Genomic DNA, 121,896 nt, shown 5'->3' on the forward strand with positions numbered 1-121,896 from the left:
CTTTTGCTTGGGTTGCTAGGTAACGGCGCAGTACCTCCTGATATGTGACGTTACATTCCAGAGGGTTTTGAAACGGCTCATTTTCTGGAGACTAAAAAAAGCGTTAATTTATTAATCTGACAGGGGAAAAACAATTTAACTTATAAGACTGAAAAAGATTTCCCCTGGCAGATTATTTAACTTATAACTAATATTTTTTCATCAATATTAAGGAATTATTTACTTAGAAAAAGCTCTTATATCTTGCTGAAAGTAAATTTAGTCTTATTTTAAGTGCACTAAGAAATTTGCACTAGAAACTACTAGACCAACAATACTTGGTAAGATTTTGTCTTTTGCAGTGAAGCTGCAGGTTTAACTTAGTAATTATTAGCAGAATAATTAACTTGAGATTCCATGTTGTTCGATGTTTTTGTGTTTTTGCAATGTTCTGCTCTCTAGCAGAAAATCCTGCAGGAAAATGTCTGACCTTCATTCATGGCCTGAAGCTCGCAGGTAGACCCCTGCGGTTGTGCAACAAGGTGAAGATGGGAAGAACTTCTGACTGGCTCAAAAACAAAATAAAATGGGTTTTATTTCAGGTGGGATGCAGTTGTACGCCGCTAAACATACCGTTCATGTTTCAAAGCTTTATTTAAATGTGACAAAAGTGTACCAAAGTGTATTCCTTTTAGGTGGAAGGACTTAATACATCTGTTTCTGAAATTTGTAACTCTAAAAGCAATAAAGGAAGAACACGAGGACGTTGACATCAACACCGCAGTGACGAAGAAAGCAAACTTCCTCTTTCACCAGGACAAAAAAAAACAAACCGTGTTAATCTGTTGTAATTCTGAGCGTCACGATAATCTTACAAGTAGAGTATCTCCTTTCACAGTCGTCATCCGGTTCTCACATCCCCCTCATCATAAAACGTATGTGTGTCATCACCACAGATGAGTTATTTCTACCGTCTTGGATCGAGCAGGAAGAAGTTTGAGGTGAAGCATCAGAGAAATAGAAAGAGTGTAAAAGGAAAGCCCCTTTGTGTACAGTATCAACCCACATGCTGTGTAAAAATGAAATATTGCAGAGCTCCAAGTTTGCTTAGGGTAAACCTCTGATGATTTTAACACTCATCTGGAGAGCGTTGCATCTCCTTGTTTACAGTACCATCAAATGATAAGTCCCTTCCTCCTAAGAACAGGGATTGTTGCCGTTCTGGGCTCGAGAACACAATACAATCCCTATTTTCCAGATTAGTTCTTGGAAAATAAAAAGTGAGTTAACATCCTTTCTCTTGTCACACAAACACTTCCAGCTTCCAGAGTTTCTGCTCCGCTCCAACGTCTGGGCTCCTGAACATCGACGCTCGGCAGAATCGGAGCTGTGGCTCTTCAATCTGCAAAGATTGGACGTCCAGAACCGACACTTCCTTTATTCGCTCACAGGAAGACGTTAAAGCGTCTCAGTCAAAATATGGAAGTCTGTACGTATGAAATGTACAAACTTATAGTTGTTGGATAAAACAGGTGATGATTTGGGGAAATAAGTCAAATGAAAACGTTTATTTCCGTTTGTGAGATGTGACCTGGCATTTGTTTAAAGATAAAACCGCCATGACACTTCCTGCTATTGTATTTCAGGATTTCTCCGTCCTTGTTTGCACGCACACACTGTTGCTTTATGTAACACACACTTGATGCGTGAAAAAAAATGAAAGCCTGCTTTAGCAATTACGCTGTGGTCTGCAGTGCCTTGCAGCAACATTCATGCTCCTTAAATGCTCCACAATTAATCACATTACAACAGAAAAATTCAACTGATTTTTAAAATAATTTCATGTTACATAAAAAGTCAATGTTGTGCGTCAATGAAGTAAGTTTCTTGTATTATTTCTCATCTAAAAACTGATATTTTTGCCTATTCCTCATAAAATACATCAACAAATATCACTAAAGATTAATTTTAATGTTTTGCTAGAAATTCTCTATTAGATTCAGATCTGGACTTTGACTGGGCCATTTCGACACATGAATTTGCTTCACTCATTGTATCTCTAGTTGTATGTAAATTGGAAGGTGAATAGCAGGACAGTACTTATAAAAAGTACTACGCCCACTGGCAGGTTATGTTACTTAAAACAGGAAAAATGTCTTGCTGTAAGTGAAAAAAATAAAAAAATAATTAAAAAAAAACAATATTCAAGAATTATTGACTTAAACAGGCTCCTATACGTTGCAGAAAAGCTACTTTTGAGTTAGCTTTGTCTTATTTTAAGTGTATTACAGATATTTATACTAGAAACTAGACAAAGATATTCGGTAAGACTTTGTGTTTTAGCAGTGTAATAACACAATGCACTTTCACCACTGCAAAAACACAAAATCTTACCAAGTATTTGTTTAAATTTGAGTGCAAATATGTTGAAATACATTTGAACTGCAGCAAAGCTAACTTACTAGTAACTTTTCAGCAAAATGTAGGAGCTTATTTTAAGCCAATTATACCTTCATATTGATTAAAAAGTTCTGGTTCCACTGGCAGATTGTTTCACTTATAACAAAACATTTTCTCATGTTGTAAGTAAATAATCTGGCAGTGAAACCATTACTTTTTAATCACTATTAATGTAATATTTACTGAAAACAAGCTTCATCTTGCTGAAAAGTTATTTATAAGTAAATTGGTAAGTGTACTAAGATATTTGCCCTGGAAGCTAGACCTAAAGTACTTGGTAAGATTTAGTTTCTGTAGTGTAATCTTCTTTAAACTTGATTTAAGATGCTTTTCTGTGGTTTGAGTTAGTGACAAACCAAACATAAGACTCAATTAATATTTGGAAAAACACATTTTATCATCATTATGGGAACTGACTGGCTGTAGTAACTATATTAGAGTTACTTCCCTCATTCAGAGTGAATGCCTGCTGTTACTGACCTTTCAGTCATTTATGTCTGTCTTTGTGTGGGTGGAAGCAATAAAACATTAACAGGTGGTTCCTTATCTGCCTTTTTGTTCTCAAACACCATAAAACCATCATGGAAACGAGGAACCGGCTCAACGGCTGAATATTCGATCATCCTGAACCATCTGGACGAGTCAAAGAATCAATTTGTTCCATGTTTTGATGCTCTGCTGTGATGAAACTCCTCACCGGTTTCTAATACGTGTGAAACTTCAGGCTAATGATCCATGTGAAGATCTGCTTCGAGAGGCGCTGGCTTCATGCAGCTGCTGTTTCCTGTGCTGGCTGTGACGCTGAATGGTCATGACTGTTTGATACTTTAGACGCACGAAGACGTAGAGTTTCACACTTGTCATCCATTTGAGCAGGAAATAAGATTATGGAGAAAAATATCAGTTTGTGAGCAAAGATGGAGGCTTTGGAAATCACCAATGACGCAGTCACTGAACCTTAATTATAACCTGTTTTCCCATTTGTCATCATCTTATTTCTTTAAACCTTCTCCTTCACATTAACACACTTCTACCTCTGTGCTTTATTCCTGTGGCAATATACAGTATATATATTTTTACCCTTTGGAAAATGAATAATTTGTGAAGAAAACACTGCAAAAACAAAGAATGTATTGTATTTTTTTGTCTAGTTTTTAGTGAAAATATCTTGTAAGACAAAACTAACTTACAAGTATCTGTACAGAAAGATATAAGAGCTTGTATTGAATTAATACTTCCTTAATAATGATGGAAAATTATTAGCTCCACTTTTTGATTATTTCACTTATAACATGGGAAAATATCTTGTTATAAGTGAAATAATCAAAAAGTGTAATTAGGACTTTTTACTCAATATTAAGGAATTATTGACTTAAAAGAAACTTTTATTTCTTGCTAAAAACCAGCTTAATTCTAAGCTAGTTTGGTGTTATTTCAGCTGTACTAAGATATTTGCAATAGAAACTATTAAAAAATAATCTGTAAGATTTTGGGTTTTCTTATTCATTACTGACTGAAGATCCATAGATGCTTGTTTTGCTTTGTTCTTTAACATTGCAGAAAGCAGCTGAAATCTACTGTTTTCAAGCAACAAATTACATTATTGGAAACTTTTAACTTCCAATAAAATTTTCAGAATTTTTTCTGAGTTGCTGAAATTGGACTTTTATGTCTAGATTTTTATTTTTAGAGATTAGACACAATAACTTGGTAATATTTTATGTTTTTGCAGCATATCCAGTGACTATAATGGATTGTAAATTATGTGGTGCTAATTACTATAAAGTTGTGTATTATCAACATACGTGTTTATCGAGCAATCCAAAATCTGTAGAGGATTCATGTAGAGTTAATGTGGCCTAAGAAAGAAGCCTTGAGGAACCACACATTATATTCACCAAATAACAGAAAGTACGACTGCAGCTTAATTTATTACATTTAAATTAAATATTTTAAAGATTAACAAACATGGTCCTGAAGAGTTTCATAGGTTAGGCCTCTGCTAAGTCTAAATATTTCTCCAGCTGATTAAACTCAATTCTAAACTCAGTTCGATTTATTTTGCCACCGGTTCAGAGCTAATTCAGAATTTGCAGCAGGTCGTTGATGCGAGTGCGGTCTTAGTTAAATAATCTTTTTGTCCAAAGTAAAATAAGAAAAAAATATTTTGTGCAGAAGTACAAAAGTGAGAATTATAATGATTCCTGTGGTGTGCAAACAGTGAATCATCCTGATTCAGTCAGAGTGCAGATAAACTTCACATCTGAGGAGGGGGGGTTAGTAAAAACTTAAATTAAAAAAACAAAACACAAACGCAGCTCATAAAGTCACATTTCAGCCTCTTACATTACTTTGTCAATCATCTGTGTATTTTCTGAGCAGCGCTATGAAACAAGAGTGGTAAAAAAAGATGGGAACCTTGAAAAATTGCATCTGTTATCAGGAAATTAAACCCCACTGAGAAACAGAAACCAGCAAATTTGTTCAACCTAGAGCATATGTGTCAAACTCAAGCCCCGGGGGCCAAATCTGGCCCGCTGTAGCTTTTTATGTGGCCCTCTAGACTCTAAATTACATCAATAAGCCTCCAGTTTTTCACAATTTCACAAAATTCACATAAAATCATCAAATCTCCTTATTTTATTTTGATTTTAACTGCAAAATTTTCTCAAAATTGGTCAAAAACATTGGGTTTAAGTGACTGTTGCCTCAGCCTGACTTGATGTCCAGCTCTAGATCAATACAGCGATTAATAAAAAAGTCACATTTAGCATCATGCATTAATGCAAATATTGCAAAAAAAATCCTTACAAATATTTTTAAATCACACCACAAAATCTGTAATTTTGAAAGCAAAAAATACAAAACAATCACAAAATCCTGGTAGTGATGATTTAATTTTAAGAAACACTTACTGAATGCTGAAATGAACAGCTATTTATTTAACAGTTTAATGGGTTTTATCAACACATTATTTTGTTTTTTATTGTTTTACACTTGTGCATATGTATTAATTAGTTTTATTTTGTAACCACGTTGCTGTGTAATGCAGACTTCTGCCCAGCTCCGTCTTGAAAATGAGATCTAGATCTCAACGGGGTTTACCTGGTTAAATAAAGGAAATAAATAAATAAATAAAAATTCTGTCACATTTGGCCCTATAGGGGCCCTATAGGGGCCAAATGTGTCCTATAGGGACCCTATTTGGCCCCTATAGGGCCAAATATAGGGCCAAATAGGGTCAAATAGGGCCCTATAGGGCCAAACAGGGTCAGATTTTTGATTTGACCCAAAATGAGAATGAGTTTTAAATCCCTGGCTTTGAGTTTGAGACAATAATGGGTCATTATGGGTCAGACAGAGTAAAAAAAACTAAAGTATAAAAAGGAAAAGTGAAGCCTGGATACTGACATAAATGCACATAAATGCAACATTTTTGAGATTGAAACAGAAGCAATTTTGTGACACAATGAACATTTGGGCTCGATTATCCAAGTTGTGCTCGGTCCATCGCAGCTCTGACTGGTGTTATTATGATCTGTTATGTCTCCAAATAAACGGTGCGACTGTGTCTCATATTCAGCTGATTTCTGGTCAGCCTGTGAGTTTTCATCTTCAACATGACTGAGAATTGTGCTTTAATTGTTTCTCTGACATGTAATGATCGATTTTATTAATATTTTGGATCAATCCGCCCACGTCTAGTACTGATCTTCCTTCTGTCCAGGACTTTTACAGGCCACAAGTCAGGAAAAATCTCTGCAGACTCCACACATCCTGGATCCTTTCTTTCTAAACATTTTTCTTCAGGCAGGAGCTGCAGAGAGCCATGTGCAATATATATATATATATTTAAATAATAAAAAATTAAAAAATCATCCGCCACTAAGGCAGTTTCTACCCCCAGGCTGAACACTTAACAACCAGAGCACACAGAAACTCTGCTGGGAAACAATAACATGCACATAACCTGTTAACTTTGGAAAACACAACATTTTACAAAGTATTTTTGGTCAAGTTTCTGAAGTAAATATCTTACTACACTTGAAATGAGACAAAACTAACTTACAAGTGACTTTTCAGGAAGATACAGGAGCTTGTTGTAAGCCAATAATTTCTTAAAATGGATCTAATTCAGATTATTTAATTTATAACAAGACATTTTTTCCACATTATAAGTGAAATGATCTGCAAGTGGATCTACTTTTACATCAATATTAAGGAATTACTGACTTAAGACATCTTGCTGAAAAGTTAATTGTGTTATTTAAAGTGGTGCAAAAATATTTGCAGAGAAATTTGACAAACACACCTTGCAAAATTTCGCGTTTTCCCAGTGTAGACGGACAGACAGAAAAAACAGATACCAAAGTCAAAACCCTTCAGATTTTAATATTGCCTTCACTCTTGAACAAAAATATTTTTGCAGATTTCTTCTCATGCAGAGAAGGAAGCTGAGGTTGGACCCGTTTTTAGTCATTTGTAATAATGTTTGGACGCATCGCATTAACAAATCAATAACTTAAGATAATTATAGCAGAGATATTAACTTAAGTCAGATTCCACCTTCAGAAATGATTCATGCTTAATTCAAGAACGCTTCAGATATTTTTCGCCAGTAAAATCAGACAGATCACCTAACAGTCCTCTCTTTTGCAAATGAGTTCATGTTAAAACTCAGTTAATCTGCTTCATCAGGACCGTGTGGGTGTGTGTGTTGTTTGATCAGATTTCACTGACAGCTGCATGAGCAAACAACTGCCCAACTGCCATCAGACTTACATTTCACACGTTGCTTTACATTTACCAGCAGAACAAATGTCAGTGTGCAGGGCTTGTTCTCTTCAAAACTACAGACTAAGCAGCAAAAAAAAATTATTTCAGAAGGTAAAAAAGGAAGGTAACTTTATTATACTGTCATTAACATGACACAACACCTGCTGTGAACATGAAGAAGTCTTCATGAATGTTTATGACTGTTGTCATGAAATGTGATTTGGTAAATAATGACACTTTTAATTAAAATTTGCAATATAAGTTGCATCAAAAGTGCAATAAATGTGCCAACTTATGGTAAATAATTAAATTTTTATGCAAAGATCCATTAAAACCTACATTAAAAGTCAATTAAAAGAGTCAACTTAGCATTAAAAGTGTCATTATTTACAAAATGACACTTCATGACAAGAGTCATAACCATTCATGAAGACTCCTTCATGTTTGTGTTATATCATGTTTATGACATAATGTCAATCTTATGCACACTCCTTCAAGTAAATGTTACCAAAAACAATAAATAAATACCTGGGAGTGTTTCTGCACAGAAAAACATGTGTGTATTTAGAAATCAGCTGGGAAAATTGATGTTTTACATAATACGATGTTCCTATTAGATTGAATATCCTTATTTAAATAGGTTCTGTATTAACATGACCTGAAAGGTCGCTCAGTGATGAAGAAGCCATCATTCGGAAAAGTAACAAACAAAAGCTGATTAAAGTTTGCTGATGGAGATAAATGTCATATGATGCGACAAAACTAAAACTCTTTGGCCATGATGATCATCACTACATTTAGTTTCTAGTGCAAATGTCTTAGTAAACCTGAAATAAAACAAAACTACATTATATGAAACTTTTCAGCAAGAAATATGAGCTTATTTTAAGTCAAGAATTCCTTAATAAAGATTTTTTAAAGTGCTAGTTCTCGTCGCATATTATTTGAATTATTATATGGAAAAATGTCTTTCTATACATGAAATAATCTGCCTGTATAAATCAGAAACATGAAGAAACAGATAAAACTGTGACTGGAATAGAAGCATGGAGGTAGTAGCGGCTGAAAGCTGAGCTTAAATGCTGACAATTTATTGCTGGAGGAACAGGTGAGTCCAATTAATCAAATGTGAAACAACTGAAGGGAATTAATAAATGAAAGGCTGTGGGGTCAAATTAACAAACTATGTAAACACTACGGGGAATATAAGAACATAGAAAATACTAACAATCGACCTACATTAAAAAAACAAAGTGAAAACAAAACTCACTCTCCATGAAATCAATACTGGAAGATTTTCAACTTCATCTCCAAACTACAAAAATGGTGGAAATCTGGACAAAAATTGACCAACAGTCCAAAAAGTAAATAAAGTACAGTGAGTAAAGTATTTTATTTAAAATTGAAAATAAAAATCGAACCTGATTTTGCAGTGGATTAAGCAGACTAAACATTTCTTCAACTCTGCTGAATAGTTTTACAGATTTCTGTCCAGATTGGAGGTCAAATATTCAGTCAAGATGAATGTCCATCTTCAAGGACATTTTAATCAAAAAAAAATCATTAAATACTGATGGGCTGAATGCATATACTTGAACCTGGATGCTTGATTTAGAGGAAATAAAAAAAAGTCACATTTGTGCACTTTATTTATTCAATTATATAATAATATTTGTTTGGAGCAGAAAAAATAGCATTCAGAAAGAGTCTAAACTTAGCATGAACTTCAGAGCCATCGTGAACACAACTGTGTGAGAATCTATACGGCTGTCTTTTTTTAAGACTCGTCATCCGTTGGATTGTTTTATCTTTATGGTGGATTTCCTGCACATTTCTCAACCACATCCTGGGTCTTGACAGCCCACACAAACTCTTATCCATGTGTGATACACAGCAGCGCCTCACTACACCCACCCATGCTTTGCGGCAGCGCAGCTTTACACTTTTTTTTTTTTTGTGACATTTTGTGCCCATTTTTTTTTGCTTGACAACATCATATGTAGCGTTGACTGGATGTCTGTTCTTTGCACGCAAGCAGCTGGCTGTGTATGTCTTGAACCGAGCATCATACTGCTTTCTTATTTCAAAGCTGCAGGAACGAACTAAATCATGCATTGATCCAGAGACGCAGTCGCGGTGTGTGACGCAGAAACTGCATGAAGAAAGACCGTTACACCACAAAGGCTCAGTTCTGCCTAATAGGCGGACTTACTTCCACTTTTTAGAGCTTGGTTCTCATCGCTGGTAACCAGTAAGAGGACCGGGTCAGTATACATGTCTCGTTTTCTAACGGGACTGCAAAACCACAAAATCTTACCAAGTATTTTTGGTCTAGTTTCTAGATCAAATCTCTTAGTATACTTGAAATAAGACAAAACTAACTTACAAATAATGTTTCGGCAAGAAATAGGAGTTTGTTTTAACCTCCTGAGACCCGGGCTTTTGTTTGATGTGCATTTTTTATGTCTCCTTACCATTTGGGATTAGTATGACCTAATTTTAGTTGAAATTAAATTTTAGCTTTCTATGTGCTCTTGAACTATGTCAAAACCAATGCCCTCATATGAGGACAATGGGTCTGTTTTTGCATATACATTTCTCCTTGTCATTTGGGATCATAAGGACCCAATTGGCCTAAAAATGAAATTTCAGCTTTCTACAATAAGTGGTTTTCTCAAAACCCAATGTCCTCAGACGAGGACATTGGGTCTATCTGTGTGACGATAAGACCATTCAATCAATGTTATTATTTACATCTGTGTTTACAAAAATGTAATGTCCTCATATGAGGATGCAGGGTCTCAGGAGGTTAAGTCAATTCCATAAATTGAAAAAATATGTATAAGTGAAATAAACAATTGTTGAACAAGATGTTTATTCCATAAATTAAAATGTCTTGTTCCACTGGCACTTTTTCATCAGTATTATTAAATTATTGATTTAAAACAGGCTACTATATCTTGCTAAAAAGTTACAAGCTGGTTTTGCCTTATTTCATGAATCCAAAAATACTTTTGTGTTTTTGTAGCACAAAGCTTTGGATGTTTTCTTTAATCATTAAAATCCAGTGGATAGACGGTTTGCAGATTAGTTGAGTTTCTGGGAGCAAAGTTTCACGAGGAAAAAAGTTTACACAATCTTGTTCCTGATCTGTTTCTGTTGATCATCAGCCTACTCATTGAGGAACAAAAATGTCTAAAATTAGTGTGAGGTTGCATGCGAGCAGACACACCACAACACTAAGGAAGTTGCAGATGCATGGGTTTATCAGCAAAGTCAAGCAATCATCAGTTGGAGGAGGCTTCTTCTCTGATAATCTCAAGCCTTGGGCTGTGTTCACACAGCAGGCAAGTAATACCCAAAACAACTTGTTTTACCCATATGTGATCTATATCTGGATTGTTTCACCGAAGCCTAAAAGGCGCCAATAACAATCGTTTCACCTCTAAAAAAAAATTAGATTTGAGCCTCTTCCATATTGACGCCCTCCTAAATAAAACTTTTGGCAAAAAAAAATTGTCTCAGGCCATTATTCATTATTTTAGGAAGGTGACAAATGTGGTACTAATTCAAGTGTGTATCTGATTGTTTTCTGCAGTGTAAACAGTCTAAACAACTTTTTGGCAACATATGAGCTTGTTTTAAGTCAATAATTTCTTAATATTGATGAAAAAGCACCAGTACAGTCGGCAGTATATTTAACTTAGATTAAGGCATTTTATTTTCCTCATGTTATAAGGGAAATAATCTACCAGACGAACTTGTATTTTTCATCAAGATTAAGAAATTATTAACTTAAAACAAGCTCATATTTCTTGTTGAAAAGTTACCTATGAATTAGTTTTGTCTTATTTCAATACTAAGATATTTAATTAGACCAAAAATATTTGGTTTAGTTGTTTTTGCTGTGTTGATGTGAGACATGCGTCATAATTCTGAATCAGGCTGAAAATTATAATTATGAAAAAAATGAAAGAAATCGGTGTGAAGCGCATACCATAATAATCCCACCACTTCTGGCTCAGATATCCAGACATGAACATGCTAACATGCTAACAGACTTCGTCATGAATTTGCAGTCAACGCTACAAAAAGCTTTCACTATTAATTGTACTCTTTTTTTTTAATCCGCTTCCTTTGATTTTGTGACGATACTATCGTCTCCCATTGCTAGATAAACTTCGAAATCATCCATAAACGTCCATCCGTTATTACTTCCGTAAACAGTGCGCTGCTGTGTGACGTCAACGTTCTTCTTCTGCGCATGCGGATTGTAACCGCTAGAAGTCTCATTGCGGTCGGCCGGTTTATTTACTAGTATTAACGACCACACAGAAATAAAAATCGATTTGTTTCTGATATTATGTAATATATTGATTATGTACATGATATATAAGTTATATTATGTAATAATATATAAAATATTTTTTGACTTTAGTTTTTTCCCCGCCTTAATGTGACTGCACTCAGTTTTAGATTAACATGATGCGTTCACTTTCATCCGGAAATATTATGACGACATGTTTCAGGTTTGACTCTCAGCGGCTAGCCCGTACAGATTAGACCCCGAAGGTTGCAAACATAAAGCTGTGAAAGTGACTGGAAGAGAAATCTGATTTTACAGCTAAAGCTGGAATTTCCTAACCAGGGACAATCTGACTGTATCTTGCATAACCTGATGCGAATAACTGGAAAGATAAAGATCTCTGTGTTTTCACTTTGGTTTATGCCCATAAGTGTAAAGATTTGCCAGATATCAACATTCAATTGATAAAATTTAAACGAGACAACTGCATTAAGCAACATCAACCAGAAAATGGCTGACATATTATGAGGTTTTTATTTTTAGGAAGGCACAAATCAACTGGTAAACAGCTGGTCAACCTATTTAAGGTTTGTTAAAAACCCCAACAAACAGTGTGCTTTGAAAATCAGATTAGCATTTTGTAATTTTATTTAATCAGATTTAAAGCTACTACAGTAACGCTCAGAATTATTCATACCCCTATCAAATAGTTAATGTACATTTTCAACCAAGAAGTTTTTTTCTGACAAGAGACAAAAATTTCTTAAAAATTACCAAAATAACATGAACTAAATGTACATTTTTGTAAGAGACTGCACCTTGAAACATTTTTATTCTTGCATAAAAAATATTTTTGGCATTACAGCAACCTAACTCTAATTGTTGACCAATGATTTTGATATTTCCACCGGCATTTCTGGTGCAACCTCTGAGTTTGGAAGATCTGCTTTCCATTTCTCTAATCTTTAGCTTCCTATCAGATCGGTTGGAAGTATGGCTGGGCAATTCCTGAATGTTTATGCTGCTTCCTGTCAGAGGTGGCATGTTGATAAAATTGAAAGATTACTTCACACCTAACACTGCCAGGTTTCTGACTCATTTCAAGCTGAAGTGTACATCTGTAAACATTTCTTTCCTTGTTTATCATCAATTTTTGCGACTATGATTTGAAACATTCTAATTGAGTTTATAAAAAGCAGTTTGTATTGTTTTAGTCCTTTAAAACAAGCTTCTACATCATGATTAAAGTTACTTGTAAGTTAGTTTTGTCTTTTTTTCCAAGTGTACTAAGATATTTGCACAAAAAAACTAGACCAAAAATACTTAAGATTTTGTGTTTTTGCAGTATGGAGATTGTTGTTCATGAGGAGTGTGAGATGTCTTGTTAAAGGAGAGTTTTTCCTCTCTGCTGTCGCTATGTGCATGATTACAATGAGGGATTGCTGTAAAGTCAACAGCCAGGACAAGTGAGCGCTACAATGTGCTACTTTGCCTTTTTTTGCAAAAAACAAACAAAAACATCAACAACCAGAGTCTGCTTTGTGGAAATAAGAATATTTTGGAGTAACCATCTCGTTGCTGAAGATAACTTTCCAAAGCAGTATCTGCAGGTTTTGTTTCAAAATTTGCACAGACAAAATAAAATGGAGGCTATAGGAACTCTGGTCATTTATGTACACAGACTGCGTACCAGAAAGTACACTAACACAGAGGAGTCAACCAAATCCTGCAAAGAATCACAAAAACACTGAAAAACTCACTTCAGTGTCATCTGAGTTGTTTTAGAAAGTTGGTGTTTGCCGCAGTAACCACACACCCTGCTGATCTCCTGCTGGGCAAACAGCTTAACATCAGCTGCTTGTTGGGCCTTTTAACACATTGCTTTAGTTTTATGATCATCTCTGCTAATCATCCCCTCATTATGGACTCAGCATATTCATTCTAAACTAATGTTTCAGGCACCGGCACGCATGCATAAACACTTCTTCATATCAGTGACCAACTCCTCGCCTCTTCTTCACAAGTCTACACTCCAGAAACACAAAGTATTACTCAGTGTTTTTAGTCTAGTTTCTAGTGCAAATGTCTTAGAAGATTTGAAACAAGACAAACCTAACTTACAAGTAGCTTTTCAGCAAGATATAGGAGCTTGTTCTATTAATACTTATTAATTAAAAAGTATTCGTTCCACTGGTATATTTTTTCCACTTATGACAAAACATTTTTCCCACAATAATCTGCAAGTGGAACTAGTAGATTTTTTAAATCAATATTAAGGAATCATTGACTTAAAACTCATATCTTGCCAAAAAGTTTCTTTTTCTTATTTCAAATTCACTAAAATATTTGCTCTAAAAACTAGACACAAATACTTGGTAAGATTTTGTATTTTTGCAGCACACTTCAAAACTAAAACAAACACACATGGATCTCTGACCAGCTATGAACAAGATATATAAATAAAACTCAGCACATTCCCAGCTGAAACAGAAAGTCTTACCAAGTATTTTTGGTCTAGCAACCAGTGCAAGTATTTTAGTACACTTGAAAGAACACAAAACTACAAATAACTCTTCAGAAAGATATAGGAGCTTGTTTTAAGTCAATAATTCATTAATATTTGTGAAAAAACTACTAGTTCAACAGGCCGATTATTTCACTTAGAACAAGATATTTTTCCTACACTACAAGTCAAATGATCTGCCACTGGAAATAATACTTTTATCAAATGTTTTGTCTTATTCCAAGTGTACTAAGGTACTTGTTCTAGACCAAAAATACTTAGTAAGAATTTACATTTTTGCAGTGCAGCACACGGCTGCATACCATCGCTCACCATCATCGTCATCCGCTGATGCATCTGTGAATGAGCAGCCGAGGACAAAGGGGATCAGGGCCGCGAAGCCAACGCAGAGAGTGACCAGCATGACCTCACAGGTCAGCTGGGAGTCAGGGAGTGAAAAGACTCCCTGCAACCCCCAACCCAGCAAACACGCATGCATGCCCGCAACCACAGGGCCAGCAAGCTCCTGGACAACTGAGTCCGCCGTGGGAATACGGCAGAGAGGAAGAAGAGGAATCGGCATTTGCCCCACAGGAGCTGAAAGAAAGTGGCTGTGTTGGGAATTTTGGGTCATGCTTTTCTCCGCACATTCCTCGCTGGTTTCCCCAACAATAAACCGTGTCAGAGGCGATACAACAGCCTGCATTCTGGATACCTTACACCATTAAATGCCTTAAAGCTTCACGGCCACACATTGGCCTCCAAATGTACGAGGGGACGGCCTTCTGAAGTGGTGGAAAAGTTGTGAAGGCTTGCTATATTTAAGAATCACATGGAAGAGGATGCACATTCAGCTGGAGGTCATTCGGCTGCTGCAAGCATGAGACGCTTCTTACAAAATAAAGAGCATGTAATCTGGAAATGCCACATTTTATTTTTAGGAACCAAAACAGGCTTTGAGTCATTATAAATCGCTGCACAATTTAAAGTTGTCAAAGGTTTGTCAACACTGCAAAAGCACAACAACTTACCAAGTATTTTTGGTTTAATTTCTAGTGTAAATATTTTAGACAAAATTAACTTACAAGAACCTGTCAGGAATAAATAGGGGCTTGTTTTATGTCAGTAATTCCTTAATATTGGTGGAAAAATTACTATTTTCACTGAGATTATTTCACTTATAACATGGGGAAAATGTCTTGCTATTAGTGGAATAATCTGCCAGTGGAACTAGTACTTTTTCCATCAATACTAAGAAATTATTTAAGCTTTTCAAGAAGATTTAGAGGCTTGTTTTAAGTAAATAATTCATTAATATTGATTTTTTTCTTCCACTAGAATTTTATTTCACTTATGACAGTTTTTTCTATGTTACAAATTCAAATTCAAAAACACTTTATTAATCCCAACTTGAAATTAAATAAAAATGACAAGTGAAATAATCTGCTAGTACATTTTAAAATAAATATTATAGAATTACTCACTTAAAAGAACCTCCTGTTTCCTTTTGAAAAGTTACTTGTAAGTTAGATTCGTCTTATTTTAAGTGCACTAAGATATTTGCACTAGACAGTAGGCCGAATATACTTGCTAAGATTTTGTGGTTTTGAAGTGAAAATAAAAAAAAATGTCCATGCAGTAAAAAAAAATGAAACATCCTTCATTCTGCATGACAAAACCATGTAAAAATAAATAAATAACTTAGAAGTCGAGACAGACCGAAGCAAAAGTTATGTACACCTGTGAAATAAAAGTCCACTGGACTTCCCAGCAACGCAGCCACTTAGCTTTGGCTTCACTCTTTGGAGGCTGTTTGCTGTTTTCTTTGGCACTTCAGTATGAAAGTCATTGTTGTTTTTAGTCTTTATTTCTGTCCGTTGCTCACAGTTTGCTCTCTTCTTCCTCCAGCGGCCGATTCAAACCTGGGATGAACTTGAGGAGACGCCTGCGGAAGCTCTTCTGTTTGGGTTTTCTCTGCAGTGAGCCGAATCCTCCCTGTTTCTCCGCCGAGCCCACGGACGACGGGGATGACGAAGATCCCCTCAAGTAGCTGCGCGTGCTGGCGCTGCGGGTCAGGTGGGTCTTGGTCACGGTGAGGAGTTCGCTGGTCGGTCGGACGCGCTGCTGCCTCTGGGAAGGCGGCTGCTCGTTGATTTTGTCGGCGCTGTTCGAGTCCACGTAGCCGTCCGAGTGGTACAGGCAGGTCTGGTAGAGCGGGTCGTCCTCGGTGGCCGTGCTGAGGAGGCTGGCGCTGCTGCTGGTGCTGCCGGTGGAGCGGAGGGCTCTCTGGGCCGCGGGGCTGGGCGCGCCAAGGCTGCCGTAGATTCCTGCAGACTCCAGGGACTCGTACAGAGAAGCGTCGCTCATTACGATACCTGCAGGAGACGAGAGCAACGTCAGCACAGCAGGCAACAACATCTGGATTTAAATATAGCATATAAAAGGAATTTATTGACAAAAAGGTTAAATTACGCAAATCGCTGACTTATTTTACTGCTGACGGAAACAGACATAAAAGTCAGCTCGGAAAATCCAGTTAACATTTCCAGTTTTATTGGAAATTAAAAGCTTATGCAATTTGTTGCCTGAAAACAGTGAATCTAGCAACTTTCCTCAATGCCAAAGAATGAACAAACAAAGCAAAAAAAAAAAACAATATCTTAAAGTAATTTTGGTCTAGTTTCTAGAGAAATATCATAGTACACTTGAAATAAGACAAAACTAACTTAAAAGTAACTTTCTAGCAAGAAATAGGTACTTGATTTAAATGATTTAAAATAATTTCTTAATATTGATGAAAATGAACAGTATAAACAAGACTTTTTCCCATGTTATAAGGGAAACAATTTATAATATTGATCTAAAAAAAAATTACCATTTCCACCAGCAGATTAGAACAATACATTTTTCCATGATATAAGTGAAATAATCTGCCTGTGGAACAAGTACTTTTTCTAAATATTAGTGAGTTATTGACTTTAAACAAGCTCCTATCTCTTTGCTGAAAAGTTACTTGAAAGTTAGTTTTGTTTTATTTCAAGTGTGCTGAGATACGTGTAGCAGAAACTGGACCAAAAAACGCTTTTTTGTTTTGTCTAATTGTGAGTTTTTGCAGTGTTTCAGATCTAAATATAAACATTTATTCATCTGTTTATGAGAAAAATGTGTGGCATCAGTAAAGCCAGTGAATTGTAATGATTACTTACCATGGACAAGCCTCTGCTCCTGCACCATCAACGAACGATATTCATCCCACTTCTCATGAAGCGTTTGCTGCAGAGAAAAGCGAAAGATTTGTTACTTTACAAACAAAGCAAGTAGCTTCTTCACACATTTAAAAAATAAAATATCAGCACCAAATAGGTTGATGTTTAAATTGCTGGCTTGGCATCTATAATAGCGGCTGTATTGCATTGGATTAGAGCAGAACAGCTGCTGTAATCTTTAGGGAAAGCTTGTTCACTTGAGCCACTTCACAAGCTGCTTGAGTTGAGTCTGCAGCAATCCCTGCGTCTGCTGCTCAGACCGCTTCGTGCAACAGGCCGACCTGCTGTGGAGACAGGTGTGGAGCGAGGGGGAAGGCGTCCCAATGTGTAGCATTTAACATAACCTAAATGTGTGTGTGTGGGGGTGAAAGGCTACTGGACACATAATCGGCCTGACTCACAAACAAAACGCTTAAGGGAAACTACTCACCTTTAAATACTGCAGCCGGGCCTCGAGCTCAGCTTTTCGGATTGAGTCACTGTAAACCGTCTCCAGCCTTAAAGTGAAATACCAAAAGACCACAGTGTTATTAAGCTCAACAGGAAGCACTTATAAAACCTACAAGGGCAGAAAAAAAGTTATTAAAGAAACTCTATGAGAGGCTTTATTCACAAGTCTACAACAGTACTGGTGTTTACAAGCAGCATGGAAGGATAAACATGAACCATTTCCACTTTGACGGTACAAACGCTCTTTAATCAAGAGCAGTGGAACAAAGTAAAAAACCCTTTTACACACTAACACTTTAAATAAGTGAAGCTGAGGGTGTAAGTTGATGACGTCCGACTATAAAACCCTTAAAGCTCACAGCCTGTCCGCACTAATTGTCCCTTCGACTTTAACAAGCCTCAACGAGGGGTTAAGAGCAGAGCGCGGTTCAAATTAAACACCCAAAAAACAAGAAAGAGAGCAACATCTAAGGGACTCAACACACAACAGGAGAAACTATTCGAACAAGCTAGGAAATTTCATCAGAAAATGCTGAGTCATTGGTTGCTACGGTGATTTTTGTCCCTTCTGAAAAAAAAACCCCCAACAGAAATTCAATCTCAAACAAACAGGTGCTGTGCGAAAACGATACATTGTATCAAAATGTTGTTTAACAGTGAGTGGCAGAAGCCTCTGGTGGCCCCATGTGTGAGTTTTTATAAGTCTACAGTGTTTTATGGAAGCGATACGACGAGTTAAAGAGACCCTTAAAAAGAGGTTTGAGAAAAAAATTCATTTGAAATATAATGGAAGTGAATGGGAGTTTTGGTGTGTCAAATCTACACGTTGGGTGGATTTGACAGAAAACCCCATGTCCTACAACATTAGGAGACCCACTGGGTGAAAGTAGACAAAAATGCCTACGTTTTGATGTGTTACGAATTGCGTAAGAGATAAAAACTAAACCCATCACAGCATTTTCAATAGACAGTTTTTCAGATCAAAGCCTAGAGTGCTTGACATCATCACTCTCTTAGAAAGACAACCAAACAAAACATTTTATGAAACTTAAACTCCTATTATGTACAAAACAAACAGTATAAAAACAAAATTTTGATACCAAAGCTCAACTTTTCATGAGAAGTTTAAACTTTGAACCGTTTTTCTACTGTAAAATATGACTGGGGTCAGGAGCTCCAAACGGCTGAATTTTGACCCTAATTTGGCTCAAATTCCCATCATGTTTAGCATTTTTCTGCGACTTTCGTAATGAGTGTTCGGTAGATCGTAACCAAAAGTCACGACAGGTTTTTAAATACTGTGGGTGGGGAATCAAGCTTATAAAAGTGATGGAAACAGAAGGATAATATCTAAAACTGTTGCCACTTTTAAAAAACTGGTACAAAAGTGCTGCATTGGCATTTTTAATCATTTGGTATAAGAGAAATAAATATGAATATCCCACTTTGAAAAACCTCTTTTGCATCAGAAATTTTCTGTGTGAACAAAATACTTGAACTTAACTTGAACTGTATTTTAATTTGATGAGTTACACTTTAAATAAAACCTGTCACAGTTTTGAGAAACATCCATCATGTCAGATTCAACGCCACTAAACTTTGTAAGTCAGATTTTTGTTTTCATAAATCTGGTTTAATTTACTTGGAGCTAAAAAAAAAAAACTGAGGGGAACAAAAACAGAAATTTCATGTCAGTTAGAGAAGATGAATGAAAACATTCATGTTTTACTTTTGTGAGCAGTAGGAAATGAAACTTCAGGACCAGAAAACGTCAACTATTTGTGTTTTTTTTTTCCCCCTCTCCGCTGACTCAGCTCTTAGCTCTTCTGGCAAAGAACCTCATCGGGCTGAACTGCAGAAACTGCACGCTTCGTTTGGTGACGTAACTGAGGAGCAGCTCAGCGGGTTTCCAGCATTGACACAGCTGAGAACATCCTGAGGACATGGAGGACGGATATCAGATAACAGTCGTCTGTCCTCATGTAACTCGGTATGAAACTCAGAACCGTCTGCACAGGAAGTTACAGAAGATACTCGTCCAATCATCGCCAGCAGGAGTTTAGTACACAATATTCTCAACTTCTGTTTGAATTTCTCCACTGGTCTGATGGTATACAGCTAAAAATTTGCTTTACAAACTTTAACTTAAAAGTTTAAACGGTGGTTTAAGCTTCAAAGCAGCCTTTAACCATTCACCTGAGTGTAGGGCTGAAACGATTCATCAGATTGATCGTGGTTAATCGATTATAGAAGTAACTGTCAACTAATAATGTAATCAATTAACTGCTAACTGGAAAATGCAGACTCACAAAAGACCATTTGATGAAAGTTTAAGCTGAGGTTTAAAGTTTAAAAACAGTCTTAAACTGTTCACCTGAGTGTAGGGCTGAAACGATTTATCAGATTAATCGTGATTAATTAATTATTGGAATAATTGTCAATTAATTTTTGTAATTAACTGGAAAATACAGACTCAAAAAACAACATTTTCAGATTAGAAACCAGACAAAACCTGTACAAAAAATATATACATTTTGCATTCAAGATAATAATAATAAAAAAACTTCTCTATAAATATGTGTTCCAGCCAGAACTCCTCAAGTGGCTTCACTTGGTTCAAATTGTTTAAAAAATATCTCCTATTAAGCATATTTTGCTGTGCAATTATTAAAAAAATAGTCAGCAGATCAGCCATGCACTGCATCGGTGTTAAGTCGAGGAGAAATGGCTGAACTTCGTTTTTCTTTTTACAAATGGTCAAGCGTACACTAAATTAATGCTGTTATTGCATTTTAAACAATAGAATATTTGTGTTCCTCTTTAAAAATGGCTTATTTGTTTAATTGCATCTGCTCATGTATTTCTAGTAATTTATATTACAGAATGAGTAATTTTTTTATTCGATTAATCGCTAGAACAATCGATTTGTGAAAATAATCTTTAGCTGCAGCCGTACCTCAGTGTGTTGCCGCATGACCTGATGAGCTGAACAATGTCCTTGTGCAGAAATCCCTCCACGGCGGTCTCGTTCACACTTGCAATGGTGTCCCCTGCACACACACACACACACACAACATATTAGGGCTGAAACGATTCCTCGAATGATTCGAGTATCTTGATTATTAAAATTCCTCGAGGAAAATGTATCTGCCTCGAAGCTTCGTTAAATTATGTTTTATTATGTAGCGCTGCGTTCCGGCCGGATCGTTATTTGTGGTGGGCAGCGCTCTTACTTCCGCCTGTGAGTTGTTGCGAAGTGCTGGCAGCATGGCGTTGAGTTGTGCGCCGTTTTATCAGGGATTGTTGAACTTTGCGGTGCGATTGTTGGACTATGACAGCTTTTGTGGCACCGTCACGGTTTTGGAGCAAACGGTAGGAATATGTGAGAGAAAGAGAAAGATCCGATTCCTCGGATAATCGTAAAAATATTCTATAGAGTACTCGATTACTAAAATATTCTTTAACAGCCCTACAACATATGTGTCAGCCATGAGGTCACAATGCTCCCAGTCAATATGGATTTAATTTCTTGAAGATGCAGCCAACCAAGGGAGGAAACCTCTGCACATGTGAAGCGCACATGTGCAGCCGTGGCGTTTCAGATTGTGACTGCACTCCAAGTCTCCTTATATCGGAAAGAACCCAAATATTTCATGTGTGTGGTGTTAAGCAGCTGAAGCTGTTTCATCTTCTTTGTGAGTGGCATGGAGTAATTAGATGTGGTTTGGACTCGACGGGCTTTGTGTTCAGGCAGGACAGCCTGCGAGAAGTGAAAGAAGTGGAACTGACACATCCAGTTTGGATTTAGAAGAGATAAACACCTTCTCTCTTTCCTCGCTGACCGGCGGAGACGTAGCGCTCGGCGAGTCGTGACTGAGCCGTGACGACTTTCAAAAGCAGAGACGATTTACTGAAGCTCTCTGGTGTCAGCTCACATTTATTTATTTCCTGTTCTTCCCTGAACCTCTTCTGCTTCAAACTCAACTATCACTCTGGTTTTTTACTCACTGCTTCAGTCTGTTTTGGGGGAATCTATGTGACAAACCAAAAGAAAGTAGTCCATAACTGCTAAGTTGAAGAAAAATAACACTTTTTTTCCCTTTCTTTTTTCTGAAAAGTGTGGCATGCATTTGTCTTCAGCCTCCCCCGAGTCGATACTTTGTAGAACATTTAATGGCAGGAGGTCCTTGAGTGTTATTATCTTATTATCTATAATCTTTTGTACATTTACAAACTGAATACTTTTGCTGAATGATGAATTGTTTCAGAAGTTATTGCGATAAACGATAATATTGTTTTGACACCATTTTTAAGTAACATATTGGTAAAAATGCCACTTTTTTAAGTTCTAAAGAAGCCTATTTGAAACTTTAAAACAATATTTGCCTGGCGTTATAAAAGCTGTGCCATGCTGCCTCAGTCATACAGTTACCTAAAAGAAGAAGCAATAAATAGTTTTTTTAATCATATTTTTTGCTATCCTAATAGCACCATAAAATATTCTGATAAAATTAAAAGTCCACATCGCTCACCTCTACTCAAAACTAAAAGCATCTCAACTCTATAAGACTTGAACATTTCTGTTAAGAAGTGTTTTCGCTCGATACATTTTTGCAAAGATGACTGGGCAGAAATCTCACTCTATAGATTTAAGAAGTAGAACCGTCATGATAAGACATTTTGCTGGACGATAAATCATCCCAGATGAACAATAATATTGTTGTTTTGAAACCATTTTCAAGTAATATAATGGTAATGGTATAAAAATGCAAGTTCACCCTCTCAAAGATGAATAAACGTTCATTTCTAGCAAATATTTAACTCTGGAACTGGAAGACATTTCAAATGTCCAGGATAAATAAACAAAGCAACCAAAAGAACAAATAAAATGGATTATGAAGTGTCTGTAAAAACCAAATGCACGTGAATGAAGCCTTTAGTTTCGGTAGAAAGAGAAAAACAAACATGCAAATAGAAATTATTGGGCTCGCTTTAATTGAGATTAAATTACACACAGGTGGAATTTATTTAACTTCTGGCAGCAATTTGAGGCTCCTTTGAGTTTTTTTGCGAAAAGGTTTAAGGGGTGGTAACACATTTAAAGGCCCTGCATGCGTCCGCTGAAATAGTTGTTTGTTAGCAGGAAAAATGTCAAATTAAGCAGCCACATTTTGACTTCCCATAACAACCAAGCAGCAGGTTGGTTTGTGCTGATGTAATGTGTACAATGTCAGCTGATAGAAACACAAAGGAAACTCTTGTCATGCTCTCTTCCCTTTTGTTTATTTCAAGCATTTTCTCAGGTTATTTCAGGTCTCATCCAAAAAAAGTAAACCATGGAGATAAAATCAGAAATAATAATAATAAAAAGGTTCACTCACCAACTTTAAGTCCTGCTAGGTGGGCCGGGCTGCCGTCGTGCACCCTGCACACGAACGTGCACATCTCCACTGAGTTTTGTTCTTGGTGGTGAAGGCCGTAAGTCTGGGAAAGAGACAGCAGAGAACATGAAGATGAAACAAGTCTTCCTCTTCTTAGATGGCTTTCAAAACAGACGTATGTCTGATGTTCTGAAATATTGTGGTAACAGTGCAACATCAGAGACAGAAACCCACTGAACCGCATGCAGAGGAAGTCATGACGGACAATAGCGGAAAGACCGTTTTATCACAGAGGACGCACAAGTGTGACGCACGCAAGCAAATAAGAGCCACTTCCTCTCGCCTCCCAAAACAAACCGCAAGAAGAACTTAACGAACGTCCAAAATGTATCTTTGTCCTTTTCACTAACCCTGAAAATAAGGATGCAATCATTTTGTTAATTTGTTTGCCTTCAAATATGAAACGACTATTTTTTCCACAACTGATTTAGTCCCATAGAATAGAAAAAACAACCAGAGAAAATACAATTCAACCATATAGAAAAAAAGATAAAATTACGTCTGTGCATCAACTACAGGGATGAATGGACTCAACATGGCTTGAATGTAAGAGTAATATTTAATAATGCATTTGAAAAAGGGCTGCAACTAACAATTATTTTTGTAATTGGTTATTTTGACAAATAAAATTCAAAAAGTTGTGCAATATCAAAAGTACATTTAAAGATGCAAATCTTAATGGAAAAAAAAATTTAACTTGTGAAGTCAATTGTTGTTTATAAGAATCATTCAAGTTGTTGGCTGAAATAAAAACATTTCAAATGCATTTTTTAAAACCCTAAATTAAAATAATTATGCCCATAATGGCTATAAATAAACATTTCAGCAGCCTTTCTGTAAAGGCTTTCTGTAGTTCCACAGTTTGGCTTAACATGCCAACATGTTTCCTCATTTTCGCTGTTTTAATTTATCTAAACTATTTGCGTACTTCCATGCCAGAGTTAACGTTTATATTTTGTCGTCCTGGAAACTCTGACTTGTTACTTCCACATGCATTTCAATGAACTAACTTGTTTCGGTGACCATAGTGCCTCTGCACAAAGGTCAGAGAGGACAAAAATACACTTCCCCATACCAGACACCTTTTAGACAGTTAACGTGCTGCTGCTAAAGAAGCCATTATCAGTTAAAAAAGGACAATAAAACTAGACAAACGTTGAAAATGTTTGTATCTGCCTTGCACAGGTCCTGCTCCAGTTAAAGCATGCATCCATGAGGTTGCATGAGAGTGCCAGTGGAAATTTGAAATTATTCTGATCTGGCCTGCATTTACAGCTACTGGCTTCCTTCTCAGCAACCAGCAGGGTAAACATGTTGGCATGCAAATATCACCGAAAGGCAAATTTCACATTTGCATGCTGCATTCCCAGCTCAGTGTCCACAGTACCGACTCGGAGGGAGGAAAAGCACCAGGAAACGTGAGACTCCACATTCATGGCGGTCTCTGCTGGCCATCAAACTGCTCCTCATGGCCTCACTTCCTTCTGGCCGCAGCCGGGCAGGAAGGGCGGGAACGCCTAACGAAAGCGTAAATAGAACACCGTGTCTTTTCCTAGAAGAAGCCCTTCACTCCCCAAGACTTTATGCGAGCAGCAGCACATTATAATATCCATGTTGTGCTCACACTTTTTGATCATTTCTGTAAACTATTCAAAGAATGAGTATGAAAAACAGAGTGAGGCGTGGTGCTGCAGGGGGACTGGAGATTTGTGAGTAAAGTTCCTGCTGGCATGGTGGGAGAGAGTAGAGCAGGTTTTACATCGACAGCGTGTGAGTAAACCTAAGCGCTTAAAATAAAGATGCTGCAGGGGACAAAAAGGCTTCAGTCATGGGATGAACATGAACAAGTTATTCGACTGATGCATGACCTTTTTACTCCCGCAGGCGCAAAGAAACAACTCAATTTAGAGACGCAGGAAATCATTAGGAATCCACTTTTCTCAGATACCTGATATCTGAGGTTCAGTATCAGTCGATACCGGTCCGATACAGAACAAATTTATATAATAACTCTGCATCAGTATAGCACACTTTAATGCATCGATAGCTTCAAAACCAGTAAAATATGTAAAAACAACACAATTTGTTCTGTCAGTGCAATTATGAGAAGAACAGCCAATGTAATACAATAGGTTGACTAACGTGGTCAAATGTGAAAATAAACTACAACAAACCTTCTTTCAATGGTTCAGAAAGTGCAATTAGGAAATATAAATATAACGTAAAAGAAATAATAAAGCATGACGTCACTCAGAGCAAAAAGCAGAGAATTAGACCGGATAGATCTGCGCTTATGGATCTGGAACAAGGATTTTTTTCCAATAGTGAGACGGATACAGATATTAATATCGATTCGGTGAATCTGTAGAAATTATTTGATTGTTTCTGACACTTTAAATCATGAGAATCAAACGGCATTTTCCCAAACCAAGAAACCTTCATTAATCATGTGATTTACCTGAATCTCAAAACCAAAGGCCTCCTCTTCATTTTTCTCCAAGTCCACCACTTTCCTAAAGAGAGAGAAAGAAAGACAGACAGAAAGAAAGGAAAAAAAAAGATTTAAAACCAGGACAGTCAAAATTATTTATCTATTCATAAACCAAAAGAAAGTCAGTTATTATTTGCAAGCTGTTCTGATATAGCAACCTTTATTGACTGAAGGAAGGCACCTCTATCATAAACCAACAAAGCAGCAGACAGATGTAAAATGTAAAACTCTGACACCCATAAATAAGAACCAATACAATCTTCTGCATTCAGAAATCACTTAATCAGTAGATAGTCCGTCTATGAGTTATTTGACCTTGATGTTAATTAATGCTACCAACAACCAGTTGAGTAACTTATGTAGCAGAAGTTTAACTGCTTAAAATAGAAAACAAAAGCGTGAAGTGAAAACTGGATTAAATAAGGTCACGTAACCAGTTTCAGATATTTAAAACAAAGAACTGATCAATAATTATTGACTGATACAAAACACTTATATCATGATATGTTTTTCACAAAAATAATTAGTCTTCTCATTTTTATTTACATAATGCCTTATTTTCTGTTGGTGAATCACAAAAAGTACCAAAATAATGCAGTGATGTTTGTCGTTGCAATGGGACAAATGGTGGAAAAGTTCAAGAGTCTTTCAGGCCATGTGGATTTATTAGTACAGTGTCTGAAAAGCATGAGAGGACATGTTGCTGCTGCACAGGACGTCGTCTGTGTCCGGCTGCATGTGGACGTCACAGAGACACAGGACAATGAAATGCCACCAGCAGCAGACATAAAAATTCATGAAGATGCTTTACAGATCTCACGAAAACCTAAATCTACAAAAGCTCTCTGTTTGGACTCTGCGATGACGCAGTCATGGCGTCAGAGTGAGAGGAGAAGAAGAAAGCTGTGACTGATGTTGACGAAGGAACCGAGGAGATTGTACCTTTGTGGTTCTGGGGGCAGCGTTAGGGGTTTCCACTTCTGCGAGCCTCCACCCTGTGAGGAGAAAACGAAAGCGAGAGATGAAACATCTCAGACACCTGCGTGAGGTTACTGCCAGATTACTCACAAGGGATTCCCCCCCCCCACAGTGTCCAACATGTGAAGGATGTATTGTACACATCACTGCTTCAACCGGTCTGTCAGGTCTATCAATAGCAAGCGCGTGGCAAGTTGTGTGTTTGTGTCTTTAAACCACTGATCCACTATGCTTGAAAACAATAAGACTGAAACTAGACATGCATGTCTGGGATGCTTTTTGTTTACTTTCAACTGGAAATTGAAGTTGAACTATCAGGTGTGAAACTATCAGGTTTCACACCTGAAAGTTCAGGAGACTCAGTTTGATTATGGACCAAAACTGCGCAAAATTAGACCTAAAGCTAAGTTTAGCCTGAATTTCACAGTAGGTCAGCTGCCCCCGAAGCACACAAACTGTTGATTTATTTATTTTTTCATTATTTAGAGCCATTCACACAAACTCCAGGCTGTAAACAGAAACACACAAGGCACTGTGGTAAACACTGGGCTACAATAAGCGCATTGAGAGATAAACCAAAGTCAGCAGCAGGTCAGGCTCCAGTTCTATCTGACTGTGTAAAAACGACATGCAAGCATCCAGATACTTTGGCTGAAAATCACCTAAATCATTTTCAAATGTTGCTCCCATGAAAGCCTGCTTTGTGCCAGAGGCTCTCTGCCCAGTAAAATGTTGCTTTCTTTATGTCCCAGAATTGTCCAGCACTTGTCTCAATGAGTGCATTTATTCCCAAGTACCCACACGGAGCAGCCGGGGGCGGACCTGACAAGGTCTCCGTCCCTGAGCGCGCACAATGCAGTGTTGTTGGCCCCACTGCAGGCTGCGGGTGGGTGGGGTTCCTAATAACTGCGCCTCACTGTACGACACGTTGTGGAGACAGGATTCTCTAGAGGTGTTTTCGGGAGACTTGATTTATTTTGATTATGGACCAAAACTGCAACATTTGTTACATTTTCGATTTCACGCTGCATTGTGACCAAAGATCCAAGCCAAATGAAAAAACTGTTCCCCTCCACGCCTGTGGTGGCGCTGCACCAAGAACTACTGAAGGAAACGACACAAAAACCTCCAAAACATCAGCTACAAGCAACTGATGTTTTCCAACAGAACAAAACTCTTCAGTGTAAATGATGTAAATAAGTGATAACTATCAGTTTAATTTATGAAGTTTGAGTTGGAATAAATGAGTGTAACTATTAATATCACATCTCTTGTTTGTGGAAAAACACTTTAGTCTTTCCTGGTTTATAATGACCACTTTGTTCTAGATATCCACCTAGAATATCTTTAGTATGTACTGAACTTTAGTATTTACTGAACTAAAGTATTAAACAGTGCTGAAGCATCAATCGTACTTTCACAGAAAACGAGCTGCCACAGGAGCAGCCATGATCTGGAGGTGGAGACAATGAGTGCAACTTCTATCTTTCCAAAATGTAAACAAAAATTAAATTTTAGCACTTCAATTTGCCTTGTTGCTGAAAATGTGTTGTAACCTTAAGCGGTTGTAGAATTTGTCTTTTGTTTGGGTAAAAGTCCACGAGCCATTTCTCTCGCTAGCGCTAGACTAGCACGCCTGTTTTGGTTGTATTTACCCACAAAGCCCTGCACCATAGTCCGCTTCATGATTTTGGAGCTTTCTTTGGTCCGATTGGCGTTCACATGTGTGTTCATACCACGCCAGAGTTCACGTCAACCCAGCCGAGACCCAGATTATTAGGCTGACAAGAGTTAAATTTTTTGCGCAATCACGCTTCCCCAAGCGAATCAGACTTTCTAGGCAAACAAACTATAGAGATTGATTAAAGCAGGAAGTGAACTGTAGCACAAGGCATTCTGGGTAAATACAACCAAAACAAATGCAAGAGGCTAACGCTAGCAGGAGAAATGGGTCATGCTCTTTTACTAATGTCAAAAGAGAAACTTCTAACATTTGACATTACTCCATTTTTGTTTAGATTCTTTGAAGGAGGAAGTTGCAAATTTCTTCTTCTGAAGTTTTCATGTCGTTTCCTTGAAGGTGCAGCGCCCCCGCAGGTGGGGAGGGAACAGGTTTTTCAATTAGTTTGGATTGTTTAACACAGTGAAAATGTAACAAATGTTGCAATTTTGGTTCCCGATCAAACCGAGTCTACTGGACTGTTGGTTGTGAAAACACCCGAAATGTCTGTCTTTAGCCCAAAGTTAATGTTGAACAACTGGAGAAAACCCAGAGCAGAAAAATGCTGAGTGACCAGAATTAGACAGAAAACTGATCTCATTCTTGGACAGAGTAGAAGAAGAAATGTCAGTCACTTGAAAATCAATGACTTAATCTTCAAGTAGAGGCAAAATGAGGAGATCAGGCTGTTTTCTGGGAGCTCAGCAGTTCTTTTAAAACCACAACAAGTACAAAAATCATCTAAAGATTAGATCTGAAAGAGATTTTAGATTTCTCATATTTTATGCTTATGACTGTGATCTACTCCAAGATCTAGATCAAGTACAAGAAACTGTCCTACATCAGACCCTGAACCACAGCAGACAGGGCAGCTCACTTTGATGCATCATGGGTAAAAACCTGTCCTAAATATCTGATCGTTTATTGTAAATTACACTGTGGCTGAAAAACATTGCTTTCCTGAGTAAAATATATTGTTATTGATTGGCTTTCCGTTAGAGCTGTATAATTTGTGTAATGCTGAAATTACAAAGCATTGCTTGGATACAATATTTTGGTATTTGAATACATTTCAGTGCAGTGTATTAAAACATTGTGTTTAAATTACATATTTACCCAGCTGAATGTTTATCGTCAACAATAATTAGATGTTTTCTTGTTACCGTAAAGACCTGGTCAGCAAAATAAGGGCAAACTACTTAAAATTATTAGCAAATGCCATTAAGATGTGGATTAATGTTAATTTATAAAATGGAGCAACAAACAATTTGTTGTAAAGTCAATTAATTTCTTTATGGTATGTGGATGATATTAGTTTCTGGTTTCTATTTCATCCCAGCTTACGCCTGTTTCACATTCAGAAACAAACCATTCGGTCTTTAGTAATGTACTTTATCAGTTTTGTTATTGGTGGTTTAATATTTTAATGACTTATGTAAGAAAAATAGGAAAAGACTGATCAATTTTTAAATTTAATTTAACTGTTCTGATAAGCATCTATTGATTGCCGAATAAATTTCATAGCCAAAATCCATATTATATATATATATATATATATATATATATATATATATATATATATATATATATATATATATATATTATTGTAAATGTGATTGAGTTTTATACCGTTATGACACTAAACTATAAACTACAGCAGGTAACAAACATAAAACTGGTTTTATGAACTGATGCAATGTTGGTATGAGACATGACAGAACAGGAGAACAAAAAAGAAAAACTGGGAGAAAAAACTCAACTATATGAAAGGACAAAGTGAAAAATAGTGACTGAATGTGGTTGGAAGCTCTTGGGCCCCATTACGATTCCGATAAGGGCCCCATGTGGGGATGAACCGCCCCTGTTTTGTCCCAAATGTGGGCTATTGGACTGAACATGCTGCTTTTAGTGATGACTGAGGATAATGTTAACTATTTATGAGTTACATTTTTTTAAAGTGTAAATAGAAACAAAAAGAAAGAAAAAAAGATTTTTACATTTGTTTTACGTCTGTAAATGATAAATTAATAACTTTAACAGGTAAATTTGACGGTGTGAAAATAATCAAACAATTTTTGAGCCCTACCTTCTTGAAGTTTCTGGGCAGCGTGCCCCCAGAATAAGCCAGAGTCTTGTAGTTATAAACCTCCGAGGAGTTGGCCGGCAGGTCCACCGTCCTGCAGCTGTCCGACTTTGACGACGGGAAATAAATGTCGTTGTCCTGGGATGCGGGTCCTCCGTCCACCCCGCTGGAGTTCACCTTCTTCAGCCTCCTGAACGTCATCGCTGCTGGGACGTAAAAGTGAAGACAGTCCGGTACGAGACGATGGAGAGAGATGCCGAAAGTTTGAGCCTCAACGTGAAGCTCACCAGAACTTCACTGCGGCTCCTGGGAGTGAAGTGTCGCCGCTCAACAGGCGGTGGAGGCGGGGACTCATTAGCTCCGAGCGACGTAAATGAGTGCCAACAGCCATGACTGTGGTGCTTTCAAGAGCGCCTCGGGCGTTTGCCTTTCACATTTCACACTGAAGGGAATCAGACTAGGAGACGGTGTTGTGTAGTAACTAGTTACATTTACTCAATTACATTTACTTGAATTGAAAAAGAAATACTTTTAGGAGTATTTTTACTGCGCTGTACTTTTTTGTCTTACTTGAGGAATTTTATTATGAAGTATTGCTGCTCTTATTTGAGTGTATATTGAATGAAAAACAAACATGTTTTAACCAAAAATTCACTACACACACAGACACACACCTGAAGTTTTTGTTAAAGTTTCATGAAAGAAACTGATTTGGAATTTTTTTTTGTTTGCCTGATTTTGTTATTTTTTGTTATTGACATGAATTATTGTCATTTTAGTTTTTAAAACACCAAAATGACCATTTAACTTTATATTTTGGTCTGGCTGATGATACAATTTTACAATATTAAATTACTGACTATTTGATCAGTTATTACCAAATACTTTTTACTCTTAAGTAACTTCTTGGATGGCTACTTTTTTCTTTAACCTGAGTAAAAATATGTTGAATAATACTTTTGGGGTATTCTGCCAACCTTTGCTAGGAGACAATGACTGTCACAGTGTAATGTAGACAGATAAAATGTGAAAAGATCAATCTCCTCCTCCTCTACTATTGCAGTTTGAAAAGATTCACCACTCCCTCCTCCTCAAAGCCAGGAGGAGGGTCTTAGCGCTGTCAATCATCCTCATGTATACACTGTTAAACGGTGGAAAAACAATTTACAGTTCCAGGAAAACTGTTTATCTGTTGTCTTAGCATTCATGACAGTTTCTGTAATCAGGAAGAAGTAATAGAGAATAGAGAGGGGAGCGATGAGTAGCGCTCACACAAGAATGATTGACAGCGCTAATACCCTTCTCCTGGCTCTGATTGGTTGTTTCTAGTTAGCACTGGGAGAAGATGGAGTTCAATTGTTTTCATAGATGATCTGTCTCATGCTAAACTGTCACAACAGGGTGACAGTTTCACCAAATATTAAAAAAATTAATCTCATTTTTGTTGCTGAGCATCTTCTAACATTAAAACATTTTCTAGCCCAACAAAAATATTTAATATTTGCAGCTCTAAATGAGTTAAAATGAAATATTAAATTACACACAAGTGTAATCTGAGTATATACATGTTAAGTTTCACTGCATTTTATTCAAGGACAAATGTGAATGGAGGTGAATACAGATGCACATTTTTCACATTTTTATTTGCAAAAACAAGTGAAAGCCATGTATTTTTAATATGCATTTTAATTCAACAATCCTTTCTTTACACTTTACAATGATTGTTCTTGCATGGGTTGGTCAAAAGCATAAAAACCAAATAACTAATTAACTGAAGTTTGTGATTTTAACCAAACAGTGGAAAAGTTCAAGGGATATAAATGATTTTTCAAGGCACCAATTCTGTATCGATCTTTGTGTTTTACTGGGAATCGAATCACAAAAGAAATCAATGCACACAACAAATCAGCAGCTTATTAGCACATGCATATATATATATCTATACCTATATATATATATATTAAACATGGAGTTAATAAAAGTTTTGGAAGATAAATTCTGCCCCCTTGAGGTAAAATGAATCAATTACATGATGTTCTGTTAACTGTGTTTTAAATGAGCACAACACAAACTGAATCCTAGACAATTTATTAAAATCTTTACATGAAGTTATTACTTTTACATTCTCTGGCTATACTGAAATGATACAGCTGATAAAGCATTGAAATACATATACTGTAATAAATAGCCCCAATCAATTGTCTAACTCATAACACATTCAGAGAATATGTATTGATAATATGATCACTAAGGAGTAGCTCTCTGATTTAATTAAACCCAGAAAAACTAAGTTTGGTCCACATAAGGGTAAAAAAAACTTGGAAAACACAGAGGGGAACAGCAGGCCGCTTGTTTTCCGTTCCCTTAAACAGTTTTCAAGTATATTTTTGAAAATAATAATTTTAAAAAAAGCTAAAATATCAGCCTAAATTTGAAATAAAGGTGCTTCTTTCTCCACCTTTGTTTCTAAACATACATTTAGCTTTCAGAGCAATATTTACAGCCACAACAAAACAAGAATACTACATGGTCAGTCCTCCAAGTGCAAACATACAGAAAACCTCAGTCTTCTGTCTAATCAGAACCAAAGAGAAATGATTATAAAGGCACATAAAGCCAAAGAGTTCTCCTATTTAAGATCACAGCCACTTTAATCTTACCTAAAGTTTCTAAAGAGCAGCACTCCCACCTGCTGTCAAGCTTCGAAACAGCAGGATCAGAGAGTTTTACTAACACTGAGATAATTTGGTCAAAATCCTTTTGGCCACAATGCAAACATAGTTTAACATCCGGTCTGTTTTCATATGATGCCATGCTTGAAATGTGTGTTACAGACACAAGATGTCTGGAAAAAAACATCCTATTTTCTTTGTTATAATGCAACTATTAAACTACCTCATACACTGATTCTATATCAAAAAGTGTCAGTCCTGAATATACAGTAAACATGCGTTAAGACGGTCAGTTTTATTTGAAGAAGCCTGATGGTTTAGATGGCGGAGCCACCAACATACACGCTTGATTCTTGTGTGTGATATGAATCTGAAAAACAAGAGGAGCGCAAAATGTCCGGCGGTTAAAAACGTTACCAAATCAAACATTGTACTGAAGCTAATGCGACGGTTAAAAATGTTTCTAATACAGGGTTTCTGCAAAATCCAGTAAAGCATGTTTAATTTTAGATTATGTTAGTCAGACAACAAAGTCTTAACATATGTACTTTACGGCTTCTTCACAATTTCAAGGGAAAAGAGCAAGTTGTAAATATGCATTTTAAGATTTTATTTCCATAAAAAAACAACAGTTGGTCATTTTTAAGGGGATAATTTTTTATGCTTTTTACTATGGCTGGCTTCAAATTAGTAAAAGCGTAATAATAAGAAAAGTACAGAACATTAAACAAATAAATGCCAAAGTATTCTTCAATATTTAAAGTAAAAAGTAAATGAAAGACATAACGAAGCTACAGATTTGCACATTTAAAACCTAAATAATGGTATTTTTTAGAAAAAATATGGGTTTTTATTAAATAAAATTGAGACAATGAAACTTTTGACTTTTTAATACTTTCTAAAAACTTGCAGAAATCTTTTTATTGCATCCCTAGGAACTGCGCCGGAGTATTACCATCATTACTCTTTAATGAAAAAGAACTATATCGTCACAGAGGAGTAAATTTCCAACAACAAATGTTGTAATGTCATAATTTGTAAGAAAAAGTAGAATTATTTTCAGTTATTAAAGGCAGTTAATGGAAAATTTAAAAAACATTTTTAGGATTTTTTTTTTTAATTAATTAATTAATCAGAATTTTTTAAAATGTTTTCTGAGATTGTAAAGTCAGATATTTGCAAAAATGTTCAACAAAAAATGTTCTTTAAGGTTTAAGTATTTAAACTTTAAAGCACATTTTGTAAATGTACCATTTTAATCATTTGTGGTACAAATAATTTGTGACAGAAATACTAATATTTGACTTTATAACCTCTGTAAACTTTTGAATTGTTTTCATGGAAATATATGACTTTACAACGGCAGAGAAAGTTCTAGTTTTAATATAAATTTATTCCTTTGCTAAAGAAACTTTTTTTCTTGCAGATGTCAGACTTTTTATATGCACGTTTCTTTTTAATTTTTCTAAATTTCTGAGGTTTTTTCGTCGATATTTGCTTCCCCGCTGCCACATGTTTTCTTTTATCTACAACGGCTCAAATGCTACGTTGTACCCAAACTGTCATTTCTCAAAAATAAAAAAATACAGTGGAAGAAAAAAGGAATGAAAAAAAAATTAAAAGTTTAACATCAAAGTAATTAAAGTTAATACATTCTGTTGATATTCTGGACATTTTTAAGGAGTGAAATTGAGATGATAAAATTTAAGAATTTAAATACTTTTTAAAGACCTTGCAGAAACCCTGCTGTACTCCAGCTTTAATGATATTTCCAGGTTTTATTTACCGTGCAGGGGGATTGCATCCATGGCTCTCCATCTATTTGCATCGGCAACGGTTTCTTTGTCCTGAGTATGGAACACAAACAAAATGTCAAGTTGCATGGAGTTTTTTGATTAAGAAACTAAAATATGTTATTGTAAATGTGAATTTGTACACCAAACATTTGCTTTCAGCTGTAATTAACATAAGCAGAAGTGGCTATCTCATTTGGCGAATGAAAACTTGTCTTAGAGACTCGTTCCTACCTGATGGTGATCTGGGAAGTTTTAGCGAGCCTCACAGCGCTTTTAAGACCCGTGTATATCTGTCCCATTTCCATGGCTCCTTCCAGGCCAACCACCTCCAGCCGGCGGTCACTAAGGTCTGAAAAACACCAGCAGGGAAAACAAACAGCTCAATTTGATCAGAAAGACTCAAGGTATGGACTCCAGTTTGGTGTGGTATCTAACACCAACATGGTGGCAGAAGATCCCAGGTAGGTGGTTTGTGTCCCAGTTATATCCACAGGGATGGTAGAACTCAGGTCCAATCTTCTATCAGAACTAGCATTAGTTTCTTCTTCAATTTGGGCTACAGTAACTCTCCTGTTAGATCAAACGAAATACCGAAAACCTGCCTTAAATCCGCGTTAGCATCAGTGAGCCTTGGTTTCTCTCTGTCACCAGTTCACCACTGTTCCTTCTTTAGACAGTTTAACATACACTGTAAAATATTTGAGCCACATTTAGTTGTGTCTAGGGCTGCGCAGTTGGTAACACTGTTGCCTTGCAGCAAGAAGGTCCTGGGTTTGATTCCCGGCCCGGGGTCTTTCTGCATGGAGTTTGCATGCTCTCCCTGTGTATGCGTGGGTTCTCCCCGGGTACTCCGGCTTCCTCCCACAGTCCAAACACATGACTGTCAGGTTAATTGGTCTCTCTAAATTCTCCCTAGGTGTGAGTGTGTGTGTATGGCTGTTTGTCTCTGTGTTGACCTGCGACAGACTGGTGACCTGTCCAGGGTGACCCCGTCTCTCGCCCGGAACGTTAGCTGGAGATCGGCACCAGCACCTCCCAACCCCATTAGGGATGAGGGTGTAAGAAAATGGATGGATAATTGTGTCTACTATCTTCTACTCTTTAAGTCAAATAAATTTAGTGAGTTTTAGATTTTGAACCTAAATGTGAGTTTGTGAAAGATAAACTTACAGCAGTAAGTTGAGTTAACTTTTTATTAATTTTGTCAATTATTGAAAAACCGTGTGGCTCTGTCACCTTCCCTTCTCTCTGCTGTCTATCCTTCGTTAACGCTCCGGCGCAGCACACCTCTTTTGCATAAATTGCAAAATAGCCAATTAAGCTATAAAACATACAAACTTAAAATAAAACACTTATTCGCAATAAAACGATAAACAATAAAATGAAATTAGCTACATGCAATATAATAATGCTACCTAAACCTCAACAAATACACTTATTAAATTACTAATTAAACAAATAAGTTTTAACAATAACTGAATATTTTATACATTAACTTGGCCTCCACAAATATGTTTTGTATAACCCATAGACCTATCCTAACCTATCTAATCACCTTTAAATCATAGAATAGCACAAACTGCCAGTGTTACACCTGCTCACAAAGGGTTTCTAGTAAATTATAACAAAAATAAAATATCCTGAACCCTCACTGTGCTACTCAGTGAGGGATTCTCCATTAAAATGCTTCTCGTGACTGAAAATAATCTGACAGGCTGGGCAGAGGCAGGATATGTATGATTCACAAGCTGCAATTATGAGATGTGGGTTGAAGCTCCATACAGATGACTGTGAGGAATAATATGTATACCCATTCTAGCCACAGAAAATGAACACAATGTCCAAGAGAAAAGAGCATCCCAGTAAATTATGTGTTTATCCATTTGATTATTTTATTTTCACATGCAGCCAATCGAATGCAGGTCTGATTCCGTCACTGTGCGGTTTGTTGCTGTGGACATGAGCTTTTTAACTGATAACAGCTGCAACAGGAAATCTGGATTTGGAATCGCTTAAAAACAATTAGCTAATGGGTTCTGCAGAGCAAAGAGGAACTTCGATATTGCGCAAGTCACATAATGTGCTGAGGTTTTACTTTCATCACTCAGTGGAGGAGAAAATACCTTGGGAAGTCACTTTCAGGATGTCTGGATTGACAATCACTTCCGAATCTTCCTGACTTGCTTGTCCCTTAATATCTGCTTTTTTGGTCTCGCCCCACAGGTTGGAGCCACCGTGCATGCTGGGAATGTTCAGGACAGCAATCCCCTCCAAAGATAGATTACTGAGATCCAGAGGAGTGCCACAGCACTGAGAGAAAGAGAGATAAAACAATTAGCGTGCAGTCTGCGACCCTGTTTGTTGTTTATTTCAAAATTTAAATTCACATCTCCAGGTGTGTTGCTTCGGGTGAGATGCGCTCACCTCTATCGTTAAACTTTCGCTGAGTTTCTTGCAGGAAGCAGAGATGGTTTCTGAAGTGGCGAATTCGAAATACCACAGCTTGTTCTTCATTCTGCAGATTTGAAAAATGTGTCTTTTAGGTTTAACTGGTGCTTCACGTTCAGACAGCGTTTTGTCTTTCAGGAAGAGAAGCCGTGCGGTGACGCAGACACACATCTGTTGGCACCACCTGTGTTGCTCAGAACTGAAGACAACTGTTTCCCAACATTGCCTTGTTTTAATCTTTTAGCAGTTTTCTTGTGAATGTGAGTGGGATACTGCTTTTTCTTACCCTGTGCTGGATAAATAAGGGAATAAAATGAGCGCAGTCCAATAAAGCACACCTACCTGCTGTTAAATTTCTGAGGATGCTTCTCCCTCATTGTATGAAATCTGTGTGCAATGGAGGCATCCTGCCAATGCAACAGAAAACAGCAATGAGCAATGCAGAATATCTATTTAAAAATGAGACATATTAATCAGCATTTACATGTAAACACGTGAGATTATGGCAAAGGGACTATCTATCTCTAGTCCCATTGGCAGGCAGGTTGATGTGTATTCACACTACGGCACATAAAAAACTCTTTATAAAGGAGAAAAGGGGGTAATAAGACAGTTGTTTTCAAGTCTTTCATGGTTCAATAATTTTGACTTTAAGTTCATAAATAAGTTGAATAGATTAGCACAGCAGCGCTACAAAATAAGAGTTGTATATAGTTAAGCTGCGCTAATTTTTCTAGTCAAAAACTTAGCCTGTGCCACTTTTATTGTTTTTCAACTATCATACATTTTTTTGTTGATTGTTTGAAGTTTGGTTCAGTAATTTTGACTTTAAGTTGGCAGAACTAAAAAATAAGAGTTGTGTACAGTTAAGCTACGCTAAGCTTAGGAGGCTAATATATATTAACATTTACATTTCAAAATGTGAGATTATAGCCAGGTGACTAATTTTTATCTATATTCCCATGAGCAGGATTATTTTTATTATTTTATTATTTATTATTATTTATTATGTTTAATAAAGAAAAGCAGTCTCAGACTAATGCACAAAAAACTCTTCAGAAAGGAAAAAAATGGGGTAATTAAACAGTTATTTAGAATTTGTAGCCTATAATGGTTCAATAATTTTGACTTTAAGCTGGACAGAGTTAGCATAATGGCACTAAAAAATAAGAGCTGTAAACAGTTTAGCTAAACTAAGCTAAACAGGCTAATCGTTTCACTAGAAAAATTAGCCTCTGCCCTTTTGTTGTTTTTCAACTGCCATTAATATATATATTTTTTGATTGTTTCAAGTTTGGTTAAGTAATTTTGACTTTAAAGTTGACAAGTAAGTTGAACAGAGTTAGCATAACAAAATAATAGTTGCGTACAGTAAAGCTACGCTAAGCTAAACAGGCTAATTGTGTCACTAGAAAAATTAGCCTCTGCCCTTTTGTTGCTCTTCAACTGCCATTAATAATTTTTTGTTTATTTTTTCAAATAAGTTTGACTTTAAGATGATACATAAGTTGAATACAGTAAGCATAACGACACTAAAAAAAAAAAGTTGTATACACTTAAGCTATGTTAAGCTAAACAGGCTAATTGACTAGAAAAATTAGTCTCTTCTCTTTTGTTGTTCCATAGCCGCCACTAATATATAATTTTGATTGTTTCAAGTTTATTTAGATTTCAAAAATGGGACATTTTATATTAATTAATATTTAAATGTAAATACAGGAGACCATAGCCAAGTGTCTAATTTCCATCTCTTTTCCCATTGGCAGGTTAAGATGATAAGTTGAACATAGTTAACATAATGACACTAAAAAAAGAGTTTCATACAGTAAACTACGCTAAGCTAAACAGGCTAACTGATTAGAAGAATTATCCTGTACCCTAAGACACAAACAAATCTACTGCATAGTTTTTGCATGCTAAACAGATTCATGTGTTTTGTTTTGTAAATGAATAATTTGGGGTAAATAAATAATTTTGTTACTCAAAAATTCAGTGCTCAATGCTATTTTAGCATCCCATCCTAGCACCTAAACAAATCTAGACAATTTACTCACAACTCCAATGGAGAAGTAATTGTTGATGATTTCATATGGCACTGGATCCCCCTTCTCCTGAACCTCGTCCGGTATAACTTGCACACTCCAGCGGTCCATCTGAACCAGGGAGCTGTTCTCAATGTCTCTAAGAATACGACCCAGATCTTCGCCGTCGTACCCTGCCAAAACAGAGGAAGAGGTAGACACCGATCGCTACATAACGAGAACAAACATTACATCTTTTTGTGAAGTACAAACTCGTTCTCACCTCCACCCCAACGTAGACATCGTGCAAGGTCATTTCCTGTGCCCAGAGGAAGCACTGCAACAGGAGGCCGCATCAGCAGATTGGCTTTATCTGGTTGCAAGAATTTAACAAGAAAAGCAGAATATAGAAAGTGCATGAAGACAGTCTTTACGCGTGCTTCTTTTTTTGCAAAGATTGACTCACCTATCGCATCTAAAATCCATCCGACTGTGCCGTCTCCACCACAAACCAGGATTCTGTAATCCTGCAGGTTTCTGAAGAAACTCAATCTGAAATCCAGATGATAATGTGAATTATCAGAGGCCGGCAGAGAAGAAAAGAATTGTACTAAAGTAGGAGGAGCAATACTTCAACATATTTAGTTGTTGAAGTAAAAGTAAAAGGTTGAGAAATTACTCAAGTAAGAGTAAAAAAGTATTTGGCAAAAAGGGTATAGAAATACTGATTAACTAATTACATCATCAGATGGATCAAAAGATGAAGTTATGTGGAAATGACCAAAATGACAATAATTCACAAAAATAACTAAATCCAGTCAAAGAGAAATTTCTCCAAATAATTTTCTGTTAATACAAAACTTATGAAACTTTGACAAGAACTGCAGGTGTGTCTTTATTATTGGTTAAAACATGTTTTTCATTCAGTGAAGTTACTCAAATTGGGTAAAGTATCCAGACATTTTACGTAAGAGTAGCAAACACCTCATAATAAAATTACTCAAGTAAAACGTACAGCATACTAAAACATTTTTCCAAAAGGTTGCTAACGTAAAAGTTGCTATTTACTACCGAACTCTGTGAACGACAACATCAGGGCCTGACAGCAGACACCACCGCAGGCTGGAGTAACTCACCCTGCTCCAGGGCCGCCACTGGAAAGGTTGTAAACCTGCCTCGGATTCAGTAAATACTGAAATTTACTCAGGACTCTGAAATATATGGAAACAAGTTCAACAACGTGCTCATTCGGAAATCTACTTCATTAAACACAAACTCTCTCCAAGTGTTTTTGAAATAAGACAAAACTAATTCGCAAATAAATTTTTAGCAAGATGTAAGAGCTTGTTTTAAGTCAATAATTCATTAATATTGATTAAAAAATGACTAGATTCACCAGCAGATTATTTCACACATTTTATAAGTGAAATAATCTGCCAGTGAAACTCGTACTCGTTCATTAATATTAAGGAATTATTGACTTAAAACAAGCTCCTACATCTTGCTAAAAACTTACTTGAAAGTTCGTCTTATTTCAAGTTCACTGTGATATTTGCATTAGAAACTAGATCAAATAATATTTTGTGCTTTTGCAGTGCATACATTTGTGGTGCTCACCTCTCTCCCTGCTTGCCACCACTTTTAGGATTCACGAACACCAGAAGAGGATGAGTGTTTGGCACAGGGCTGATCTGTGTGATAAACATTTGATAAAGTTACTACACTGTGATAAACATTTGATAAAGTTACTACACTGACTGTTATTTGCCTAGCAACAGTGCTAGAACTTGTACTTATCAATCAATCAAGTTTATTTGTGTAGCACATTCCAGCGACAATGGAGTTCAAAGTGTTTCTCACCAGAAAAAAAAAAAATAAAGTAATTGAAAAAACTAAATTCATACAACAATTGAGAAGCGAGTTACATTTTGCTGAGTGTGGTCATCAAAATCATCAATACACATCAAATATATTGATAAATGTTGCATTTATTATGGTTTCAAAGCAACTCTAAACAGGAACTCTCATTTTGTCACCTTGTGACTTCAATATGTTTTAAAGTTAATTAACATGATTTATCAACAGGAAGTACAGCACAAATGTAAATAATAAATAAAATAATAATTTTTTTACAAAATCAGAGTCTGAATTGCACTGGTGATGTGGCACCTTTAGTCTGATACTGGAAAATAAAATCCACTGCTACCAATTGGTAGAGGAGAACAGTGTATCCCAAAATATTACTCAGATAGAACTACTTCAAGATATTTTTACTCAAGTAAAATTAAAATATAGCCATCCCAGAAATTACTCAAAAGTAAAAATTTATTTGGTAAAAAACAAATCTACTCAAGTACTGCGTAACTGATCAAATTATGAATTATTTGATATTTGAAAAATACATAATCTGACGAACCAAAATATAGTTAAGTGGAAATTTTGGAAGTTTAAGGACCAACATGAGAATAATTCATAAAAATAACTAAATTAGGCAAAATAATTTTTTTCCAAATCAGTTTTTTTTTTCAATAAAAAAACTTATCAAACTTTAACCAAAACTGCAGGTGTGTGTCTGTGCCTGGTGAAGTTTTGGTTAAAACATTCTTGTTTTTCATTCAGTTGGTAGAAAATCCAGAAATTTTACTCAAGTAAAAGTACAAATACTTCAAAATATAACCACTCAGCTACTAGTAAAAAGTACATCATAGTAAAAATACTACATTTTTTAAAAACGTTACTTAAGTAAATGAATACCCAACTCTGCAAATTGTCTACACCCGCACATAATTTAATTTCAGTGTAAATGCAGCTAAACCTCTAAATATCCCATTCCTCACAGCGAATTCATGCAGCAGAGGATTTTCATCATTTCAGAAAAATCACCTGGAGCACTTGTCCGTCAGGAGTAATGTTGAAGTCGCCGTCATCCGTCGACGCTGAGCAGCCATTTTTCACATTGTTTGGTCTCTCCTTTAGTGAGAAAATGTGTAAATAAACTTTTATAACACTTCAGTTATCAACATCCACAGTATTAAAAAGCAACACAGGCCGTATTTACTGACGTAATGTTCTGCGTTGGAGTGATAGGTGCATTTTGCACTGTACATGTGCTGAAGATGTGCCTGAGGAGAGCTGTGTACCTTTATAACAGGATATATGGCCCATGGAGGCAGGATGTGGTCTCTGAGCGTCCCACAGGTACACTCTGTTGGCTCCAGGGCTGCACATTCATCGTGACGCTGGGAAAAACAAACAGGCGTTACGCCAAACCTCACTATGGTCGTGACTGACACAATGCAGCTTCAGCTTTTGAATTATTTCTCTCTGCATTTGTGGAGTCGCTGGACGTTCACGCTGTGAAAACACAGAAATCCAAAATCTCACTCTTCAGATATTCTTTACTAAAATATAAACACAAAATAAACTGGTTTTATTGCATATGTCTTTCCCAAACTGGTGAGTTTTAATCATTCTTCTTTTGTAGGTGTGAGTCAGGTAATCTGTATTTATGTTAAAAGAGTTTCTCTTTTTATCCGATTAGTCATTTCCTCTGTGATTTAGTTTCAAATGGTAAAAATTAATTTTTAAACAGGGATCTGTTATGCAAAATTAACATTATGCATGTTTTTGTACTTCCATTTGAGTCTCTGCTGCTTCTAAAAATGGCTTTAAAAAAAAACACCCAGATGTTTTTTGGTAACAAATTAATGTTTGTCTGTGCCTGGAAAATGAGCCGTTTCATAAACGTCCTGAATGTAAGGTCACAAATCAGCAGGGACAGCCCCTCACCTAGCAACCATAGCCCAGCCCGTTGCCTAGCAACCCAAGCTGAATTCCAGGATGTTTGGTGAGCTGGTTTTACCGCTGTACGCACTGTACAATGGCTGCTGGAAAAGACAAACATTTTGTTGTTGACTTTTGCTGCATTCATGTTGGTTGTGCAGGAGGCTCTACTATTGCTTTTCAATAATGTAAAGTTGCATATTTCACTCATGTGCGAGTGTAAAAGTTCAGTTGGGAGGCGCGGCTAGTAGCAGACTATTAGGATTTAAAGTGACAGGAGGCCCTAAAACAGTTCATTTACCAAAATCTTAAGAAAAACTTTGTGCAAAAAATGTAATGAACATGTTTTGTTATCCTAACCTGTTCAAGGAAACATAATAGGTCACCTTTAATCAGTGTTAGTCTTTACACAGCGTTGTTGTACCAGGAAGCCCTCCTCCATGTAATATGAGTTTTATTTGTTAACTGAAACACTTGAATAACTGCAAATTTTGCAAGTGGAGGAAGAATAATTTAGATTTCCAACATTGTAAAAATTGAGCCCCAAAGGGAGAAATATGAGTCCTTACCATCGTGTGGCACCAAACGCAGTGTTTCCCTGTTAAACCTTGGAGGCTCTTGATCTTCTTTTGGCATCGGTCACATTTTCTAGAGTCACAGTTCCCACTCACCCAGTCATGCACTGGAACCTGTAAGGTGGGAAGCAGACAGATCCAGTTTGGACTTTGTTTTACTGTGTAGATTTATGTGGAGAACCCGGCGTACCCCTGTTTCTTTCTTTGACTTCACGTACGTCCTGGCGCACGGAGCTGGGTTCTTGTTAGCGCAACGCCCGTGAACTGTGTATTTGCAGCCTGAAAAACGTGACACAAAATCCAACCTTCAGTCAGCATGTGTCATATTAAGAAGAATAGTAATATTCTCAAATCTGACATGATGATTTCTGATAAGTGCCACTGGATTGTCGCCCCCCTGTGGAGAGGTGCGGTACTCACAGGTGCAGCAGAGCCCCTGTTTCCTCAAACCCAGCAGCATGCTTTGACACACGTTGCAGTAAACGGGCTTGTTGAAGTTTTTCATCCTCCAAAGGTGCTGCCCGTCTTTTTGGGTCATCTGATCAGAGATGGAAGAACATCAGAGGTTATGAAAGCAAAAAAATTAAAGATAGCAAGTTATTTATTATGATCCCAATTTAGGATCAAAACAATTCTTTCAGTTTAATCTGGATTAGGGCGGAGCAATAAAAATAAAATCTCAGATTTTTTTCATACCATATCGGATTTTTATTCTTGTTGTGTTTGTCAATCATCCATGAGATCTTCAGTGAGGATTTATATTTAATTATGAGAACAGAATCATAATATTGGCAGAAAGAAGATAAAATTTTAACAGAAAAACATCTTCAATTTAAAAAATGTAGAAAAAACGTAGTTTTTTTAATTTACAAAAACCTTCCATCGTTATCAGGATCTAACGTGAGCAGCTCAGTTTGTGTAGATCTTTCTTTAAAATGGTGATAATTTTAATGTCCTGCTACTATAATAATATAACAAACTTTACAAGATGCTCTCAATAACCATCATTTTAATTTGGGGCAATTTTTCGCTCAGAAGTTATCATAAAATTACTTTATTCTCCTAATATTACAACTTTATTTTTGTAATATTATGACTTCATATTAGATTTTTTAATAAATTAAAAATCTTGACTTGGTCCAAATATTCTGTTGTAACCAAAAATGTGATTAATCGATAAAATTGATTTATCCCCCAACCCTAATCTGAAACTTTAGATTACAATTGGAATTCCAATTAGATTACAATTGGAATTGGATCCGTTTTTCAAGCCTTAATATGTAATTTTTCTGTAATTTGTTGCTGCATAAATAAAATAAATGAATTGTCTTTCATAAATCTACTTATTTTTCACGTTATTAACTTATTTTGCTTTATTAAAACTATTCCCCCAATACAATACTGCACATCATTCAGATTAAATACTAACTGGAATCTTTTTGTTTGCAAAATTACACAACTGGATCCAATATTTCCAAAAAGCAACCAGTGCCTTTTTACTTCCTATTTTATTCACCAATTATTGAATATGCAACAAATATAAAAAGCAAAAAAAAGGGTATCGAGCTACAAAATAATTAACCGGACAAGAAAATGAATAACAGCAATAAAAAATAAACAAACAAACAAGGAGGTAAACATAAAAATTGGTAGATTCTAAACAAAAACCAAACGCAGAACATAATCAATTGGTGTCACAACAAAAACAATTAAATAGTTTAACATATGTGGATTATGGTTCTTTGCTTTTGTGCAGATTATCTGCTGAAGTGCTTCTTTTTTTTTAATGACATAATACATCCGTCAATCATCCACAGCAGGAGCCCGACACTGGACAGCTCACAGCGACTGTGAGGGGGCTGAATTTAAGCACCCCAGGCTTCAAATGTCCACAGCTAGAAATAGCCAGAGGGGAAGTCCCTCACATTGTCTTAGAGACCAAACCGATGGGCAGAGTCGAGCTTGTGGTTTTACAATGATGCAGCGAGCAAACACGCAGAAATCGGATCCGTTGCTGGGCGAAGAGAAGCATTCAAACGTTCTCATCTTCCTGACTTTGTTAATGTTTCCTATAGTTAAATGCAGCTGTAAAAGTTTGTAATAATGGAGCAGAGTAAGTGGAAAAACACCGCGGCGTTATGATGGGGCAGAGGGGGATGACATTACCACACCCTGCAACTCTGAGTCGGCACAAAGGCCCTTAGAGAGAGACAGGGAGGAAGAGGAAGAGGAGGGAAAGGACAGACGAGCCGCACTGCAAGGCAACGGCTCCAGAAAAACAAAAATCAAACATGTCTGAGCTGAAAACCACACAAACACAAGACGCAATTAAAACCACCTTCAGACCCAGCAAGACGAGGAGGGGAACGTTGTTCATGCCTCCTTCCACCCACTCGTCCAGAGACACCGTGCCGCTGCTGTCGGCGTCTATCGCCGTCATCATGTCCTTCAGCACCTGATGAGACGAGAGTCAGTCGCTACTCTGCTGTGAGAAACGCTTTATTACAACGCTTACAGGCTTCGTCTGGATGTTTTCTCACACTTAGAGGATTCATCTGACACATTTTAATATTTTAACCAAAAATAAATACAAATTGCAGTTTTCAGGTGATGATTTTATTTGTTAAAGTGACAACAAATACCCAAACAAACCTGATCTCTCATTAAATTATGAGTTAAATGTGATGAATTAAATTCCTTTGGTGTAAATGGTGCAAAAATATAAAATCTTACCAAATATTTTGTTCTAGTTTCTAATGCAAAACCAACTTACAAATAACTTTCCATTCCTTAATATGGATGGAAAAGTACTAGTTCCATTGGCAGATTATTTCACTTATAAAATAGAAAAAATGCTTTGCTACAAATTAAATAATCTGCCAATGGGACTAATAATTTTTCATCAATATTAAGGAATTATTGACTTAAAACAAACTCCTTCATCTTACTAGTTATTTGTAAGTTAGTTTTGTCTTATTTCAAGTGTCCTAAAATATTTGCGCTAAAACCTCAACTAAAGTTACTTGGTAAGATTTGGTGTTTTTACAGTGCATTAAATGAAAAAAACAAACAAACAATATCTTCAAATCATCAATATCTATCAAATCATAAATTAAATGTGATTAACTAAATTCCTTTAGTCTACACTGCAAAAATACAAACTCTTGCCAAGTAATTTCAGTCTACATGTAAGTGCAAATATATTAGTATATTTAAAATAAGACAAAACATTCTTACAAGTAACTTTTCAGAAATATATAAGAGCTTGTTTTAAATCAATAATTTCTTAACATTGATTAAAAAAAATGTAGTTCTACTGACAGATTATTTCACTTACAAGACATTTTCCCCCAAGTTATAACTGAAATAATCTTCCAGTATAACTAGTATTTTTTCATCAATGTTAAGAAATTATTGTATTAAAACAAGCTGCTGAAAAGTTACTTTTAAGTTATATTTGTTTTATTTCAAGTGAGTTATTAGCAGACATTTTACTTTTACTCTTACTTGGTAAGATTTTGTATTTTTGCAGTGTAATCTCACTAATTGCCACCAGATTCAATTAGAACCTGACTGACAACATGAAGCAGGCCAAAAGATGTAAGGATTAATTTATACCCATCACTTTGGAAACGTTTCAAAACCATTTCTTAGCCTTTGAGATTCCAATGAGCCGCACAAAACAAAATCTGTATCTAAATGGCTCGAGATGAAGGTTTTGGTTTGACCTAGTCAAAGTTCGGAGATGCTGTAACCTCAAAGAGGTCAAAAAGTTTCCAATATGGCTGAATTAAAACAACTCGACAAAACGTCTCACACTAACACAAAAAACTCAGTTATCACAAAAACGCCCAAAGTCATTCACACCCTGGCAGATTTAGGTTGGAGGTTAAATTTATATGTAAAGGAACTTATGGAGCGGCCCAGTTAAAGTTCTGACTCGAATCTTATAGTACAGTGGTGTCCAAAGTGTGGTCCGGGGACCATTTGTGGTCCTTGGACTGATTTTTTTGAGGCCCCCAACTACAGTTAAAAAAATTCTACAAATTTGATGTTTGATGCAGATGGAGAGTTTTTATTTGTAATCACAGTAAAATTGTTGTCAACATAGTTTTCTTACCATGGAAAATGTTAAGCACAACACAAAGTATTTGTCTTTTTGCTTTAACAAAAGACAGAACGGGACTTCCGGGAAGATGGCGGAGGGAGAGGTCGCATAGTTGGGTAGCTCTCCGAGGTCGGTTAAAAAACCCACAATAAGAATATTACTCGATAGGTAAAACTAAGGTATGAGTGGGACGAGCATGAAAAGAAGTCGGAAAAACAATAAAAAGCAAGACGAAAGCGAAGAGTTGCCTGCAACGGGAAAAAGACCCACACGCGAAGCTAACGAACACGAGGAAGACAAAGAGGAGAAAATGGAGGAAAGTGATAGCACGGTGACGCTGCAAAACGGGTTCGCCACCATCAGAACTGATATCAAAAACTTGAAACAAGAGCTGTGTCGGGAGCTAGCTGAGTTCAAGGATGAACTGAAGAAAGAGATGAAGGAAGAAATGGTGAGATTCCGACAAGAAATAGACCGCAGGTGGTCTGAGAATGACCGGGAGATCCAGGCACAGCGAACGGACCTCAGCGAGGCGCAGGCACGGATAGAGGAGGTGGAAGAGTGGAAGACGGATGCTAACGAGGTGCTAATGAAGATGGTGGAACAAACACAAAGAATGCAGGAAAAATTAACCGACCTCGAAGGGAGATCGAGGAGAAACAACATGCGAATCTTCGGCCTGCCAGAAGAGGTAGAGGGGAAATCTACTGCCACATTTTTGGAGCAACTATTCAAAAAGGAACTCGAACTACCGGAGGGGACTAATCTCCAGATTCAACGAGCTCACCGAACACCCGCATCCAAGCCGAATGCAAACGCAGCACCGAGGTCAGTCGTGGTTAATTTTCTGCAGTATGAGACCAAAGAAATGATATTGAAGAAAGCCTGGCAGACAAAGATTCAGGTAAAGGATAAGCGTATCTATTTTGATCACGACTACCCGACTGAGATTGTACAGAAGAGAAAGGCATATAGCGGCATTAAAAAAATATTGAAGGAGAAAGGAATACGTTTCCAGACACCACTCGCCAAAATGCGGATACACTGGGAGAATGGAGCGAAGACATACGAAAATGCTAAGTCAGCAGCGCAGGACATGAAGGAAAGGGGATACAACGTAGCTGAGCCGGGAGGAGGCGACGCGGCAACGGAGGAAAGGAGACGAGGAGCGGCAGGATGGCAGAGAACGAAGGGGACAGACCGGGACCGAGAGGCGGCTCATCGAGTGAGAGAAAAGCTACACAACTTCCAATGGAAACCCTAGAATGTTTCGCTCACAGAAGAAGTCGGTCAAGAAGAAATGAGGTATGGTCACAAAAGAGAATAAAGACTGGGTCAAAGTGCAAGACTTCTTAATTTCACAGAATTCATTACGAACCGACGGAGAGGGGATATAAACTTTTAAGTTGGACATGTCTAGATGGAGTAGTACCCCACGGGATGGGAGTAGTACAGGATCTAGGGAGGGGCCCTCAGCAAAGGTGAGGATTTCCCCTCCACCCACCAACGGGGACTGGGGAAGAGGGATACCCCAAGTACGGGAAGTCAGTTTGATTTTAGGTTTTTGTCTGGTTAGTATTAGTTCATGTTGGTTAAGGTGTGAGTTGCTGGGGAGCTTTTCAACAGGGGTCGAGAAATTATTTCCATGACTGATATCAAGATAATGTCGCTAAATGTGAACGGGTTGAATGTACGGAGTAAAACAGAAAAGGTGATGACTAAATTGAAAAAGGAAAACGCACAAATTATATACTTACAAGAAACACATTTATCCAAATCGGAGCATGAAAAACTTAAAAAATATGGTTGCTGGAATATATATTACAGTTCATATGCAGAAGGACGTAGAAGGGGAGTAGCTATATTAATTTCGAAAAATATACAATTCGACAGCAAAAAGCAAGTAAAAGACAAAGAAGGAAGATACATAATATTAAAAGGAAAGATTGAAAATGAATTAATAACTATGATAAATATATATGCACCCCCGGGGAGTAACAAAGAATTCTTTAAAAGTCTATTTAATTTAATAGCTGTGGAAACAGAAGGGATTCTAATTTGCGGAGGAGATTTAAATGTAGTTTTGAATCATCACTTGGACACAACGAGCCACAAAAAAAATAAAATTCACTTAACAAAATTTATAAACGTATCCCTAGAGGAGATGGGAATGATAGATGTATGGAGAAAAATGCACCCATCAGGGAGAGATTTTACACATTACTCGGCTGTCTATGGGGTACACTCCAGAATAGATTATTTTTTAGTCAAGGAAGATGATAATCACAGGGTGAAGGAGTGCAAGATAGGAGCGGCAGATGTGTCGGATCACAATCCGGTTTATGTAAAGATGTGCCTAGGTAGTAGGAAAAGAAATACTGTATGGAGATTAAATGTGGGAATATTAAACAACGAACAACAAAAAGAAAAGATTAAAGCAGAGATAAAACAATATATTGAGGAAAATAATAATGGAACAGTAGACCCAACAATAGTGTGGGATGCCATGAAGGCAGTTATTAGAGGAAAGTTAATAGCTATAACGGCGCATGAAAAAAGAACCAAATTACAAAAATACAGGTCAAACAATGAGAGACTTAGAGAACTAGAAAAGAAATATCAGATAACAAAAGACCCAAAGATATACCAAGAAATCAAGATGGCCAGGGCCGAAATAAATGATATACTATTGGGAGAAATAGAAAAAAAGAATATATACCTGAAACAGAACTATTATGAGGCAGGGTCAAGGGCAACTAAACTGCTAGCAAAACGTATTCGAAAACAGCAAACAATTAATACAATAAACAAAATCAGGAATCCCAACACAGGAGAATTAACTAATAATCCAGAAGAAATAGAAGGCATTTTCCGAGGATATTATGAGAAGTTATACACACAACCTGCAGGTGCTCAAGAGGGGGAAATGAAAACCTTTTTAAACACATTAGATTTACCAACAATTGGCAGAATACAAAATGAGTCACTGACAGCAACAATTACAATAGAAGAGGTAAAGGAGGCGATAAACTCACTTAAAAACAATAAATCACCAGGCAGTGATGGATACCCGGCAGAGTGGTATAAGATTTTTAAAGAAGAATTAGTCTCAATACTTACAGCATCCTTCAATTGGACACTTAATAATAACAAAATACCTCCTTCATGGAGAGAAGCTATAATTACGGTCATACCTAAACAAGGGAAAGACAATGAACAATGTAGTAGTTATAGACCAATCTCACTATTGAATGTGGACTATAAGATTTATACATCCATTATCTCTGCTAGATTAAATAAATGGGTAACAGAATTGATAGAGGAGGATCAAACAGGATTTATGAAAGGACGACAAACTCACGATAATATTAGAAGAGTATTGCATATAGTGGATCAAGCGCAACAGGAAAAACAAAGCACCATATTAGTAAGTGTCGATGCAGAAAAAGCATTCGATTTGGTGAATTGGACGTTTCTATATAGGGTGCTAGAACGATTTGGATTCAACAATAAATCAATATTGAGTATAAAAGCATTATACCATCAACCTATAGCGAGAATAAAAATAAATGGAAGTCTGACAGAAAAATTTAACATACAAAGATCAACCAGACAAGGATGCTGCCTATCACCTACCTTATTTGCACTCTTTGTGGAACCTTTGGCACAGGCAGTTCGTCAAGATGAAAGAATCAAAGGCGTTACAGTAAATGGTGAAGAACACAAAATAGGACTTTTTGCAGATGATATAATAACCTTCCTTGAACAGCCAAATAGATCGTTGCCAGTTTTGATGGACTTGTTTGGAAAGTATGAATATCTTTCAGGATACAAAATTAATGTAAGCAAAACACAGACACTAACACTCAACTATAACCCATCAAAAGAAATACAGGAAGCATTTCCCATTAAATGGAACACGAAAGAAATAAAATATCTAGGAGTCAATATTACTAAAGAAATATCTACATTGTTTAAAGCGAATTATAGTAAAATAACCCAAGAAATACAAAAAGATATAGATAGATGGAATACTTTACCATTGGATTTGAACTCGAGAGTCGAAATTATCAAAATGAATGTGCAAGCGAAACTTCTATATCTGTTCCAGGCATTACCGATAGAGGTGAGTCAAACTCAATTTGATATCTGGGACAAGATATTATCAAGATTCATCTGGGGGGGCAAAAAACCAAGAGTTAAATATAAAACGTTACAGCTACCGAAAGACGAAGGGGGTTTGGGCCTACCAAGACTGAGAGAGTACTTCTGGGCAGCACAGCTCAGGCATGTGGTGTGTTGGTGCTCGCCGGACTATTCAGCAAGGTGGAAAGACATGGAGAAAGAGTTTGGAGGATGTCCAATTCAGAGTGTTATTGGAGATGAAGATAGATATGAGAAGATCAAGAATTATAAAGATCCGATCACTAATTTTACATTGGAAACATGGTTCAAAACATTGAAAAAACACAAAATACAGAAAGAAATGAAAGTGCTTAGGTGGATAGCATACGACACGGATTTTAAACCATTAAAATATGATAAAGGATTCAAGCAATGGATAGGGAAAGGGATTACGGGATGGTATACCCTCCAGGAAAATAATGAGCTGTTGAGCTTTCAACAAATGAAGGACAAGTATAATCTAGATAAACATGAGTTCTACAGGTATTTGCAAATGAGAGACTACTATAGGACAGACATCAAACGGGACACTAAGATGGAAAGGAATAGTGTGATTGGAGTGGTACTTAACTCTATTAATGGAACTAAAATGAAAACCATCTCTACACTATATCAAAAACTAATGAATAGGCATTCTACAAAGTATATTAAAGAGAAATGGGAATCAGAGTTTAATATGACAATTACGGATAAAGACTGGATAGATATGTGGAAAACACAACAGACATCTACTAATTCGCGGATATGGAGGGAGTTTGCATGGAAGAACCTTATACGTTTTTTCATCACGCCTAAAATTAAGAATAAATATAGTGATACAAGCGCAGAGTGTTGGAGAAAATGCGGAATGATGAATGCTGATCACTCGCACATATTTTGGAACTGTCCAAAAATTGTTGCATTCTGGAAAAATGTTTATGTATCTGTGAAGAGGATACTGGGGTATGATATCCCTATGAGTAGCATGGTATTCTATCTATGTAATTTTAATAACACCAAGATTAGGGTAAAAGATAGATACCTGATTAAGATTCTGTTAATAGCGGGTAAGAAAGCGATCACGAGGAAGTGGGGGAAAGAGGACCCCCCATGCCAAGAACATTGGACTGAAATTGTGGAAGAAATTTATATTATGGAAAAACTGACACACAGATTGAGACTGCAACAAGCACAAATGGAAAAAAAATGGACAAAATGGACTATATTCAGGACATCAGAGAGCGACAAAAGAGGATAAAGGCCTATGAAAATGAGAGACAATAAGGTAATAATGAGTACAAGCCCCCGAGCAACAGTTTTGGTTTCTTTTTATTTTGGGTAGAGGTGGATGTGTTGTGTTCAAGTTCACTGTATATGTAAATAAATGTAAAAATTTCAATAAAAAGTTAAATGTAAAAAAAAAAAAACAAAAGACAGAACCACGTTTATTCAGAGACTTTTACTGATAAGTCGACCTTGATGCACTCAAATCAGCTTTTATTTTTTATTAAATTTAGGTAAAAATACCAAGTGTTTTGAAAGAAAGTGACCCAAATCCTGTTCTTATTGTTGAAAATAAATTTGTTTAAAACAAACTAAAAACGAGATGCCTTTAATTTAGTATAGCAAAAGTGCAAAAGAAGTAAATACAAACCAGTTTGCTTTATTCATTTGATTTTAGGGAAATTGTTTCAACAATTTTGGTCCTTTTAACAAGACGTTTGGGCATTCCTGTTATAGATAATTAATAAAGGAAATTAAAGATTCTCAAATGTGAATCCTAAAAAAAATGAGTGGAAACGAGAACAAAACTGATCAGCAACAGGAGGACGAGTTCAACTACTGCAATGCCAATAATTACATGATATTTCTAAGAAAATGAAAATAAGAGATGCAATTATTTTTCTAAATTGACGCTTCTTTTGCCTTGTTGTGTTATTTTTGAGTTTAAATTCCTATCAGAAACAAGCATCCTGGTTAAATAAAACAAATTTTAAATCTAAATCTGCCAGGAGAATAAATAATTCTGGGCTTGACAGCAGGTAAGTTTAAGGGGTAATTACTTTTTCACATGAGGTCAGGTTGGTTGAGATAGATTAGTTACTTTAATAAAACTCATTTTTGTATCAATTCAGGTTAGCATTTAAGTTAAAGAACCAAAATCTGAATGGGGGAGGACAATTTTCCACATTTCTCTCCTAAAATGACTTTTTAAGTAGGGCATTTTATATTTTTTATAAATTAGGTAATGTGTCGACCGTTCTGAATTAGTTTATTGCTGAACGTGCGTGACTGGGGCGTTTTCATGTTAAACCAGGGGATTCTGGGACTTACCGGTTCGAGTTCGGACACGTCCCAATCGAGATATTCTGCTGCATGCATCATTTGAGCAATAATTCGATCTACTTCCTGTAAAAAAAAAGACAGAGGGAAAGGTCGTTCAAAACTGTTAGGATTACATTATATTTCTTAGAGCTAAAATGATTAATCGTGACTAATCAATTACTGAAATAATCAACAACTAATGCAATAATCAATTAATCTTTAATCAGAAACTCAAAAAAAATCTACTTTGCTAAAAGAACAACACAATTAGAGAAGTTATAAAGTCAAAACTGTAATATATATATATATATATATATATTCTACACAGAACTCCTTTAGTTGCCTAGTTTTGCTATCCAGTTATTAATTTATTAGCCAAAGATAATCAACAGATTATCTGTGTTGATGTTACACCAAGAGAAATGGCTGAAATTTAGTTTTATTTGTTTTATTCTGATGATTTTAGGAGGATTTTTTCTATTAATCAAACGTACACTGCAAAAACACAAAATCTTACCAAGTAATTTTGGTCTAGTTTCTAATGCAAGTATCTTAGTAAACTTGAAATAAGTTAAATTAACTTAAAAGTAACTTTTAAGAAAGATAGAGGCTTTTTTTTAAGTAAATAAATCTTTAATATTGATGAAATAGAACTAGTTTCATCGGCACATAAATTAACTTGTAACATGTGAAAAATGTCTTGTAATAAGTTAAATAATCTGCCAATAAAATTAGTATTTTTTCCATCAATATTTAGGATTTATCTATTTAAAGCAACTCCCTTATATCTTGCTAAAAATGTTACTTCTAAGTTAGTTTTGTCTTAATTCAAGTATACTAAGATATTTGCACTAGAAATTAGACTAAAAATACTTGGTTAGATTTTGTGTTTTTGCAGTTAAATGCTATGTTATTGCATTTTAGACAATAAAATGCTTTTTTTTCCTTATTTGAAAAAAGGAATTGAACTATTTGTTTATGTGCATCTATTATTGTATCTGAAGTTGCGCAAAAAAAGGAACAAATGTTTAAATGAAAAATCAGCAGAATGGCCCCGTTTTAAAACCGATTAATTGATTAATCATCAGAATAATGGATCACTAAAATAATCCTAATGGTTTTATGACTGTAAATAATTTATGCAGCAACTTACAGAGCTGTCAAGGACTCCGTTGCCATCTCTGTCATAAAGCCTGAAAGCAACTGAAGAGAGACAGGAAATAAAAGTGGAAGTACCAGCCGGCCGGTTCTGATTAGAGCAGAAACTAGTAACTTACACTCCAGTTTGTCCCTGGGTTGGCCGTCTTCCAGCAGAGAGAAGTAACACGACACATCCTTGAGGAACACCTCCTCTACAGGGGAGATGGGAGGAAGGAGAGAGGGGCTATAAATGCTCTGGTTACCATATCTGCACAAACAGTCCAGTGATGAATGACTCTGTGCCAAATAGGCCATAACGTAAATTGATAAGAGCCTGCTGTAAAGTGCAGGCAATGAGCTGCTTGAATGCACAGTGTAAAAATAATCTCACTGGTGTCGTCTTCCTGGGTGGGTTCAGAGTTTTGGAAGGAGCGGAAAAGCCGCTGGCAGAGATCCGGAGGGAAGTCCACTTCTAAGTAGGTCTTTAGAAACTGCCGAAAGCCTTCCTCGTTGATGCACTGGGGCGAAGGAAGCGAGAGAGAGGTGCGTTTTGAGTTTTAGTGGTTCACAGACATGCAAAGTAAAAACGCTCAGCTGTCTTCATGTGTTTGGGCTGATAACTTCCCCTTTTTTCAAACTCGACTGTTGTGAAAAATAAAGGAGGAAGATTGTCACAAATTACTGCAATTTCTTGCTAATGTATCAGAATAAGAGCCCAGAAATGCGGTTTGCGGTTTACGTTAAGAGGCTTTCAGAAGCCTCAGGCGCTACAATGCACACAAAACTATTCACATCCTTCAACTCTTCCACATTTTCCACAAGTATTTTGTTGGGATCCAACAAGCGGCAGCGCATAATTGTTGAGTAGAACCAAAAAAATATATTATTTTTAAAAAAACAAAAATCTGAAAAGTGCATATGTGCTCGCTTTTTTGGGGGTTTTTTTCCACCATGGTTAAAGTTTTCAACTCTAGACTTTGACTGAATCATTATGACAAGTGAATATACTTAAAGTATTCCCACAGCATCATGCTACCACCACTGCATTTCACTGTGTGGATGGTATGTTCAAGGGCTAAAATGTTCTGTCCTTGCTTGCCATAATGCATTGCTTTTTCTTAGCATGTCCCATAAAAATAAACTGAACATAAAATCTGGAAATGGTCGGGGGATGTGAATACTTCTGCATATAAAAATGTCTCATAAGAACTGAAGAGGCTGCAATGTTTTTATGTTACGATGACATGAAAAAAATAAAAAATAAAAGTAGCTGCTGATTCCAGATTTGAGTCCATCTGCTTGAAATGACAGATGGGCTGGAATCACATGAGTTGATGCTGCAGGGCAAACGAGCCGAATTCCCCTGATGATGGTGAACCACAAATCCATTTCACGTTAATATTTTTTCCCTTTTCCCAGCTGGTGCCCTGCAGGGATGCCCCAGTAATACTTAAAGCTCCATCAAGGCACAAAAAGCAAAGGAAAGAGAAGAAAAAAGAAAGGAGCACTCTCTCCATGTCTAATAAATCTTTTCATTATTCTGTTTTCCTTACAGATGGAGTGGGTAACTTTTATTTAAAAAGTGTTTTTTAAATATTTGCTAAGATTGTCACTATGTTGTAACCGTATGAGACAGATAGCTACTGCTGCTGTCTGAAGAAATACAACGCTACCAGTCAAGAATAATCAATCGGAGACAGGAGGAGGGTCTTAGCGCTGTCAATCAACCTTGTGAACACACTACTAAATGTGCTAATTGCAGAGAAACAACCTATCGTTCCAGGAAAACCGTTTATCCGCCGTCATCATGAATGCTAATGCTATGTAGCCTTAGCATTCATGTGAGCCTTTGTTATAGCCTATGTGGAGGGATGGCAAAGGTGCACACAAGCATGATTGACAGCGCTAAGAAAATGTTACCTACTGCAGCTTTAACACATACAGTACTTACTGATTACTGTTATTGTAAAACCCACATTTTAATTAATTTCCTTATAAAGCTGAATGTAATTCCACAGGAGTGACTCCTTTCGCAGATTAATTGGCAGCGAAAACCATTAATGTACGTTATTTATAGATCTTTTTTGTCGCTTGTGCTTGCACAGCATGAGAAAAACCGTGCTCAGTGTTTAACGGGGCCTTGCTGCGTGGGCAAATCTAAGGAGGCAATTTACATTTTGCAGCGCCGCTCGGCTGCAACAGCTTAACGACATGATCGATAGGTTGGAATCCTAATTAAGCAGCTCGGGATTATTAATAACTGACAAGATACATGAATCATAGCGCCGTTTCACACCAAACAGCTGCGATCATTTTGTTCCTCTTGCAGCATCAGCATGAGTGAGTCCAGTGCGAGCGCGGCGGGACGCGCCGTCCCCTCGCTGCCTCCTCACCTCTCCATGTCGGTGCTGGGCCAGCCGGCCGTCTTTATCAAATTCCCTCAGCACGTCTTTCACCTTCAAGCTGCAGTCTGCAAGCAGGAACACAGAGGTCACACCAGGGCTGCAGCTAGCTGCACATGTGCACTTCTGTAATTACTCGTGCAAGCTCCATCCCTCTGCGGCCGTTTATTTAAATAATACATCAAGAAGCATTCAAAGTAGAATGCAAGTTTATATTTTAGCTGCATTTTTTTTTTAAAAAGTGTTAAACTACTGCTGCCTCTAGATATGAGCAACCATGAGCGAGGGTAAATGAGTGTGTGTGGGTGGAAGTGTGTGCGGGGAGGGGATGTTGAGCGCTGCAGAAGACGCCTGCATGCCTGTCTGTCTGTACTCACATTCAATATACTGCTGAAGCTGGATAAAGTCGACAGGGTTCAGTTCCTTCACCTCTGGGTTTGTGGGGGTGGACATGATGCCTGCTTCTGCACTAACTGCCTGCCTGTGTACACACAGGCGAGAGAAACAGTGAGATGTAGACGGAGAGAAAAAAGAAGGTGGGTGAACGGCAGACTGCTTCTTTGTAAAACATAAAAGCATGGCTGCAAGCAAGAGATAGCATCTTCCTCATCTCGCAATGCAGAAACATCCAGAGCCTGACACAGAACTCGCATCCAAACTTTGCAGGGATTAACAGAAGTTTACGCAAACAGAAATATGTTTTATGATGCGTAATTATTGCATTGTTAATACGGTAAAATTGTAAAAACAAAAACATTTTCACGTTTTGTCAGATAGCAACTGCAAAATTAGTGCAGCTTTTCTGACAAGTAGAAATAAAACAGAGGAGAATAAATGGTTCTGAAAAGCTCTTACAAATAAAAATTAGGAAAATAGCTGAAACAATTAGTCAGATTAATCATGATGAATTGATTATTGAAATTATCATCAACTAATCTAAATGATCTAATACTTAACTAGAGTACAGACTCAAAAGTGCAATTATTGAGAGAACAACAGTAAGTAAGCCAAAAATATTTTACCAATAAAAATCTGGACAAAAAGGTTATAAAATTGAAACGATTAATCAGATGAATTGATTATTGAAATGATGGTCAATCAATCTAGCAACTGATTAATCGTTAACCCAAAAGTGCAATTATTGAAAGAACAACAAATTTAGAGCAGCAATGAAGTCAAAACTGTACAAATACAAACATTTTGCATTAAAGTTACAAAAACATTTTATATGTTCCACCAGCAGGCCTCAAGTGGCAATTTTAGCTCCACCATTTAAAATTCTGTAAAAACTAAAAAATATCTCCTCTTAAGCTCCTTTTGCTAGTAATCTGTTAATCCAAAAAATAGTTAACAGATTATCGCTACACTGCATCGATGTAAAGTCAAGCCTGAACTTTTCAAATGTTGACGTTAAAATATTTTTGTAGTTGCATCCTTTGCATCTGTCACTGAATTTTAGGTAACAAAATTTTTATTTTCTTTCTTTAAAATGGAATTAATTATTAATTAGCATTTTATTTTATAAAATTATCAATTTTTACACAATTAATTGATTAACTTTCAGAATATTTGATACGTAAAACAATTGTGAGCTGCAGCCCTACATTAATATTCAGCCTCCTTTACTCTGACATCCCTAAATAAAATCTAATTAAACCAACTACTTTAAAAAGTCTTCCTGTAAGTAAAGAGTAATATTTCCAGCTGTTGTGTGAAGGTCTCTGATGTTTGTTAGAATATTAGGGAACAAACAACATCAAGACAGAGAGTAAAATTAAAAAAAAACAATCCCAAACTTTGAAAATTTTCCAGAGAAATATTAAATACATAATCAAATGGAGAAAACCTGGCAGACTTTCAAAAGATTTAAGCTTATAGATGTGGTAGAATGTCCACAGCTGTAAAAGTTTTACAAAGTCATTTGTAATGAGTCATGAGTCATTAATAAAAGTAATTTTTCAGCAAGAAATATGAGCTTGTTTTAAGTCAATAATTCATTAATATTGATCAAAAGTTCTAGTTCCACTGGGAGATTATTTCACTAATAACAAAACATTTATTCCATGTTATAAGTTAAATAATCTTCCTTACTATTTACTAATATTAAGGAATTATTGACTTAAAACAAGCTCCCATTTCTTGCTGAAAAATTACTTTTAAGTTAGTTTTGTCTTATTTCAGGTGTAATAAGATATTTGCACTAGAAACTAGACAAAAATACTTGGTAAGATTTTTTTTGAAAGTGTGAAAGCTGCTATTTTTATTTTTCCTCACATGATGGAGCCTCGTAAAAAAAACTGAATAATTTAGATGTTTGTTTTAAATCAATAATTCCTTGAAATTGATGAAAATATCCAGTAGTTCCACTGGCAGATTATTTCTTATTTCTGTATTTTCACACAAAATGAATCTAAAAATACATGGTAAGATTTTGTGTTTTTGCAGTGTGCCGTCTTTATTTTTCCACATATTTTGGAGCCTCGCAAAAGAAAACTCAGCATAATTTGCATGCTGATGCTTGTAAAGTGTCTCTGCTAGACCCCACGCCATGAAAACACGCAGCTAGCCATCTGAAACTGGGTCAGGCAGAAACGATTTCAGCCGAACGATACCCAGGATACTTTCTCTCTGGGGATTGTCTGCACCCAAAATGTGTTTCATGCGCTCTCTGGCCTAAATCAGCTTTCAGAGAACATCAAAAGCCAGACACTTAGCAAGTGTCAAGCAGTGGTGTGGTCTGCAAGAATTAGGTGATAAACAATGACATATTAGTCTCAGGCTACAAAAACCAGCCTGGGTAGTGGAGGGGCCTCCCCTTGTGTTTGAAAAGGAGGAAACTTAAATGTCACACAAAGCTGAGGGTGAACATTTGAATATGACACAGCGAAGGAGCAAAAGACTGCAGCATGACTTGACCTCAGGTTGTTTTCGAGGGCCTGGATGGAAGCTTTCACCAGCTTTAGGGGCCTAATGGAAGGAAACTTCATAAAGGCAATAAAACATTCACCTCATTAATGATTAAGGGGAGAGGAAACGAATTAATGGACAGGTAACAACATCCTGTTTCATGCTGTTGTCATAGAAGAAACATAAAAACAGATTACAGAACTGATGGAATACATAATGGGGTTAAAACACAATTATGTTACTGAAAGAATGTGCTCTTTCCATCAGGTCTGTCATTAGAGGTAGCATGCTTCTCTAATCGACTGATGCCTTCCTCAGCTCGTAGGAAATGAAGGAGGTAATAGTCTAAAACGTGCTTTAGGAGGAAATTGAACATTTTAAGTGAAACAGACACAACTTTGAGTTGAAGTGAAATAAAACACACCGTCAAACAGACTCGTTTCCTTCCTGCGCTGCGCACCTTTCATTTGCTGGTGGGTCATTTCTAACCACAAAGGTAGATGTTGTTGCTGTGAAGCTGAATTATGGTTGACTGTCAGCTTAAATGAGCAATTGCTGGAATGCAGATGACGTAGTACCGACGTCACGCAATGCAGCTGATGGGGCAGGAAGCAAATGCAGCCCGAGACACTAAATACTCATAAAAATTTGATGCTGACATAGTAAAAAAAATGAAGTGTTTCTTATCAGTTGACCTATCCCAAGCATGGGCGGGCGCGGGCGGGTCTTCCCCTCCCTGGACTGGAAGCTGTTTGTTGTTTTTACCTTAAAGTGGACAACTCCTGTTATTCCTATACCGATTTGATACAGTAGGGCAGAGGTGTCAAACTCCAGTCCTGCAGGGTCGGTGTCCTGCAACGTTTAGATGTGCCTCTGCTGCACCACCTGAATAGAATAATCAGGTCATTAGCAAGGCTCTGGAGAACTGATCTACACAAGGAGGAGGTAATTAAGCCATTTCATTCCAGCGGTTTGTACCTGTGGCACATCTAAAAACTGCAGGACACCGGCCCTTGAGGACTGGAGTTTGACACCTGTGCAGTAGGGGCTTCCGCGCTTCCCATATCTGTGCCTTCTGTCACTTTTTTCAGTAGTTAAAACCGTTTAATCAGTTGTTAACACGTCGTAACCTTTTTTCCGAGCCGTCTTTAAACGCAACATGAGCGCTAAGACGCTATCGCTGTACACCTGTGCAGGTAGCGAAGGAGACCTGCTGCTGCTGTGCAGAGCTAGCCGGGTTTGCGTTAGAATCATGGCAGCAAACCAGCAAAACGTAACAAACCTTTTACAGTTTCCCCCCCAAACTACCAGCCTGAGTTGAGTAATGCTGTTGGATGCAGGTAATGTTAGCTGAAAGATGACTAGCTAATACCAAGGCTAGCTAATAATCAATACTTGGGATTTGTCAATCCCAGCCTACAAGCTTTCGTTCACACTTTAGTCCCACTTTTGTCAATACAGACCATAAGCTTGTTAACAGTTAGCCTGTAGGCTACTGGTGTTGTCTATGTTCAAAAGTGGGTAGTACTCTTTTGGGGGGAAAAGGTACTTATAAGAGTAGTTTTACTGAATTGTACCTTTTTCTTTTACTTGAGTAATATTATTATTGCTACGTAGATCCATTCAGATTCTTTGTTGTAGAGTCGACTTGTATTCAACATCCAAATAAATAGTTGCTGTAAAATATTCTTGTCAAACAAGATGGCGGCCCAGGACGTGCTGACGTCACTGTGAACTATGGAAACCCAAGTAGTGGATTTATTTTTTTTAAATCCTGACTTTCCAAAAATTAAAATAAAATCTTCAAACACACAAAATCTCTCCAAGTTAGTCTAGTTTGAAATGAAACAAAACTAACTTACAAGTAGATGAGCTTGTTTTAAGTAAATAATTCATAATCGAAAAGTAAATAATGGCAGATTATTTCACTTATGACAAGACTTTTTCCCATGCTATAAGTGGAATAATCTGCCATTGAAACTAGTGCTTCTTTTTTTAAAAATCAATTTCAAGTTGCTATTGACTTCAGATTTAACTTATAAGTTAGTTAAAGTATACTAAGATATTTAAACTAGAAACTAGACCAAAATACTTAGTTAGATTTTGTGTTTTTGCACTGAAAAATTCAACTGATCAGTAAAATTGATTTATCACCCAGCCCTACATCCCAGGTATTGATAATGCTTGCATTAAACTAAATACTGATAAAGATTAAAGACCAGTCATAAACTCTACAGCTGACCTAAAAACACTTAAATCTATGTTTAGTTTACTCAGCTTGTTTATCTGAAGGCGATCAGTAAAGTCACAGAAAACAACGAGACTGTTAATAAATTAAACATGGCAAACCCTTTTTACCAACAGTCCCTCCCAAAATGAAAACAAACCTTTTGTATTCATTGTTTAATCTTTCCACACATCAACCCAGTCTACATCAGAGATGCAAACTGAAAGCAAAGTGCACAATGTTTTTCAGTCCAGGCTGATGAAAAGTCCACCCTGAAGCTTTCGTTCAGACTTTTGTCCCCAGGTTTTATCACACATTCAGCAGCAGCTGGTGCACGAATCAGTGGCGGCTGCTCGACAATCAGACTTCTCAGAGGACAAAGAATGCACTGAGAAAGCCCCTGAAATAATGTGGGATACCATGCACTCCATGCATGTGATCCGGATCCATCTTACTCTGAGAGGTTCACACTGTCCTCTCTTAATTCCCCCAAAAGGTCAGCGGCGTTGCCTAGCATCTCTGCTCATGCGGTGGGCCGGGTCGGGTGTTGACAGCGACACGTGAAGGAATCTTGAAAATCAGATCAGAGACTCTGACTGCTTACAGACTCCGCCGTCAAAAACTGACTCATAGATTAACTAAAAATAGGAGCCTCTTATTTTAGAAACGTCTGAATGATCTTCCTTTCCTGTGTTCGTCAAGAGCAGCACTTTAATCTGCAGCTGAAACCAGATATTTACATAATCTGTATAAATACAGACACAAAACTTTCTATTTTTGTACATTTCTAACAATAAATAAACAGAACTTTTCCATTTTTAGCTCGGTTCTGCTTGGCAAAAGTATTTCTATTTGCTAAAAGCAAGAATATTCCCATTTAAACTGAACGATGGTCAAATATTTTGGATTTAAATTTCACAAACGTTTGCTGAAATTTTGGCCGATTTTCTATCTGGCTGATATTTTTAGGCTCCAACTATTATTTTAGTAATCCATTATTCTATTGATTATTTGGGTAAAAATAAATGATGTTTATTTATCCACTTAAGCTTATCTTATACAATATTAGAAATACATAAAAAATGCAAATAATTACTTTTATTCCTTTTTAAATAAGAAAATACAGATTTTACTCTAGAATTCAATAACATAACATTCCTTTGATTATTTGTAGCAAAGGATGAACCTGCAGCAAAACAAATACTTCTAACATCAACATGTGACATCAGTCTAGTGTTGAATATTTTTTCAATTAATAAATGAATAGAAAGAACATCTTACAGGAGTTTTGTTTTTTACAGAAGTTGAATCAAGAGAAACTAAATCTGTCACTTGATGAGTTCTGAGTGGAACATATTTACAAAAAAAATAAGATTTTTTCATATTAAATGCAAGATGTATATACTTTTTTGTCTTAATTACTGCTCATTCAGGAAATGGCCTTTTTTTAGACTATCTACTCCAGTTAATGATTAATCAATTACTCGTAATAGTTGATGATTATTTGATTCATCACGATTAATCTGATTAATCTGATTAATCTGATTAATCGTTTCAGCCTTAGTTGCTTCATCATTTCCATTATGTTCTGTAGCTTTTTCTTTCCTCCTCCAGATGTAATGCTGGTTATTTTGGATACATTTTTACATTTTTAATTAAATCAGATCAAGAAAAAATCCTGAAATACTAAAGATTTTTTGTCCCTGATTTAATTTCCAAGCTCTGATTTTGTTTGTTTGATATTTCAGCCCAGATACTTTAGCTCCTGCCAGCATTTTCAGAAACGTATTTGCTGTTATTGCAGGGCTGATAAACACACAACGCATCAAAACACATCCATCCCTGGTGTTTATGGCAGCACATATTTGTTTAAACACATGAACAAAACACCTTCCGGCATCTGGAAATTGTTCCTCCAAGATGAAACAGACTTTTGGAAATCTCTTCATGATCTGTTGCCTGTTTATATTTTCCATGATGTCACACCTGTGTGCTGATACTAACAAACATCTACAGGTGTGTAACTAACAGCTGTTTAATAATTAATTATTCTTTTGATTATTAATCGATTGATTAAAAAAATGAGCGCACTCTGCATATTTTATTATTAATAATCAAATAATCAAGCTACTTTTTAAAATATGAGAATAAACATTATTGGGTAAAATTCAACAATATATCAATCTTTTTGTAAATACTTGATCATTTGTAGATGCCTTATTTTTGCACTAACTGATTATTAATTGAATAACAACAGAGATTTTTAACTTACACTAAAAAAACAAAAATCTTACCAAGTAATTTTCTCTAGTTTCTAGTCCAAATACCTCAGTACACTTGAGCTAAGACAAAACTAACTTTTACCAACATATAAAAGTTTGTTTTGAGTAAATTATTCCTTAATATATATATATAGTACTAATTGCACTAGCAGATCATTTTACTTAGAATAAGACATTTTTTACATGTTATAAGTGGAATAATCTGCTCTTTTATCAATATTCAAGAATTATTGACTTAAAACAAGCTCTCATATCTTGCTTAAAAGTCTGAGTTATTTTTGTCTTATTTAAAGTGTAATAAGATGTTTTCACTGGAAACTAAACAAAAATACTTGATAATATTTCGTGTTTTTGCAGAGTAACCTGAACCAGGTGAATCTAAAACTGTGATGTGATGTTGTCATTTCAACAAATGGCCTTTTTTGATTCTGCATACTCTTAATCGATTACTAAATTCCCCCAATAAGGGGATTTGTGAACTTCTGAATGAGTTTTAAAGACATGTCATTCAGGAAATATAAATAATCCTGTCTGAAACAGGGAGAGGTTTCAGCTCTCCCTGTTTCAGACAGAAAAAAAGGTTGCATCTTTTTATAGCGTCTGCAAATATCTTGTTTCAGCTGCATTTTGTCTCCTTACCAACCGAGCACCATCATCATTTTTGTCGACTTCAACATGATCTCGATCCTATCTGAGTAATCCAATTCCTCTCTTCCTGATTAGATAATGATTTGCATGCTGGGGGGGCATCAGGACCAGCCAGAACATGGAGAACAGGAAGAACCGACCCATGTACGAGGAGAAATGAATAGCGTAATATATTGAGAGCTGCTTGTCTGAAAACAACTGAATGCGTAAATGGAGGTGAGCTAAGTATTTCAACAGCTTGAGAAAGACTAAATACGGACTGTTTGCTCTTGGTAACGTCACGCTGTTGGACTGATAGTCAAATGTCAGGTGCTTTATGAGGGAACTGTTTATGTTTCTTTAGAGAAACATTTATGTGGAAAAGTTTCTCTTGCGTAGATGTTAGGGATCTAGATGCTGGCAAAGAGTGAACCCATTCATTGTCACGCAGCTTGCGATGTGATTTGTGTTTAAACAAATTGTTGCTCCACGTAAACGGTGCAAAACACAACAGCAGGTCACATGTTCTCACCAGGGTTTCCTTAAATAGCAGATATTACGGTGTGAAAACCTGAACCCTGAGCTGGGAAACCCTGAGGCACAATGCTTATTAAAGGGAAAAAAGAAACGGCTCCCTTCTCTTGGGGACGACCTTTTTTCCAGTAGGGGTTGAATGTTTGCGCAATCTCTCACAACGCCCACGACTTGTGTGAAGGAAATCTGCTGTTTTGCAGATCTTGCAGAGTGTAAGCCACCAACGTTGTCATCATCCTGTGGTTGGAAAACACTGTTTTGGGTTTTCTGAACGAAAAAAAAGAAAGAAAAGAAAAAAAAACGCAGTCAAATACAAATAGTGTTGGGCTTTTGTTTTTGTCCTGAAACTGCAACAGTTCTCTCCAGTGAAGTGAGCGCAGATTGCATCAGATTGATAGAGGGGAAGGACCGACATGCACGGTTGCTATGGAAAGAGTTTCCCTCCATCAGCTGCTCTCCGTCAAAGCATAGCCATGGGTGACTAACAGGTAGGAGGTTCTGCGGGGCGGAGGGGAGGCAGCCAGGGGTTAGCTTTGAGTCTTCCCCCTGCAAATACGCAACCTGCCCCGACACAGGCAGGCCTTCAAAAATAGACGCTAAACTGCATTCAACACGCAGATCCTACTGTGACTCACTGCCTGCACCAACGCGGGAAAACTCCTTTACTATAAAAGGTCCGTTAGCTCAGAGGGTCACTTTGCAGAGCAGGAAGACACACGGCTCTGGAAAAATTAAGAGCCCACTGCACTGAATCCCATTAAAAACCTCCTGGTTATTTTTGATCGCTGAACTCTTCCTGAGTTAAAACATTAGTATTGTTGTTTCTAAATGAATATCAACTTGTTTTCTTCCCAGTATTTGAGGTCTGAAAGCGCTGCATCTAAATTTTGGCTTAGAAATTTGGAGACATGTTGTCAGTAGTTCATTGAATAAAAGAACAATGTTCATTTTACTCAAACCTGTAAAAAGTCAAATCAGAGAAAATGATCATTTTAAGTGGTCTCTTATTTTTTTCCAAAGTGCTTTCAAAAGCTGTCAGGGTGATTAATCAGTTTGTGGTTTTTACCAAACCAGTTAAACCTTTTGCAATAAATCGACTAATCGACAAGCTCAATAATTTCCATTTGCTTGATTTAGCGTTCTTCTCTCTTTCTACCAAAAACCAAATGACAAAAACTCCTCAGTCTGGTGCTTTGGTCTCAGAAGAACTTCATAATTCATTGTATTCCTTGTTTTTTTTTTTTTTTTATGTATTTACTTTGAATATTTAACATGTCTTCCAGTTCCTGTGTTAAATGCTCATTATAATTTAAAGCTGGTTGATCTTTGATTATGTTCTCTTGCATTATTAGGCCATTAATATCATATTAACTGAAAATGGACTCAAAACAACAATATTATTTTTTATCGCAATTACCTCCAATTAAAAGAAGTTGCATCATATTATGCATTTTTGTTGTACAATGAGAATCTCACACACACACACACACTTAAAATGATCAGTTTCTCTGATTGTACTTTTTATAGGTTTATGTTTGAGTAAAATTGACATTGTTCTTTTATTCTGTAAACTACCGACAAGATGCTTGTGAAATTCCAAGCAAAAAATTAAAATGAGAAATGGTCAGAATAACGAAAAAGATGCAGTGCTTTCAGATCTCAAATAATGCAAGAAAACAAGTTCATATTCATTTAGAAACAACAATACTAATGTTTTAACTCAGGAAGAGTTCAGGAATCAATATGGAGGAATAACCAGGAGCTTTTCATCGGAGCTCAGTGCTGTGGGCTCTTCATTTTTACCAGAGCTGCATATATAAATGTCCGTTTTGTAATAATTCAAATACTTACAGGAAAGTATTTCAATACTGCATAGTCAGAGCTAAGCATAATCTATTAAAACAAGGCTTCCCCTTGTCTGTTTCTGCTTGGTGTTATCTGAGGAATTCAATGTTAAGCAAACTACAACTTCAACCCAGGAGAAACACCAGTTATAGTGGAACGTCACATAAAAAGACTCTAAATCAGACCAAAACAGAAAAAAAAGAAAAGAGAGAAGCGACATTCACGGCAGTATGAATCACAGATTCTTGGAAAATGTAGGCGAGGCTTCGCCCACTCCCCCAGATTCAAAGTGAGGACTGCCCATCACTCTGAGTTCAGACTTGAATGTGACTTATATAATAGGTTTTTTTGTGGAGGCAGCCTTGTAGAACGGCAAGCCGCTCTCAGACAGAGAGAGACAAAAAGTAAAACCTGACCTGACTTGAGAGGTAACATGCTGTCATACAACCACAGACGCTTTTCTTTTTTTTTTTTTTTTTTGAGGTGGTCTTAACTGGTTCGCCTACGAATTCACTACCAGAAACTGAAACATTAAATGTTTTTTTTTTAATTAATCAGAAATTGAATCATGTGCTTTCCTCTAATGCATCAGTAAAAAACAAAAGAGAACAAAAGTTTCACAAGAACAGTTTTTAAAAAGTGACATTAAGGAACAGCATATTAAATAATAATAAAGCAAAACCTTTTCACTCATGGTACTCTGTGAACAGGGCCGAAGTTAGGAGAATATGAGGCCCTGGGCTGGAGTCAGTTTGGGGCCCAACCCCTTAAATTCCCTTTACTGGTCCAATTTAAGGTAATTTCAAGGTTTCTCCAGGCGGATTAGAAGACTTGCAGGGCTGCAGGCTGATAAAGCATTGTTAATTTATTTATTATACACCAGTAACAGTGATAGCAAACAGAGTCTCTTTGGTGAAATGATTGGAAGAAAAATGGCAACACAGAACGGTCAGTATGTGACATATAGAGACTGAGATCAGGTGATTGTTTTTACCGATTCACTCGCTAACAACTTCAGCAAATAAAGTTGCAAGTAAAAAAATGTATATTTATCTGCTTTTTGCCTCATGTTTATGTATTATTAATAATGTCTTCCAATAATACATAATTACATATTTTAACATTTTCTGTCAGCTTCAGCCCTGATATTGATAATTATGCAAGTTTCTACACCAGCGGGTAAAAACTTTTTCACTTCCGATACAGATCCGATAGTAAAGCTTTGAGTTCTGGCTGATACCGATATTGACCCGATGCGATATCAGCACGATTTGTACACACATTTATTAGTTATTTTATAGTGTGAAATGCTAGAAACGGATTGATCAAGTGGCATAACTCAAACAGAGACTACAAGCGAAATCCTGGGGCGGACTAATTGCTGGAATGGAAGTGATTCATGTGACGTCACACTTCCAGGAACTCTGCAGCTGACCGCCATTTTGGTAGGCATCTGTAACTATCCGTCATGACATTTGCTATGTAGTTGCTATGACAACGGTAAACAAGCCACATTTTCTGTCTCATACAGGTCGATCCCGAAAAAAGAGATTTTGTTGATATTCTCTTGCACATTGGTCAAGAGTGTCAGTATATTTTCTTTTTGTTGCCCTTGCCTTTCAAGATGGCGGTTCAGTGTTGCGGACCATTTCTGGTTCCGACTATGTATTGGAGGCGATCCGATACTTATTTTTTGGATGATATGGGACCAATTTCCAATATCACCCTTACTAGAGGGCTCCATGTTTTGCATAAAAAGATCCTTAATGGAAAACAAAATAAAACAGACCAAAAGTCTTTCCTGAAATTTCTTCTTCCACGCAAACAAACGACCCCAAAAGTTTTCACAGCTAATCTGGGCCTGTTTGTGCAGTTAACCCTGTCACTACATTTTTCTGGAGGATAAATTGTCCCAAACATTATTGAAATAAACGATAACATTGTTGTTTTGTTACCATTTTCAAATAATATGTGGATAATGGCATAATTATGCAAGTTCAACTTCTCAACGATCAAAAAGCTTTTATTTTGTAAAGAACACTAAACACTGTAACTGGGAGATATTTTAAATATTCAAAATAAAACAACAGAAAATAAATATCACATACGACCAAAACCTTAAGTAAAATTGGATGTTGACGTTTCTGCAAGCAAAATCTTAAACACCACAATGGAAAATAGTGAGCTAATTTTAATTCATCATGTGTTTAATGGATTTATTGTGCAGTCACTGAAATTTTAACTTCTCTTGAGTTCTGTTATAACTTCACAATTTTATGTATAGGCTCTCAACAATATTAAACCACCTATTTGCAATACATGAACTAATGTAGAAAAATAAGTCATTCAATCTTTAAGGCTCCCCCCCAAAAAAAAGATTTGTAGCCCTGGGCTACCGCCACAATAAACCCTTTACAAAATCTGAACACCAAATTAATTATTAATCAACACATAATTCCAGCTGTATGGTGACATAATAAAGGAAGTGAGCGATGAATATACAATATATTTATAGAGAAGTGAAATAATCCATGCACATAGCAACCATCGATGTCATTTCTCAGATCGAACCAGTTTCACATCTCTAAACATTTACAGGGGAGCAGGCCACAAATTTAGGTTTTTCAGGCAATTCGCCTCAAATGTTGCCATACACAACATCACAGCTGAAGTAAAGAAAAGCTGTCAAACTCCCTGTCTTTAAAACTTCAGGATGTCAGCAACAAAACCTTTTCCAGTCAGTGCAAAGACTGAAAGTTACACTCACCATTTACTGTCATAAGACACTGAAAAGGGAGCTCTGAGTAAACAATGAGCTCTCAGAGGTGGCAGTAACTACCAACGCCCGCTTCCCACCAACCATGAAGGATTTTGCTGTCACATCTCTGACAAATGCCCACCAGCAGCACCTCCACCTCCCCCTGGGTTGTTTAATGTGTGTTTTGGTTGAGGTTGCAGTGCTGCAGCTTGTACAGCAACATAACCTGCAACACACATAACCAGGCATGAGGGTAACTCTGATAAGATCCTATCACATGGGGAAAATGACCTGTTTGCTTAATGGGCTGTCAGACTGTAAATCATGCAGACAGTTTTCAGAAAAGCACCTACAGTTGAGTCCCAGAGAAATCAGACATCTTGGTGCACCAAATGTAATTCAAGGAGACGTGACAGCCTGCAAAGGGAACTGAAATGATGTCCTTAGATGAGGCAGAGCGCAGTGCATTCATATACAGTCTGTCTGCTCTGATGCTTCTGCTCAAGTATTCCGCTGTCACAATATGATCCTTTGCAGAACTCGCTGGATTTATAACGCAAACCCCGGTTGTTGTTTTTTTTTTTCGGCTGGAATAATCCCGCTGTGAGCTGCTGGAGCTGATCTGCCGCTAAAACGCGCAGCGAAACTTCAATCATTGCGAGTCCGGACATGTACAGTCGGTAGCGGGTCGTTTACCTTTCTGTCGACGCTCCGTTGTTTTTGAGCTCGTCGTGGTGCAGCCCTACAGCCGGGTACAAATCCTGGGATTTTTTTTATTTATCTTAATTCTTTTATTATTATTATTTATTTTCTGCTTTCTTTCCGGCGAGGAGCAGAGCAGCCAGCCAACTTCAAATGGAGGCGGTGAACGCGGCGAAGTAGTGCAGGGCAGAGAGTGAGTGAGAATATCCCTCCATAAGCACCGCCTCGGCTGCTCCCTGCGTGCACACCCCTCCTCCTGAACCAACACACACACACACACACACGCACACACACACACACACACACACACACACACACAGGCGCTGTGGAGCCGTCAAGTAATGCTCATTAAAATAATCATTACCATTAGAATCACTTAAAGGAGATCAATGCAGGAAACACTTAATGCTTTTAGTGTGGGAAAACAACAACATATGTGTATTATATATATATGTATATATATATATATATATATATATATATATATATATATATATATATATATATATATATATATATATATATATATATATATATATAAAGAACAGAGGAAAGCCGTTGTGGTAGATGTAGCAATACCAAGCGACTGCAACATCAGGAAAAAGGAGCACGAGAAACTAGAGAAATACCAGGGCCTCAGGGAGGAACTGGAGAGGGCCTGGAAGGTGAAGACCACAGTGGTGCCTGTGGTCATCGGGGCCCTCTGGGCAGTCACCCCCAAACTGGACCAATGGCTACAACAGATCCCAGGAACAACATCAGACATCTCAGTCCAGAAATGTGCAGTCCTTGGCACAGCCAAGATACTGCGCAGAACCCTCAAGCTCCCAGGCCTCTGGTAGAGGACCCGAGCTCAGAGGATAAGAACCACCCGCGGTGGGTGAGAAGGGAATTTTATATATACATACATACTATATACTGTATATATAGTACAGACCAAAAGTTTGGACACACCTTTCTAATTCAATGGGTTTTCTTTATTTTCATGACTATTTATAAGGCAAGAAATCCCACTTATTAACCTGACAGAGCAGGTTGACCTATGAAGTGAAAACCATTTCAGGTGACGACCTCTTGAAGCTCATCAAGAAAATGCAGAGTGTGTGCAAAGCAGTAATCACAGCAAAAGGTTGCTACTTTGAAGAAACTAGAATATAAGGGGTATTTTCAGTTGTTTTACACTTTTTTGTTTAGTGCAAATTTCCACATGTGTTATTCACAGTTTTGATGCCTTCAGTGTGAATCTACAATGTCAATAGTCATGAAAATAAAGGAAACTCATTGAATTAAAAGGTGTGTCCAAACTTTTGGTCAAACTATAGGCCTATATATGTGTTTTCAGTAACAAATTAGACAATAAGTCCTCAAAAGTTTCCAACCTGCAACTTTTAGATGCATCCGTTCTTCGTGCAGACACCCATCTAAAGTTATTTAAAGTCCAGCCAAATTTATTTGTGTAGCACATTTCAGCAACAAGGCAGCTCAAAGTGCTTTGCCTCATAAAAACGTCACACAGTCATGAATTATGAAGCAAGCAGGAAACATTGCATTTTGTCGAATGCCGTCATTAAAATCATCAAGCAAATATGCATAAAACATATTGATCAATGTTAGACTTACTACTAATCAAAAGCAACTGCAAACAGGTGGGGTTTTAGTCTGGATTTCAAATGTTTTGCAATTTTATAGAAGTTTTTTGTAGATTATAGAAGCTGAATGCTGCTTCTCCATGTTTGGTTCTGGTTCTGGGGATGCAGACCAAGACCAGAACCAGAAGACCTGAGGGGTCTGGAAGGTTGCTATGACAACAGCAGATCTCTAAGCCTTTCGGCGATTCATAAACTAACAACAGTATTTTATGGTCTATTCTCTGAGCCACAGGAAACCAGAGGAAGAACTTTAGAACTGGGTGATGTACTCTAACTTCCTGGTTTTAGTCAGAACGCCAGCAGCAGCGTTCTGGATCTAATTGATTTTTTAGGCAGACCTGTGAAGACACTGCTGCGGTGATTAATGCAAATAAAGATCAATGCATGGATGAGTTTCTCTGGATCTTGCTGAGACATTAGTCCTCTAATCCCATAAATGTTCTTCAGGTGATAGAAGGCCGTTACTTTGTAACTGTCTTAATGTGACTCTGAAAGTTCAGGTCAGAGTTCATCACCACACCCACATTTTGAGCCTGGTCGCTGGTTTTACTTGTAATAAATGAAGCTGTGTGCTGACTAGTTCGTTCCACTATAGATGTAAAAGTTATAACTTCAGTTTTGTTTCTGTTTAGTGCTTGGACGGGTTCTGAGACACCTGGTGACATCGTAACGTAAAGCTGTGTATCATCTGTGGTAGCTAATCTTATTTTCTCTTGTTATAATCTGATAGTGAAAATAGATACTGAATAAGAGGAGTCCTAGGATTGAACCTTGGGGTACACCACATTTGTTATCTTTGGACCTAAAAAGGATCAAGAATCAACACACAGCTTCAGTTATTACAGCTGGAAGCTGGAGATCTGGGTGTGGTGATGAACTCTGACCTGAACATTCAGAACCACATAAAGTCAGTTACAAAGTCAGTCTTCTATCACCTGAACTGAACGGCTTAGCACTACAATACATTAAACATCCGCTGCTGTTGTATCAATCTTCCAGACCCCTCAAGTCTTCTGGTTCTGGCCTGCTCTGTATCTCCAGAACCAGAACCAAATGAGAAGAGGCAGCATTCAGCTTCTACGCACCACAAATCAAGGAAACTGCAAAACATCTAAAACACTGATTTTCTTTAAATCAAGGATAAAACCCACCAGTTTAGAGCTGCCTTTGATTTGTAATAACTGTAACATTGATTAACATATTTGATGTGTATTTGCTTGATGATTTTGATTATGGCATTTCACAAAATGCAACGTTTATTGTTTGTTTCATTTTTGGTTTCTGTATTGTGTTTTTATGATGTAAAGCACTTTGAACTGCCTTGTTGCTGAAATGTGCTATACAAATAAACTCGAGTTGACGTAAAAGCTGCAGGATGTCAGCTGCATTAAACTGCTTGCAAGAGACCTTTTTATTTCTGTACAGTAATGATTCACCGAGAGGCTCCATGCCTGTTCCCTGAAGCAAAAGCACAAGAAAACTCAGCTGCAATTTGTTCAGAACTGTATAAATCGACCCACCAGCTTTTGAGATTCTGTTCTGTGGAGTGAAAAATCAAAACTTGAACTTCTGAGGCATGTTGAGCCACGATATGTCTGGAGGAGAAAAAATAAGACATTCACCGCAGTGAGGCATGGCAGCTCTTCAGCGCTCTGGGGCAGCTCGGCTCCCACTGGCACAGAAAACCTGCAGCGAGCGAGACGGATTTGATCGGGAAAGCCTCTGACGCCGCCGAAGCTGTGGACCTTCAAACAGGGTAATGATTCCAAGCAATTCTCAAAGTCCACCAAGGCGTGGTTCAAACAAAGTTCAGAAAGATACAAGACCGGCCGTTATGGTAATCTGACTTAAACTCTTGTTGAAAATCTCAGTGAAGCACAAAAACCCAATGATATTAGTGAACTACCAGAGGTGGGTAGAGTACCAAACAACTGCACTCAGATAATAGCACTACTTCAACATATTTTTACTTCAGTAAAAGCAAAAAGGGTAAAACTCAACTTGAGTATTTGATCAGAACATTTGATTTAATATTTAAAAATTCTGCCATCAGACAGACAAATGTACAGTTACGTCCAAATTCTGGTATTTTAAGGACTAAAATGAAAAAAAAAGCGAATACAAATAAATAGCATGATTACAAAATACCGGATTCAGCATTATGAAACGAATTCTTACAGTCATGAAGGCAAACACGCTGCATGTTAGAACAGGGTGAAGTATGCCAGTGCCAAAAGGCCCAGCAGGTTGGAAATGACATGGGAAAAACAAGAAGTAAGACGAGAAGGCTCTTACTTTCGCTGGAACTGTAGGTGTGTCTGTATCTTGTTTTTTCTTCGTTCAGTAAAGTATTCAGAAATTTTACTTAAGTAAGAGAGTATAAAAATATTCCTCAGGTAAAAGTAAAAAGTACAACGCAGTGAACCAAAATTGAAAGTAGATTTTTGTCCACTGGTTAAATGTAAGTAGTTGCTACATAACTCTGAACTGGAGGCCTTTTTCCACAAGAACAAGGTTGGGATTCTCCAGAAACGCTACCAGAACCAGACAGCGTTTGGAGAGCAGAACCGCAAAGGGAGTTCTCATGTGCAGTGGCTGTTTCTGACATGGGTGATGTGGGCCGCGGCCCAGGGTGGCATCTCCTGCAGGGCGGCATCTCCTGCAGGGCGGCACAAGCAATTTTGTTAGCTGCTGAGAGAGACATGTTTGGTTTTCAGCAAAAAACAAAACAAAACAAAAAGAACAACTTCCGTTTTTAAGATTTTCATTCTTCTAAAACTAAACTGCAACATGGGAAAGTAAAACTATGATTACTTCACGTGGGTTGGACTTAAAGAGTTAATAGCTGTTTCATAGATTGGAAATATATTTAGGCCTGTTTGTTGCAAATATTTTAGAAAAATTCAGAAATTTTCAGAAGTTTAAAATGTTCAATTTTCAAAACTCTGAAATTTTCACATTTCTTTTTTTAAATGTCTGAGATTAATCTAAAAATTTCTAAATTTTTACTAGCATGTTTGCAACTTTTCAAACTTTGAAATTTCAAAGATTTTTCTAGAAGATTTCTGAGATTAATCTCAAAATTTGACATTTTTTCTTTTTTTTTTAGAAAAGGTTCGACTTTTTAAACAAAAATATATATTTTTAAGTTTTTTCTAGAAAATTGCACTTTTTTCTTTGGAGAAAGCACAGATATTTCCTTGTTTTTCTAGAAAATGTCTGAGTATTTTGACTGAAATTCACTCCCCCCCCCCCATCTACAATGGCTCTGATACACCATTGAATTTAAATGTCATGATTGGTTGAAAAAGTAGGCACAGGGGGCCCCTGAACGTTGTTTGCCCAGGGCACCGAACCTGCTTGGACCGCCCCTTCTCATAATAAGCTTCAGATGACACACAAAGGGAATAATTTTTAAATCACAGTCAAAGCAATATTTTGCAATTGATTTGGAAAACCACTGGAATATATTGAGAAATTTAAATTGTTTCTTGCTTGTTTTATTGCGAACAGCTGGAATAGTTCGCATATTTTTCAGTATTTAAGGCATTTTCTCTTGCAACACGAGAGCTGAACGCCATGCTAGCAAATGCTGTTGGCAGAGAATAATAACTGAGCCACTGTATTTGGTGAAGCACATGATTTCTCATTCCAGTGATCACAATAGTGAGGGATTAGGCTCCACAATGAGGACGAGGCTGGCGGGAGAGGATAACAGACACAGAATCATGTGGGAGAGACGACGAAGAGGAGGATGAGTGAGGTCAGGCCTCTCTGTCTGGGTTCAGCGGGGAAACTTTCCTCTTCGGCTTTATAATCCAAACCAGCAGCACTTAACTTCCCACTGCCTCTGCTCCTTAACGCCCTCATAGTCTACTGACTCAAATCTTTGTTTTCGTCTGACTTCCTCTTCGGGATTTAACAGCTCTCTGAGGACACGCCGTGGTGGAAGTCGGTACTGCGTGGTGTTTTCAGGCCACAGAATCATTTGATAACAGAGTTGGGAAATAATTAGTTACATTTACTTGAGTACATTTTTAAAAACAATACTTTCAGGAGTATTTTACTATGCTGTACTTTTCCATTTTTACTTGAGTAATGTTATTATTTAGTATTACTATTCTTATTTGAGTAAAATTTCTGGATTTTCTACCCACAAATTAAAAAACAAACATGATTTAACCAAAAATTTACCAAAAACACTTGCAATTTTTGGTAAAGTTTCATAAGTTTTATATTAAAAGAAACTGATTTGGGGAAAAAAAAAATCTGATTTTGTTATTTTATGTTACTTATATGAATTATTGTCATTTTGATCTTTAAAATGCCAAAATGTCCACATATTGTTATATTTTGGTCTGTCTGACAACATAATTTTTAAATATTAAATGATACTTGAGTACTTGAGTAGTATTTTTACTAAATACTTTTCTCTCTTGAGTAATGTTTTTGGACTGCTACTTTTTACTTTTACTTGAGTAAACATATTTTTAAGTGATGCTACTTTGAGTAACAATTACATCTGCAATCAAGTTAACTATTTTACCTCCTGTTTTAAAAATGTTGGATAAATTAAATAAATATACAGTACAGACCAAAAGTTTGGACACACCTTTTAATTCAAAGAGTTTCCCTTATTTTCATGACTATTGACATTGTAGATTCACACTGAAGGCATCAAAACTATGAATAACACATGTGGAAATTTGCACTAAACAAAAAAGTGTAAAACAACTGAAAATGCCCCTTATATTCTAGTTTCTTCAAAGTAGCAACCTTTTGCTGTGATTACTGATTTGCACACACTCTGCATTTTCTTGATGAGCTTCAAGAGGTCGTCACCTGAAATGGTTTTCACTTCATAGGTCAACCTGCTCTGTCAGGTTAATAAGTGGGATTTCTTGCCTTATAAATAGTCATGAAAATAAAGAAAACCCATTGAATTAGAAGGTGTGTCCAAACTTTTGGTCTGTACTGTATATATATATATATTTGGGACTTTACAAAATTACCAACATAATATATTTTAACAAAGACAAAAAGCAATGTCTGTCACTGGTTTTCACAACATGTTTGCGTTTTTATTGTGTAAAGCTGTTTGAACTGGCCTCACAAATAAACTTGACTAAAATATGACTTAAAAGAAATGCGACTTTGCAATTTAACATTTTGAAATTTGACCTCTGTCTCTTCAAGAAACTCCTGCTCTTTTTAAAACAAGAAGTCATCACAAAATGGCTCCTCCATTAACCCTTTTAAAGTTTTTACCAGCGTTGCAAAAAGTAGCACATATAATGAGCTCAGCAGGTGTTTGCTAATTGCTGCTGGCTAGTCTGAAGGAGCTGAGTGGGGGAATCACGGTCCCATCAAATGTTTTGAACAGCTGAATGGTTGCTATGGAGACCACAGGATTTCTCAAACATGCATGAATGAATAAAAACAACAACCCTGGTATGTTTTTGGTCAAGAAACATTACAATGTGATTTAAAGCTAAAAAAAAGTTGACTTTATGAGATACAGGTCCTTTAAGATTGTGATTTAAATAATAAAAACATGGTTTAAGGTTTTATTACTCGTCTGTACAACACCGTACATTACAGAGAAAATAAAAAAACATGAACAAGGAAGAAAGCGAAGGGCACAGTCTGCCTGTAAGAGCTTTAACATCATCTTCATCTGAAGTTTTGTTCCTCTCACTACAGCAGTGACTGATAGTAAAGCATTATTGTGACTCCACAAATATCTATACAATCTCCAAGACTGTGTTTTGCTGTAGTGCGTCACTAAAACTGTAAAAACCTCGATTTTCACAATTCTTTCTGAAAATAAATCACCTAAAAAAACAACAAAAAAAAGAAGTGAACTATTTTAATTTCCCAAATTATAGCACTGAGTGATGTTTCAAATGTTGAGCTGCAAATTAAACACCTGAACTGGACCCGACACGCACAGCATATGTACAACAGAGAAAACAAAGATAACTTGTTTTTTCCTTTAAACTTCCAGCAACAAACTTCAAATTCACCAAAAGGCAGTTACCCATACATTAAATGGTAACATCTTCAATCATGTTTGCAAAAGAAGAAACAAAAAAAGGCAACAATAAATAAAACAAATGGCACAGAAGGTCTGAACAATCTAAAGCGGAACGCAAGACGTTTTGTGAAATATTCACAGGAAACGGAATAAAGCAAAATCACAACCTAAATACAGTGGTGAGTATTACTGTTAGAATTCAATATAGCATTTGTATTTACAAGCATTTGTACAAGCGAGGGCATTAAATGGGGGTTTAAGCTTATTACTATATTAGTAGCAGAACAATCAGATCATATAATGCACTAGATATAAACCTTGTAAACATCACCTTTCATCTTAGACATCAGATTATGTTTATATTTGCCAGGTTTATAAAGTATTTGTCCTTACTTTAAGGCATAAGTATCAAACTTAGGAGTGAGCCTAAGATTTAGTTTTAAATAAGCCAGATTTTCTTTTGTAGGTTTCACTTTAAAGAGGATTAAAAAACCCCAAACCTCTCTACCACTCTGATGAGTGAAAGCAAAACTTCCCCGTGTCTCTGGGTGGGTTATAAGATCTCCTCCACTCCGTGCGCAAAGATCATGACCAGGCCGGGCTCCAGGATCATATCCTCGCCCATGTGCTGGTTCTCGCAGGCCATCACCACCACCGCCTGCTTGCCGGGAATGCGCTTGGCCACGTAGTTCTCGTAGTAGCGCCTGTTCATCTGCCGCGTCTCCAGCGTGGCCAGACCCTGCGGCCAGTTCCGCTCGTGGGCGTTCTCGATCAGGTCGTTGACGATGGACAGCGGGCAGCCGCTGTCGATGAGCGAGCGCTTGATGACGGCCTGGAGAACGGCGTCCGGCGTGGAGATCATGCCGCCCCAGCGGGTGACTCTGGCCGGCTGCATGGAGTTCACCCACCTGGAAACGAGACGGAGTCGAGCTCAGAAACGGCTAACGATCATCGACTGGGAAGAAAAACGGGAGTTTTACTCACTCCAGGATCTCGTTGTACTCTATGCTCTCTTCGAGGTTTTGGAGGTTTGGGTTTGCGCTGCGGATTGCTCTCATGTACGCTTTTAGCAGCTGAATGTCTCGTTTCTGGACAGGAAAAAAAAAGAAAAAAGAAAACCGCAACTCAATTACAGACTGAAAAATCTAAACTCAACAGACTTCAACAAAAAAAAAAAAAGAAAAATCACAAGATTTAATTTCTAACATGTTTTTTTTTCCAACTACATTTTGTTCCAATCAAATCCACTTAAAAACCTGATTAAAACTCTACAGTTTAACCTAACAAAAATCTCCAAATTTTCACAAACTGAAGACAATAAATACTTTACAAAAATCTAAATTTCACTCAGACAAAAACAGTATTAAGAGTCAGGCTAAGACAAAAAGATAACTATGAGAATAAAGCCATTGTAATACAAGGAAAAAATGTCAATACAGCAAGAAAAAAAGACGTAATAATGAGAGACAAAGAGTCAATAAAAGAATAAAGTTAGAACATGAGAATAAAACAGTGATATGAGGATAAAGTCATAAAAATACAAGAAAAAAAGTCATAAGATGGCAAGAAAAAAGAAGCAATAATGAAAGAAAAAGGTCGTAATACAAGAATGATGCCATAATGTGATAAAAACAAATTATAATATTATGAGAATAAAGTCCTATTACAGTTAAGTCAAAATCTGAGCAAATAGTCATAATAATACCTGGATAATGTTGTAATATAGGGAGAATAAAGTGTTAACAATACAAAAATATTATCATATTTTTATATAATAATACAAGAATAAATTCATAATATTACTGAATAAAGTCACAATATTAGTAGAATAAATTAGTAGTTTTATGATAATTAAAACTCAAAAAAATAAAAAATTAAAGTGAGAAATGCTGAGCATCTTGTTCAGTTTTACAAGCAGAACAAACTTCATCTTTTAACACATCAGAAGCAAATTATTATCAACTGCAGGACTTTGAAATAATTATGCAAACTACTGCATGTACAGCTCTGGAAAATATTAAGAGTCAACTTAAAATGATCATTTTCTCTAATTTTACTCTTTATAAATATATGTTTGAGTAAAATGAACGTTGTTCTTTTATTCTATGAACTACTGACAACATGTCACTGAAATTCCAAGCAAAGATTTTTGTATTTATTAGCAGAAAATGAGAAACGGTCAAAATGACAAAAACGATGAAAAGAAAACAAGTTGATATTAATCTGGAAACAACAAAAATCAGGAAGAGTGCAGAAATCAATATTTGATGGAATAACCATGAGGTTCAGTGGCTCTTTATTTTTTCAGAACTGTGTTTAAAAGAAGGAATCGTAGATCAGATCCTGATAAATATCAAAGCTTTGCTCTTTTTGTTTTCTAGTAATTTTCTGACTTTCTTCAGGTAATAATATGCCTTTTCGTTTTTCTCCAATACTCTCAGTCAGATATATTTACTCTAGAGGTAGGGTCAGTGGAAAGTGATGGGGAAGAGCAATAGATAAAAAATTGAATATTAAGGCAGAGTCTAATCTAAAGGCATTAGATTAGACTCTGTGTGTAAAGGTTTTCTAAATTGTCAGTAAAAGTCTCTCACTTGTTCCCCCAGCTGGTGTTTATGCTCAGCCACAGTTTTCTCCAGCTCAGAAATCTTGGTTTGCTGCTGCTGCACGACGCTCCGTAAATGTTTGATGCAGTTATGGTTGGGCACCTCATCCTTGGGCATTTCAAGCCTTCAATAACAGCAGATTATTCAACAGTCAACAAACTAACAGCAGAACATTTTTATTCATTTATGTTTTTGCCCAGTTGAAGCCACCTACCCACATCCCTCCTCGCAGTTGACCGGCCTTTTCGGGTTGTGCTCGCAGTCCTTGAGGTGCGACTGCAGCTGGTCCAGCCGCAGCGTCGCCGTGCAGCCGAAGCTGGCGTTGTCACAGTTGATCTGGAGTTTGGACAGCATGTTGCGCATGATGCGGGGCACGGGCCGCAGGTGGGCGAGTGTCACTACTGTGCGGTCCACGGGACAAATCTGTTGCTGGGCAAACCACTGGGTTATGCAGGCGTTGCAGAAGGCATGTTCACAGTGTGGAGCCTGAACGGAAAAACAGAGAGCAGAAAAAATATGTTTTATTAGATTAAGAAATACAGCTGAAACTAAATATATTTCTTTATTATGCTTAGTTAGGATTACCAATATTTTTCCGCATTTGCTAAATACTTGAATAATTCTTATTTTTTAGATAATTTCTTCATGTTCTTTACTATTTTGGTTTTCAGTCAAATGTCTTCAGTGCCTGAAATTAAGTGTCAGAGATGGTGAAGTATCCAAAAATTGTACTCGAGTAAGAATATCACTACTTCTCCGTATTTTTAATCAAAAGTAAAAAGTGAAAAAATTATTTGGTGAAAAACATTTACTCAAGTACTGAGTAACTGATCAAAACATCAAGTTAGTAATTATTTAAAAAACCTCAGGTAAACCAAAATATACATTTTTTTTGTATTTTAAAGGCCAAAATAGAAATAATTCATATAATGATATAATTACAAACACAAAATCAAGCAAAAAAAACAAAACATAAATTTCCAAACCTTATGAAGCTTTAACAAAAACTGCAGGTGTGTGTCTGTGTGAATTTTTGGGTTTGTTTTCCATTCAGTGCAGTCACTCACAGTGGGTCGAGTATTCAGAAATTTTACTCAAGTAAGAGTAGCGATAAAATTACTCAAGTAAAAATAAGAAATGCAAAGTAAAAGTTTGTTTTTTCTTCAAAAGGTTACTCAAGTAAATATAAGTAGTTACTGCCCACCAACTCTGGTGATTGTGCCTTAAACAATCAATTCCTGTAAATATAGTTTTTATAGTGCAGAATATTCCTGTGTTAAATTAACATCCATCTGTGAAAATAATAGCTGTTTTCTTCTCTGTGAGAAATATCTCTTTACAGCAAACCAACCTTTGTGTCTGTGACGTAATCAAAACGTAAATTTAACTATCTTTATTGATATTTTTATTGTAATCATTGTAGATATATTTGCTTATTGATTAAGATACTTAATATTAGTTTTTCTTCATGGGATAAAGGTTTATTTGAGGAAAATGTGTTTTTGTATGTTTGTGGGAGGTTTTCGGTCATCAGCAGATTTTCCAGAAGCTTCCAGTTTCAGAACTAAACGATACACAGCTCTGGAAAAAAATTAAGAGACGACTTAAAATGATCAGTTTCTCTGATTTTACTCTTTACAGGAATATGTTTGAGTAAAATGAACATTGTTCTTTTATTCTATGAACTACTGACAACATGTCTCTGAATTTCCAAGCAAAGATTGTTGTATTTATTAGCAGAAAATGAGAAATGGTCAAAATAATGAAAAAGATACAGTGCTTTCAGACCTCAAATAATGTAAAGAAAACAAGTTGAAATTAATTTAGAAATAACAATACGAATATTTTAACTCAGGAAGACTATTATCTACTGTAATTCTAATGTCTAAAATGAAGGACTGTATAGATTAGATGCAAAATACAATCTCACACAAGGGCATAAATGGTTGTATTTTCCTGGAATTTTTTTTTTTTTTTAGAAAAAAGCGTAGATTTAACTTTATATAATCTGAATGAGAGCCTGCTGAAAAAAGAAGCAGCACAAATACAGGTTCCCATTGCTTAAAGGAGCTGCTCTATTTGTAACATTTCTACTAGTTGATGCTACAAAATATCTTTGTGCTGCAGCTGAGCTGATGTTTCTCTTTCTGCAGCAGCAAAAAGAAACATGAAGCTGATTAAGCAAAAAATGTGCTACTGAAAATGTTCAGATGCAATAAAAACAAAGAGCTTCTAATAACTGGTTCATTTATTACAAAAACAACTATTCTGGAAAAAAGATGCAACAGTTGCACATTGAAGTGGTTTTTATATTTCTGTATAAATGTTTGAGCAAATTTAAGCACCTTGACGCCAAGGATCAACCTTACAAGTAATTTATTTCAGATATTTTGCCTGAAATCTTTTGATTTTCCCAGTATGTCACAAATATGCAGTTTATTTTAGGTCAACATGCGTCTCTATTTACTTCATTTATTTATTGTAAATTAACAGAAGATTAAAGCAATGACATCATCATCTGGGCTTCCCAAAGCATTAATCTCAATATGGATAAAAACACAATTTTAAAGCAGTGAAAGAGCAAAAAGAAATAATTCTGGTTTTCCTAACTCACCTAAAACAAAAAGAAGTTTTATCTTTTACCCACATGATTCTCTGTCTGAATATTTTGAGATGGTTAACCTCTGAAATAACGACGTACCTGCACTGGTTCCTCTAGTACTCCACTGCATATGGGACACAACAGGTCTTCATCCACCTCACCCTGGAACCTCGTAACGTCGTACCCCATGGTACACAACCCACAACCTCCTAAAAAACAACAACACAAACAGAAAAAATGTGTTTTAGGCAACTTTAATAACATCAGTATCATTTATCTCTATTAAATCTGTAGAATCAGGCTTTAAAATCCCCTGCTGATGAGCATATAATGTTATGTCAAATGAAACAAGTTACCAACCAACTAATCTTATTTGATTTAACAGCAGATTTTAGACTTCATCTCATTTCCAGTGTTTTTTAACCATCACTTGTGCCAAATAACCTTCAGGTGATTAAAGCTGCAAGTCATGATAATCACATCATTATGAGCAAAGATGCTAATTAGTGCTAAAATTATTAATCAAATTAATCAATTAACTACATTAAACGTAATTAATTCATTATTGAAATAATCGCCAACTAATGTAGAAACTGATTAATTATTAACTGGAGTATATAAACTCAAAAAAGGCTGTTTGACGAAAGAATAACAGTCAGAGCCATAATTAAGTCAAAAACTTTGCAAAGGATTTATTTATATATATATATATATATATATATATATATATATATCACCTAGTTCAAATTCTGTAAAGAAAAATTTAAATGTCTTATTAAGCACATTTTGTTGTCTACTAATCCAAAAACAAAAATCATTTTCATCAATTTTTTTTTTTTAGCTACAGTTGAAACCTTTGCTACAAATGATCAAATGTTCATTAAAGGAATGTTATTGCATTTTAGACAATAAAAGTTTTCTTATTCAGAAAAAGCAACTGAATTATTTACATATTTTAATGTTTCCCAAATACTGTGTAAAAAAGATTCAAGTGGATAAATGAAAAATATGCAAAATGTGTCATTTCTTTTAATCCGATTAATGGTCAAAATAATCAACAGAATAATCAATTACAACTTCAAATTAATCTTTACATACTGTATGTAAAATGTAAAGTAATCTTTACATACAATATTATAATATCTATTGTCTTGTAGTCAATAATATATTTATTATTGACTTTTATTTAGGATAAATTAAAAAAAGACTCAAATTTATAATGTATTTTATTGGAACCGATATTATCCAAAAATGTTTAGGTGGTTATTCATATATTTATCAACATCTATGAACATGACTTGATTCATTTTCACCTGAGTGAACTGAATTTGGAACTAGTTCTATTTAAGGATGAACTGGTACCAACCTCACACACGAAAGGCCTCAAATGTTTCCATTCAGCTCTTGATCTTTTGCCGATGTCTCACATCTGGCAAAAGCGATTTATCTTCTGAAAATCACACATACGATGCCTGTAAATACAAAAAACTTTTATTTATTTAGTTTTTGTGTCAAATGTTTCTCATTTCTAGCATCAGACAAAATAATAATAATACTGTGACTTGTAGACATATTTTGGACGTATAAATTTTAAAAGAAGAATTTCCTTTATTTAAGGAAAGGCAGCTATCAAACAAACCAATTAGTGGCAAAGAGTACCATTCTGTCTTACAGTGGTTATGATATTAATGTGAATTACCTCATTGGTTGTAGGCCTGTCACAATACCAATTCTTTCTGAACCATATATTGTCCCAGAAATTGTTGTGATAAAAGATAATATTGTTGTTTTGAGACTATTTTCAAGTAATATAAAAGGTAATGGCGTAATAATGCAAGAACACATTCTCAAAGATCAGTAAACTATAGATTCTAATTAACATTTACGGTAAATCTGGCAGACATATTAAATATTGAAAATAAATTAACAAACAAATAAAACAAACGAACTAAGAAGCCTCTGTAAGAAAAAAAAGTCCTTCAAAAAATGGCTAGTTGAGACCAAAATACCAGACTGAAAACTTCTGTCATCCAGTTTTTCGTAGAAAGAGAGGAAAAATGGAAATTAGTGACCTTGTTTTAATTTACCATGCAATTAATTGATTTATTGATTATTCCGACAGGAGTAGTTGGTCGTATGCCAATTTACAATATTATTTGTCAGCAGACGATGGACAGACATTTATTTTGCTTGTTCTATGCAGTTGTTTTTGCATTAAAAGTCTCCATCTTTTCCCAGCCTCTTGTTCAGCGTTGAATAATGAAACTCAACTGAGCTGCAGAGCTCTGGGTGTCATTTGGGGGCTTCCTCTAATTCCCTCTTTGGTGTAATTTTGGTATGCCAGACACTACTGGAAAGAGTGATAAATGTTTTCTCCATTTGGCAGAGGTTTTCGCTGAAGAGCGAACTGGTTTGTAACAGCTTACAATAACTTTGTTGGTTGTACACATGATTTGTTGCTTCTTGAGAGCATTCGTCTGTTTCATGTTGTCAAACTGGTTCTATTGAAGATTTTTCCTTATTGCAAAGATTATGCAGGGGTGTGGCTTGTGAAAATTTAATTATCACAAATAATTACGATTAACTAAAGGGGCGATTAAATTTTAAAAATCTGGCAAACCTAGTCTGGATAGATTTCTTCACTCACATAAATAAAACTTCTGTTTTAAAATGTACACTTGTTGTTTTTGTCTAAAACTTAAATATCTTGACCAGGAAGGAAAGAGAGAAAATAAATTATGTATTCTGGAAAAATGTATATGTAGTTTTTTAAACTGTTTAAGCATTTTAACGTATAACACACAAAAAAGCTACTTTTAAAGGTAAACTATTGAACAGCGTAAGTCAGAACTTTGCACAATAAAAAAGAAAACCCGTGCAATGGAAACGTTGTCATTTTCACACAACACTCTTGAACCAGCGGTAAATTATCCGCATCTCCTCAGGGACACACATCCCCAACATCTGTCTGTGCTGTCCCAGTTTGCTGCGGACTGACCCAGTTTAAAAAGAAGCCGTTTAAAGATATTTTCCCACCTTCTTCCTCAGCATGCCTTGCACAAGTTCAGCTAAGGCTCGAGGCTCGTGTTAACTACGTGGCTAGTAATTTGCTTTTAACACTAAATCCGATATAACAGAGGTTTATAATGCCTTAAACTCGCGACTGGGTGGGAAAAAAAACCTTTAAAAATGCTTGAGGTGAGGCACCAGCAAAGCTTGGTTGTCACGATGTGAATTTGAACGTCTGCTAACTAGCTAGCCTTACTAGCAAATACGATATTAGCTTTAGAGCTAAGCAACCTGAGCTCAGTTTGGAAAGAATACACAAAAAAACAGCTGTTTACAGTCAATGATGTTATAGGTAATCTATAAAACGATCGATATACTTACTCTGACATGAAGTAAATCTAATTCTTGTCAGGAGTTTTGACTGTTTCGGACGTCGTGCCGCCACTAGCTCCTTGCTAGCCACGTCCTGCTACATCATACACTTTAGAGTTCACGCAGACAGACGGAAACGTGATGACGTAGTTAGGTACCTCGTTTCTGTTAAAATGATAGATAGATAGATAGATAGATAGATAGATAGATAGATAGATAGATAGATAGATAGATAGATAGATAGATAGATAGATAGATAGATAGATAGATAGATAGATAGATAGATAGATAGATAGATAGATTATCACACACACATATATATATATATATATATATATATATATATATATATATATATATATATATATATATATATACAGTACATACCAAAAGTTTGGACACAGCTTTTGGTATGTACACACACAACTGTGTGTCCAAACTTTTGGTCTGTACTGTATATCCATACATGTACAGAGGAAGACGTACATATACAGTATATATAGATAGATTGATTGATATCCATATGTGGATATCTATATATATATATAGATATCTACATATAGATTTATATACATTTATAGAGAGACAGACAGATTTACATATAGATATAGACAGATAGATATATCTATATATATAATTAAATTTAGATATAGATATATAAATCTTGCACAGAAAGATAAATAATTTTCTAAATTTTTTCCAATTTGTATAGGTTTACACATCTAAAAGGCTCTTTTTGTTCCATGTTGTTTACATTTTCTTTGTCCAAATCTCCCTTTAATTAATAAATGTGGTTGTCTTATTGTCTGTTTAGAATTAGAAATAAAAATCTTACAATGAATGAACATGAGTACTGATGTTGAACGTGGGGGAAACCGGAGCACCCGGAGTGAACCCACAGCTACACAGGGAGACGTTTCCCACCGTGCAGTCCTGGCTTTTTCATATTAAAATGTCCAATTAACAACAACAGTAGCTCTTTTTCCAATTAGCGCCAACCAGCCAACCCACACATGGCCCCACCCCCCTTTTAAATCTAAGATACTGGAGACATAAATTGATGTCTACGCTGGATGGACGTTACTTCTGTCTTTGAACTGGCGCAGACATGATGGAGTTAGAGCCTTTTTGATTCGCCTCCACAGAGAAATCTTTTTCATGGGGCTCTCTTCTGGTTCACAGACGTTGTTCTGCTCAGCTGACTCTCCAGCTGCTTGAGTCTCTGATTCCTCAGGTGTAGTTTGGATCCCATCTTTGTTAAATGTAACATTCATCTGTGGAGGCGATGTTTTCTGTTTTTCTACAAGGCCACTCTCCCCTTCTGTGGAAACTACAGGAACCCTACCTGTTACATCTTCTGAGACTTTGCAAGATTTTGTCTCTAGTTGCTCAGAAGCTGTCTGTGGGATCTCTAGTGTTTCTAAATCAGTGCTGTGGATCAAGTTTTGATCTGTCTCTATTTTATTTACAATGGTTTCCAGTTTAGCTTTCTTTGCCGTCTTTCTCTTTTTCTTACATTTTGATTTAGTCAATGGTCTTTTATCATCTGGCTGATCCCCATTCTGTTGTATTTCTGTCACCATTTTGTCTTCATTCGCCTGCTGTAATTCACCAATCACCGTTTCATTTCTATGAATCTCAGGTATGATGGAGGCTGTCTCATCACCGAATATTTCAGAAAAGAAGTTTTCCGGTATTGAAACTTCATCTTCTTCAGTGTCTTCCACAGAAACTTTAATATTGTTGAGGGTCTCCGGCTCACAGGCAGCTTTCATTGCTGCCTTTCTTTTGTTCTTGCACTTAGATTTCTTTGATGGTTTCTGGTCCCCACTTAGTTGGGTTTCAGAGACAGTTTCTTTTTCATCGATCTGCTCTACTTTAGCGATCTCAGTTTCAATCATATGAATGTAAGTTTTAATGGAGGCTATATGATCCACAACTGTTCCTAGTATAGAAACTTCCTGTTGTTCACCGTTTTCATTATTGGGGATCTCCAGCTCACAGGCAGCTTTCATTGCTGACTCTGTCCTGTTCTTACCTGTAGATCTCTGGAATATCTTGGTCTGCTGATCCTGATGCCCATTCAGTTGTGTTTCAGAGGGCTGTTCTTGTAGCACTAAAGAGATCTCAGTTTGTGTCGAAATACTTTGACTGACTGGTTTTAATTCATAACTGGATTCCTGTAGATCCATCTCAGTTTGTGTTGAAATAGTTTGACTGACTGGTTTTACTGGGTAGCTGGTTTCCTGTAGATCCATCTCAGTTTGTGTTGAAGCAGATTGATAATTTGCTGTTTTCTGCTTTGGGATTTCTTGCCAATCTGTCTGAGTCTGAACAGAAACCATTGACCTCTTGCTCTGTCTGCTCTCTGAGAGTCCTTTCCTCGCCAGCTCTTGCTGTTGTCTAAGTTTAGCACTTAGTTTCTTATTCGTATCAAACATCTCATCAAGCTGTTTCATTAAGTATTTCTCCATTTTGTTGTCCGACGGTTTCAAGTTACCTCTGGTTTCCAGCACATCCATCTCTGTTTGAGTTGAAATTGTTCGACTGACTGGTTTTAATGGATATCTGGTTTCCTGTCCATCCATCTCTGTTTGTACCGAAGCAGATTGATAATTTAATGTTTTCTTCTTTGGGATTTCTTGGTAATCTCTCTGAATTTGAGCAGAAACCATTGAATCCTTGCTTTGTCTGCTCTCTGACAGTAGTTTCCTCACCAGCTCTTGCTGCTGTCTAAGTTTAGCACTTAGTTTTTTATTCGTATCGAACATCTCATCAAGCTGTGTCATTAGGTATTTCTGCATTTCTTTATATTTCAATTCAGTCTCCTTAAATTTGGCAAGACACGAACAGTTTGTTTGACTTGTCTTGTCAGAAGAGTGGGACAGATGTTGAATTTCATTTAAACAGCCTCTTTGAACATTTTCTGCAGTCTGATCATCAGGAACCTCAATTGAATTGTCTGCCTGGATGTTGTCCTTGGGCTTCTTGTCTTTCTGATCCAGTGTCTCCATCGCTTTGGCGATCGATTCATTTTCAGTTATAAGTGAAACGTCCTGCGGTTCGGTATTTTCAGCGGAAACCTTAAGCTCTTGCTGCTCCAACCAGACTGCAAATGGCACCTTCTTCTTCTTTTGCTTGAGCGGATTGGGTGGCTGTAATTCCCTTTCAACAATGTTGTCAGATGCAACGTCTTCGATTCTTGGTTGGTTGGACTCCATTGTATCCTTTGTTTGTTTCAGGGTCTAAGTTAAAATTGGTTCTCTAGAAACTCTGTCAAGATTTCACGTTAAGTTTGATGTAAATCTCCAAATGAAATGTGCACCAAACAAAGTTTAAAATCTTACTGTGAACTGCTAAATAAATTCTCGAGAGAAACGTGTCAACAACGGCTGCTAAACGGCTGTGATGAAAGTAGATGATGTGAGGCGCTTATATAATCGCTGGTGATGTCAGAATTCTGCCTTTGGAGTTATATTGTGATGTCACCTTGTGACATCGTGATGTCACCTTGTGACATCACAGTATAACAAGGGGGACAGAGGTCTCAGACCAGGGTATCCAGTCTCCCCATATCTTTTCATTCTGGCCATGCAAATTCTTTCAGTTAAAATCAAAAAAAATATTCTAATGAGTAAAGTTGAAAAAGGTGGAACTGAAGCCCTTGACTTCACATCTTTAAACAATTCATTCAAAATTAAATATTTAAAAAATCTTCTAAAAAACCCAAACTCTATATGGAATGCTATTCCCATTTACAACTTTGACAAAATTGGAGGATCACCCTTTCTTCTTAGATGCAATTACAGTATACCCAGAAAACCCCTAAAACCATCTACGTTTCATAAACAAATGCTCTTCAGCTGGTCACTTTTGTACAAACACAATTTTCCCCCCATAAATACTATATCTGGAATAATGAAGACATTAAATACAAAAAATAAGAGAATCCTTTATAGAAAATGGTTTGATAGGGGAATATTACTTTTCCAATTTCCTGAATATGCTGTGGTGTCATTAAAGCTTTTATCATCTTTACCTCCAGATCCAATTCACTCAATGCCAAATTTTGATCCAAACTCCATTTATGTTGATTATTATTGCCCCTTTTTTTAAGTAAGAAAACAACCAACAAAATGTTAAAAAATATTCTACTATGAGATGTTGTTTTTTTCACCAGCTTGTATATTTTATTGGTCCAGCATTTTTGAAAATATAAATTGGAAGTGGACTTGGTTACTCCTAAAAAAATACTTAATAAACAATAAAGGAAGAGAAATTTCTTATAAAATTATTTACAATGTTTATCCTGTTAAAGCATTTTTGATAAAAAGATATAAATGGGATTTGGCAAAAAATATTATTAAATATATATTTTAACAAAATATGTCAATGATTAGAAGAAATATTTATATATTATTCTAGATGTTTTAGTTCAATATGCAAAGCCTAAAAGCTGTGTAATTTCATTTCTATTCAATTCAATTTATTTTGATTCACCACTGAGGAAAAGTCTGAAAAGTCCAACAGATCTTAGACTTAATAGATTATTTTTCCTACTTAGTTTAGATAAGTTATATTAAATTAATAAATATATTTAAAAAAATAAACCCATATTCTGTGTCTCTGGTATAAATAAGGTTGATCTAATGAAATAGATTAACTCCTGTTTTTTTATGTATAAGTGACAATTTAATAGGAAAGAAAAAAATAATTTGAATCAGATTTATAATTAAAATGGTTTAAATAATGGGGAACTATACAATTACCATGAAATAGATGTAATTTACACTGTACTGCAACAAATAAATCATTTAAAATTTACAATATTGGCATTTTTGGAGATGTGGAAATCTCTCTAATCTCTCTAGAAAGGATGCTGTCATGAAACATTTTAAATTTCAAACGATATATTTGTTGGGTTGTCGTCTAGTTTGTAAACACAAGGAAGGTTAGGGTTATTATAGTTTAATCAAAAAATGTTAAAAATTACAACTAAATCTGAAATCCTCTGAGATAAATTGCACAACAGAAGGCGCAGCATCTTTAACAAGCGGCACAAATTTTCTCGCACTATTGCGAGACAGAAGGCAGACAGGAAGGAGAGGAACTGCAGCGAAGATGTAGAGAAAAAAGAAAGTACTCCATGTAGAGAGTGAGGGAACGATTCAACAGGAGGAGGAACGCTGAAAACAATAATAAAGTTAATTTACTCCATATTAAATTCTTGTTTTTTCTGTTCAGTTTATTTCAGTCATCCCTTACGTAAGAATTTGTATTTCATTACAAGAATATTGCCATAATATTAGCACAAAAAAGATGCAATTTTACCATAACGCCTTAAAATTAAGTAATTTTAATGAGGAAAAAGCTTCTGATGTGACCAGATCAATTCATTTGATTCTTTCAAAAATACACTCTACTGATAAAGAGTTAATTTGACACTAATGTGTTAAAAGATTAAGTATTTTCTTATTTATAAAACTTCACAAGATGCTCAACATTCCCCATCATAAGTTTTAGTTATTTTTCACGTTCAGTTTTCATAAAAGTATTACCGAGTTCTCCTAAAACCGGGACTGCTTTCTCGCAATAAAACAAAAAATAATGGTCCGGCTATAATATTCCATCTTAACGTTGAAATAAATAAATAGAAGACTATCTTGTTTGCTATATTTGTCAAACAAGATAGCAAGTGAAAAAAAAAATCCAGGTTTTTCAAAAATTTAAACTTCAAATTTTGTAAAACAATGTGTCATACAGAAGGCCCGTGGGCCAAATCTGGCCCTCTGCAGCTTTTATGGGGTCCTCTATACTGCAAATTACATCAAGAGGTTCCTCCAGTTGTTCACAAATAAGCAAAATTCACACAAAATCAATATTTTTTCTGATTTTACTGCAAATGTTTCTCAAAATTAATACAAAAACATTGGGTTTATGTCAGTGCTGCCTCACCTTTACTTGATGTCAAGCTATAGGGTGTGATCGATACAGCAAGTAGTAAAATGTCACTTTTCTTATCATACATTAGCGCAAGTATTGTAAAAGTTCCTTGCAAACATTTCTAAACCAGCACCATAAAATCTGTAATTTTTAAAGCAAAAATTACAAAAAACATTCACAAAATCCTGGAGAGACTGATCAGTGTGGAAAGATGTTAAATATAATTTAATTTTAAGAAACACTTATTGAATGCAGAAACAAGCAGCTGTTTATTAATATTTTAAGAGTTTAATGGGTTTTATCAATATATTCTGGCGTAACCGGCCCTTTAAGAGCATTCAGATTTTTGATATGGCCCAAAATGAAAACGAGTTTGACACCCCTGCTGTAAAATATATTAAACCGCCCAGTTCTAGTTTAATGAGCTGACGTTTTTTTTGACAAAAAAGCAAAAATAAATATTTTTTTAACATTATTGAACCTTAAAGAATAAAAAAAAAAAGCGAGAGACAGGAAATATTTAGCAATAGCACTTTATTGAACACAAACAACCCTAAGCCACAATACTGAATGACAAGACCAATTGGCTGCAGCAAACATTTTATAAAATAGATTCAGGTTTAATGTCACTAAACTGTTTTTTTTTTTCTTTTAACGTCAGAAAGACAGATGCAGGTTTTTCCAAAACAGTGAATGATCTTTTACATATTTAACATTTCTGTAACAAATTATCATTCACATGTTCACACAAAGGAATAACAAGGCAAAGTGCTTTCAGGATTGCATTGTTGAAGAAACAAAAACAGAAACATGAATGGCTTGAGGTTTCAGGTGAGACGGCGGGTTTGTGGAGTGGGGCTGGTACAGTTTTTGTTTTCGTGTTGGCGTGTGTAGGTGGCGGCAGCAGGGAGAGGGGAGGGCCGTAATATTTGGTGGGGAGAAAACCTCAAACCTTTCACCTTGTCCTGTACCCCTTGTAAGTCAAACCCGGTGTAAAATGTGAGGGCAGTGTGGAGAGACGGACGCCTACGCAGCCAGAATCTGGACAGTTGGATTCAAAGGCAAACAGCTTGAGGGACACAGACTGACTTTCCTCCCCTCCAACCCTCAAAAACAGAATCCACCTACCCATCTTCATCGTGACAACCTGTGATATCGGTACAGCTGCATGAGCCTAAATGAAGCTGTAAACGTTGAATTATCTCATATTATAGGGCTGGACAGAAAAGCATACACAGAAAAATGAAATAAACTAAAAAGAAAAGGTAATCATTTACTTTACTAAAGATGGTTCCTCTGACCATTCACCACTGAATGTTAAAGGGGAGAGACTATCATAATCTGCATCACAACTTTGTCTGGCTTCACATTCCAGTGGTATTTTGTCGTATAAATGCTTCTCATAAATATATTTTTTTAAACGTCAAGTAGACATGTACAGCACATCCAAGCACACTTTATGTATAAGTATACAATTGCTCATGATAAATCTGTATTCCCGTACAGTGGACTGACCCATTAAAAGCCAGAAGAGGTGGAGAGACGAACAATACTCAATGCTGCAAAACAAGGAGGTAGGAGTAATGCTACGAAGAAACAAAAACAAAACAGCGAGCAATGCTAGAATGCTGAAATATCTGTGATACGCCAGGATTACTGAACCACGATAGTTAGTGCCAACAGCTGCCACCCCAGTCAGTGTTTGAGCTGGTAGATTTTTAATCTTATTTTCTAAATAAAATTTTTTAATCTGACGACACAGGTGCATCTCAATTTAAAAAGAGAAACTCACTCTATACTGAAATTAGACAAAACTTCAAGAATCTATTCCATTATTTCTGACGGTGATGGCTTACAGCTAATGAAGATTCAGTTAATTTGGAAACATTCATAAAACGTCACTTCTAACAAAGACGGCCGTTTGTGTTGTATGAAATCAGATTCATGGAAAGTTGAGTGGAAGGAAAAAACGTCCAGCAAGGATCGCCTTACAGCTAATGGAAATTCAGTTAATTTAGAAACAGCCATAAACTGTCATTACTAACAAAATGACCGCTTGAGCTGTATAAAATCAGATTTGTGGAAAATTGAGTGGAAGGAAAAAAGTCTTAAGTCAGCTAATGAAGATTCAGTTAATCAGGAAACAGCCATAAACTTCCTTACTAACGAAGATAAATGTTTGTACTGTATGCAAGCCAATTCATGAAAAGTTGAGTGGAAGGAAAGACGTCCAATAAGGCTTGTGGCTTACAGCTAATGAAGATTCAGTTAACCAGAAAACATCCATAAACCGTCATTAGCAAAGATGAATGTTTGTACTGTTTACAAGCCCATTCATGGAAAGTTGAGTGGAAGGAAAACTGTTTGGAAAAGGATTGTGAAGCAAAGTTGGTTTAAATGTTTTGAGTAGATTCCTTAATTGCGAACAGATCACGTCAAAGGAGCTCTGATCATATCGCTTCTGAAAAACGACTTTTGGGATTTTCAGTAGCAGTAATCATCAAAGTCAACAGGAATAAAAGCTTTAAATATACTCAAACAATTTAACTTCATGCCGGTTTTCTGCTGAATCGAGATGCATCTGTACGTGTTGACTGGATTAGCAGCTGCTGCGGCTTTTAACTGAAGTAAATCGTCGACGGCTGTTTTTGGCCCGCCAAAATAAAAGTTCCATCATGTTTCCAACCGCTTGTTTCTAGTTCGGTTGTTCATCTGAAAGTGGCTGATGTGAGCAGAGTAAATTCATTGGTCCTGTTGTCATCACAGGTCTGGAGACCGCGCTGCTGGTGATGGCATCAACTCCTTCACACACAGTAGAATAGTATATTTGCAGACTTGTAAATGAGGTAATCAGCGTTATGCTAAATAGGGAACCCTGTCATTGACACACTTTATTCACCAGAAAAGCAAAATGAAATAATAATAATAATAAAAAAAAGACAGGACCGTGGAAGAAAAAATAAATCAAATTTGGAATGTCAGGTGGACAAGCCAACGTTTTCCCTCCTCCTATGCTTGTGAAGGTGCATCGTGGTAATAATTTGATTGTAATTCATCACATGCCCTGATTCAGAGTCCTTCCACGTACAAGGGCTCCGTTTTTATTTCCCAGATAAACCATGGTTTACTTTTCAAATCTTATTATTTTTCTTTAAATCTGTAATAAATTAAGGCTGCCTCAGCAGCAGATCAACACCTGCCTAAAGTCCAGTTGATGGAGTATTGTTAAAAGCTCATGAGTTGCAGTAAGGTGGTAAAATCTTCAGTGAAGCAGACTAAACCAAAGAGAGAAAGAAGAAAAAAACATGAAAGGGACTACAAATACAACTAAAGTATCACAAAACATGCAATATACATCCTACAGCTAAAAGCACATTCATGGGGGCTCCTAATGGGCAAATTCTCTGATATGGCTCTGCTTTAGAGTAATCAAGATCAATAGGAGACTCGCAGAAGGAGCAAGTCAATAAGGTGCTCCATCAGAATATAACCGTCTTACTTCACCTGCGTACAATACTTGGTTTCATTCATTTCAACAGTAAACACCGCAAAGTGTTTCTAAAATCCACTTTCCACCTTTCTGTGTAAACGCGATCTCCCCTCTGCTCCCCGGTAACGCATCTTCTGCTGGTGAAAACAAACTGAACTTTCAGGGGGGAATGTTTCTCTAAAAACCTCCGAGTTACAAACGCACGGGTGGAAATCTCCTGTGGGTTTGACTGTACAAGCTTTCGGCTACACACTGAAAAGGGAGGGGGGTGGAAAAAAAACAACCTTAATGCTTAACATTGAGAACAACATAAGGCCTTTCAGATTTCCTTTTAGTTTTTTTCCCCTCATATCACCGACTACGAAGGAGGAATCGAGGATGCATATAAACACACAAACACATGCAAAGGAACGTGTCTAGTCCAAATTACAATACCATCAAAGTCCATCCATTAAAACAACAAAAAAAATCTATTCCAACTTCTCAACTTGTGCACGGTCCTGTGTTTGAGCAGGCAGCTTTTAAACTTTCATTTTAAATCACAGTTTTAAGAACAGAATCTCACATCTCACGTTTAAACGCCACCTCTGAATACAAACAAGAGGACTGCTGAAATCCTTCATTTGCTACAGATCAGTGACTTTTGGTGTCTTTTTTTTTTGTTTTTTTTATCAAAAGAAAGGAGAAGGGATCATAAGTTTTTTTCTCTTACTCAACCGAGGAAGCGATGATAAACAAAAGGTTATTGCACTTATACCTATTTCAAACAAGGTCAGCTTGACAGAAGATTTTCATGCCTTAATGTCGTAGTAAGACAACAAATGTTACGTCACTTCTAGAATATGATCACACTGTTATTAACACTGCACACAGCTACAAACTGCAATTCTATTTCTAGTTCAGTCTACCCTAAATAACACAATACTATCTCCACAATCAATTTGCAACACAGTCACAACAAACAGTTCACCCTAAAGTTTGATGACGACTTGGTTTGCACTGTGAAGAAGTTACTAGATGAATAACCCAGAAGGCTGAGAGGAATAATCAGAAGCAGCTCTGGAATTTCAGACAGCGGTCTCTCTACAGTTACTGTGTTTCTAATAATCAAGCCTCACGATTTCTGTGGGGGTTTTTTTATTTTTATTTTATTTTCTCCCTCACATCTTGGCCTAAATTTGGTCGATTTTGCTTCTTATGGTTTGGAGAGCTCTCCGAGCTCCGAGGTGCCTTCTTTGGATTTGTGCTTTCAATCTAGCGATCGTTCGTTCACCGTTTGATGTGCCTAAAGGAAATCGCACCAGTAGTGTGCAATGTCTTCTGCGACCCTAAAAGTCACGGGAAATGTGTGGAGAAATCCAAGCGAATCTAAAGGCAGTTATTTAAGCTTTTACTTTTAATTTGAAACATAATTTAAAGGGCAAATATCATATTAAAGAGCCATTCTTGAGATCCATTATTTTCTTTAAAATCACGACAGCAAAAAAAAAAAAAAAACATTTGTAGCCACTCTAAACATTTAGCGATGACAGCGTCAGCTATAATTTTTTTTCTATGTGTCTGAGCCAAATGGATGAGTGTGTTTGCAGCTAAAGCCTGATTGAATATCCATCCATCATCGCTTTGTTTATCGTAGCAGAGTCGCAGGAGGACTGGTGCCGATCGGATTTAACGTCAGTATTTTAGGTTCCCTTCTATCTAGGAGAAGTACAATTATTGTAGTGATTTGTTAGGGCCAAAATTGCAATTGTGGGGAAAATAAACTGATAAAGTTTGAGCGGCGGGACAGATTGGAGTAATGTTTCTACAGCTACATTACTGTGATGCAGTTAAGCCCTCACAAGAACAAAACAAAAACACTGACCTATTATGTGTACAAAAGTGAGACATAACCACATCAGAGTAAAAATGACAGAACTGAATGCTACCAGCTGTTTAGTTTTCCCAATTCACCATTTTGCTGAATTGGACTCTATAGGGTGCTGGTTTGCTAGTTCTCCAAGTTACCACTCCTAGAAAATATTTCTTCCAACTTTCTCCATCTCAAGTCTTTAGCATCTCTATTTTTGTCTTGGATGGACGTAATATTACAATCAACGTCAGAGTTTTGCATCCAAGTTGTGACGTCATAAATTTTGGCGGACTTGTGCTTCCTGTTATTAGCACAAGCTACAAGCCTGAACACCAATCGAAAAAGCAGTAGAAATTTATGATATATGCCCTTTAAACGATGATGCTCAGAGGGAGTTGGGTTCTGCCACCACGTATGTTCAGTGTGTTTTTTTTCTTCCCCATTGTAAGGCTTCTGGAAAATACAAATGGAAGACCGTACCTTTCGGTAGTTACAAGTAAAAGGCACCGTGCCACCTCTGTGCTTGGTATTACACAGGTCATATTGGTGGGGTAGAGGGAATGAATAACCAGCTGGGAAGGTGTTCTACAGTGAAGTTATATTGTTTTGACTTAGAGGTAAAGTTTTATAGCTACCTTAACATCCCAGCTGATATTTAACTGGACCTTTTTACTCTGACTTGCACCAAATAACAGATTCATCTGTTAATTGTAATGAAGGGAGATGTATTGGAACAAGGTAAATATGCGCTTCAGTTTAAAAAAAAAAAAAAAAAGGGCTAGTGCATGTTTAGATATGACAAACTTCCGATGTAAAGTCACAAGCACACAAAACTACTTCTTTTACTTGCGAATAATCTACATGACTGACATTAGGGGAAAGGAACAAATACACCACACAATCAATGTCAGCATCGTCACACAAAAGATCACTGTTGAGGTAAAACTGCAGGTCCAATAAAAAGTACAAGGTGCAGTTGGCTGCCCCTTCGCAAGGTAGGAAACATGAGACATCCGCCAACGCTGATCAAACGCTTCCGCGCAGATCGTCTGGTTTAGGCTGGTTTAAGCAGAATTACACAACCCACAAGACGGATGTACAAGGATTTTTTTTTTTAAACTCTTTGTTAGCATAGCTGTACAAGCATCCTTCCTGTCTTAGTATTTTTTATTTGAGGTACACAACGTCAATTCCCAGTGTCACTTGGCTCTGGATAACAGAGAAGCCATAGTTTGATTGTGTTTACAAGTGAATTCTGAAGTCATTCATTCATTCACAGTGGAAAATATGGCGAAATCCCAAACTCTCAGAGCTAGCTTGGTACCATGGCAACCTTGAGCTATGTGCTACCTCAATTTATCTGTGTGCTTCTCGACCCCCCGGGGTGGCGTCTGCGGGACCTAAAAGTAGCCAATTTTTTTTTTTTTTAAAGCAATCAAAGCAAGAAGCATAACTACAGGAGATGTAGCGTCTCGGGTGCTGCCAGGTTTTATTTTCTGTTATAGCTTTTAAGGCAAAAGGCTCAACAGTGGATCAGAGTTGAATTGAAATTTGCCATTTACTTCAAGTAAAAACCAAGACATCCATTGAGGCAAATCAATTCTATATTGTATATAGTATGCTTTTTTTTTTTTTTTTTTTTTGGACATCAAAAATGATTTTTTTTCTCCTTTGTAACACACAATATAAACCACCTTGTTAAACACACAAACAATGGATTGCTTTGTCAATACTAAAGGGACTACCTATATACTTGAGAAAAAAATGTCCAATTATAAAATACACCAAAACTCAACAGAATACTTGGATTTTAAGTAGTAATTTCTCATGCACATGTTTATATAGCTTTCTTTTGAGTAATATAACTGGCTTAGAGACATGCAGCTCCGAACACAAAACTGTAAGAATCCTGTCTACGTCTGAATATGTTACTGACCGAGTAAATATGATTCATGTCTAAAGGCAAATCAAGGTTTCTATGGCACTAAATGGGTGTAGCTTAGGTGCATTTTGTCAAATATAGGCTATTTATGAGTATGTGTCATCATATCTACTGTAGACCTTTTTGTTTTTTTGTCCGTCTTGTTTCACTGTACTGTAAGGCAATCTCAATGGAATGGATGACCGTTTATGTTAAATTCATCTACAATTTTATCCTTTATGGTTTTAGGCTTCGTTCTACACAACTATAAACGCCTAAAAGGCGGGAGAGAGGGGCGGGGGGGAACCTAAACAAAACAAAACAAAAAAAACATATCCAGACCTTCAAAGCAGGAAGACTACTACATATACATTAGAATAAGTAGAGAGTTATATTTCTACATGCTACCTGTATATTCATATCTACGCAAGACAAATGAAGAGCAACAGTTTAAAGTCGGGAGAAAGAAAACTGTCGTGCTCTGAACTGACCCTACATTCATTTCAGTCAGTAAATTCATGGCTCAGATTTGATGGTCAGACTGTAAACTGCTTGAACATATGCATAAATCCATTGCTGCTTAACAGAGAGGCTTTCCGCTCTCCTCCCTCTCAACACATTTTGGCAAACAGGCCTTATTTGTGATAAAATATGACATCTAACCCGCATTTGAATCTTCCATTGGCATTGATGCTGTGATTTACTGAATTGGCCTAAAATGGATGGCAGTGCAATATTTGTGCTGCACACTTTTACACACACACGCTATTGCTACAATTGGACCGTTCATTGCTTTCTTTCCATCGCTGACTCCAAATATATTGTATAATATGCTCCATTTGTTTAATAGTAGCTACGTCACAACTGCGACCTAGCTCCATGCACAATCACTGGTATCACTGGTACACAAAAAGTAAAATAAAAAGCATGTATAAGAATACTGTAATACAAAAAAGAAAAAAGATTACATCAAACGTCATTGCACAAGTCAATGACTGACTCCATTTACGACACAGATAAGGACATCACGAGAAATGAAATAAAAATCCCTGCCCAAAACCAGGCTGGCCTGACAGCACCTACAGATGGCAGAGAGGATATGGAGAGTGTTTAGTGAAACCTGCCCGCCTGCCTGAGGTGTTGGTTTAATCTCTCAACTGACTTTACACGACTTAGGCCAAAGTCTGCATTAACAGTAGGCTGGGTGATGGGAAGAGATAACACAAGTCAGCAGGGAGCAGACTCTGTCCCCAAGTGCTTAAAAGCACCACTTTTTTATTCAATATATATATTCTTATGTTTTATTTTTTTAAATAATGCATTGATGGAGTACAATTTAGTTGCAGCCTTTGCTTCTTTTTTTTCCTCTTCACCTTTTCTCATTTACATTTCCTGTATTCAGCAGCAACACATGCATGTAAACATAAGTACATACATTACATCTGCTCTACTTTGCACACTTAGAACCTGAATGTACTAAAGTGCGTGCTTGACTACGTAATTAAGTGCTGTAGGATTACAGATTTTTAAAAAATTTAATTTTGGAACATCCCATCTTGGGGAGAAAAATGATATATATTTTTTAAAAAACAGAAAAAACTTTAGATATAAGAGATCTGATTGAATTAAGAAACTCGACCTGCTGCGTTAGCAGGAATCCTGAGAAGAATAGCGAAAGCATGTATCTATCTGCAGTACTACTGGGGCGTTTTCCACTAAAGTGGTTCCAAAAAAAAAAGAGAAAAAAGCTGGAGCCAGAAACAGGTTGGTTTAATCTAGTGTGCGTCTGACCTTTTATCACTTTTATTTCTAATTTCCCAGGATGATATCAGTGCTTTTAACTCCAAAAACTAAACAATTTTTTCCCCATTTGTGCAAAAAGATGCTCTATTGTCACCAGATTAATCTATTAACTCTTAATACCACGAGCAGCGATGCGATTAACTCTTAAACACAGCGATTAGAGCATTTATTAACAGTATCTGAAGATAGAAAATAAGTTGGTGTTCAAAAACTAAGCTGGGGATCTCAATATAAATAATGGAAACATGAGAGAGAGTGAGTTTATCTTTTAATATGAAAGTCAAGTGTTTTTTTCTTTCCATCTTTGTTTTAAATTAGTAAAATCATTGGTCGTTTATCTCTCTTTTCCCACTTCCAGCTCCTGATCAAAGCGTTTTTTTCATCCCAGTTGGAGCATGAACCAGTTAATAGCTACCAGAGCTGGAAACGGAAACAACTGGCACCAAGGAAGCACCAGCAACAGATTAGCACTGGAACCAATTTGATGAAAAAGCCCCAACTAACATTAACGCCTTTCCAAAAGGAGAACAAAAGGCTGGGCTTCACAGATTTGTTCAGTTTCAGTCAGTTATAGATGCCGAATACAGTAGTAATCTACAACTCTTAACTCAATGAGATTGCTGCTCTGAAAAGAATATTTGTCAGTTTGAGAAACAAAAATCAAGCTTAATACACCGCTGTGAAAGCATTTTTTCCTTTGTAAAGTGTATTCAACAACAAAGTCTAGTCTAGGTCCTCTTCTCTTATCCAGTCAAACTAACGTGTGCAATTGTGCCACTTCAACACCAGAGGATATGAAGTCATCACACCAAGGAAACTCATCTGACTCAGTGTAAGCTAACCACCGTCAGATGGCTCAACACAACTAAATAGCATAGATAAAACATCTAGGAGTCACCAACAGCTCTAGTGGTCTGATACAATCATCTTTAGTATGCTTAATACCAGAAAATGGGATGAGGAGACGACTAAATTAACACAAATAAAAGCACATATTTGGATTTCTGCTATTCCTGAAATCTAAACAGGGATTGGCCTAAGCAGAGATACTTCTTCTTCTTCTCTTCTTAGCCCTATTTGTTTCTTGCAGGGATACGACCTCCCTGCTCCACTAACAATGCCAGAGCGTAAAGATAAGCCAAGCATTTATTTATTTATTTGTTTATCTACTTAAAACTCCCATTAGATCCGATGGTGCAACTGTAGTTAAATGCCGCTGCCATCAAACGGGCGGCAACATAATCAGTGTCAGGGCTCGTTACGTTCTGCCACCAAGCAATCCAACTGAAATGAAGCGTCGTAGAAGGCATGGGTCAAAAGGCATTTCTTGAGATGCCACAAAGGCAATCCAGTGCATTTAAGTTGACACTGACAGTAAAATGCCCGGCACGCACAGAGCCATTCGTTTAGTCTTCAGGTAAATTTAAAAAAATGAAAGAGAAATCAAAACACATTCTAGGGAAACAAAAGCCCTTGTGACAGTGATTGTCTATTTATTAACGCTCAACAAAAAGGCAAAAAAGAAAATATTGCTTGGAAACCGCCCAATAATTATAATAGTTCAAAAGAAAAAGAGACAATATTTGTTTAAACAGATCAGTTCACCACTAAGAAGCTGCGATGTAGATTCTTAAGACAACTTCACCAGCTCCACAAAATACTCCGTTAGCGAGAGCTTAAACATCAACGGCCAGCTCAAAATTTAAAGACACACGCACCAAAAAAAACAAAAGGAAAATAATATTAGTGCCTAAAAACAAGACTGATTGCTCTCTTTCAGTAATCAGGCCATTCAAATTGTGAAATATTCTCTGGAAAACACTGTTAAAGAGATGGGAAATAAATTGAAATGGCTTGTTCATTTATGTGCTCAGATATAAGATGCTTCGATGAGGTGTTGTTGGCAGATATTACTAGTAAAGCCTTCATCTAGAAATAAACAAGGCCTCAGTCAGTCACTATCCTACAGCAGTTCTCTAAGTCCTACGAAAACAAACAAAAAAAAACAAAAGAAGAAGAGAACGTTAGGCCTACGGACCCTGGGTGAAGATGAAGCAGCTGCTAAACGAGTTGACGAGGTATATCGAGATCTATTGTCTTTCTCTATACAGTACAGTTCATCTCAAATAAATAATTTATAGCCATAGTAGTGTTGATCAACTTTGGTCATAACTTATATGCTTAGAAACATTCTAGCTTAACAAACACTTATTTAGCATCTTTAAAAACAAAAACAAAAAGTGGGGCTGGCACGCGGTACGTAGGGATATTTCAGCCCGACCCCAGAATGGCTCTCCTTTGGAAGGAGACATGCTAATGAATTCAGCAGCATTTACCAAATCATCTTAAAATGCCAAACAATTCTAGGCCATACGTTTAGAGTAAGCTAAGGATTTAACAACTTTATGACCCTTTTTCCCCAAATTTCAGATTGTACTGTAGTACAAAAAGCATTGCACTCTTACGCAAGAACTTTGACTTTCCCTTGTGTGGTTCCTTCATAAAAATCTAGGCTAGTAGACAATTTAATAATAAAAAAAGGCTCAAAAACTCTTTGATCATTCTTTTGGGAAGGCTGTACGACCCTCTACAAGGTCACCTTTCTGGTTAAACATGATATGACTTCTCTACTGAATGATATGGAGAAAAAGGACAGTTGGTGAAGATACCGCCATGCTCTGAGAAGCTGGCTGTATAATGATGTCAGCAGGGCTTTAAAGGGTTAAATAATTTAGAGATGGCCAGATTGCTAGTTCGTAGTAAATGTCTCGTCGTGGTGACCTTGTAGAGTGATCTGCTTCTTTGCATTAAGCACTACCAGGAGACGGAGGAATGGGATCTAATTGCATAATAGGTTTGACTGCACCTCAAGAGAAGACCAAACGCTCACGCACGCACAGACGCACGAACACGTACATACAGAGAAAACAGACATGTGGGTGGGTGCTCTTCTGGTCCTCTTGACCATGTTTAAGGTAGTCGCCCCCTGGTGGTGGTGATGTTGACAGCAGCTGGCTGAGTTCACTCAGACAGACACCCGTCCAGGCCCACCGGTGCTCCGTGGCGGTCTTTGACGTAGCCGTTGTGGAGGCCGTTGCTGGGCAGAGGGGAGCAGGCGGCGGTGATGCCGCAGTGCTTCAGCAAGTTGAGACCCGCAGAGGAGGAGACGGTGGGCGAGGAGGAGGAGCAGGAGGAAGGGTCCCGCTGAGGGAAAGGCTTCATGGTAGATAGGATCAGAGCCAGGCAGTCAGCCACGTCCTTGTTGGGCGCACAGGCCAGAGCCGGGGTGTGGCCTGATTGGCAGAAAAATCAGCGTGAGAAAATTCCAATAACTGCATTTCCATTACAAATATGTGCAAAAACGTCAATATTCCGCTAATGTAAAAAAAATTAATAAAATACTACATTTTCTATTAAATAAACGCAAATTCGTTTATGTGATAAGCTGTTAAAAAAGAATGCCTTGCTGAAACAATCATTTGGATTAATCGATTAGTGAAATAATTGTCCACTAATTTAGTAACTGCTTAATTGTTAGTTACTATACAGCATGAAAAGAAGGCAAATTGTTGAAAGAACATATTTAGAGCAGTAACTTAGTCTAAATTGCACAACAAATAGATTTTGCATCCAAGAACAAAAAAACTAACAAAAAAATTTTTTTTGTTGAAACTCCTCAAAATGCAGTTTTAGCTCCATCTGATTCAAATTCTGTAAAAAAAATAAATAAAAAATCTCCTATTAAGCATCTTTTGCAATTAATCTGTTATTCAAAAAAAAAAGAATCAACTGATTATTCTTGCACTGTAATGATATTAAGTTAGAAGAAAGCGTTGAGCTTTTCACATGTTGATATTTTAAGTATTTTTTTAGTTGCAGATGCATCCTTCACAATAACTGATGAATAAAGTGTTACCTAAAAGGAATAAATGTTTCTTTTCTTATTTAAAACAGAACTGAATTATTTGTTAGTATTTGTTAAAGTTTTTCTAATGCTGTATGATGTACATTTTAAGTGGCTAAATGAAAATTATTTAGAATATGCCAATTTCTTTATGCAATTAATTGATGACTAAAATAATAATTAGTTGCAGCCCTAAACTTGCCCTATATCAGATAGGCTACAATATTCTTCCTACATCATCTTAATGTTCCCTGATAAATATATTAAAAACAGGAAAAGGAAGGAATGAACCAGCACCATAGAAGATGTGAAGTTTCTCACCTTCCTCATCCACAGCCAGCACCGTAGCTCCTCTACTCAGCAGTGCCTGCACCACCGTAGCCAGGCCGTTACGAGCTGCAAGATGGAGGGGCCTGCACAAGACCAGAAACAAAAACAATGGCAGTTCAGACTGAAAGCTTCACTGCAAAGGGACAGCTAATAAAAGAGCTGAGATGGTTTTAAATAAGAGTTTTTGGCTGTACTTCTACAACATTTAAGTCAATATGCTCTTAATGACAAATTATTAAGAGCATATTGGCTTAGATGGACAAACTTCCAGTTTTAAATGGTAAAATTTACAGACCGGAGCAGGAATCCAGCATACAAACACATTTATTGGTGAGTAAAATGTTCTTAGCTGCATAATTTTAATTAAAATTAATTTGAATAATCAAGACTTTTTTGGGTAGATGAGAAATGTCAACCATGAAGAAGAATTGCCATTTTTCCTTCTGCACAGTTACAATTGAGTCTAAATCAGATTCAGGCTGATCATTTTAACTGCAATCATTGCTACAAACAATAAACTGTAGCTGCTATTCAAGCCACATCACAATTTAGTGTGATCTTGTCTGATAAAGGTCAGTTATTTTGAAGTAGTTGGTGTAACAATAAAATTTAACACAAGTCTCTTCAATACTTCTCATTTGTCACTTTTACAGAAACCGCTTACTAGCATTTCACCTTGATCAGAGCTTCCAAATCTGTATTTTATTTTGAATATCTTAGAATGGACTTCACACACACAAAAAATATGCAAATAAGCAGAGTTATTTTGAGTCATGTAACACAGAAAAATCTACAAATATGAACATGGTGTGCTGTATTTTATGTAATAGTTCATAAGTTCTTACATTTGCAGTGCACTGTTGGTGGCATTTATCAGAGTGGGATTGTGGATCTCTCCCAGAATCAGCAGAGCGCACATCTCATGGGCCTGAAGGAAAAACAACAAAGTGTAAAAATATGATCACTGAAAACTGTGTGGAACCATCATCTGTTTCCAGAACAATTCACCTTAAAAGCAATATTTGCTCGAGTTGTTTTATAATTAGCAGGATGCTAGTGCTGCTAATAAATGTGTTAACTATTGTGGAGGTAAGAGCGTGTACCTTGCTGCAGGCCAGGTGCAGGGCAGTGTTCCTGTTCTCATCCAGCAGTGTCAGGTCGGCCTTCGCTCGGTGGAGGAGGATGGCTGAGCAACAACAAAACACAGGTTGGCACCCAAACAGCAGCTATACAGGTGGGTTAAATTTATTATGTTTGTTTGCAGCAGAATTATGCAACATTTAATTGGTTGGAAAATTATTTTTATGATGCTGTATCATAGTAGACACACATCTAACATACAGTGTGACCCTAAAGAAAGGAGGCATTAAGGTTTAATTTCCACTTTCCAGATTTTTAAGTCAACAATAGCATTATTTCATGTTAAAAATAAACAGCTAAATCTTAAGAATGTTGAGGCAAAACTAATCAGACTATAAAAGTCCAACAACATCAAAACTTGTGGTCAGCATCTTAGTTATTTTTTAATTGATGAATGCATTCTCAGCTTGGACCGGTTTTCTCTGTTTTTTCTGCCTCAAGACTCTTCAGAAGTCTAAATTAAAACTATATATATCTGGCTTCAATCATATTGAACTGTGTGAAAAGTCTTTGATAACTCTTAATGCATACAGTTAATAAAAACAAGCGACTTTCAAGTTAGTCTGTTTTTATATTTGATCTAAAAACGTGAATTAGAAACAGATTGTTTTAGGAACACTGAATCTGGATTCTGAATATTCAAGTATTTTTAAATTTGTAAAATATAGGGTGTTTTTCTTACTTATTTTTGGTGTAGATGACACAACTGGGTTTCTATTTTACTTTGCACAATGGACAAAATTTGAATTTTTAAAAATAAAAACAAACAAAAAAGCTATTTTTGGGAAAATAATAGACTCTACATTAGAACAGAGACCAGGGTTCAGACTCACCCACAGTGCCGCTGAGTCCCCTGTCAGCAGCAACCATCAGAGCAGAGCGTCCACTCGTATCCACGGCATTGATCTCTGCGCCGTGGCGAAGCACCAGCTGAAGTCCTGCCACATCCTCAGCGAACGCAGCTGCATGCAGCGGGGTCCTACAGGAACACGCAGAAACAAAACGATCAATTATGAAGATCCTGAGTAAAGTAATACGTAGCATCTCAGGATCAAAGATGTTTTATGTATGTGGTGATGGTAAGATGTTCCTGATCCAAGCTGGTGGAAATGTGTAAATCTTTCCAAATCAGTCTTGAGTCCACCAACCTTCCTTTGGCGTCTCGGGTGTTAATCATGTGGACCCTGGCAGATTCCAGCAGCCTCTCTGCAGCGCCGCTGTGGCCATTCATCCTACAAACAACAAGTCATTTATTTACTTATTACGGTAAATTAAATAGACACAGAATTGTAAATATAACTGAAGCAAAAAACCAAACTTCACATTCTACAATCCGCATCATTTTGCACATAGCTCTTTTTTTCTTTGGTGTCTGTCAGGTTTTTGTTTGTAAAAACAGAAATGAAGCAGGTAAAAAGAAACAAAATGAACTGTAACAAGTGTAGCATTATGTGTGACTATTGATGAACATGAGTCAATGAATCTTTGTAATAAAAATACAAACTAGAAATCAAGTGGCATCTTTCCTAAATGTTTTATTCTTGTTCATTCTAAATTATTCCGCCACTTATTTGTTGACATTTTTCCCCATTTATTTCAGTGTTTGAAATAAGTTTCTTTAAATTGACTGTAAAGGTTATTTTTTCCATTTTGTAAAAATCTACTACTATCATAGTTGTTCTTTTGCATTGTTAATTTTTTTGTACAAGTATATCCCAAAGGTATTCATCTATTGATCACATTTTAATTGTTTTGCGGTCTAGAAACAGTTTTGAAATTTGGTCCAGTGTAGAAGTGTTTCTTTTTAAAGTTTGGCACCCAACATAAGAATATGCAACATTAATACTCACAGAGCACAGTGCAGGGGAGTGAACGAGTCTCCCTCTTCATGAATAAATGTTTTAAATTCAAGTAAAACCTCCAAACAGTCTTCATGCCCTGAGAACAGAAACACATCGGCACAGATTTAATAACGGCACCATCAGTATTTAGACTCTCCACTCATGAAGCCGAGCAAACCTTTGTAAGCAGCCCAGTGTATCGGCGTGTATTGTTTGTTGTCCAGCAGTTTGTCCTGTGGGTCAGTTGCCATGGTGACCTGTACCAGACTGGCCAGTATTTCTGTGTGGCCTCTGGAGGCAGCATAGTGCAGCGGTGTCCTACCCTGGGCGTCCCGACATAACGGAGAAGCTTTGCACTCCAGCAGAGCTGCTACACAGTCATCATGTCCCAACACTGCCTATGTAAATACAAACAAAAAAAAACTGCATTGAATTGTGGGGGGTTTTTTGCATTTATGCTGGGCGAAAGAGACTGTACTGGCTGCTGGATCTGTTCTCTTGAGTAGGTGAAAAACTGTAGTTTTTATTTTAACTTGAGCGCAATTTAAAATAGAACTGGGCGTCAAACAATCAGATTATTTTTCCTTTTCATTCACACTGATTAGCAGAAGTAGGCAGTAACTAGTTACATTTACTTGAGTAACGAAAGAAGTACTTTTTACGTTTGAGTAATTTTATGATGAAGTATCTCCACTCTTACCTGAGTAAAATTTCTGGATTTTCTACCCACTGAATGAAAAAATAAACATGTTTTAAAAAAAGATTCTCCCAGACACAGACCTGCAGTTTTTGTTAAAGTTTCATAAGTTTTTTTTAATTGAAAGAAACTGATTTTTTTGCCTGATTTAGCTTTTTTTTTGTTACTTATACGAACTATTGTCATTTTGGTCCTAAAAATTAAAACAAAATTCCCCATAACTTTATATTTTGGTCTACCTCATGATGTAATTTTTAAATATTAAATAATTGATTATTTGATCAGTTACTCAGTACTTTTCACCAAATACTTTTTACTCTTACTTGAGTCATTTCTTAGACAGTTATTTTTTACTTTTTCTTGAGTAAAATATGTTGAATTGTGCTACTCTTACTTGAGTACAATTTTTCCGTACTCTACCGATATCTGCTGATTAGACAGAACATTATGACCATTAACTAACCCTGCTGCAACAAACCAAAGTCAACCTTCACTGTACAAATTAATCCTTATTGTCAATCAAGTGGTTTTTCTGTTTATACTGTGGTTCAATAATTGGGTGTTTAAAATTTACCCCTCTGTGCAAAGCCGTGTGTCCTCTCTTGTCCTTAGCGTCCGGCAGAGCACTTTTCTCCAGCAGGAAGTGGACACAGTCAGTGTGCCCTCCCAGAACAGAGAGCATTAAAGGGGTTCTGGTGGAGACAAAATGAACAATAAAGCTAAAATTAAATAAAGCATCTTTTAAAGCTTTCTATTCAACATAAAGACACACACTTTGGGTGAGAAATAAATTATTTGTATTTTCCCAATTAAAATGGACAAAAATACAAATGTGTCTATCACATAAAGTGCAGATGATGAACGTTTGCCCTGTTAAAAGAAAAAAACAAACAAACATACAAATTGGGATTCCCCCAGTGAATATAATATAGAACGACACAAATGGCCTAGTCAAAGTCAAGATATTCAACCAAAGAATTAGCCATTCGGGTGTCCCAATTTATTTTTCTCATCTAAAGGAATTTCATTTGTGATGTCGTTTTGTTTAACAAATAGAAATGTAATTCCTTGCTTCTTAATTTTCCAGCTTTTACTTTTACAGATAAACTAAAGATTAGACGGAAATTTTGTGACATCACCTTTTTTTACATGATTGTATTGCATTGATGTAATTTCATCTAATTTTTAATCACTCAATTAATATGAGCAATTCAATTAACAACTAAAAGAAGCAGAAAGAAGTAGAAACTTGATTCACAAAGAGAAAAATTAGTTTAGAGTATTACAGACATGTTTCAAATACACAAAGAAACGGTTTGTAGATTCTACATTTGAAAGGAAAACAACTCACTGGCCAAATTTGTCCGTGACGTTGATGAGATCTCCCTCCTCCCCATAGTCAATCATCATGCGCAGGCAGTCCGAGTGACCATTTGCAGCTGGTTTACAGAAAAGACAAATTAAAAATTTAAAACGAACCAGCCACATTGCTAGAGAAGGCTTTCCGCTTTGGCTACAATACCTGCAACATGAATCGGAGTCCACATGAGATGGTTGTCGTTGAGCAAACAGGAGGCCCCCTGAGCTAAAAGCACCTCCACGCAGCGAGCGTAGCCTTTCTGCGCCGCCAGGTAGAGCACAGAGCGGCCGGCAGCATCCTGCATGTCCACATAGGCTGCCGTCTCTGTGAGCACACGCAGGGCCTGCCAGTGGCCCCGATCAGCCTGCAGGAGGAGCAGAATTAGTCTCCACTTTGCATTTAGTCAAGATTAACAAGCAGAGGTTTGTGTGACGCTCACAGCGAGATGAAGAGGACTGACTGGAATGCTGCTCTCTATGTCTCCAAGTGCATTAAAGGACATCTCCAAGAGCTGGAAAAGTAAGAAAATGCAAGTTTACTACAGAAGAAATCAGGCATGTAAATGAATTAGAGTGAGTTAAAGCTTTAAGCAATTAGTAATTTCATTGCAAAAATACAGACTCTCACTATATATTTTTGCAAATATCACAGCACACTTTAAATACGACCAAAACTTACAAATAACCTTTCAGCAAGATGTACAAGCTTCCTCAATATGGAAGAAAAAGTACTGGTTTCATTGGCAGATCTTATCACGTTTATATCTGCACTTTTCAACGAGTAAAATTTAGATTTTGAGACCTTTTCAATGTTACCGCTTTGAGTCGCAGGCAGAATGCAATAAAAATGTCTGAGCACGGCTCAACCTTTAGCCTGACAGAACAGTGAGCGAAAAAATAAATATACATATATGGGATTAAATAGTCATGTCATGACTAAATTTAAGGAATATTTACAAACAAAATTAGATTATCCAGCCTTAAATTATAATTTAATGCCTTAAATTTGTATTAGATTAAATTTATATGAATTTGAAAATTAATTTTTTAAATTTAAACTTAACTAAAAAAACGTTTTTTATTAAAAAAATATTTCTTATAGCTATATATAAATTTAACACATTTTACATGAATTTAATACTTTTAGGATGTGCAGACACTCTGTTATAGCAAGATGTTTTTCCAAAGTTTAAGAAAAAGAATTTAAAAAATCTACCGGTGGAAGTAGCAATTTTTTATCAATATTCAAAAATTTTTAGCTTAAAACAAGCTCTTATATTTTTCTGAAAAGTTGCTTGCAAGTTAGTTTTGTCTTATTTCAAGTGTACCAAGTGTTTTTTGCACTGGAATGTTTACAAAAATACTTGGTAAGATTTTATGTCTTTGCAGTGTTAAGGTGAACAAGATTAAGAAAAAAAACACACTTAGGTGACAATCCTAGCAGTGAGGATGGATAATAAAAACATTGGTGCTCGTCAGAAAACTCACCAGCTCCAGGTTCTGCTTGTTGCCATGGTAAGCTGCATAGTGAACAGCACTGTAACCTTTAGAGTTGACCATAGATGGATCAGCACCATTGTCCAGAAGATGCTCCAAGCAACTGTGGCAAAAGGCACCAAAGAGCAAAACTCAATGAGTTGCTGATTATATACAATTATTAAATTTATTCGAAGATAAGAAAAACTCACAAGTAGGACTCTTTCGTCTCATCCTCAGTATTTTGATGGTTCCCAGAAAATTGGCGATCAGTTCTGACAAATCAATAATAAACAGATCTGTGAATATTTGCTCCTGGACAGAAGCAGTCCAGGGGCTGCAAATGGCCCCCGGGCCACACTTTGAACACCCTTTATCTAGCTTAATGCAGCGTATTAATGTTTTTTTATTTGTTTTGAATTTAAAATCTAAACACGCTTCTCACCTGCTGAAGGCTTGGGATGCAGCAGAGTAGTGCAGGGGAGTGCAGCCAGTCTGGTCTTGCTCGTTTACCTCGGCGCCAGCATTCACCAGAGCCACGGTGCACTGGTACCTCCCATTAGCAGCCGCATAGTGCAACGGTGTCCTACAGGGCACATGCCAGGTGAAATTAGACAATCACATCAAATTATACCGTAATTTCTGAATTTAACTGATAAAATGTTCAGACAACATCATGTAGAACTCACCTTCCCATTATGTCTCTCTTGTTCAAGTCAGTACCGCTACTTAAGAGCAAGTTCAGACATTCAACATTTCTGTAAAAAGATATGTTTATTAAAGAAAAATGCATGTCTTTGGTAAATAAAAAAAAGAGCATAAAAGTTATGCTATTTACCCTCCAGAGGCAGCAGCGTGTAGACAGGTCCTCCCAAAGTTGTCAGGGGTGTTAATGTCAAACCCAGCCGATAGCACATGCTCTTTACTCATAGATGAAACTATACTATACAGCTGACCTGAAGGGACATTAACAAAATTACTCACATAGACATAAAGAATTAAACAAGTGTGTGAATCAGAGTGGATTTATTTAGAAAACAAACCTGAGGAGAGTAACTTGCGACAACAGTCTGAAAACCCGTACAGCACAGCTAAGTGCAAGGGGAACATTCCATGGATCCCACGTCTGAGAAACAAAACAAATTAGTGAGAAGCTGCATTAGATGCTGAACACCAAATAAATCAATAAAAGTCTGTTTTCTAAAAATTAAAGCTGTGAGATTTTCGCCTCTACCTGGCTGTGTCTGCTCCGTTGGTCATCAGAGTGCTGATCAGCAGTTCATGGCCGTACTTAGCAGCAACGTGGAGAGGGGTATTGCCATATTTATCCACGCAGTCAATTTCCCCACCTGATAAAAACGCAAAGAAGAGGGAAAGAGAATTAAATACACATTCAGAGCAGAGAACAAAATGAAAAGGAAAAAAAAAGCACTAATTACCGTTTTGGATGAGGATCTGAGAGCGTGTGAAGCGTCCATGAATGGCTGCCATGTGCAGGGGGCTCTTCCCTTCTTTGCTCTGATGAAAGTAAGAAAAAAATTATTTTCACAAAAATGTTCACACAAAGCTAGTATAGTTTCAAAATACATCTACTGCAGGGCTGCCCAAGTTTTAGATCCATCCCTTCTCTAATAACACTCCTGAATCAAATGAATGGCTTGTCATCAGTCCCCTGTAGTGGCAAATGTACGATGGTGTATAGGCCTGTCTCAATAAACAAATCAATTAATCGCATGATGAAGGAAAGTTATCGACCTCTTTTTAATTTATTGGCTTTATCGTTTCTTCCTGCCCTTTTCTCTTTCTATTGATGACACTGGATGAAAAAAAGGCTCAAATTCGGTGACCTCCACTGACCCTGCCCTTCTTCATTTCCTTAGCGTAAGGGAGGAGTGAACGATTGCATCAGGTAGTCGGATATACCCATCTACTCTATCTAAATCTACCAATTATTGAAGGGCAATATAGTATACAGACTTTGTAATCTGTACTCTTTAGGTTGAATGTACTTTTTATTTCCACTTTGGTTTTATGTTGTGTTTGGTTTTTATTCAAATGCATTTTCTGTTAACAGAGACTGAGAGTCCAATTTATTTTTGGTTGTTTTGTTTACCAGTTCCAGTGTTACGTGTTCTTTTGAAAATAAAGTGTATTTATTTTTAGCAGGATGTGCTTGCATTGTTATGTCATTACCATTACATCAGTTCAAAAACATTATCATTTATCGCAATAATTTTTGAGACAATTAATCGCGCTGCAAAATTTGTTATTGTGACAGGCCTAATGGTGCATTATAAATAAAATACTTTAAGTGAGAGCTTGTGATGCAGTAATGAGAGCGTCACAAGCTCTCATTACGCTCCGAGTTTGGCTCCAAGTCGTTTTGTGGCGTTAATCTGCATCACAACACGGTGAACACTGCTCTTTTCTTACCTGCTGGTTGACATCAGCCCCATTGTTGACCAGCAACTCCAAACACAGGGCACCATTGGTGGAGACGGCAGCCAGGTGCAGAGGGGTGAAGCCACACTTGTTGGGCTGGTTAACATTAGCGCCGTGGTTCACCAGCTCAGTCGCCACAGCTTCCTGTCCCATGTAGCAAGCCACGTGAAGCGCAGTGTTTCCGAAGCCATTGGGCTCATCGATCTGACAATGAAACACAACCGAAACGTCACACTTTATTAAAAAATCCTATAAAAACATTTAAAAAGAGGTAAACTGACTCATTAAAGCCATAAACACCAGCAGGGCTGCAACTTACGATTATTTTAATTAGTAAATAATCAATTATTCTGACAACTATTTGATTAATCTACTGATTATTCTGACAATTACTTGGATTTTAAAAACTGGCAGTCTCAAGATTTTTCATTCAGTTTTTCATCAAATAATTTGAATACATGTCCTACGGAACAACAAATAATTAAATCCTGTTTTAAATAAGAAAGTAAACAATTTATTGCCTTAAATGCAATAACAGCATACATTTCTTGATCATTAAAAGGATGCTAAAAAATACTTCTAACATCAACATGTGAAAAACTTAATTAACCGATTAATAATTTCAATGCAAAAGTTGATTAATATGATTTTTTTAAACTAAATTAAGCTAACACTATGTCACTTAAAGAGTTTTGTTTTGAACATATTCACAGACAAAGTAGGATTTTTTTTCTTAAATGAAAAATGTTTATATCCTTTGTACAGTTTTGGTTTCATTATTGTTCTGAGTATGTTGCTCTTTCAACAAATTGCTAGATTTTTGAGTCTGTATACTCCAGTTAGCGATTAATTGATTATTAAATTAGTTGACGATGATCGAATCAACATGATTAACCGTTTTAAACCTAGACAGCAGTGATGCAAACATAAAAACATGACCTCTCACCTCTGCTCCCATCCTCAGAAGGTACTTTACAATTTCGATGTGACCACTCGCAGCAGCAGCATGGAGAGGTGTATAACCCAGCTTATCCTTGCAGCTCTTGTCAGCACCACGGGATACCAGCATCTTCACAACCTCTAAATGTCCTGCAAAAATCACAAAAAACATTTCAATGTAAGATTTGATCTACAGTTTAGTGTCCAGAGTTAGAAATGTCTGGAGAAAATGTTTGGTTAACATATGTAGTGTTGTGTCTTACATTCTCACATTGAACACACTTACTAACGTTACTGTGCTTTATTTACAAATTACAAATTTTACTTCTACAGTTTTAATTCCTGCCTAAAATTTTTTTTTTTTTTTAAACAGCTGATTTGTAGTACTGGCAAGTAATTAGGTCTGCATTAATGCGCACAAACAAATAATTATTTTTTTTTTATATACAAGAAAACCTTTTAGTGCCTAAAATGCAAAAACTGAGCATTCTTTAAGTCTTTGCTTGATCATTTGTAGCAAATAATGAATCAGAAGCTAAATATACTCTACTTCTAACATGAACATGTGAAAAGCTCAGCGCTTTCTGCTTCATTTAAAAACACAGCGTTGGGATAATTTGTTGATTATGTTTTGGATCAATCGATTAATAACTAGATAGAAAAAGGTGCTTAGTTGCAGATGTTCTTTTTACCTTTCAGTTTTTTTTTTCTTTTTATAGAATTTGAACCAGGTGAACCTAAAACTGCAAAGAACATATTTACAGATAAAGTATTTTTTTAAATCTTAAATACAAAATGTGTTTAATTATTGTACATTTTTGGCTTAATTGCTTCTCTGAATATGTTGTTCCTTCTGTTGAGTCTGTATATTTAACAATTACTTGATTACTAAATTAGTTGATGATTATTTAAAAATAATTGATTAGTCACAATTAATCGTTTCAGCCAAACATGAAATAGAAACTTGTTTACCCAAATAAGCAGCACAATGAACAGGTTGCCTCTCCTTCTTATCAATGGCACTCAGGTTGGCTCCTTTGTTCAGCAGCAGCTTCACCATCTGTTCAACAATTAAAACAAAACGAAACAAAAAAAAACAAGCAGAAATTAACTTTATAGTCATCTCTACACGTTAAATGGTTAATCCTTGCAGCCTCACCTCTTGGAAACCACTCTGAGCCGCATGGTGCAGGGCAGTCCGACCGGTGCGATCTGCCATGTTCAGGTTGCTCAGCTGGGTCAGCAGAGACTCTGCGCAGCGCGTGGCACGGTTGGCAGCAGCCACATGCAGCGGCGTCTGCCAGAACTTGTCTCGCGTGTTTGCCTCGGCTCCGCGCCTCAGCAGAAGACCCACTGCTCTCTGGAGAGACGGAAGCCACCACCAAAAGTTAAGAGTTTTAATTAAAGCATTAGGGTGTAAATATGTACAGTTTGTTTAAAAACCATCAAGTCTTCCATTCTATCACAACAACATTTTAAAGTTTTTTTTTATGACAGGCGAGAGGAAGATCCAGAAATTATGTCTGGCTCTACAGTTGCAAAAACTAATGAGTCCTGCCCCTCGCCCACATATTGCTACACGCTGCTGGAAAACTAAATTTTCCCCTTTTGTAAGAAATAAATGTATAACCATTTTAACATATTTTTTGTTGGACAAATGAACAACCGCAATGTAGAAACTCAAGTAGTGTTCCCCATCAATTTTATTGTATGAACAACATTTTAAAAGCTGTAACTGGCAAGCAGTGAGAGACTATTAAAACTACACAATTTCTTTTTAAAAAAAGAAACTCAAGCATTGGTTGAAAGTCTATATCTGAGAGTCTTGTATCTTGTTTTTATACTGTTTCTGTCTGTTGGTTAATTATTTCTAGTGTAAATGTTTTCTTTTGTTGTTATTTTTTCTGTCCTAATAAATGCACAGTGAAAAGTTTTGCTTTTTCTGCTTACTTGAAACTTAGCTATTGTGCTAATGCCTGCATACTTACACCGCCATTAATTCTGGTAATGTTGATCAATATGCACTGTCCTGATGAAATGAATTAAATTAAGCTGACAGCAGACTGGCTACTTGAGCACATAGCCCAACTAATGAGCGAAGTAATATTAGCTTGTGGTGTTGACAATATAAATACAACAAAAACATTCTGTGCAACAAACACTTCAAAACCACTGATAAATTTAAAACATTTGTTCTACATTTCCTACTTCTGCTTATAAAATTAAAAAATACATTGTATGCAATATTATTATAACTGTACAGCAGTACATTAATCAAAATGTTCTTTATTTTAGTGATGAAAATTGTTCCTTTTCTGTTTTAAATAAGCTATAAGATCATGTTACACATTTTTGTTTTAAATTTCTGTCCAATTGTCCTGGAATTAAAACATTCAACATACATAACTGTGGTTGGACACAAAAGAAATTCAAATATAAAAATAATTAGATAGAAATGACAGACTCCTTAAAATAGACACCTACTTCATTCCTTGAAGCAGCTGCCCTGTGCAACGGGGTCAACCAAACGTTGTCTTTAGCATTTACACTGGCACCTGAAAGATATACATTTCCATTTTCAGTATAGGTCCACAAAAATCTGCAAACAAAATCCTCTTCTATGTATATTTTATTGTTTTAGCTATAAAAACAGACACAAGATTTATTTTGCTGACTGTTCCACTCCCCCTTAGAGATGGGATTCAGTCTTATGGAGCATGCATCATGTTGGACCATAAAAGGTACCGACTTTAATCTGCAATAAATGTAGTGGAGTCACCTGATTCAATGAGGAGGTCCATAATATGGACATCACCCACACAGGCAGCAGCATGAAGTGGTGTGCGGCGCTCATGGTCCTATTAAAACACACACACACAATACGTGAAGCATTAGGACTCCAATTTCCATTCCATCCAGTATGATCCGCATCAAAACTCAATGTACTTGTCACATACCAGTGCATTGACATCTTCCTTTCTGTGCAATAACAGTTGAACTTCTTCAGTATTACGACTGAAGATGGCCTGGACCAGAGGAGGCTGAAAAACACAAACACCCCGGAGTTACAAATAAAACTACGCAATAACAATAATAATAATAAAAACAATAATTTAAAACCAAAAGAGAACAAAACCTTAACACTAATCCAGATCGATTACTCGAAATATGCCCATCTCTCGTACCGCTCTTTATGGTCTATTTGAGCCGCTCAAATAGTTGGTAAAAATATAAATATTTTTGGGATAGCAAATGCATAAAAATATTGGCATGAAGGTATATTATGTCTTCAAATGTTTATTACAATAATTTAAATATGGGGCTGATTTTCTCCCGTTCTTTTATTATTTTCTTTCCAGCAGTTAGACCAAGCCCTAGCTGAGGCCTACAGGCCCCAGCCTTCAGTTCTTACGTCAGTTAGCTAAAAGGCTCGAGCTAACTAATGCAGCTACGGATCTGGCTCTGGCCCAGACTACGGTCGAGGCTATGCTTCCGACCACAAAAACGATACCGCACATCAAAAATACATGAAATTCTGTCCTCCTAATTATTAAACCAACAAAAATATGCACGCAATAACGATGAGCAACAGTAGTATTTCAAGCGGTTCGGCGAATACGTAGCATGTTGCGCACTACAGCAGGTTCCTTCCAGCAAATAGACTGCGCCAAAACACAAACACGGAGGGCTTTCCTTTCAGCGTACCTGGTCTGCGATGTTAAGTACTCCCATCTCCCAACTCAGCCAGGACGGAGCTCCTTCATGAGGATTAAACTTCGAGGTAAAGCTGCAGTGCAATTACAATTTCCACCGCTCAGACTACACCCATAACTGAAAGCAAAAAAAGAAATGCGGTCTTTCTCTCTCGGTCTGTCACTGTTGTTGTCTGTATCCAGCGTCTGGTCTGACGATGGCGCTGGTCCGCCTACAGGCGTGGCGGTCCGCTTTCTGCTTTCGGGGGTGAAATGTCTACACCTAGTGGCGGTGAAGGATACAGCATTTATAACCACGAGTAAAACAATTATCCTGAAGGTCAAACGAGACCTTAGAGATTTTAGAGAACATAAAAGCCATAAGTGAAAGACTCAGTTTTAAATGATCGCTTTTAATGCCAATGTTTTTGTTAATTTAATGGTAGAAGGGCATTATACAAACTAAAAACTAAATATGTAATAGATAGATAGATAGATAGATAGATAGATAGATAGATAGATAGATAGATAGATAGATAGATAGATAGATAGATAGATAGATAGATAGATAGATAGATAGATAGATAGATAGATAGATAGATAGATAGATAGATAGATAGATAGATAGATAGATAGATAGATAGATAGATAGATAGATAGATAGATAGATAGATAGATAGATAGATAGATAGATAGATAGATAGATAGATAGATAGATAGATAGATAGATAGATAGATAGATAGATAGATAGATAGATAGATAGATAGATAGATAGATAGATAGATTCTGGTCTGCTCTGCATCCCCAGAACCAGAACCAAACGAGGAGAAGCAGCTTTCAGCATCTATGCACCACAAATTTGGAACAAACTTCCAGAAAACTGTAAAACAGCTGAAACACTGACTTCTTTTAAATCTCAACTAAAAACCCACCTGTTTAGAATTGTATTTGAAATGTAATCAATTACAAATTTATGGATGGAACTTGACTTAATGCTTTGTTTTGATTATTGATTCTATATT

At 36.6% G+C, this 121,896-nt stretch overlaps 4 protein-coding genes across 4 annotated transcripts; all 4 read right to left on the reverse strand.

The window, feature by feature from the left end:
• Nucleotides 1-15,341: 15,341 nt before the first annotated feature.
• Nucleotides 15,342-30,826, reverse strand: grasp (general receptor for phosphoinositides 1 associated scaffold protein). Its single transcript, XM_005798910.2, has 8 exons — nt 30,457-30,826; nt 26,615-26,667; nt 25,640-25,694; nt 23,122-23,224; nt 20,697-20,790; nt 17,721-17,787; nt 17,231-17,297; nt 15,342-16,399 (listed from the first exon to the last, which is right to left on the reverse strand). The coding sequence occupies exons 1-8, from the start codon at nt 30,652-30,654 to the stop codon at nt 15,906-15,908; spliced, it is 1,131 nt and encodes a 376-aa protein (XP_005798967.1). The 5' UTR covers nt 30,655-30,826; the 3' UTR covers nt 15,342-15,905.
• Nucleotides 30,827-32,121: 1,295 nt separating this feature from the next.
• LOC102221199 (diacylglycerol kinase alpha-like) lies at nt 32,122-72,013 on the reverse strand. Its single transcript, XM_023331174.1, has 24 exons — nt 71,764-72,013; nt 58,265-58,368; nt 57,879-57,955; nt 55,877-56,003; nt 55,623-55,697; nt 55,499-55,548; nt 54,355-54,429; nt 46,087-46,203; nt 44,169-44,286; nt 43,939-44,027; nt 43,743-43,862; nt 42,531-42,629; nt 42,274-42,360; nt 41,008-41,081; nt 40,527-40,601; nt 39,857-39,942; nt 39,674-39,763; nt 39,424-39,584; nt 37,712-37,776; nt 37,346-37,436; nt 37,045-37,231; nt 35,153-35,270; nt 34,912-34,972; nt 32,122-33,495 (listed from the first exon to the last, which is right to left on the reverse strand). The coding sequence occupies exons 2-24, from the start codon at nt 58,338-58,340 to the stop codon at nt 33,421-33,423; spliced, it is 2,193 nt and encodes a 730-aa protein (XP_023186942.1). The 5' UTR covers nt 58,341-58,368; nt 71,764-72,013; the 3' UTR covers nt 32,122-33,420.
• Nucleotides 72,014-78,950: 6,937 nt separating this feature from the next.
• rnf41 (ring finger protein 41) lies at nt 78,951-88,162 on the reverse strand. Its single transcript, XM_005798911.3, has 7 exons — nt 88,054-88,162; nt 86,030-86,135; nt 84,763-84,872; nt 82,276-82,547; nt 82,050-82,185; nt 80,440-80,543; nt 78,951-80,363 (listed from the first exon to the last, which is right to left on the reverse strand). Exons 3-7 carry the CDS (start codon nt 84,850-84,852, stop codon nt 80,009-80,011), a joined length of 957 nt encoding a protein of 318 aa, XP_005798968.1. The 5' UTR covers nt 84,853-84,872; nt 86,030-86,135; nt 88,054-88,162; the 3' UTR covers nt 78,951-80,008.
• Nucleotides 88,163-94,504: 6,342 nt separating this feature from the next.
• ankrd52 (ankyrin repeat domain 52) lies at nt 94,505-121,088 on the reverse strand. Its single transcript, XM_005798912.2, has 28 exons — nt 120,887-121,088; nt 120,139-120,222; nt 119,961-120,039; nt 119,666-119,736; nt 118,341-118,541; nt 118,154-118,241; nt 117,189-117,331; nt 116,234-116,446; nt 115,240-115,318; nt 115,035-115,149; nt 114,844-114,926; nt 114,639-114,756; nt 114,490-114,558; nt 114,246-114,386; nt 114,013-114,075; nt 113,813-113,924; nt 112,765-112,836; nt 112,488-112,689; nt 112,317-112,404; nt 111,540-111,657; nt 110,447-110,666; nt 110,278-110,365; nt 109,576-109,659; nt 109,261-109,406; nt 108,391-108,473; nt 108,133-108,215; nt 107,279-107,370; nt 94,505-106,346 (listed from the first exon to the last, which is right to left on the reverse strand). The coding sequence occupies exons 1-28, from the start codon at nt 120,911-120,913 to the stop codon at nt 106,075-106,077; spliced, it is 3,234 nt and encodes a 1,077-aa protein (XP_005798969.1). The 5' UTR covers nt 120,914-121,088; the 3' UTR covers nt 94,505-106,074.
• Between the last annotated feature and the right edge of the window lie 808 nt (nt 121,089-121,896).

The sequence above is a fragment of the Xiphophorus maculatus genome, chromosome 1, assembly GCF_002775205.1.
Source record: "Xiphophorus maculatus strain JP 163 A chromosome 1, X_maculatus-5.0-male, whole genome shotgun sequence".
In the NCBI taxonomy this organism is placed as follows: domain Eukaryota; kingdom Metazoa; phylum Chordata; class Actinopteri; order Cyprinodontiformes; family Poeciliidae; genus Xiphophorus; species Xiphophorus maculatus.

Bases quoted from the DNA above. Each gene is read 5' to 3' on its own strand.
- grasp (XM_005798910.2), bottom strand. From the start codon at position 30,654: ATGACGTTCAGGAGGCTGAAGAAGGTGAACTCCAGCGGGGTGGACGGA. The intron at 23,225-25,639 runs GTAAATCACATG...TCTCTTTCCCAG, and splicing joins CCTTTGGTTTTGAGATTCAG to ACTTACGGCCTTCACCACCA. The intron at 20,791-23,121 runs GTGAGTGAACCT...GTGTGTGTGCAG, and splicing joins CCTAGCAGGACTTAAAGTTG to GGGACACCATTGCAAGTGTG.
- LOC102221199 (XM_023331174.1), bottom strand. From the start codon at position 58,340: ATGTCCACCCCCACAAACCCAGAGGTGAAGGAACTGAACCCTGTCGAC. The intron at 42,361-42,530 runs GTACACAGCTCT...TTCTCACTAAAG, and splicing joins CCATATATCCTGTTATAAAG to GAGAGACCAAACAATGTGAA. The intron at 39,943-40,526 runs GTGAGTTACTCC...TCTGGATTTCAG, and splicing joins AGTGGCGGCCCTGGAGCAGG to ATTGAGTTTCTTCAGAAACC.
- rnf41 (XM_005798911.3), bottom strand. From the start codon at position 84,852: ATGGGGTACGACGTTACGAGGTTCCAGGGTGAGGTGGATGAAGACCTG. The intron at 82,548-84,762 runs GTACGTCGTTAT...TTTTCCGTTCAG, and splicing joins TACTAGAGGAACCAGTGCAG to GCTCCACACTGTGAACATGC. The intron at 80,364-80,439 runs GTGAGTAAAACT...TCTCGTTTCCAG, and splicing joins GAGTACAACGAGATCCTGGA to GTGGGTGAACTCCATGCAGC.
- ankrd52 (XM_005798912.2), bottom strand. From the start codon at position 120,913: ATGGGAGTACTTAACATCGCAGACCAG. The intron at 118,242-118,340 runs GTGAGGCTGCAA...ATTGTTGAACAG, and splicing joins CTCAGAGTGGTTTCCAAGAG to ATGGTGAAGCTGCTGCTGAA. The intron at 112,690-112,764 runs GTGAGCGTCACA...CTCCTCCTGCAG, and splicing joins TCAGTCCTCTTCATCTCGCT to GCTGATCGGGGCCACTGGCA.